Source organism: Pezoporus occidentalis, unplaced genomic scaffold (genome assembly GCF_034315485.1).
Source record: "Pezoporus occidentalis ecotype Australia unplaced genomic scaffold, CSIRO_AGI_Poc_V1 ctg227, whole genome shotgun sequence".
Taxonomy (NCBI): Eukaryota; Metazoa; Chordata; class Aves; order Psittaciformes; family Psittacidae; genus Pezoporus; species Pezoporus occidentalis.
In genome coordinates, this window is record NW_026914148.1 from 1 (window position 1) to 144,179 (window position 144,179).

General features: G+C 38.7%; 3 protein-coding genes across 7 annotated transcripts; 2 read left to right on the plus strand and 1 right to left on the minus strand.

The window, feature by feature from the left end:
* Window positions 1-6,554: 6,554 nt before the first annotated feature.
* On the plus strand, window positions 6,555-27,567 carry TENT4B (terminal nucleotidyltransferase 4B). The gene is made up of 11 exons (XM_062621069.1): window positions 6,555-6,745; window positions 11,876-11,922; window positions 13,643-13,763; window positions 14,775-14,882; window positions 18,063-18,191; window positions 19,434-19,647; window positions 20,292-20,418; window positions 20,524-20,627; window positions 22,351-22,538; window positions 23,125-23,289; window positions 24,610-27,567. The coding sequence occupies exons 1-11, from the start codon at window positions 6,590-6,592 to the stop codon at window positions 24,787-24,789; spliced, it is 1,539 nt and encodes a 512-aa protein (XP_062477053.1). The 5' UTR covers window positions 6,555-6,589; the 3' UTR covers window positions 24,790-27,567.
* A 10,932-nt stretch (window positions 27,568-38,499) lies between these two features.
* On the plus strand, window positions 38,500-107,388 carry ADCY7 (adenylate cyclase 7). Of its 4 annotated transcripts, XM_062621071.1 has the most exons (28): window positions 38,500-38,629; window positions 70,794-71,201; window positions 72,476-72,676; window positions 76,790-76,954; window positions 77,729-77,878; window positions 80,120-80,268; window positions 80,578-80,689; window positions 83,152-83,279; window positions 83,510-83,668; window positions 89,267-89,399; window positions 90,679-90,864; window positions 91,757-91,800; window positions 92,631-92,711; window positions 93,755-93,827; window positions 94,655-94,752; window positions 95,481-95,565; window positions 97,239-97,376; window positions 99,497-99,559; window positions 100,145-100,183; window positions 101,466-101,629; window positions 102,821-102,902; window positions 103,460-103,615; window positions 104,312-104,458; window positions 104,896-105,003; window positions 105,805-105,919; window positions 106,537-106,661; window positions 106,762-106,891; window positions 107,081-107,388. In XM_062621071.1, exons 2-28 carry the CDS (start codon window positions 71,031-71,033, stop codon window positions 107,092-107,094), a joined length of 3,216 nt encoding a protein of 1,071 aa, XP_062477055.1. In that variant the 5' UTR covers window positions 38,500-38,629; window positions 70,794-71,030; the 3' UTR covers window positions 107,095-107,388. The 4 variants fall into 4 exon arrangements, with proteins under 4 accessions (XP_062477055.1, XP_062477054.1, XP_062477056.1 ...); XM_062621070.1 differs by having other exon boundaries at window positions 106,762-107,388; XM_062621074.1 differs by lacking the exon at window positions 38,500-38,629 and having other exon boundaries at window positions 71,150-71,201; window positions 72,476-72,508; window positions 72,627-72,676; window positions 106,762-107,388.
* A 3,371-nt stretch (window positions 107,389-110,759) lies between these two features.
* Window positions 110,760-127,171, minus strand: BRD7 (bromodomain containing 7). Of its 2 annotated transcripts, XM_062621075.1 has the most exons (17): window positions 127,020-127,171; window positions 126,458-126,666; window positions 125,607-125,736; window positions 125,151-125,208; window positions 123,297-123,441; window positions 121,851-121,961; window positions 121,301-121,485; window positions 120,385-120,508; window positions 119,125-119,200; window positions 118,122-118,229; window positions 117,423-117,555; window positions 116,401-116,512; window positions 114,623-114,679; window positions 113,622-113,733; window positions 113,332-113,475; window positions 112,077-112,220; window positions 110,760-111,274 (listed from the first exon to the last, which is right to left on the minus strand). In XM_062621075.1, exons 1-17 carry the CDS (start codon window positions 127,066-127,068, stop codon window positions 111,210-111,212), a joined length of 1,962 nt encoding a protein of 653 aa, XP_062477059.1. In that variant the 5' UTR covers window positions 127,069-127,171; the 3' UTR covers window positions 110,760-111,209. The 2 variants fall into 2 exon arrangements, with proteins under 2 accessions (XP_062477059.1, XP_062477060.1); XM_062621076.1 differs by lacking the exon at window positions 114,623-114,679.
* Window positions 127,172-144,179: the final 17,008 nt, after the last annotated feature.

Consider the following 144,179-nt stretch of genomic DNA (forward strand, 5'->3'; position numbering starts at 1 on the left):
ACTTTGAATCACTGGGATGCACACTTACCAAGGCCACCTGGTTGGTCAACACCAGAGGATCTGCCAACAGGGCTGGCCAGCCCAGTCAGAACTTTTACATACTGTAGAAGGGGATAAAGTTCCTGTGGTGCACATGAAGAATTTCCTGGGGAAGACAGTCTGGGTTGTACCTGCTTCAGGTAAAGACAAACCCACTCATGGGATTGCTTTTGCTCAGGGACCTTCATATACTTGGTGGGTAATGCGGGAAGATGGGGGAGTCCGATGTGTACTTCGATTTGATTTTAGGGGAAAACAGCCAATGAACTCAATTATATGCTGTTGCCTGCTATGTAGCACTTTTATAGCCCACCAACTAGATGTCTTCAGGTTACCAGTGACTGCCCCTGACTTCCCTCCGACCATCATCCCAACACAGAATGAACTTTGATGAAACCAGATGAGCTCAGCGGTGACCAGACAAGTTCCATGGTGTCATCAGCAGGCAACAATCCAACACTGCACACTGTCTCTCCTGCTCTGAAAGGCTGTTACAGGAGATGGAGCCTGACATCATGGACCGGATGAACTCAGCACCTTTATAGGGATTGGTCCATCCACTAAGGAATGATATCTCTCTCTTTGTGTATGTGTGTGTGTATATATATATATATATATATATTTGTGTGTGTATATATATATATGTATGTGTATATATATGTGACAAGACTGATGGTATGTTGAGAAATGTGGGATCTAAGCATGACGTGAATGGTATAGAATAAGGGGTGGATACTGTCCTAGGGTCAGCGGTAGCAGTCATTTTTGTCCTTCTTAGTAGTTGGTGTAGTGCTGTGTTTTTGACTTTCAGCCTGGGAACAATGCTGATAACACCAGTGCTTTTTAGTTGTTGCTCAGTAATGTTTAGTCTGACCAAGGACTTTCTGAGTCTCATGCTCTGCCAGAGAGGAGGGGAAGCCGGGAGGAAGCAAAGACAGGACACCTGAAACAAACTAACCAAAGGGGTATTCCGTACCGCAGCATGTCATGCCCAGTATATAAACTGGGGGCAGTTACCGTGAAGGGCTAGATCACTGCTTGGTCAGTCTGGGTATCGGTGGGTGGGTGGTGAGTGGTTGTATTTTCTTCCCTTGTTATTTCCCTTATAATTTCTATTATTGGTGGTAGCAGTAGTGGTTTTTGTTATACCTGAGTTACTGGACTCAGCCTGTGTTTCTTTCGATTTTCCTCCCCATCCTTCTGGGAGCTGGGGGAAGAAGAAGGTGGGGAGTGAGCGAGCAGCTGTGTGGTTCTGAGTTACCAGCTGGGTTTCAACCATGACATTATGCTCGTGCGAGACTAATGTTAAAATGTAAAGTTCATTTGGGAAGCTGTTGGATTCCCCATCTTGTAGAGTGTCCATTTTGCTTTTCAAATAAATATATATATATAAAAAAAGCAGTTGCGAGGGGAGAGAGAAAGAGTTGGGCTCCCTGTGTCTGTCCCTGTTTCAGCCACTTCAGCACCAGCTAGGTTGCAGATGGGAGAGGGAGGAGCTTTGTTTAGTTCATTAAACTTCTGAAGAATCGGAATTTCCTGCCATGATTTTTTTTTTTTGTTGTTACTGTGACAAAACCAATACCATCTTTTTTTCTTAGCAGAACACACTGGGAAGCTTCAAACTAGAGGTATTTGCTCTTTTGTGCAGGAATACTTTTTCTGTCAGGGGTGGAGGGATGGATGAAGTTAGGACTCTATTGATGCTTTGAAGAAGCTAAAATACCTCAGGTTCCTTCTTCACATTCTTCCCCAAAGACAGTTACAAACCTGGAATTCTACAATATTTCTCCTTGTTTGAATTTTAGTTATTTATTTATGTATTCCTTCAGGAGATTTAAAATAGTAGGGGCAATGGAACATTGTCCTACAGGAATTATTCATCCAAAGAAAAGTCAGATGGAAAAGGCTAATTTAATGCTAAAAGGGTGTGTTGCAAGTATTCCATCCAAGTGTGGATGTAAAATCAATAAACTCTTACATCAGAAGTGGTTCATCTTAAAACATAGAGTTTGGATGGCAAAAGTCATCACTGAGTCATTTTTAACCACTGGAGCAGAAGCTATGGGTAACACCCTGAGAAAATTAGAACATGCGTGCCTGCATAATTTCTCCTGTGAAATGAAGAGTGAAGAAGAGCCAGACGAAAGTGGAAGCATAGCACAGTTTCAGAATTACAAAAGCAGGAAGTTTTTCAATTAAAACTGAGTGTTCTGGTTAGTATAATACTGCATGGTGGCATGCAAAGGCAACACGTCACTGCTAGCCTGTGAGTAAGCAAAAGCAGTCAGAATTATCTTTCACTGGCTAGCTGTTGTGTGTAGCAGGACTGCACTCTGCTGCTCAGCTGCTTGGGGCAGGCAGGGGAGGTCTGTGGCATGGATCCTAGGACAGAGGAGTGAAACTTGCAGCATCTCCAGGTACGTTTCATAAAGCAGTGTGCCTTCCAGTTTCACTGTTGGTTCTAGTTCCGGGTTTGCAGCAGTAGCGAGTTGTGCTGCTTTATGTGTCAGGTAAATTAAGTGTATGATCAAATGTATGTGCTGTCCACATATCTGTATGCTGTTCATATAAAACAGAGATAACATTTCGTTCATACCTGATTATTTTTTAATTGATTGCCAGAGGTGCAATAAGATACATACTCCAGAATAAAAACGTCTTGGGTATATGTAAACTTATTTGAGAAGACTGAGTTGCACATCTAGGGCCCACAAGTTGTGCTACAAAATAAAGTAAGGTATGATACAATTAAGAAAGAAATGTAAAGTGCTGTGTTCTGTAGTGCTTATATCTGCACAAAGGCTGAGGCTTTTCACCTGAGTGGCTCAAGCCTAGCAGACTTGCCTTCCTTGTGCTATTCAGTGATGTTATGGTGGGAAGTTCTTCTCATGGTTACAGCTTTTGCAGCCATAATTTATTTTGTAATGAGGCATCACTATCTCTGTCAGGTAAACATAACACACTATAATCCACTCATTAGTGGCCTCTGTATAATTCCATTCTGTCTGTGAAATTCTCATGGAATCATCCAGGCTTGAAAACAGGGTGTAGTGCAGGTAGTACTTTGTTTTAAAACATACTCAGATAAAGTGAGACTGTTTTATTTTTCTTTTCCTCACATGTCAAGATATCCTGAAGTGCAGAAGAAAGACCTACTTGTACAGCTATTTACTATAATAAAACCAGTAAGCTAATGGTCTCACGTATTGCAGAGAAATATCTCCATGCATCCTAAGTAGGTCTTGGGTGTTGGGTATGCTTCAGTGTGACTGTAAAGCCAAACTAAGTATTTCTTCATAGTGAAATCAGGTTTATTACAGTGTAATTCTCTTCTAAAATCAAGTCTCCTTCTAAGGATTTTTATCTAAAATAAATAATGAGTGTAATGGCAATAAATAATAAAATACTGTTCAGATGCCAAAAATAGCTCCTCAGTCTCTTTGATCTGCATTTCAGCTAAAGATATAAAATTCCACTAGAGACTCTTATAAACAGACCATTAATCCAAATAAATTGTTTTGGAAAACAGCTACTGTAATAGATGTTGATTAAGACAGTGAATAACACTGAGTTTTAATTTTCAGTACAGCTTGAATTAACTCTATATTAATTAGAGTTAAACCTCCAAGTCTTATTGTGCTGCTCTGGAATCTGTGTATGGCTACTTCTATTTGTCTTGGCTTTAATTAATCATTCTCTTATTTCTTGGCAGCAGCCATTATCAGGCAGGGAGGTATGGTTCCAGGTGTAGTCTTGAACCTTCATGGCTTCTGCCTGCCATCTGCATGCTGTGGTCTGTGCAGCACAGGCAGTCCTAGCAGCGAATGAAATACAGATACGTCTCCAGTATTTCCAGCTGGTGCACTGATGGGAACTTTCTCTAGTAGTCTTTAAACCTTTTTTCTATCACTGAAAAAGTGCAAAGTTCATTTTTTTCTATATCTGCATTGTTTAGTAACACTCAGTGCATGTGTAATGTAAGTTTCTGTGGTTTTCCATGCTGCTTAATTTTTTGTACACTTTCGGGACCTCGTTTCTGATTGTCTTGTTCTCCCAAAGTTCCCTTATGGGGCAGGGGAGCAATTAGCTCCAGTGAAACAGAAGCCCAGCAAGCAGCTGGGCCTGCTAATGATGGGCAGTATGGGTTTGTGCTGTGCCATACATGAATTTCTCACCAGGGCCAGTCCCGCAATATTAGCGCAGCATGTGCTGTTAAGTACCCTCAGACAAGGTGGTGCCTCTCTACATGGCATGCAGTGCATGCATGCGCTCAATCTTATGTTACTAAAAACATTGCTCTGGGGTAAACCTTGTGCCTTGTGGATGTAACCAGTCTGTTCCAGCCAGGCCAGAGGAGCGCATACAGAAACAGGGCTTGACCAAATCCCCACAATGTAGCCCATAAGTAAAGAGTTTGCTGTGTATGATAGGAAGCCAAGGTCTTCCTGTAAGCCAGTTCACCAGATTGCAGTTGAAAAATAATTTGAGTTTTCTTGAGTCTGATTATGAGGTTTTTGCCTGTTTTCCCTATTGCTCCTGGTCTTCAATGCTACATTAATGTTCAAGCTCGTGGTGACCGTATTAGAAATTCAGTGTGTGTGATTTGCAGTGGGGATGGAGAGCAAACCTGGTTGTTGGAGTACTCAGCTTGTGCTTTGTCACATACTTCTGCATTCAGTTCTTGCAAGGGGAGGATAGCTGTAAGAAGTTTTAAGTGCCAACATAAAGTGCTATTCATGTTGCTATTCAACATGTGAATAGCAGTGAAGAATAGAGGAACAGGAGATGGCTGAGAAACCAAAGGCAGAGGAGACAGTGTCCCTCTAAGGGGTGGCAGTGGTGGTGTGGAATGTGCACATTAGCCCCAGGTTGTAAGCTTCCAAGGTAAAACAAGAAAGCAGCCCTAGGAGGAAGTGAGAAATTTCCTAGCAATGTGAAAGTAAATGCTGAAAACAGCATGTACTGGTGTGAATATTGCAGCTGTGTTGTTCAGAACATCCTTGTGGTACCTGAGGTGATGTGTGTGAACAGGGCATGGTGCCTGTGTGGCAGTAAGAGTGGAGGAGGAAGATGGCACCTTGCATTTTTGCAGATTGTCTGGGGGGTGGTTTTATGTTAGTTTTTAGTTTAAGTGTTTGTAAGGCTCCTTCTGTAAGTGTCAGAGGAGGAGAATCTTCTTCAAAGGTTGATTTAGCTGTCTAAATTGAGTATCTGTCTGGATTTCACTTTGAAGGAACTTTCTCAGAGTTCTTTGTGTTAGCTATAGAGAGCTGTGGTGCTGGCCACAATGCTAAGCTTTTATGACTGTTCCTCTAACTGTGTGTGGGGAAGATTCCAATAAATGCTCAGCACAAAGTAATGTAAATATTTTATTCCTCTGTCTCTGAAAGAAGCTTGTGTTGTTCGTAACGCTGCAGTATTGAAGAACATAATGCAGATGGGTTGAGTTCTGTCTCTACCCTGACACTGTTAAATACAACTTTCAGGTATTTTAATGTTTCGTTGACACCTATATTCAGTTTCCAGTTACTAACATCTGATTTATTTGTGCATGCAGTGGGGAAGTATTAGATTCCACATATCATCTAAGGGCTTGTTTTTAATAAATTGCTCTCTTCTGATGGTCCCTCAGAGCTTTAAGAGGAGATGCAGTTGTACTTGGTAACTAGAAACAATATATTTCTAAAAAACAACCGGCCATTACTGTAATGGTCGTTGCAGGAAACAGATGAAATTAATTTAGCTACTCTCTGGCTGAAATTAAAGGGTTTGTCTGTTTTTCTAAATACACTGTTGGTCAAGATGATGTGTTTATGATATTATGGAAGCATAGAAATTTGTGGCAGTGTATGAAGACATTTTTATTTCAGCTCTAATCGTAGGTAATCTAAACACAACTTAATGACTGACATCTAATATGGTGAATTGTAAAATATGTGGGTTAACTGTCTGTCAGTCATGCTTCTGAGCCACCACTGCTGTGTATGTAGTACTTATTTTCTTGTTGTGGGGGGAGAGTGGCTTTCTAGTTTATGTGTTTTTAAGGAGTAAAAGAAGCAGTTTTCCAGCTCTAGTACTGGCACAATTACTATCAACTTCTTAAATGCTTGGGACTGAACACAGACTGATGCCTGAAACTCTAGCTGGTGCCGAGGGCTGACTAGGAAGCGTTGGCTGAAAACCTCCTGTTTCAATAAAGCGTGTACTCGGTGCTTGCAGCTGCGTTCAGATTTGAAGACTGGACCATTCTTTGTATTATGCTGGCAGTAAAATCAGAGTGTGACTTTCAAGGTGAATTGAAGGCGCTTGGAATTAGATTTGCTTCCACACTTTTAGCAAGTACAGTGCAATATTGACCTGTGGCACAAGAAACTAACAGGAAATTAAACATAAGGAAGTGTTGTGAACCTGTTGTTGGTTCTTTTTTCGTTTGTTTTTTTTTTCAGTTGCATGCTACTCTTAAACTGCCCCTTAGCTAGATAGGTAACTAGGAGTTTAAAGAGTGTTTGAGTGGAGTAGTTGCTGTTTCAGTCTCCTGTGAGTTTTTTTCATGACTTTCTGTTCTTCTTTTTCCTTTCTTAGTCTTCATGAAGAAATCATTGACTTCTATAAGTACATGTCTCCCAGACCTGAAGAAGAGAGAATGCGGATGGAAGTGGTGAACAGGATAGAAAACGTTATAAAAGAGCTCTGGCCTAATGCGGATGTGAGTGGGACACTGTTCTGTTTTTTAATAAGTTTTTTATGCCTGTTTACTTCATGAAGTATTGAATAGTGAAAATATTGTTTATTTTTCCATATTTAAAACAAAACAAAAGCAAACCCAACAACAACCTAACAGCAAAAGGATGTCTAGTCAAATGAGAGAGATGATCTTTCTTCCTATAATAATACAGGTCAACATTTTCTGTCACACATAGGAGCAAAGACAATCTAGATCTGCTGTAGCCAAAGAAAGTTTGTAAGGTATGGCCACAGTCTCATGAATATTTATTTACTAAAATTAATGGGAACATACAAGGCATGCATGCTTGTAAAGTATTGTGTTAAAAACATACATATCTTATGAAAGTCATTGTTCTGCTAGTAGCAGGGCTTCTAGTCCAAAGACCTGTGGTCTTGAATAGTCTGTTAAGCTGGAATGCCCACAATGCCATGTTACGTAGACCATGCTATTTTTAATAGGCAGTTAAACTAAATTGGTATCTTACAAATTTAAAGGAACCAGGTTTTTTGTACAGGAAAAACAGGTTTGTGGATCTCTAGATCTGTTGTATTGAGCTTAAAATCTGGAGTGCCTCTTTCCACTGAAGATGGGGTTTTGTTAGTACTTGATTCAGCTGAAACAAGTTTCTCCTGGGCAGAGCTATGAAAAGGTTGGATTAAAGAGAAGCTGGAGAAGCTCCTTTTACAGCTTGGCATGATTTTATGGGCGCACAGTTGGATTTTTGGCATAATTGCATCTAGTTTAATTGTATCCCTCCACTAACATGATACTTATTTTCAGAATGAAGATGTATAGCTGTTGTCATCTATCTGTAGATAACAATAATGGAAAATAAGGATTTGTTAGCTGGAATAGCAACACAAATTCAGACAGCAGAATCTTAGTGTAAGAAATGCTCTTTGATCCTGCCCATGTTAAAGACAGTGGTTTGACATGAGAATCTTAAACCCACTGTTCATTTCAGATCTTCTTAGCCTGTTGTTTGGAATGTGTTTTTTAGAAATTGGCGGAATATGACAGAATAGGAATTCTTTCTGAACTGTATGTACGTGGTGGGTAGTTTTGTGTGTAAAATACACTCACATTTTCAAGGTGATTCATGTTATGGTCTAAGTATTAGTGATGTATCATATGGATGTATATATTTTCAGTACAACACATATCTGGTAATTTTTTCATTGAGTAAAACAGTAACTTTTCCACGGAAACTGTGTAAGAGACTTCAGCGTATCTCACAGCTTTTGTATAGCTCTCCTCTAACCCAGTGAAACAGTGTTTAGACCCTAATCAAGAACAGGAATAATGGGCTGCCTGTTTGACAAGCAATAGTATAGGAAACAGCCTGGGTAGAAAACAGTGCTTGCTCTGGTACACCCTGCCAAACTAATTTCACCACGATAGCTAGATAGCTAATTGCTTCAGCCAGGAGAAGACTTTTTCCTAGACGTGTTTGTGTGCTGCAGACTTAACTAGTGTAATGGGGTGAATGAGTTTGCTACCAGGGGATCTTTCTTTGTTACCAGCAACACATTGAATAGGGCACAAGAACTTAATGCTTCCAGAGATACTGTTTGTAAGACACGCTTGATCTGTAAAAGCTAGGTCTTCTGTATTAAAATAATGGGGTTTTATATATATATGACTTTGGGGCTTGAGAAAATAGTCTTTCCTAAAGCTAATGAAACTGGGTTTTGTTGCTATAGTCCCTTGAAGAGGAGGAAGCAAATTACAAGCCCTGCCATGAGTGACAGCTGACCACTGGGGCTTAGCTGTAACGTAACTGAGAGGAAGCATAACCCATGTAGCTGAAAACTGAGGTTCACTTTTCAATTACTGTGAATTAAAACTGCCATGACCCTCTTTTTCTTCTATTCTTGAAAATGATCGAGAGCAAGAACGTGCCAGTTTTTCTCAAGTCAGTACCTGTTCTTCAGAGCCTAAATTCATTTTGTGTGCTACTGTTGAGGGAGAATTCTCCTCTTGTATGCCCTTCCATTTTCTGGAGGGTAGAAAGGAACTGAACAGTGACACAGCACACCAGGTGACAATCTGGAAATTACTGTAATGTTATTTTTCTAATACTTACTTTATAGATCTGGTTGGAAACTGAACTGCTGAACTCAACTGTGTTCAACTTTGACAATGTTTTATTGTAATTTTTCGGTTGCTTGAGTTAATCACTAACCTTTTGGAAATTGTGTTGGTTTAGCTACTTGTAAGATTTAAGTTTTGAGTGCACTTTCTGAGAAGGTAAAATGTTGTCTGGTCCAATGTCCTCACCTTTAGCTGTAAAGTGGTAAGTTAATGTTTAAGCTGTTCATTTTGAGTCATAGATGCAATTAATCCAGCTAAAATAAACTCGTAAGTTAAACATACACATTCAGTTTGTAATTTCTAACTAAACACAAAGGTAAGACAGACTTCATAAAAATCAGATACCAAGGAAAATAAAAATCAGGCTTCATGGATTGAAACATACAGATTATAGTGAGTGTGTGGTATGTGTCTGTGCACTTACTTCTTTTTCCTTTTCCACTTAGGAAAAGGCTGGAAAAGCACAGGGAGCGAGGGTAAAACTAGGTACCCTAAACTGCTACTTTATTTATAGAAGTTAGCAATTGTGTCATTTGCTCTCTTACTCAGGGGAATGTGCTTAGAAGGAAACATTCCTATTAACTGAGAACTGTTCTTGGCATCAGCAAGGCTCTGACCATAAGAAAAGCTTTAATTACACTGAAACTGAATGGTCCAAAACATTAAATGAAAGCATTTTAAGACAAAGTTTTTTGACCAGTTGAATATGAAAGTTTGACTATTGAACAAATAAGTAGCTATAGATTGGAATTTAGGATATGTTTGTCATAATGTCCTCAGCTTCGTGTCTGAATATTATATAGCGTCATAGATCTGAAATGAAGTAATGTGACATACTTCACACTCCTCAGTTGTGAAAATACTGTCATTGGAAATGGAAGTAGAAAGATTAACTCTATTTAGTGTGACAAAGTTTGGAAAATTCTACCTAATGATGTAGAAGAAAGGGAAATCTAAATCGGATATGGATAAGATTTTGTTTTGTTTTGATGGAGAGACTTTGGTAGCAAGGACTTTCCAAGCTTTTGTGGGTTTCCAAGCTCTGTTCTTTATAGCGAGGACATATTTGGACACATGCTTGTAATTAAAGCTCCTTCAGGTTCTTTGGAATTTAATATGAGTAAGTTTGAAGAAATGTAGGATAAATAGTAACAATAACATACAGGAGCGGGAGGAGTCCATTATAGTACTGTGAAGTCTTAAGTAATCTTATGACTGCACATACATATCTCTGTCCATGTGGAATAAAACCGTAATTGGCAGCGTTGGCACACTACAGAACTAATTCTCGGGTCTCTCAAATCATGACAGTGACCTGTATTTGGGATGCTTTAGATATGTATGTGGCTACAGAGTTTCAAGAGTTTAAATACCAATTCTGTAAGTCAAAATCCTTTAATGATTCTGTTCTGATTTCCTCACTCTTCCTCTCCCATCTTTCCAGATCTGATCAGAGGCATTGAAGTGTGGGTGTGAGTTTCTTTTATGATAATTCAGTGTTTCTCTCTAAATTATTGTACGACAGCAGATGTTGTCTCATTCCTTTTGGTAAAGGTCATATATGTTGAATCAGTAAGTTTACGAATACTTTTGGGGTTGTTTATTCAGTAAAGGCTCTCTCTGATGTTCAGCTGAGCACACTATTTTGTTTAAAAATGTGAAAAGACATTTATTTTTTTCCAAACCTGTCAGTGGTTGGTTGATTGTGGAAAAGCACTTTTCCACATATCCACAGATGGTTTTGGTGGCCAAATAAATCCTGGTTTGACTGAACCCAAACAGTTTTACAGGGGATGCTTTTACTATTATCCTGGATTTAAAATAGTAATAATAATTACTTTCTTAGTTCTGTGATGCCTTTATACTTTCATGAAGATCTAGTACAATATTGATGCTAGTTCTGTGGCATCTCTTGCAGTCTTTTCTAGTTTGAGAAGCTGAGAACTTTTAACATTCAAATTACTGCCAGCATGTGCTTTTTGTTGAGGATGACTTGAGGGATTGAGAAGAGTTAAGCAATGTAAAATAATCAAGAGGAAGCACTCAAACTGCTTCCTAGTCTACTGAAGTACCAAAACATTTACTTGCAAAACATTATCTTTTCCCATCTCTCCGTTTTTCATATCCTGAAGGGGAAAAACATAAGAAGTGGGTCACTTGACATACAAATAGGTGGCACTCAGAATAGTGCCTGAGACTCATTAAAGCAGAATCCACAGTTCAGTGGCTCCCGGAAACACATCAGAAGACTGTCTGATTGAAATTCAGTCCAAATGTGTAGATATTTGCACTTTGAAGTCTCACCAGTCGCCCTTTGAGACTTAGCACATGAGTCCAGCCTCCCTGTGAGGCTTGGCTAAGTTAATGAGAACGTGGTTTCGGATAGCTTACAATGGAAACTTCCTTATTTAAACCTCCAGTTCTAGTAAAAGTCCAGCATAATAAATGAAATCTGGGGGATGTGAAACTCTCTGGAACATTTTTCATTTGTTGTTTAAGCAGAAATAAAGAGAGTTGTGGTACTTGATCTGTGATTCAGAACAACATGGATTGTGATTAATTTTTTTTAGTATGCAAAGCAGTGAAAATATATTAAACTTAGAAAATGTGTTTAAAAACTGAAGGGTACACTTTGAGATATGAAAGCAAAAAATAAATTGAACTGTGGTTTTTTAGTGTTCTATCATTCTAAAGTGTTTTAAGTATTTTGGGTTATAGATTTTTGCTAAATTGGGTCATGGTGAAATTTTTATATTAAAAGAAGGTTTTGTAATAGAAAAATCAAAGTTATTAATGTTTCACGGGTAATAACAATGAAGATTAGTGACTTAAATACACTGAAGATGTGAACACTTTAGCAGAAAAGAGTAATTCTGTTCAGAATGTGCCTGTTAGCAATACCAAAATCTACCAATGGAGGGTAGCAATAACAGGCCTTTACAAGCAATTTAATAGAACTTTTTTGTCTTCTGAAGCCTGACAATTTGTTTTCATATATCCTATTCTGTGTTTCAGGTGCAGATATTTGGAAGTTTCAAAACCGGTTTATATTTACCTACAAGGTCAGTAATTTTTCAGTATAAATTCTGTACAAGAGAAAAGATAGCTGTCAAACCTTTATCTGTAGTGATTTATCTCTCAATATCCATGTTACTCGTGTGTATACCTGTTATATTAAGAAAGTGTTAAGCTATTAGTACTTTGCAAAGTGCATAGAAAAATTAAGACTGTTAACTGTAATAGCTGTGGCTGTATAGGTTTTTCATGTTTTGGTGAAAGACTTATAGTGTGGTTTTTATTCTGTTATTCCATGTTATATTTTGCCTAATATCCTTTTACTTAAGCTGATACTGAAGGTTTCGGCACAGGGTTTCTTTGCTGCTGGATCTCTGTGTTATTTTGCAGACATATTTATACTCAAGGTGACAGCAGAGCTGCTTTTTCTGTCTTGGTATGCATCAAAGAAATGTCTCTTGTTGTTACCTCTCAGCATCAATAGCGGGTTTAACACCGGTTTAGTTTAGATGAGAAGCATGCAGCAGCATTTCATGTTCTCCAGGCAGGTTTTGAACATAGTTTTCTGCAGCTGGCTAAGTGCTGCCTACCCTTGCAGCTAATTGGTATGCAGCTGAACTGCTGCTGACACTGCTTGTTGGCAAGAGGTATTTCATCTGCTGCAGATGTGGTTTCTTTGAGGTTATTAAAGCAGTGTTGTCTGTGAATCAGCAGACCTGTGGAATCTTTTGGGGGGGGAAAGTGTTATAATTTTTTTGGTGTTACCTGTTGCACAGTTTTCTGTGTCACTGAAGTAGCCTGCTTGTATAGCTGCAGGGTTATGTTCTCTCCTCCTTTGTGTTCCCAAACAAGTGGGGGAATCAAAGAAGTTGGGTAGCAAAATGAGAGAGCTCAAGATCTCACAGTGGCCCTCACAGTCACCTTTTGGATCTGAGTTTAGGCGTTGAATTAGGATGTCAGCTCCCTGTGTAGTCAGATGAGTGTGTGTGTGCACAGGGAGGAAGTGTAGTGGGATGAAGACACCTCTTCAAGGAGCTGAGTTAATGAATGAAGTTAATTAGATGGCTTGATCTTACTTAACAGCTTGTTGCTTTCTGAAGTCAAAGTTTCACATTGTCCTTTCTCCTTCACTGCTGCCTGTTCTTGGCACTACGGGCCAGCTGCTTGCCATGTGCTGGCTGGTGTTCTGATCACCCAGAAACCCAACTTTGAGATGCAAAGAGGCAGGAAATTACCCCAGAGTGTTTTGCAGATTTTTTAGGGGTGGGGAGTTGGTTTCTGGCCAGACCCATTAAGTTGATTTGCTGTGGACTAGACAAACACCAGACCTACAGCAAAGGAGGAGACTGGGCCATGCATCTGTGAGCAGAGGATGGGAACAGGACTTTCCCTTTCAGTTACACACTGTTAAATCAGCATTACTGATTGATACAGCCCAGAGGTGGTGTTCCACAAGTTAATGTCTTGCTGAGAATCACTCTGGAGAAGCCTATCCCTTTCTGCTGACAGTGTGGCCTGAAGAGACAAATCTTGGGCTTTGCAGCCCAGGTGGTTTATGTGTGTGTCTGTCCCCTCCCTTGGTAATCTGAAATGTTCTATAGTTCTCCAGGTGTAAGGGTTCATCCCCTCCTCTTTCTTCAGAAAATTAAGAATAAATTATTTGGCTAAGCTACATTTGGTCACTTTATTCTAGTTATGTGTGGATGTCAGCTGTTCACCTTTTAAGTGTATTGGTCTTTGAATAAATCTATTTTTTTTCTATTTCAGTGATATTGATTTAGTTGTGTTTGGAAAGTGGGAGACATTACCTCTTTGGACGTTGGAAGAAGCTCTTAGAAAGCACAATGTAGCAGATGAAAACTCAGTAAAGGTTTTAGATAAAGCAACTGTAAGTTTGGGGGAAGAGGGTATTTCCTTGTTCTAAGCTAAATGTCTAATAAAATATCTTGGTTAAAAGGATTATTTTTTCATAAGCAGAAACTATTTTATATATAAATACAAGATAGAACCAATAGAGTCTTTTTACTTTGTACAGTTTTTATTACTCAAATAGCCCAACTTGATAGTGCTCCAACAGAAGCATTTCTTCTGTTGGGGAAAATGTGATTTTTCGTGCTACGCAACATACACTTGCTTTTAAGTGAGACTCTGCTAGTCATTGTTGTGAATTAATGTGATTAAACTTGTGAATTTCTGGACTTAGTTTGTACATGAGTAAATTAATTTTTCTTATTATAAGGAAGCAGACATAATACATTTTACATAGACGTATAAGTACAGCCTTATGTTATAGTATGCCTTGCACAGGATAGGATTAATTCCATTATAACTTCCTACCTTCTGCTAGTTCTAAGATGACAAATGTGTTGTGGTTAAAAGAAGTGTCTGATTGATGGCTGTTATTAACAGAGAGGTAATTTGGAAACCACTCAAGTGGACATGTGTCAGAGTGCTCTCAGTATCTTGTGCTTCTTGTCTGAAGATAATTTTGATGAGGAATCAATAACCCACAATAACACGAGTGTGTGTTTTATTAAGAGTGTCTGTCTATTGCCGTTTATCTTCATTTCTTAAGTGTTTGTCTCCCTCTGGTGTTTGTTTTTCCCTCTAGAACTGTGCTGCTGCACCCGGAACTGACTAAAACCAATGTGAAATTAATCACTTTGAAGTGTTACATTCTGTTAAACAGGATAGTAAATTGAAAATGGCATTTATGAGTTAGAAAAGCAAAGTTGGTGTAAACAGATTGGCAAAGGGAGCGACTTCATAAATAGACAGGAGTCCTGATTTCTCTCCACAAAGTCATAAAATGTTTCAGTTTTACTGGTGCATATAAGTATGAATGAAACCAAATGTGGCTTGGAAATCTGTGTCGACTTAACCTGTTTTTCTTTTGCAGGTACCCATTATCAAACTGACAGATTCCTTCACTGAAGTAAAAGTTGATATAAGCTTTAATGTACAGAATGGGGTTAAAGCAGCCCAGCTCATCAAAGATTTTATCAAGGTTAGGCAAAACTGTAATAGAACTACAGAGCTGAATATTTGATGATTTGATTTTATGTTTTACTTTGACTGCATCCTGACTAGAGATACACTTTCACTCTGTTATTTTTGTGGTCTGCTACTACTCTGTGATGTTCTTAGGTTTTAGATATTTTGCCCTGATAGGCATGAAGATAGTAATGTATAAAATATTGAGAAGTTTTAATGGTACAGTGACTAAAGAAAATGCACCAATACCTGTCTTAAATGTTCTGCTCTAACTGTGGTTCATTGAACTTAAAATTAGTAATTGGCATGCATTGTTGAGAAAGGAGGAATAATCTTGTTCTGGAATTAATATTATTTCAGCATACGAATGCTGATAAAGTAGAATAAGTTAAATTTAGTAAGTTGTTGTTCAGGGAGTCACTAATACATGTATCGTAGATACAGTTATTTTTGTTTAGTATAGGGGGTCATTGTATTAGCATTAATATGCTTTTTTATTTAAAGTTTTGAAGGATCATTACACTATTTCCCTTCCCTTCTGCTATTTATTGTACAGGGACACTGTAGCAAATACAGAAGCAGTAGAAAGTTTCTCTTGGATTTTCACATTCTGTGTAGGGAGTTGAAGTGTATTTCAGTCTTCCTTCAGTGTGTAGATATTACTGTTCTACTACTAACTTTGTTTTTTTTTAACGAAACTAATGACAGCAGGAGAATCAGAAGTATTTCAGTAGTTGAACATGTAAAACTCCTTCATAAAACTCCATAAATCTGGACCAGAAGTAATAAAGCAATTACTTCTCTTTCAGTCTTAAGGGTTAGAAATTATGTACATCTGCTTTAATAATGTCATTGAGTAACAAGAAGTCTTCTAAATAGGGGGGGATTTTCAGTTGGTGGTGAGTTGAATGTACAGCCTTCAACTTGTTAGTCTTCAGTTCCTTTATGTATGATTAGAAGCAAGTATGAAAGTAGCTCAGTTTGCTTCTTACAGCATCTATTTCTTTAACCTGTAGAAGAACACAGGAGAAAAACCTCTGTCCTTAGTTTCAGTAGTCTGAGTTCTTGTCTGTGTAGTCTCACCTGTGTGCTCATACATAAACCTTGTGCTGATGAGGTCTCTTGCACCCATGTTCAGAGTAAGAGGGTGGGATGGGTCCAGAGACCTCTCTTCTCTCAGTGTCTCTGTGATGGACAGAAGTTGATGGTGTTGGCCAGCCTTTTGCTGCTAAGTCAAGACCGATAGTTTTGTGATATGTAGCTCCTTGTTAGGGAAAGATACCCAAATTTTCTGTCTTAGGATACATACCTGGAACTTGGCAGCTGACTTCAGTTTTAACGTTCTGTGAGCTGTCGCATTGCCTTCTGGTGGACAGGCAATCTATATTTGTTTTTCTGCCACAACACAGGGGATGTATTTCAGTTACATTCTGCACATACGTTTCTTCTTAGCTAAGTCCATAAGGCCCTATCTGCTTGCCCAAAATATCCTGCATGCCCCTTAATTTCAAGAGAGGAGGTAGTCTTCTCTTAAGAGTTTGAAAGCGTTTTTGTGTACTTGACAAGAGAAGTGTGTTAGTGTGTTCCTTTTGCCTGGGTTATTTGCAACTCATTAGAGACCCTTTGGCCTTGGGTCAGGGCATGATGAGAGCAGGCTGTGCCCCTGAGGAGGGAGTGGGAGCTGTGAGTGGCAGCTGGGCAGGCATGGGGCAGGGGTGCAGTCCCATGGTACCTGAGGAGCAGAGCAGGTTTGGTGACAGTAGTTGGGGTCAGCTCACAGGCTGGTAGACAGTTTTCCAGTGAGGAGGTTGAGGCTAAGGACACCAGGTCAGTCGTTAAGGTCAGGATCAGCATCAGTCCACAGCAGCATGGCTCACGCAGACAACAGGGGAAGAGCAGAGTTGAAAAGCAGCTGGTGGAGGGATGAGTGAGGTGGAGGGATTCCCAAAGAGGGTTTCCACATGACTGTTTTTCCAGCAGCCCAAGCCAAGGCCATGTCATTGCGCCACACCAGAACTGGCTTTGACCATGGGTGACGGGTGGCCCATGCATGGGCAGAGGTGGCACTCAGCTCTGGCACATACTGGTAGTGGTGTTCTTGAGGATCTCTCTATGAAACACTTGCAGGGCATTCTCTTGGGTCTTATTTTGTCCCACATTACTTTGAATTACCTAATGGAGGTGTCATGCTCAGCATTACCCTTGGAAATGCTTATTTCTGTTAATGCATTTTATTTGGGAAGTTTGAGATGGCTGAATCCTTAATTTAATTAAGGGTTTGCAGTTTCCTAAGAAAAATCCCATCTCTGAATATACAGGTATAGTCAACACCCCAGCTTGTGGCTCTAAGTTCTTAATGGTTCAAAAACTCATCTTGGGATCTTCAGTTAAATAAGGCTTCTGGTACTCTCCGTAAGACTTGTGCAGATTTGTTCTTGGAGAAATTCCCGATTTCCCTTTAATCTTTTGCAATCACAGATACCATGATCCACATCTCTTCCCTGAAAGTAAAGAATTTCTTAGCTCTGTGTTGCTAACACAGGTGATATTATTGAGCTTCTTTTTCCCCTACCTTGTGAGGGGGTGTTCAGAGTGCAGGCATAGTCCCAGCCTCCCCTGCTGCCCGAAAGGTCCATGTTCTCCACACGTGCAGCTTATGCACATCTCTAAGGAAATCCGTGCTGACAAACCTATTGAAGGACCAGTTACCCGAAGGTAAGTATTTGGCTCCTCCAAAAGTGTTATCTGGGTGTAGTAATTTTGAAGAACTGTTTTGAATTCTGGGCATCTGATGGATTTGCAAGACAGAAGTTCCAGCCCACTGTGGGATATCAGCTTGGTTGCATCAGGAAGGTTTTGCTACAGACATAGTTATCTCCACAGTTCTTCCTTTGCTTTCCTTTTCACTTTTATTTGAGAAAATCAAATGTATTCATATAATCTAACAAAATCATTCTGATTTTATTAATAGTCATAACTTTTTTCTGTTGCTAATGTCTGTTACTAGAGTTGAAGAGGTAAAATACTTGTAGTGACCACAGGCAGAGCACTTGCTTCTCCCCAGTACTAAAAATGATAAATCAAAATTATACTCAGCTTTGAGATGTAATGTAACAGATAGCTTCAGTATGCTTTCTTAGTAGCAGTTGTATATATACATCAGTATCCTAACACCTTTGCTTTTCTCTTTCAGAAATACCCTGTGTTACCGTATCTAGTTTTAGTATTGAAACAGTTCCTATTGCAGAGAGACCTTAATGAAGTATTTACAGGGGGAATCGGTTCTTATAGTCTTTTTTTAATGGCTGTCAGCTTCCTTCAGGTAAGCTTAATGAAATTTGTTGATGCCATTGGAGCAAAAGGATATAACGTTAAGAAAGAATTTGATCAACCCTTCAGTTTAATCATCTACGCTATCCTGGTTTTGCACCCTCTTTTTGTTTAACAATAGACACATTCCACCTGCCTTCTTTTTCCCATACTGGTACTTTTGGTATTAGAGGTGTTTGGAACAGCCATTGATGTATCAGTACCAGGCATGCATTCTTGGTAAAATAACTTGACCATTGTATGATTTATTTGGAGCAAGCTGGTTCAAGCAGGTTACTGTTAGATGCAGCTGTCCTTTATAACCCTTGTTTTCCAGGTCTAACATCCTGGGTGTGCTTTAACGAATTAGTAGCAGAATTTTGCTAGCTTGCCTAGGTTTTTAAGCCAATACCAAATAAACATGTTTTACAATTTTCTATTATGTCTAAGAGAACAAAATGCGTGAGCTAAATCTATATTGTTGTGCCTGCGGGAGAAAAATATTGTAGAAATACTAAGTAGCTGAGTTCTGGCTTTATCAGCCTTGTTCTTTTTCTTGTATTGAATGCTGTTGTGTAATTTCATGTGTACATGTGTATGTCTGTACTCTGAGCCTTCAGCTGGAGCTTGATGTTTGCTGAGTGCTAGTGCAGTTGCCCGCTGAGCACAAAACAAATGAAAAGCACAGGCTTATCTTTTTGACAGAAACCAAAATCTCTCCCATCCCCAATTTTTTCTTATACTGATTAATAGCGTCTCCATTTGCTCTGCAAAAAAAGCAGTCAGTTTTTTTATCAGTTAAAATTATGAACGGGTTTTGTTCATAATCCTTCAGGTTGCACACCTAACAGTAGAGGGGATAATTTCTATAGCTGTGAATGTTAATGCCTGTATTTGTATTGCAAATCCCAGTCTGTGAAGTGCAAATACATTTGTTTTTTACAAGAACCCTGCTGTTAGAGCTGGATGTTCACTTACTGAACTGAAAGTTCAAATACAAAAACACTAATACTTGACAGCCTTATTTTTAAGAGGTAATTAGTTTATGAAAGTTTATGTGGCATCTTGTTTTAAAGATTTAAAACTGCTTTATCAAGGAAAATAGTGTACTTAGACAAGTTTGTTTTATATATTCTGGTTTTATTATTTTTTTTACTGTATTTAGACATGCTTGTTGTGACAAAGCAAAGGCACTTAAAGACACTTGCAACTTCAAGTCTGAAGATAACGATTTTTTTTTCTCTCTTCTTAATAGCTGCATCCCAGGGAAGATGCCTGTATGCCGAATGCCAACTATGGTGTTCTTTTAATAGAGTTTTTTGAATTATATGGACGTCACTTCAATTATCTGAAGACTGGAATCCGAATAAAGGATGGTGGCTCCTACGTCGCCAAGGATGAAGTGCAAAAAAGCATGCTGGATGGCTACAGGCCATCGATGCTGTATATTGAAGATCCGTTACAGCCAGGTATCCTCATAAACCAACACTTAACATACTAAGAAAAAAAATCAGGGGAATGTTTAATCCAGAGGAGTTAAAGAATAGTAGACTGACCACCAAAAACCAAACAGAAACACCTCATTCATGTCTTTGAACACAGGATGGACGTGGAAAACAAGTGTTCTTTAAGACATATTCCTAGTAAAAGTTACAGAGCATGCCTGTGCTGCAGTCAGTGCTACATAAATGCATAGTGGCTTCATTCTGTAGTTACCTTTACGTTAAAGTTGATTGTTGGCTTCAGTGGGGTGGCTTCTGGAATGGTGAGTCAAGGCCTGTTCAGAGAAGAGAGTTAACATATTCCTGATCTACAAAAATGTCATCCCGGGCAGTCCTGTTACATGTGTAATATAAGCAGTGCAGGATTTTATGTTTGCTTATTTTTTTATTTATGTATTGCACTTTGACCCAGAGAACTGCCATTTTGAAGCTCTGTGCATGTAAATTTCTATAGGTCTTTAAGCTCTTTCAGATAGTTATGTTCCACTAATCCTATTCTACAAGAGGTAACTGCAGTGAGTTGGGACGTAAAGGCAATTTGTCTCCTGTCTGAAAGGAGATAACCGCAGTTTCAATCTTACTTTTTTATTTAATTCTATTCTTACTTTAAGGTAATGATGTTGGGAGGAGCTCCTATGGTGCCATGCAAGTGAAACAGGCTTTTGATTATGCCTATGTTGTTTTGAGCCATGCGGTTTCCCCAATAGCTAAATATTATCCTAACAACGAAACGGAAAGGTAAATTTTATGAGTCTGAATCTCGGTCGTTAATTGCTTATATTTCTGTGTGTCTAAAAATTGTGCTGATGGTTTTGTTTTGGTTTTTTTTCCCCTCATTTACAGTATTCTAGGTAGAATAATTAGAGTAACGCAAGAGGTGGCCACATACAGAGACTGGATATCAAAGCAGTGGGGAATGCAAAGCAGGACAGAGTCTTCATGTAACGGTGAGTTTTGACTAAGCATGGCTGATACTGGGAAGCATCCTGCATGCTTTGATCAGATTCTGTTGTTGCTTTTGCCTCATATAAGGCAGTGCATGTGTCTTAATATGAATACACTTTTTTGCTTTCGGTTTTGTTCTGATTCAGAAGATGTAGGTTTGTGCAAGAGTAAAAAGGCCATGCCGTGTCTATCTTTATTCTGCTTCAGTAGATGTGGCCAGCATAGAAGTCTGTAAAGATTGCTGGGGTTGCAATAGGAGACTTCTGAAAAACTTACAATTTAAATTACGCCTCATTACTGTCACAATTCCTTTGTCCTTTAAAGGTTGACAGGGTTTTTTAAAAGACTTACTGGGAACCCTGGCTTAAATCTAAATCTTTACCCTCTGTTACTCTTTCTCATTTTAAAGCTTAACATACTGTATGTGTATGGAAGCAATATTTAAACCAGGATTGGCCACATAAGTGGAATCAGTCTTTTAAACAGGAAAATCCTGAAATATCCATCATGATTCTTTTTACTAACAAATGGAAACACATAAGGTCTAGCTGAAGGACTTGCTGATAATGTCCTTTAAAATCGTCTTTATTTTCATTGCCCACCTTCTGATTTCACCAGCCAGTTGCCAGCCTCTTTCGGTGTAGGTGTATCTGCTGTCTGAAAGTTTTCAAATTAAAATTAATACTAATACTCTCCAGTTAATTTTAGAATGTTGCCTTCTAGAAGTATTCTCTTGTTAGGGGTTAAAGAGAGAAGATGATGCAACTACCAAGTCCTTAGGATGGGATTTTGTTTATTTTTAAAGCTTTTGTTCGTGATTTCCCTCACTGTCCTTGTAAAATTGAATGTGCTCCTGGAGCACTTGTGTTTTATCAGTTTGCAGACCCTTGTGGCACTGCCACACAACCTGGTCATAGCAGCCAACCCTTGTTCAGTTCCACAAGCTACAGAGTAATGCTTGTCTACCTGATACGATCTATGTGTTAACCTCTGCATGCAAACACGTCTTCACTAGCAAATGTATGCTATGTAAATCAGAGGTAACTCCTGGGAGTCTTATGTGAGATAAAACATTAATAAAATAACCCTGTATCAGGAAAATAATGGTGGCAGTTACAGTGATCATCTTGTAGATTTAGTTTAGGTTTAAGTTCTGATTCCTTTTTAAATTAAGATAGAAGTTAGTGAGATATGAGAGTTGTGTGTCTCGTATTTTCAGGGTAGGGTATCATGCAAAGCAACCACACTTCATTTGAAGTTCTTATGATCCTAGCAGCTCCAGCAGAAATCAAATGGGAGCTGCTGAGTGTTGGGGTCATAGGAATGGAATTTAAACCTACCTATTTGAGTGCTGTTGAAGTGTGTTGTGGATCAGTCTCATTAAGCAGCACATCTGAACTTTGTTACTACCTTCTTCCGTGTCTTGGCTCCCTTGATTTCCAGCTTCAACTGTAGGTAGTGCTTGCTGGTTTTCATAGCGTACATGAATGGATCTTGGGAAACCACCACACCTTCTGCGAGTTGTTGGCTTGCTGCATGCAGTACATACACACAAATACACATGCATCTGCATGTATTACAAGTATGCATGTGTGCAGATGTCTGTACATGTCCTGCTGGATATTATAGATATATAATACCTGAAGGGATTTTTTTTTTTTTTAAAGAAAAGCATCATATTTTAGCAGTTATTGTGTGGTGATGCTTCTGTTTTGTTTTTAATAGGTAATGGAGTAACCTTGATAGTAGATACTCAGCAGCTAGACAAGTGCAACAATAATCTTGCTGAAGAGAATGAAGCACTGTCAAAACCTAGAAATAAAACTTCAGAAACACTTAGTAAACATTCTTCAAATTCTTCATCAGGTCCTTTATCATCATCATCCTCTACATTGTCCAGCTCTAGTGATGTAGTAAGTACTGGTGGTTTTCTGATTTCAGGGGGTTTTTTTTCAGTTTCTGTAGGTTTGGTTTTTTTTTCCTGACCTGTACTTCCACAGAATACATTTGTAAGTTTAGAATCCCAGTTAGTTATGACATCCAGAATCCTAACTTGCATAAGGTGTTACCTCCTATGTAATTTCTACGCATGTTAAGTTGCATCGTGGTTTTGCCACAGCACATAGAAAGTGAATACAGTATATACAGAGTTACTATAGCCCTCTTTTCTCTGGAAAAACTGTGTTTAAGAAAACCAAGACTGGTAGTCCTAAACCATATGCTGAAAAAAAAAAAAACCCAAAACAAAACCTTTAAAGTGTTTGGGAATTCTGTTAAAAAAAAAAAAAAAAGCTAAATCCTAAAATCAGAATCATGCATCAGTACATTTTTAAATCTGTCCATTTTACTCTATAAGAATTCTGGATTGAAAGAATTTTAATTTATAATAAAATAAACACATGTGAAGTTTTGTTCACTGCTAGCTTTATTTTTATGGGAAAACTTACTAATAGAAAAACTCACTTAAAAACATCACTAATACTTTACATTTTCCTGAAGGATTCTGATGGAACACCTTGCAAAACCTCTAAACAGTTGAGTTGCCGCCAGTCTGCCACAAACAGAGTGGGGTCACAAGAAGTGTCACTGGAATCCTCCCAGTCAAGTGGGAAAACACAAAATAGCCAAACAGCCAATACTTCCAGCAACACGAACAAATCTCAGGTTTGTGAAACCTTTGGAAACAACTGTATAAATCATTGAACAGTACACGTCCTTCATGGAAGAGTAGCTTGTTCTTGAAAGGAAACACTGTGTTTTTCACCTCCCCATCACCCCATTAAAAAGCTTTGAGCACTGATTGTATCTAAAATCACCTGGTTCTCTGTTTAGCTTACACAGAGGAGTTTGCAACAGTGGCTTTCCCAGCCTTGAACCAGATGAAATCAGATTTGACTTTATTTTGGGAAACCTGTAGTTGCCAGCAGTATACAGCTGTGCTGTACCCATTTCCTTTTGTGCAGAAAGCACATCAGTCCAGTCTTGACTGCAGAATTTGAAAACTAAAGAGACTTGACTATACTTAGTGAAAAACAGTTAGTAAAATTATATGTTATGAACTATGACTGGCAGCTCTGTTAGCTGTTGGTACTTGCTGAACTGTTTTTCATTAAGGGAGATGAAGATTTCTTGCTGATACATGAAAATCCCTCTTGTTTGCCCCTAAAGACAAATATCTTTACAATGAGAACTACCAGAGTTTATGCATTTAAAGGATTTCTCATTTTGAGGAGTTACAAGTCAGCAATCTAGAAATATTATATGCCTCTATATAGAATATACTTGGGATATATGCAGTTTAAATTTTTATACTTTTTTCAATATTTAGGACTTCTTTAATACATGGAACATAGTCTGGAATCGTCTGGAATATTGCTCTTGAAAAGTAATGCTGGAAACTTTCCTCCTGCTTGCTGACAGTCTATCTCTAGCTAGTACTGAGTTTACAAACTGGCTTTGGATATACCATGAATGTGTGTGTGGCTACACAGAGCTAGTTCTGGTGCTGGAATGTGAAAATGCACTGTCAGAGATACTCTACATATGTAAAAAGATGTGATATAAAGTTAGTCCTGGCCCTAAAAGATTCTTGTCTTAATTTTGTACAGAAGATGAGATTTCAGCATTTTTCATCTGTCACCTTGGATTGTGGTTTTTTGCTTCTGTGAAACACTTTTTGATAGTTGCAAAATGGGAGCAATAAAACAATTCTGTCCTTTTCACAATTTGAATTGCTCTGCTCTCCTCTCTTGACCAGTGTGGTGGTGGGTCTAGGGATGAACATCTGTGTGCAGCCACTAAAGTGAAAGATTCATGACACTGTGCTGCTGTCTAAGCAATGGCCTGGCTTCTTTTGCTGTATGAGTTGTTTCAAGTGTAATGATTTCATGAGTTAAAGTCCTCATTATCCCGAAATAGGGTTGTGTAGTTGCCATGCTTTATTTCCTTTTAACACTGATTCACCATGTTATCTTTCTTTCACAGCATGGATCTGCACGGTTATTTCGCTCTTCTAACAAAGGCTTCCAAGGTCCAACAAACTCAAGCCACAGTACCTCAGTCACAAACAAGCAACATCAAGGCAGCAAATCACACCATCCATTCTTCCACGGCAAAAAGAGGAAACACAAGAGGGATGCGGCCCTTTCAGACCTTTGTAGATAGTTGCCTATTTTATGACTGTTCTTCTGTGTGCAATGATCTCATGCTACAGGATAGTTTGATAGTGACTCCTTGAATCTTTTCCGGAGCTTCAGACTGTTCAGACATTGATTAGCAACTGCATTTTTTTCCCAGCTCGCCACGGAACGGATCATGAAGACTGATCACTGCAAAAAATGTTAAAAAAACCAACAAACAAACAAACAACAAAAAAAAAAAAAACAAAAAAAAAAGAAAAAAATTAAAAAGAAAAACACAAAAAAAAGAGGAAAAGGCTGCTCATTTGATAAGTCATATGCTACAACAGGGTCATTTAGGATATAAAAGCTTGAATGTAAAATAAATGTATTTCCCATCAGCTCATGCTGACTTGTAGAGGTAGTACTCAGTGTGTCTAGGGGGTGGTAACAAACAAATAAAACACAAAAAATAGGAAAAAAAAAAGCAAAAAATTTTATTTTGAGGGAAACCCAGCCTTTAAAGGTGAAAGTAATTTGTGCATGATTTTTTAATTATTTTTGCATATACTTACCATTTTATTGTGTATATATAGATGACCATATAGGAAAACTGACATTTGTAATAGTGGATTTGTTAATACTTTTTACATAATATTATTGTTTAAATTGTAAACATGAATTTTTCTCAGGATTAGTTTGGAAAATAATCTGAAATGTCATTTTAACATCCATATAAAGAGACATTACTAGTTATTGCTCAGAATTTCTTTTCTTGCCATTTAAAAGATTTAATAGAACATTTGATCTGCAAAAGCTGTTTCTCTGCAAGAAAGGCTTATGGTGGCAAATGAAGTTTTGCATTTGCATAAAGTGTACATGTACTTTGTGTAGACACTGAGCTTGTCATCTTGGAGAAGTAACCTTCACCTTGTTTTCTAGAGTGCCATCATTTCAGGCAATGGGATTTTATAGTTGCATCCTTCTCTCCCTCCCTTTAGTGATGTCTCCCCAACCCTTTCATTTTTTTAAGAAATATAAAGCCCCTTGGGGGGAGGGGTTGTTTGGTTGTTGATTGTGATTTGTTTATTTAATTTTTGTTTGTTTGATTAAAAAAAACCCTACAAATGACAGAACTAGATTTGTTACAGACGTTTGCATTCCTGGGCTGCTTTAATCCCATGCCTCTTTATTTGTGCCTTCCCTCCCCCTTCCAGATCTGGGTTTTTTTTGTCTTTTATATTTTTGCTAATTCCTGTAGGAGATGATAACTGTTGAAGCTTTAAGTAAATTTCACAATTAAAGTATTTTTTTCTCACTCCCCTCTTAGGCATTTTTATATTTACACTTAATTATTTAAAAAGCCAAAATGACTTCAAATAATAAAATATATTTTGTACTGCCTTAAAGACCCAAACTTTTCATATCTCATAGTAGTTCTTGTTGGGCTAGCTATCATTTAATTTCAGTTCTGTGTTTGTCCGGTTCAGTTGCATTACACATAAAGGTTGCAATAACTCTGATGCCATGAATGCAAATGAAATGTGTAATTACCCTCACACACAGGCATAGCCTGGGACAGGAGCTGGGACACTTAAGTGCAGGGAAGTTAAGTGGCATTTACTTTTACATAATTCTTTAAAGAGGAAGGTCTGCAGTTGGCATACGTGGCTGTTATTTAATGCAGCTGTTCTGGAGATGATGCTTTCATAAAACGTACTCTTAGCTTTTAGAAACTTTTTTTAATACACATTTACAGAATACTACAGGCCAACCTGACCTTTAATGGGCACTAATGAGTGCAGTGATTTTAAAGTAAAGTAATGCTAAAATAAGACCAGAACCGATGTCATCACTTAAATTAATAAACATTTTCAATATGTTAAAGTGTCTTACTTAAAAAAGGAATTTTTTTTTACTTCAAAAAGGAAAATTCAAAAAAATAGGAAAGTCATAACATTTACTCAAACACTAAGCTTAAGTGATGTTAATTTGACAATGGTTGGTTTTTTTTTAATTTTTAGATTCATATTTTAATTTGATCAGATAATTTTATCCACCAGATGTTGACCTTTTGTTTTATAGGAACTAGTAGAAGTTGTACCACATTACACATAATCACAGTATTTATTTTGGTTTAGATTCTTGTGAATGTGTAGACCTATGTTCACCACTTAGGGAACAATTATTTATAAATTATATTAATCCAGTATTGTTAGCTGCTATTAGCAAAACTGTTCCGAAACTTAATACTTGCAAAGATCTGTATCGCATTTACCACACTGAAGTGTTTTTAAAAGAATCACCCTCATCGTTGAAAGCAAATGTACTCTTAGGGTGCAGATACTAGTTCCAATAAGCATGTGATAATTTTAAGGTGGTGGTAGCGGGAAGATAATCTTGATTCCATTGGGAATCTTAGGTTTGCCTCAATTTATGGTTTTCATAAATTTAATGGAAAATAGCTTTTCCTGGACTGCTCAAGTTTCTTTTTGGTAAACAGTATCTTTCTAAAAGAAAAAAAAAAAAGAAAAAAAAAGAAAAAAAAAAAGCATGAAGGAAAAATTGAGGTATTTTACACTGCCTCAAGTGACCAGCATTGTATTCATAAAATACTGTATATCTTGCAAATCTTTATTTAAACAGAACAGTTGAACTGTTCGTTTTTCAATCTGAAGTAAAATACTTTCAAGACCTTTTAGTTTGCCTGCTCATTTGTCTTGTACATTTCATCTCTGTATTTGACTCCAGTCTAATTCCTTTTTGAGTTTCAATACTTTTGTGAAGATTTTGTGAATATATGAAAAATAAATGTTTAATCTAATTACTGCAGTTTATCACCATTCTTGACACTTAACCTGTTTTTCCTTCACAGCACTGTGTGTGGAAAGAGCAGGCTACATGTGTAGTCTTGCCACTGCTACTCTACCAAAGACTGTCTGAAATAGATAAATAAGCTTAAATCTTTATATGTCTTGCTTTTTGACATTAGTTTGATTTGTTAAAGGTGTTTTTTCCTTAAATAATAGTTCAGATGGTGTTTATAAGTTAAAAGATATATGTATATTATTTTTTATCCATCTTCTACCTTGTAGCAGAAAAGAAGCTGCAATGAAAGGAAACCTTCCTGTTTGTGAGATGTGACATAATTCTGTTTACTAACCTCCATTTTCTGTGCAGCTTCCTCAGAACTTACAGCTCAGATTCTTAATGTTTATAATAAACTTGTTTTATTATAGAATAATAAGAGTATAGAAGAATAAGAAAAGAGTAGTCCAATGGCCGATGGTAACTCTTACATACTTTCAAAATGGACCTTTCCCATTTTACATCTGCAGTCATCATGAGTGCATCCTAAATATAATGTGAGCCACTGGCTGGAAAGTAGTGTCATCTTGAAAATGCATTGCAAATAAAAGCAAGCCAGCCATTTAACATCTTGATGGATGTTAAAATTCATGATAGATGTTAAAACTGAATGTGTGACTCCAACTTTATTTCCTGAAGAGTAAAAGCTATAGGAGATTACAAAGTATGTACTTATTCAGGAAGGGAATATATTTACCTATATAGGGCCTGTAACAAAAAAGAACATTTAATTAGTGTTGAAGTGAAAAACATAGTGATTATTTATTCTGCTGACTCCTAGAACTCAACTCTTTTGCTTAGTGGTGCAGAAGTTTTTTAAGAATCAAGTGTACCATGTCTTGAAACTGTTTGTCTTGAAAGTGCAGAATTTGAGAGCTTAGTTTTCTAGCTAATTTGTAGTGTTTCCACAAATTTTCCTCAAAAATGTTTTCCAGGTGCAGTGACTTAAATGTAAATGTGTCTTGCCTGTATTTCCATGAGTCATTTACCATCAGTTGACATATACATACTCATGGTTTCATGTATAAGTCGAAAACAGCTTTGCAGTTCTCATGGTGCTAAATTACCTCACAGTTGTAGGTTTTGCTGTGCCAAAGTTACTCAGCTGTTCCCCATAGTAATTTGCTCTGAGCCTAATTAATTTTCAAAGGTTGGTTATTAGGATGTTAGTGGTGATCACAGAGAACTTACCCAATACCAAGAATCCTTTGCAGGTTACTTAATGGACAATGCTCTAACACAAGAATTAAAATTCAGATGGCCTTAATTAGTCTTTACAAGCCCAAAGTTTGTGTCAGGTATCCACTTGAAAAGGAAATAAGAATACAAGAGCCAGAAGGTGGCTGTTACTTGTGCATTTGAGCATGGTAGTGCTAGACCAAATTAATCTTCATTTTGATTACTCAAGATTAGTCAGTTTTGAACAGCTTTGATTTTAATTCTTGGTCTGTTTACTGATTTCCTCGCCATGACCATTTTACCAATTTGTGGACTCCAAAAACATGTAACAGAAGTTCAGCTCCGTTGGCAGACACCTTGACTGTACAATTCAGTAGGCCTCTCTTGGCAGTCGCCAGCTTAAAAACTGCTTATTCTAATTTGCTCCTTCCTGTAGCAGTGCAACCAGTAGGGAACTTGGATATGTATGGGGGGGGGGGGGGGGGGGGCGGGAAGGAATGTGGATCTTTTTTTGTTGTTGTTTTTGTAAATTAATTGGTAAAAGCTGATGGAATCCTGAAAATCACTTACGTATACACATAAGTAAGGGAAGATGAAGAAATCTTAGAGAACTTCAGCATAAAATCCCTTTGGAGGAACACCGTCTTTCTGCCTTCCAGGGTGCACAAACAATGAGGTGCTGCAGGTCTTATGATGAGCCAACTTGCCAACTTGCTCTGACATTACTTCTTATGAGATACAGAATGACCAGAGCAGTGAGCCTGCTCACTATCTAAGTATGTGAAGGTTTCTACATTCTGCCCCAGGTTTAAAAAGCAGTTGTTTGTAGACAATTAGACTGATTCTGGTATGTCTGTTTTTTCTGCTCTCTCCTGCTAGGAGTCCTTCAAAAGATGTTCTTTTAACCCTTGATAGCTCTTGATATCTTAAGCTTGATGAATTGAGTCTTCTGATCCTTTTTTAACTCTGAGGCTACTCTTTATTTTCTGTGGCCCAGAGATTTGGTGGCAAGTATGTCATTTATCAAATCTAGGCCAAAGGGCTATAGTGAAGCACAAAAGAGATGGAGATTGATAACACTTAATATTTCATGCTGCTACAGCTGCTTTTTAAAGAAAAAACAAACCTCATGATCTGAGTTGGCTGAAGTAAAAATACGTCCCTGTAGCCCCATACAGCCATATTTGAAGCTAGTTTCTGTGCAAATCCATGTGATGTTTTGGATGCTGGGCTGATTTTTTCCTAATTTCCCCCTCTCGCCCAGCCCCCCCCCCGAAGTCCTTCTGTATAATGAAATGCTAATTTCCCGTAGTACAAAACACCTGAGGAAGAAACCACTTGGCTGAGTACGAGAGCTGGCTTGTAAGGAATGCTTTTTATGTGGTGATAGAGGAAGTCTGAGGAACTGTGTGTGCAGAGTGGTGAGTGTTTTGCTTGTTTAGAAAGAAAGAAATGCTCTCATACAGGTAAATAAAACTTTTTGCTTATGTATGAAGCAGTGTTTGACTCTTGAGCTGAAATATTAAGCAATCAAGTGTTTCTGAATAGCTACTAGAGAAAGTAATCTGTGCTCTCAGCTGCATTTTCCCAGGTCTAAAGTTCATTCACTGAACCAGATTTGGTGACGCTGAAATCTGAAAATAAACCTGGTTCAAATTGCTTTTTTATGCCACCTGGCATTGTAACACAACAATATCTATTCTCAACTTAAAGCTTCCATTTCTGAAAAAACCCAAAGTAAATCCACCTTACTGGTGCATGTACAACAGATTGTAGCACCAGGAGTATGATGATACATTTTTCTTACAAAAACAGTATAATGTGGTTTAAGTGCAATACGCCTTAATAGTTGCTGTTTGCATTTCCCTCCTCGTGTAGCCTATTTCCAAACAAAACTGATGTTCATTCTTAGACTTAGTAAGGGACTGACTAAAGCTGTGTTGTTGGGGTTTTTTTCTCCAGTTTCTGCTTCACTGTAGTGGGTCTTGACTCAAACTCCCTTGTGGTTGCCTGGTAATCAGTAACTGTGAAAAGACCGTTCAGTCAGAAAAATCAATGCCCCACCCAACAGCAGCTATAAATCTTTCATATTGTCTTCCTTCAGTGCTAGTGTGTTTGCTTTTCCTTCTCAAAGTTTTTGACAGTGCAAGGGAGGAATGACTTGTAAAATGTTACGTCTTCTGTAAGACCTTTATTCACCTCAAAGTGTGTCTTACTAAATCTGTGTTGTGATACCAACTTTTATCCATCAAAGTAACGTAATAAAGCTAATTGCTGAAAACTTCAAGTATCCCTGAGCTGGTATGGGTGCCATCTTCTGAATTGCTTTGTGCAGTGTCTAAGCCACATACTCCAACTATGGAAAGTAGTTTGAAGCTTCCTGTTTTATAATTTTGTTTGTATGCAGACAGGAGCACCTTCAAGTTGTAGTAGCTTAACTGATGCTGCTGAGCTACTGCCTGCAAGTGTGCATCCTACATCCCACAGTATCCCACTACTCTAAGGATATAGCTGAGAAAACTGGATTTTATTGCTTACAAAAAATATTTAAGCACTATTAATAGGGACAAAAGCCAAGGTGGTAAGAGTGGTATTAGCTACTAGATCAGGAACCAGTGCAGTGGGTTGTCCTGGCACCTCTGGCTGCTCAGGCAGGTGGCCTTCACCTCTTCCATCAAATGGGGCCAGAGACCAACATGGCCAGCTCTTGCTCCCTTGGGACTGCTTCCGTACACAGGGTGCTTTACAGAAATGCATTTATCAGCTAAGTACTTCTAAGTACTTCAGAGCAAAGTCACATGATGGCCTATCAAAACCAGAACAAACTTCTTGGAGAGTAGACAAACACAGAACTTGGGAATCTGGAAGCTGAAGCATTAACATAAATGGGAAGGAATCTAACTTTGGCAGTTACAAAGAGTGCTGGTTTGGGAACTTCACCATGCATGGGTAGTCTGATTGAAAAAAAACAACTAAATCAACCCCTAAATATTCAAATGACATTACTGCACTTCTACTGAATAAAGCAATATTTTAGATTACAGTGGTGGTTGTAGAGGAGTATTTTTGAAGTAAAAGCAATAGAGTACAGTAACAAGGCATAAAATAAAGGTAGTTCTATAGTTTCTGTATTAGGTACTTTTTTCTAGTTCTCAACACTTACACATAAAAATCTGTCCCCAAAAGCCAGTAGTTGTGAACTCTTAATTACTGTACTTGTGTTTTGGGACGGTCTGAATGTTCTGGTGATGCTTAGGACAGAAAACTACAATTAACAATTGATGTTTACTTTTCTGATGTCATTATTGGAAAGTTATTTATTTTCATTTCTTGTTTTGCATCCTCATCACTGGCTAAATTTTGATACATTTTCCTATCTTTGTGCCTCACCTGGCATGCACAGGCAGTCACACCTCTCCTGTAGCCTGAGCTGGAAGCTGTTATCGGTGAAGACTTAATTTTATGAGCTGGATGGATTACTGTTTAAGCACAGCAAGTATCTGGTTTTTTTTTTTAAAACAATCATGTTAGAAGGTAGCTAAGTTTGTCCCCTGTTCTGTAGTCTATCCACCTGGAAGTTTTATCAGAAAAATACCAGTACAGCCCACTGTCATGGGGACATGTTAAGGCCTTAGACAATGTTTGTCCTGTGATTAATCACTTCCCAGCTGATTTGAGTTAATAATGTGATGTATGAATAGTGAAGATGGAGTATGAACTCAATGTTACTATATCATTAAAAATTCTTAGATTTTATTGTGAAGGAGAGAAACCTTCGCTGTTACAATTTTGAGGTTACTTATTTGCCTTACTCTTAATATTTACCACCAAAATCCCGGTTCTCTTGAATTTACATGGAGTTTTCCCACTGATTTTAGTGAGATCAATTTACCATTTTTTCTTCTGTATTTTCTCAATCTCTTGATTTCAGAGCTTCAAAAACTTTTAGCTTTTTAAAGGCAAAAGCAAATGCTTATACTTATTATCAGCAGAACAACTAGAACTACGCAGACATCTTGCTGAGTTACAGGCCACCTCTTAACAGTGACTTGTGCTCACTCCAGGTTTGTTTAGGAGACAATTAACCACAGCTACAATGTTGGAAACTCTACTAACCCACAGAGTGACTGTGCGCAGGTGGTGGTTTCCTGGAGGAGGGTGCATGAAGGAGAAGGTAGTGCTCAAAGTCCTTCCTCCAGCTCCTGGTCAATGGGGAACGACTTCCAGTACCACAGACCCCACCAGGGACGGGTTGCAGTGACTCGAACATGTTTGCCTTCATGAGATAGATAACCAGTTGTCCACTGTTTGATCTGCTGGGGCAAGACAGACTCTTAAAATCTCCTTATCCTATATTTAGTAGCTTCATGATGTCCGGTGGTACCAGGGTAGCTTTTGATATTGGTCTTGTGAGCAGTTAAATGACACCATCCATCACTGCTGCAGCAGAGCATTGTGATACCAGAATAGTAAGAAATTAAAGGGTTTTTCATCTTGGTCCCACTCAGTTTTGGGGTTGTTGTTATAGTGGTTTATTTGAAAATCCCAGCTACTTGGAAGAAAACACATTCCATTTCTCAGCATAAGGGAAAATAAAGGGAAGACTATGTTCTTGCTCTGTATTGTTTCTTTTAAATCACCATTGCAATCTAAATAAATTAATCTTCAAGAATTCAGGTACTTCCTTGAGCTTCCTTAAGTTAATAGGAAAGGCTAGATCCTTAGGTAATGTAAGTAATTTTTACTCCATTGACTTCAATATAATAGGACTGCGTTGACTTGACCAAATAAAGTTTGTCTGTACACTTTGAAAATTGCTTTGTAACAGAATTATTTTTTCTTTTTTTTTTTTTTTTGTAAATCCATATTTTCTAGCAGAATCTGTAAGAACCTTCTGTTCTAAAATTTTATTCCAATTTATATAAGAGTGTCCTTCACTAATAATATACATAGTCCATTTTTTTCATACTGATTTTTCCAAAGTATTCTTCTTTTCTTTCCAATATGCCCTCCTGGCTACTAGCACAAAGATATTGGAAGTGCAAATTGAAAACAGTTAGTTAAATAGTTTCATCATTTACTGTGAAAATAACACAGTCTGTTCTTTTTCATGTTCTTTAAATCAATAAGGTCTCCCATTTTGTTACAAACTCCACCTGCAGTGTAATGGTACCTGACAGGGAAGTGGCCTTCGTTTCATTTATTTTCTTCCCTTGTGCAATTTGCCAATTAACGAAAAGAAACAGTGACCCCTTCAGAAGACCATCTAACAGCTTTCTAGGAAGTCACAGGTCTTCAGAAGACCATGTCTTCTGTCACTCAGCCTTGTGGAGAATAATTTCATTTATGGGAGAAAATGTTCTGCTTTAATACAGGTCAACTTGAGTATGCAGAATGACTTGGAAACAAATCCGATCTGTTTCTAACAGACTGCAGTAGCCCCTAGTGCAGTCCAAATTGCACCTCCAACTACAGGTGGAAGGCCTAAGTGATTAGCCAGGCACTGATTTTTCAAGGCATACTGCATGTTCTCACTCTGGAGAAAGAATTTTAAGCACGAGCAGGAGAGCAGCTAGAGATATATTTCCGATTCTTAATCCAAGAAGTCAAACACAGTCTCCTGGCCTTGGCTGCAGAGCTGCATGCAGTGGGATTAGAATTCCTAAATCCTTCATTTTCTCTAGAAAAAGGCCTGCTAGCTTCTCAGTCACATACTTTTTTTGGACTATTGGTACTTATCCTCATTTCTATACTTCAACAATGCTGTGAGTTTGCACTGGGCTTGAAATTTTCTTTGGATAAATTACTGTTGTGGAATTAAGTCCCACTGGCTTCCACAAGATCTGGAATGCTAGAAAATATGATCAGCATTCCAAGTCAGTTAGACTCTTGGACAACTTTTAAAGAAGTAACAATAAGACAAGAGACCTGAATGGCTTTTCATTTCCCTAAAGAAACATGTATAGGGTTTATTGCTTTACTTACAGAAAAGCAGCAAATGATACCCAAAACTTTGTTCAATTGATCTGAAGGCCTAGAAATGCAAACTGTAACAGCAGTGAAATTCTACCTTCTCTTTAATCTGGCTGCAGTATAAAACTCCTGCATTTAATAGCATAAACTTAATGGTGTTCAGCAATTGATTCTAATATTGTCCTGTAAATGAGGGTGGTAGCTCAAAATAATTTCATATTGCATCCTCCCTAAGCCTGTAGTTCCTAGCACTTTGGGATTGTTCTATTATTAGAGATCTTTGTTCTCATAAATTTACAGGAAATAGCAAATATTTTACTGAAGTTATTTATCTCATTCTCTAAATTGATCAGTGGCCAAAGAGAGTAATGTGAGTGCGCATGCACACTGGTAAATAGATGCTAAATCTCATCCAAAAAAAAAAAAAATGTTGTTGTAAATACTTTCTACTGTAGCATTCATCAAAGACAACATTTACTCCTGGCTCTCAATCAGAATCACAAAGCTAGTGAAGAAAAACGAAAGTTAAGATTGTCCTGGTCATTGTTTCTGGATATGAGCGACTGCAAAAAGGCAGCATGGTAAAACATGCTTTCCTAAATGCTAACTGCTGCAGTATTGCAGGATGTCAAAGGAATATTTGAAAGGAGTGAATATACTTTAAAGTGCACCAGCTAATTTTAAAAATACTATTTAACATTATTATGCCACTTAGAATTATATTATGTCTAACCCATAAAACAGTCTACTGTATATTATTTTTCAAATTATTCCCAATGATTTAAAAGAATATTTTCTGAGGTTATATTTCTGATTTGCTTTTGTCACATACTTATTTGTTCAGCAACCATCCTCTGGGTCCTAGCTGGCTCATTTATGGGAGCCACTGCAAAGCTGACTATTCAACCATTTTGCAAACAAAATGGTTTAGAAGGAACTGTTATCCCTGTAACTACTGTGAATAGTACAAGCATGCATATACTGAAGGCAGATTTGACCCACAATGACTTATTAAGAGGAAAATGTAACCCCCACATGAGAACTAATCTTGACAATTACTATGCTTTTCTATTTCTGCTTATTTTAAAATTAGTGGGTTTTCCCTGTTTCATAATGATTCATGGTAGCGGGTACTTGAAGCACACATCTGAAATGTACAAAACAGATTTCTGTAATGCTCTGTAACTCTGTTTGTAAATGACACTGCAAGTAAGTTTGGTATAAATACCATAGCTACAAATAATTTAAATGGAAAATTGGAAAATAGTACATATTTTATTTCATTAGATCTTTATCAGCTAATGTGTAGCGTTTTATTTTAAATAAAAATCTAGTATTATTTATGATATAGTTACCCAGTTCAATGTTTGGGAGGATTAGATTTGTGTGTTTAATACTCTGGTTTTACACATTTGATCTGTATGTATCATTGTATATATGTGTGTCATTGCTGGACTTTTTTCTAAGCAAGAGCTCAAAAATAATAATTCTTGCTTGTCTATGAAGAACACTCTCATAGAAGACAAAGGCAGATAAAACCCTAGGGATGCTGCATTCTAATTTGGACAACATAATTTCAGATGGACGTTTGATAAAGAGCTACATTTTCACAAAATCAGACATTTGCAGCTACCACATACACAAAGGAAACTGGTTTTAAATCAATCTGTAGGTTCAAAAAGATAAGCTATTAAAATGACAAATTGTCATCACATCTTCTCACCCAGAACAGAACCTTACACTTGGGCAGTTGCACTGAGCAGGGCTTCCAGCAATGTCAGAGCTCTCCAGCAAGGGGTAGTAGCATCTACGTTGTGAAAAACAGCCCTGACTCCAGCTGCATGGCAGTTGAGACAAAAATTAGCACCAGAAAAACAAAAGGGAAAGTCTATACGTAGCATGTGCCAATTAAATGGATATTAATCTCCATATTTTGCTTTTTTCCTTTTATATCCATTTTCCTAAAACTGTTACAATAATTACCAGTAGTTTAAGAGTAATCTGCACAACAGGGTACATAGAGCACTTGGAGTGTTCTGGAACTGCTGCCATTAAAAATCCCTACAATGTCAGTTGCATTGAATCATGCAGGAATTTTAGATCTTACTCTGGGATAGCAAATATCTGCGGGTATACAGAAATGATGTTAAGCAATCTGTGTACTCGGAAGGTCCACAAATCTTTGATGAAGTAGTAAATGGAGTCCATCTGTTCTGAAATGACTCCATTTATGATCTCAGTAGAACAGTGCATTTTCCATTTCCTGCAGTTATTAAATCTTGTTACCTAATCCAACTTTCAGTGAAGACAAGGAATTCTTGTAACAATCATTTTACTGAACAATCCTTTTTCTCTTCTTCTCTAAGAAATAGTCTGAATATCCTATGCACTGCTTCCATCTGAATGTTCCAATAATTTCCTAGTTCTTTTCAGATACACTGTGCAAAACAGGAATGGCAAGACCTAGGTAACATTAAGTAACATGCTCAGGACTGCGCATGAAAGTGTTGCAGGACAGGGAACAGAGGAGCAGAGTCCAGATCACTTGCTGCCCAGTCCTGTACCTCAGGTATGTAACTGCTTCTTCTCTGTTTTCCTTATGTATTTGTCCCAGAGTGCTGAGACTTGATTGAAATTCTTTTTTGAGATTCCTATTCCTAACAGCCCAAGAGCATTCTAGTGGCTGGGCAGTCTCAGTATGTTTCCTGTCTGCCCACTGTATTCAAACAGGAGCTTAGAGTCAAATGAAGCTGTCGTGCTTGTGGTGCATGCACCGAAGTGCAGCTCCCCCCAAGAAGATCAATTCAAGCACATAGCTCTGCCTTAGAGTGTGGAAAACACCAGCTGGCTAGCGGTGCACAAACAAAAACGGTTGTATTTAGTTACTAACCTATGATTGCAGCCATGGTAGGGCCGTGGATGACTAACACATGGTTGTAGCTGCTGGTAGCCAGCACACACCTGCCTGCCACGGGCTGTGTGTGGTCACTGGTGACTAACACCCCCCAGATAAACTTGATCCAAAACGCCACAGAAACCAGTGTTTCTACTGCCTACAGTGAGGTTTGTGTAGGACTTAAGCGTGGTGGAACTGGGCTTGGTCTGCATTAGTGGCCAGATGTTCAAGGCTCAATACACTGAGGAATCATTGCCACATCTTGGAGACTCACCTAAAACACACTGAGAGGGTGAAAAAGAACTAAGTAAACGGGGGGATGGGAAGCTGGTGCCATTAGCTGGCCTGTGAGGGTCAGGTCCCTCCTCAGCGGGTGTAGCTTGCCTGAGGTAAGCTCGGAGCCATGCCAAAAGCACCACAACAGTGGCCGGGTTTTTGACAGCTGGCTATAAACCTTTGTATCTCTTAATCAACCTTTTATTTCTTAAACTTATTCCTAAGTTTTCAGTAAGAAGATTGTTTCCTCAGCTTTACAGCTTGGATGCCGATTGTTAGTTACTCGTGTGAACTGCATGGGGGGACGCGGACACCCTTGCAACCTGTGAGGGACGGGGTGCTGTAGACCCTGCCTGGGGGCTCTCCAGGGGGAGCACAACAGAGGGGTTCCCCTTCATGTGTTGCTGCCAAAAATCCATCGTCAGAGGCGAGGCTGAGGCGATACCAGCCGCTTGTGTGCGCGTCGGAGACCCCCGTCCCTCATGGCCGCCCCTGAGGGGGGCCGGCGGCCGTCCCGCCACCCGCCAGGGGGCAGGAGGGGCGCTGCCGCAGCGCGCGCGTCCCGCCCTCACCGCGCTGGGGAGGCTCTGCGGGCCCCAGAGACACCTCAAGAGGAGGCGGGATTAGGCGGAGCGACTGGCCCCGGCCCTCAGCCGCTGCCCCGCCGGTGCCGCTGCTGTTCCGTGGGCTGCAGGTGAGAGGTGGCGGGGGAAGGGGTCCCGGGGAGGGTGAGGCTTGATATTCGGTGTTCGCTGTCCTGGAGTGGGCCGTCGGGGGGTCCGCGGGTATCTGAGCAGCCGAACGGGTCCCAACGGCCACCCGCAGACTCCCCTCCCAACGGGCCCACTCCGCGAAGCACTGAGTACTTCTTTTGTGATATAACGCTTAAAATTGTTCGACGAAGTGATTAACTATCAGGGGAAAACTTTAAATACCTGTAGTTTGTGTCTTTCTGAGTGCTGAATAGATAGGTCTCTCCTCGGCAGGACGTGTTACGGGATTTCTGTAACACGTGAGTGCGCTGTGTTAATGAAGGGATTAAAATGCTTTAATCCACAGAGTGCAGCGTTACTGCTTGGATCTTATGTTTGCCGGTGGTAGGTAAAGTGTATCATAGAGCAGGGGTATATCGTCACCAGCTGTCCAGGACCATGCTAAAGTCCATTGAACATGAGGTTTCTTTTATGGCCAGTAAGGAGGTGGTCAGCAGAAGTGCTGAAAGCCGGCAAAGACACATTCAAAAAGTTTTCTGGACATGGAAAGTAAATGTGTGGTGTAAACTTTGAAACTGGTCCAGCATAAAAGTCTGCTGTGCTCCTGTCATATATGTTATATATCTACTGTCGCTTGCCTTGGTTGTGGCCCAGGACCATGTTGTGCAAAGTGCTGGGCAAATACAAGGTGGGAGAAATCCACGCGAATGCATCTGAAAACTGTAGGTTTGATTTTGAGGTGGTTGAGATTTACTGTAGGAAATAAAATGTCCTGTGCTGCAAGATGCAAAGTTCTTCATCGTGTGTAATATGATTTAACAGTACTTGTGTTAATGACTGTACTGGTTTGTGCTAAGATTCATGATGTGGGGGTCTTTTTTTTATTGAAGGACATCCAGGTTGTGTTGTTTTGTTTTTTTTTTAATATTAAAAAAAAAAAGCGAGATAGGAATTTGTCTGTGTCTAAATAGGAAAAGTACCACAAAGAAGCTCCAGAGCTACTATATATTTCGAGGGTAAATAAGAATAATGTGGTGGTTTAATTTTTTTTTAATACAGTTGTTAAGGAAGCAGGATTCCAGGAGAGAAAGTGAACGTGTCTAGGAGGGTTTAATGATTGTGTCTAGGTCAGAAATAAACAGCGGGTGGTGTGGTTGTGTGCCTGTTGGGGGTTTTGTTTGTTTAGGTATCCTGACCTTGCCAATGTTGAAGTCCTGATCTGGAAGGTTTTATACGCTCCCCTCTAGGTGGAAGAGGAATGTGTTGCAGGTTTGTGTTAAGACCTGTGATAGAGTGCACTCATGGAATGTTTGTGTGTATAGTGAACTAAGTACTTTAAAAAAGAAAAATAATCTTCTTTGCAGCGATTGACACAAAAAACAGTATTTGCTAAAGTCACCAACACTTTGACAGTTTCCTCCTATCCAGAAGTGTAGAACAGAAAATGAGGAGTATGTGGAATAACACCCTGAGAACAATAAACCAATATTGATTTCTAATGGCCATTATAGCTTGTTATTTATGCTTCCAGGAGTCATTACTAACAGCAATTAGGGTCACTGGAAGCTCTTGCAAGGCAGCCATTAAACTCCTTATTTTTTTTCTTAATGAAGGCAATGTCAACAGCATTAAGAGTAAGCAAGGAAGATACTTCATTCCCCAGTGTATGTGGATATTTATGTTGTCATGGTTTGTGCTAAGTGATAGAGCAACTCCTGGGTGAGAGCTAATTAGTTTAGGTGTTAGCCTGGAGACAGATGACCATTGTCTTCTGTTAATGTGGGTGATTCTGTAATTGCCAGTTGCTCTTGGATTAAAAAAAAAGAAAAAGACAATATCTGCTGTGGAATTAAAAAAAAAACCACCAAAACCACAACAGCAGGCCCCCCCCCCAAAAAAAAAAAAAAAAAAAAAACCAAAACAAACCCAACCAACCAAAACAAAAAAAATCTCTAAATTGAGTTGTTAGTTATTCTTGGGTTACTTCTTTGACTTTGATATAACATTATAGGATTTATCAAAATGACTCAAAATGATTTCGATTCATTCTGAAGGCTGTAAAATGTAGGCTGAAGTACTTCACCCAGGGACAGCTGCCTCAATCTCCCTCAGTCCTGCGTCGAAGCTACATTTTATCTTTCTGCAACAGGACCCGGTCTACCTGGATTTGCTTGGAGTTTTAGGATAACAAAATGTGATGGTCAACTGCACGAAGCATCTGTAGACCTTTTTGCATTGCAAATGTCATTTAAGGCTTTGCATATGTAGAAATATTCTTTTGTGTAAAACAGAGGGGGGTTTTATCATCATCTGAAATCAGCCTGCGGTAATTACCTGTACGATAGCCAGTGGAATTAGTGTTGTCCTCTTACGTTACAAAGAGTTGTCTGGCTCAGCGCTGTTTTGCTTTACCAAGGCGTGAGGATCCGTATTCACTAGTAGTGAGCATGCGTTGGCCGCTGTCTGAGCTACTCACTTGTTGCTGCTGTTCTTTTGGGCTGGATTTGATGCTCTGTGTGAGAACCGTCTGTGTTCACGAGCAGTTCCAAAGATTATTAAAATGGAGTTACAGACCTTATTTAAGGTCTTTTTACTTAAACCGAAAACGTTATTCAGAGGAAAACTGGGACGCGTCTGAGCCGAAGATCGCTCTTTTCCTCTCTAATTAGAGCACAGACAGTATTCAAATTCTTAAATGCAGTCTGTTTAAAGCACCTTTTGAGGAGCTAACCTGTTCTTTCAAAGACTGAGTACTGCATAAATAGGGAGATAAGCTATTAAACTAGCATCTGCGAAGTTTCAAGATGATTATTTCCCAAGTTGACCGGATGTTACAGTGTGAAATAGCTTGTAACCACTGTGCAGTTAGATCATCTGCTATTAAAATAAGGAAGTGCAGCTTCTTCCTTTGATCATTATGGTGTACATAGCCAGTTTCTTGTGTTTGCTGAAAATGTATTTTATATTTTACATTTTGAAAACAGAGATGTTCATGTTTGATTTCTTCTTATTTAAAAAAACACCATAATTTTCACCTGTAAAAAAAAATGCTGTCTTCAAAAAATCGGGATTTTTATAACAATTTTATCTCATGATAAAAATCATTATCATAGTTATGTCCAGACATTTGCAAGTCACTTTAAATAACTATTGCTGTTTGCCTTTTGCTTCTTACACCATCCTATCTTCCTGATCCTCAAGTAGGATCCAGACTCTGTCTTGCAGTGCCAAGCAGCAAGGGTACTCCATGTATTCAGGCGGAAGAACAAGCAATATATTTGATCTTTCCTTTGGAAGTGTTTTTCTTTGCTTAATAAGCATAAAATAGTGTAAATATGCTGTAATAGTATTTCCTGTACATCAGGTATAGGTTGCTACTGCAGAGTGTTACCTCTTTAGAGTTAGTAAAATTAAGATGTAAAGGGTGAAATAATTTTGTCTATGTTAGAAAAATGACAAAGATAAATGGCAAAATCTAAGTAGAACGTGGGGGTGCTGTTCCTTTTTTTCAGGAATTGCTTTAACTCAGTAGCTTGAAGTTATGAGTTTGTGTCAAAATGTGTCCTTCAAACTTACTTGTTTGCAGTAGCATTTTTTTATAGCTATCAAATAAACCTTGTCTTCTGTGGCAGCCAGGCTGCTGTTTTGACTTTACAGAACCCGCAGTTCAGAGGCTTCAGTATTGTTGGTGCTTTAAAGACAAAACAAAGTAAGCTGGCTGTCATGTGACGTGGGGCCACACATACCACTTCTCCGAAGAGCTTCCTTCACAGCTAATGGCCAGAATGTTCTTCTCTCTAGCAGCTGTTCTGTAATCCTCATCTCAGCATTAAAAGTAGCTTCTGGTCTGTAATTACAGAGAAAGAACAAACGGGGTGTGTTTAACTTCTGTTTCTGGGCATAAAACTAGGAGAATAAGTAAACCAGAAATAACAAAGACTGCCAAGGCACAAGTCGGAGAAAGGTGACAAGTTTCTTTGAATAGGGCTGTCTCTTTCTGGCAACTTCTCCCTGAAGGGCCCCGGTGCTGTGCATATGTCTGCATTGGCCATAGTGCGTATCTGCTCGGCTCAGGGAGCTCTCAGGGACTTGCTGGTCAAGATAATTGAACAAGATAATTTTCAGACCCCTTTTCCTGTGTCCTGTATCACAGTTTGCTGAAGAATAGTGACTGGGCTTTGTACCATCTTCTGTTCTGTGTAATGCAGAAACAAATACTGTTTGACATGCGAGTGGTCACTCAGCCCATAACAAAAGGAATGTGTTTCTCTGAGGTGCTCAGCAAGTATAGCAATAAATTTTTTTTTCTTTTTTTTTTTTTTTTAATGCCTTGTAAATGGCTGGTTATAAAGCTGCAAGCAAACTCATGTAATACAATCAGTATGGAAATGTTTTAAAAGGACTTTGATTAAGTTGTGAGGTCTTAACAGTGCATGCTTTATTTCAACAGAGGAGACAATATAAGAAGTGTTTTATAGGTAGATAAATGTAGAAATAGTTTACATGTGACAGTATAACTTTGTTTTTTAATTTATTTTTACGCTGTGAAGTTTTGTTATAACTAATAATGATTAGTTAGCATTTCGATGAGTTGAATAAAATATTTCAGTAAGATGCTTTTCATTGCAATACAGCCTGTGCTTTAGTATTATTTGCTATTTACTTAATGTACAATTTGTGATGTTAAGTTTATTGATATACAAACATAATACATTCATACTAGGGGGTTATTTTAAAGAACTAGTTGATGATCAAACCAGCTAGCAGTGACTAATTCTTACTCAGATACTGGTTTCCATCCACATAACCAAAATGGTAAGGAAACAAGGGTGCTAATAAAATGACAAAGCACGTGGAAGGGCTGGGTAATGAACGCAGCTGGGAAGGAGCTGTCAAAGGTGGATTCAAGCAGACTGAGCTCACTGAAGTTTATTCAAAGTCAGCTGAAATTAATGGAAAAGGGCAATAAACCCCTGATCATTTAAATGTCAGATAATCTTAGCACTTGGCTCATGTCAACCCCAGTCCATCTGTTACTGTATTTAAGGCAGGAGTTGCTTGGTGAAACAAGCTCAGACTTAGGCTGTGGACGGGGAAAAAACAGATTAGGTCAAGTTGAGAGAGGATGAACTTTGTACTGGGGCTTTTCTTTTTCTTTGTTATTGCTACTGAGCTTATGTGGGACTAAATCAAAAAACAAACTGCAGTAGTAGAACAGAATGTCTGTTTCAATTTCCTCCTTTGGAAGGAAGCTGGGGTATGGCTATCAAAATTTCTCACTTCCTGATACTTTCTGCCTGATCTACTGCTGCTCTTTTGCTGGCAGTTTCAGCCTGCTGCCATGAAATGGCTGTCCTTTCAATGCCAAGGAAACAAGCCTGTATATGTTTGTGGCATACTCATTTATTGGGATAATGACAGAAGATGTGAGAAGTCATTACTAGTACATTTTAATCAGGAACTGGGTTTTGAGGTGAAAATGCTTTAAAAATTCTTACCACAGATAAGCCAATAAATAATTCTGATTTTTAATTAATTGTGCAAGTCCTTACTTCACAATGAGAAGAGCCCAGAAGGTCTCTCCTCTGGTATGAAGCCTCTGGCAGTGGACTTCTAACTCTGTCTTTTTTCGTCCTCTAGAATTGACATAGACTGCCAGGCACTTTGCAGTCTTGTGATCTGATTGAGGTTTGTTTTTTTGGGCCTGATTTTGCTCTGTTGTGAGGTGTCCATGTAGCTCATGAATTTCACTTTCCGTTTTTTTTTTTTGTTTTTTTTTTCCCCAGCGAGGACTTGTATACGTACAGGAGGGGAAAGCTTTTGGAAATGTCCTGAGAACTTAAACTTCCTTTCTGCTCACTAGTTATGTAAAAATGACTAGTGATGGTTGATATTATTTTTTTTTCCCTAGATATATTCTTATATGACTTAGACTAGAACTGTAGGCGTAAGAGCAGTGGAGGGTGTGATTTTTGTGGTGTAGCTGAGCTAGCTCAACCATCAGCTCTTACTAAAAGTAGGCAATGCCTGTGCTGCACCCCTCCCTGAAGTCAGCACTGGTGCTCATCTGACCTGCTGGTGAGCTGGTTCAAGGAACCAAATGCGCAAAAAGCTATTTTTTTTGATAGAATAAGCATTTTTTCAGTCTGATTTCTCTCCTCCACCCGGTCCCCCACCCTGCATCCTTCCCTCACTGTAGGAACCGAACAGCTAAGCTTGATGAAGTGACAAGAATGTGTTGAACTTCTGGACATGCAGGCAAGGACAGTTCCCTTGTTTTCTGCAGTGGCTGTGCTGTAAACAGTGCTCCAAGTTATCTAACTACTTGTTATCCAAGTAGTAAGTTATGCTTCTGCAGATACATTGGAAAAGTAATCTGGACCATGTTTTGGTTTGAAGTCCTGCCACTGGAATAGTTAATTCAGTATCAGTATTTCTTAAGAAGGAACTCTGCTCCTCTGCTTTCCTTGTACAGCAGGAAATGAGTGTGAAAATACTGTAGTACTTTTAAAAAATCACCTATAGTTTTTTGCAAGTTCCTGAGGAGTATGCTGTTTTGGATTTAGTAGTTTTTACTTATTTTCAGTTTGCTAATTGTAATACAGTAACAGTTACAAGTCCCCCACTCCCTTTATCCTCAGGATGCTGCACAAAATAAGGCAGAAAATGCATCTCAGTGCTATAGCAACAGTGCAGTGTTTTTGCACCTAACATAATAATACAAAAGTCACAGCTTCTGGAAGCTAGTCAAACCTAGGAGTTGGTCTGAGAAAGTGAGAATTTAATTTGATAAGACCATTAGCACCCTGTTTAGCTGTCAAAGAAACAGGGGAAAAAAAAAAACCTGCGTCTAATTACTTTCTAAAAAACGATTTGGTGCAGTTCTTAGTGCCAGGATAGGCAAAATTCCACACAGGTAGTAATTTTCCCTGGTGAGCTGACTTGTTGGTTACTTGCATGTTCAGAGCACACTTGTGGAGTTGTAGACCATGATTTACTGACACAGGTTGCCAGTGTGAGCAGAACTGCATGTGGGTGTTAATTGCTTCTGGTCAGGTGCAGACCAATAAATTACAATGATGCTAGATAAAGGAGATTAAATTGTAATTCATGAATAATACATTGGAAGAATAAAGGGGGTAAATCTGTGTTTCAAGATTCTGTTTCAAAATTTAGGCAAGAACTGAGAGTTATTCTTATATTGGCTGTGTTCCATAACTGTTTATCAAACATGTTCACACAGGGAATTTGAATCTAGTTGTAGCTGAACTGGTTTACCAAAGTAGCATTAAACACTTGTTTTACATGCTGAACTAATTTTTGTCCTCCAGTTATGCATGCTGTTGTATTTAGAAATGCATTCTGCTTTACCTGTTTTGAACTGTGTTGAAATATAAATCCTTAATCAATGATGGTTAGGCTTTTCTTGGAGTTGTCTCTGCTGTGAATAGAAATATGTGTATATGAGGTACATATAAATTATATGTATAAATAAAGAAAACTAAGGTGTCATTTCTGAATGCTACACAATCTGAAAGATACTGTGCTTGTTTCTTTTTATCTTTCTGGATGGCTTCTCATAATGTTCTGTATATTGGTATCCCAGGCATCCTTCTTTGCGTTTGTATATACACAAATGGATAACTAATGTTTTGAGAAGCGTTTGCTAAAAAAAAACCCTGAAACAACCAAATTTTTATTCGCTGCTAAGTCTGAGGAGTGTTGGCCATAGAAAGTATGGGAAATTTGGGAATCGGTTCTCCAATGCAGTGTATTCAGCATAACTTCTGGCACACTGAATAACACAGTGTTTAGCTGGAGGAGTTGGAAAGAGGGTGAGGTGTTGCAGTTCTTACATGCTATAAAAACATTTTCACTAGAAATAAAGGGGCTTTCGAGAGGGAGGGAGAGAAATGAGGTGGGGAGAAGAAGGATTTCCTTAGCTGTGACACTGCCCTCACAGAAATTGGGTAACTTTTAGGTTGCAGGCAGAGGAGACCTAATTATATTGTATAATAATACTGTAGTGGACATGGGAAAAACTTGTCCTGATCCAGAGTCAGGCTGGCTTAGTGATAATGTTAAAATGCCAACTCTGTAGATGCCAAAAGGGGAAACGCAGTTTATGTCTTCTGGAAACCTGGTGTATTTTAAAACCACTTGTGCATGCTGCTATGTAACACATTGGAGATCACATAGTCCAGAAGTATTTTTCAGTTGCTGTGACCTGAGCACTGGTCTCAGAGCAGTACCCTAGGAGTGGGTGGGGGAAGTGCCGACTCTGAATGGGGAACAACTCCATCCTTCTTTTCACTGTTGTGGTCGAATTTTAGTAAGGTCTCTTCTTGTATGCTAGTTAGTGGTGTTAGACTGATTCATGCCTTTTCTATGAGACACTGGCTAGCTCTATTTGTGTCTAACCCATACATGGGTGCTTTCAGCACCTTGGGATTCTGGGTGCTGCCTCTCTGGACTTGCTCATTGAGCCTGTACCTTGGAACCAGCTGCTCTGGACCTTAAAATCACTGCTTCTGCATCTGTTTTGAAGTCCCATCTGCTAGGAACACTTAACTTTTGGAGGCATGCGAGAGCTGACAGTCACAAAGACACATAGCTAGTTGTGGTGGGGAATTTTTAAAACAGTTTTCCAGGTGAGGCTGGAGATTGCTGGTCAATGCAAAACAAACTATACTGCATGCTGTTTGTTCCCTGAATCTCCCTTCTTTGGAGTATTCTTTGGGATTTGATCGATGCTCTCCAGAGTTCCCGTGTCCCCATTCCTGTACTTGACACTCCCAGCACAGGCTTTTCTTTGTTTTGTGAGAAGGATCTGAGCAGACTTTGATTCTTTTGTCATTCCCTCTGCTACTGTGTGACCCTCTGGTGAGTTGCAAACCCTTGGGTGGTCTGTTGCGTGGTTACCGCACAATTTGAGTTCAGACCTGAAAAACTGGTTTTTGTAGGCACTAACTACTTGTTCTTCTAGGGAATGGCCCAGGTAATTGTGGATGGTCTTTAATGATGTCTTGTTCAGCAGTGGAGGCTGAGTGCTGCTCCTTACTCTTGTGCAGTGCCATACAACCAGTCCTTCCTAACCGTGTTCCCCTTCTTGAACAAAAAACCGTTATGTTTAAAAGAGCATTAGTAATGTCCAGCTGAATTTCAGAATATGTATGTGGGTTCTGCTACAGTCATAGGAATTTGTGATTGCAGAGCAGCTTATGCTGGCATTGTTTCCTCAGTAATTCCAGAAATGCATGCAGCCAGGCTGCATGTATATCTTCTTAGCAGGAACGTGTATTCTTACAGCGGGGGAGCAGATTGGTCGTTACAGCCACACAAGTTTTTAGACAGTAATTGAGCAAGTAGCTGCATTCTGCTTTAAGAGGATGACTGTATAAAATGTTGCCAGGGAACAAGTTAAATGCTTTAGTTATTACCTGTGTATAATGTTAGCCTACCTGAGGTAAATGTGAGACAGGTTGTTCTACTTTCTTTTACAAGAGGTTATGAGTTTGTACATTGGGAGTTACTATGGGAGATTTTACATGCAATGAATCCTCATGTATTAATCATAGAATCACAGAATGTTTGGGTTAGAAGGGACCTTAAAGATCATGTAGTTCCATCCTCCCTGCCATGGGGATGATGATCTACTAATAATTTATTTGTGTAACTAGGTAGATAGTTTTCTTTACCATGGTAGCCTTAAAAAAAATCCCAGAAAATCTTTAAAATCTGGTCAATTCGATAACTTGGACAGACCCTTTGTAAAACACAAAACGTTTTATGCCTTTTGATTGGAAAGAACACCTGCGTCAGGATGATCCCAAGATGTAGTTTTATGTAGTTGTAAGCTGCTGGGGATGTTTGCCTGTATTCCCATAAACTATTTATTATTGCTAAGTCTTATCTATGTTGATACGTAGCTAACAAAAGGAGAAGTCAAGCGACAGTGATTTTTACCCACCTGTCCTTTCTTTGTTTAAAAAAGAAAAAACTCCCAACTCCAGTACTTTTCTTACACGATAGTAACTTAGGGGAGCCCCTTGCTTGCAATGTTTACAAACAGCTTTTGGTTATGAGTTATTAAAAAGAAGAAAGGCATTTCAAAGCTGCAAGGCTGTTCTTTCACTTGCCTTATGAATTTTAATCTATTTTTGGCCTAAGTTGAGGTTTTCTTTGCTGTCAAGTGCTAAAAGCTTTGTTTGAAACACAATTTTGTGATTTAGCCTCCAGTAAAAATGTCTGCTATCATTAATATTCTGATAAAGCACCAGCCTTGTGAGCCAGTGGGCTAAATCATTCTTATAACTTCCTTCCTGTCTTAATGAAGAAGTCAGCAAACTTTTAAGCACTTTCTTTGGGCCTATGACTTACATTTTTACATATATTTCTCTATAATGAAATACTAATTTTAGATTTCAGGCACACTAAATGAAGGAATATATGGCTAGGATTATATGCTATGCTTTTGGAATATGCCATAGGGTTTGGTATTGATGCAGTTACCTTGGCTTTGTACTTTTTTATAGCTTGTTTGGGCAAGAGACTAATTTCTGAACAAGAACTAGAGATACACCCTTCTCAAAGTAGGAGTGCTGACACAAACATCTAGTTCTATTGATGGGCGTCCTGGCTTTTCTTGTGTTTCACTTCTGCCAGAATGAGAATATACCTTATCTGGGATTTCTTGATAGATTTACCATGCAGTCCGAGTTCCTTGATGCATGTTTCACTGAATTGTCCCTATTCCTTAGGCTGACCTCCTCCTGTTCTGCCAGAAACCAATGGCAAAATGAGAAAGTTGCTCAGGTGCTTGGAGGAAGAGCAGTCGTAAGGCCAAGTCCAACTCCCTGTCAGTGGGGAGGATCAGACCTCTGCTCTGGTCTTTAACAGCTCTGTGGAGATCACATCACAGGGCTGTTATCAGAGTTACTGGGGAATGGGTGGTGCTCCACTCCAGTACTGCAACTGGCCTTCACACTATGAACTGCAGGAAGAAATATTAGAATTACACACATATGTAGCAGTACTTAATTCAGGATTTTTTTTCTCACGCTTACAATTTTTACGTATTGCTTTTTGTTTAAATGCTGGGTTTCTAAACATATTCTTGTGCTAGGTCCTAGGCTTCATCTCAGCCAAAGGAAGAAACTATAGGGGAAGTGTTGTTATGAATATAGTTTTCTGTAAATCTGACTTGAATCCTTCCTTTATGTTCACAGTATTATTTCCAGCCCTGATGCTGATAAAGCAGGGAACGAGTATTCATACCACATGTAAAATATCTCTTGTACTTGGGATGCTTGATTTGCAGCTTTGATTTTACTTTATTTAACTTCTTTTGTTGTGTCTTCCTTTGTAAGAATTCAGGATTTCATAAATCAGTGTTTTGGGTGAAGAGTTCAGTGAAAGTTAGTTTCTATTTTCATTGGCCCTAGCTATTGTCTAAATATAAAACCTTTTTCTGAACACTTTCTTAATTTGTGCTTCATATCTGCTACCAACGATGCACAATTTGTTTCCCAATGGGGTGCTTTTTTCTTTTACCTCACTGATTTGTTTGGAACATCATTTGAACTGTTGGCAGCTTTCTTGCAGATCTGCTGTGTTCCCTCTCCTCTACCCTTTTTTTCTTAAGAAAAAGTCCATCTAAAACGTAGTTTGTGTGAACAAGTCTTTTTCTACACTTGTCTCTGAGCATATTCAAGCATTTCTGCATTTTTGAAAAAACTGTGGAACAATTAAAATGTTTTGAAACTCAGGTTTTGACTGTTGCCTTGTATTTAATTTCAACTTATTTTCTCATCTGATTTTTGTGCTTGTATATGTTTATGTGTATACGTAACAAGGTGACGGTGATGGAATTGTTGCTGTAGTCCAAGTTATACGTGCCTGAATGCATACATGATAAAACAGTAACGGCTTACAGTCATTTTGAGGAGTTGATCAGAATTTTTTAACAGAAGTACATACCATTTAGATTTTGTACTTTCCCTTTCTCATTTCTGACTTCTTGTAGTGTCTGTATACCTAGGCTTAATATGGTGATAAAGTGCTAAGAGTCTGGATGTAAACCAGTGTTTCATGATTTAAATACGTGTTCCAGAATTTTTTTGTCTGTGTGTAATATGTAGAGTAGCTAAAAATGTAGATGTGTGTGTTCCATGCATGGTTCAGGTCACTGAAAGGTTGCATATGGTTTATGTTTTTCCTTACCCTGAAACATTTGGCTGTTAGCTTCTGGATGAACTGGGCTGACTCAGTGACAGATATGTCATGTTGTGCATTGTTGTATTTCAGTGGTTTCTGCCTCATTTGTTACATCTTTGCCTTTGAGACATTTTCAGGCCTCATGGTATTTCATAGTGAAAGTTTGTGAAAGTCAGTTCAATGACTTAATTTAAAACCAACAGAAAGGCGTAAGGGAAGTCTTAGTGTAAAAGTGGTTTTTGGATTTGTAAATGTATTGGGAGTGTGTCACTTCAGAAACACTTTACACACATATGAATGTTTGTGGCTTTTTGTTATGGGAACTTGTATGTCTTTCTAGACTGATAATCAAATGCAAAAATACTTGGTTGTGAGGTTTGCTTATGGGAGGTGTGTAAGATTAAAAAAAAAAAAAGTATTATGAACTGCAAAATGGTCCCAAAATGATTGGTATTTTTTTCAGTGTGTGTGCTTAACTCCCTTCTGACTAGAAGCTAAGGTTTTTAATTTAAGGTTTTTAGTTCTTTTTGTCGTGAAACTCCCTTGATTAATCCTCACCCATTTCCTGCACTTGAATGCAGATACATTTGGTGTACACCTTGCCAGGCAACAATTCCAAGTTGGGAGTAAAGAGTACTTCTGTTTTTCATTTCCCACATGAAATTACTGGGGTTTTAAAGGCAGCAGTCTTGAGTGTGATTTAGTGGTGGAGGCATAAACCTGCCAGTAAAATAGTGTTCACAGGGTGATTCTAGCAAGTCAGACTTTTTTCTGGCTTTTTCTGTCTGGAAAAAAAGAAAGTAAGAGTACATGAGGTTTTATTTACTCATCTTGGAGGCCCCCAGACAAAAGTGGAAGGATTCTGGACATTAACAGTAATTTGGCTGCTGGAAGTTGCCCAACGTACTGGCAGTATGTTCTTGCTCTTACTGAAAAATAAAGTAGCAGTTCTCTTTTTTTATCTTAATAAGCGTCAGCCGGCTTGGATCCTGCTCAGCAGCTGGTTGTGAAAGTCATCACTTCTAATAGCACAGTGCCCCAGGGACCATTGTAGGGCATTGGCTGCCTCAGTACTGACTCACAGCCTAAATTGTTGACACTGCTCCTCTAGAAAAATGATGCAATTATGACTCTCCTCCCTAGTCTGGGAAAGCATCTTGAATCTCCTCATTCACAGCTCCAGCTTCCAGAGCCAGTCTGACTGGGTGAGTCTTCCCTGCTTGTCTATATTGGTCCCTGTTCTTCAAATTCTTGAATGTTTCCTTGAGTTGTGGACTGGGTATAGCCAAACTGTTAATTGCTTTATCAGGTGTTAAAATAGAGAATTACAAACCACCCTAACCATTTGTTAGGGTTGTTAAAACCAAAGACTTTAAGAGATCTCTTTTCCCCCAGAGAAGTTGATCTTTTCTGTTGCTGGTGTGTGTCTAATATCTCTCCAGGCTGTCCCTTGCTTTGGGGCACGTGTGGGAGCACAGTTCCTTTGATGGCTGCAGCAGCCTTTTCAGGTTAAGGAGCACCCTCCTGCTGTCATCTTGTCCTGCCTCTGTTCTGCAGCCCACCGCCTGCAGCTGTGCTGGGCCGTGCTGCCCACAAAACTGCGCTGCAGTCACTGACCATTGTTTGACTTGTCAGCAAAAAGAAACAAAAAGTAGGAGACGCAAATGGTTATACTTGAGTTGACCTGACTGTGTTGGCCTAGGAAGAGTGACATCCACCTAACTAAAGAATGGTGTGGTGTCGTGATGAGATAGGAGCTAGTGGTTGGAGAAAGAGGAGGAGAAACTTGTTGAGCAAATATTACTTGGGATACCCCTGTTGCGGAGCCATAGGCAAGACCTATGGGTCTTTGGTTTAGTTGTTGAAAATGAGCAACAAAAGTTTCCTCTCTATATTTCTGTTCATTAAACTAATTTAAACTACATGTAGGGAGGGTGCTGATTTATGAATATTTGCTGCAGTAGATATTTGTACTTAAACACATCCCTGATAGTGATACCTCTCACTTCACATGTAGGTCCTTCTCCCATTACGTTTGGGTTTGTTTGCTTGAACAGTGAATTGTACTTTAGAAATAGGAAGCAATGGTAATAATGCATGTGCCAGCTTGCACTGTACGTAAAATAAAGTGTTTGTGTCACCATCGTGTGAAAGGAATGAAAGGAACTTCATGATTTCATCCATTGTTCTGCGTTACCATTGCTTAGAGATACTGATTTCATTTGCCAATAAAAAATATGGTGTTAAATGAAAGATTCCCCCTGCTTTTGTAACTGAATTTACAGCACTGATTCGCTGTGTTGGTTTTGTAACCGCTGTGTCTATCTGTGGGAGCAGCAGAATGTCAGTCCTTCAATCTTTAACATAATGCATTCTTATTTAATTATATACTTATTTTAAACATAATAATATTACACAATAACTTAATTATTATTTTGTGTGATATTTAAAGCCCAGCGTTATGCTTCCTGCCACAACTGAACAGACATTCTCCTTCAGGGTTTATATGCGTTTCTGGAAGTATGAGATTGAAGTCCAGCAAAAGATTTAAGTGCTAATGAAGGTGTTTACTATAATGCATTGTTATATTCCAAATTTATTTGTCTTACAAACTTTGGGACTACCGTTTTCCTAAAATGTCTTGTGAGTATTCACTTATTTTGCTGGCACCTTTTGTGGCTGGATGATTGTATTAGGTCAGTTCCTCTGGGAGAAAAGAGAGAGATACCGCACACTCAGACCAGGCCAGCCAGCAGGAAATCTGTGGGAGAGCCACAAGCTAGAAAATGGGGTTTGAGTTCTTTGCTTTAATCACAGTGGTCATCCTTCTCATACAGAGGCAAAGGGCTTCAGAAGGTTTTGAGAATTGTATGTCCACAGAAAAGAAGGCTAGGATTACAGGCGAGAAAAATACCTCTGGAATTTATTATGCTTTAACCACAGGATGTGGTTTATGAAATAACGTTCTTGGGTTTTTGGCAATGTTTGGATCTCAGGCCTGCTCTTAAACTGTGCTAAACAACTCAGTGAAAGTTAAAAGTAATCAGAATTTTGAAAAGCGGGGAAATGGCTGTGACGCTAATTAAATGGGTAATTTGTGCTTCTGCAGGAGCCCCCTGATATACTGGGTAGGATTTAGCCCGTATCTGGGTTCTCTTCCCAGATCTGAGGTGCTTCATAGCATGGGATTTGGTTAAGCACTTTCCCCTAAGTGTAACTGCTTGCTTTTCTCTGGTGTTTCGATGTAGAATGTAAAGTCTTTGAATCATGGGTCATCTTTTTGGAAGCCATCAGCAGGTCATATTTTAGGCATATGGTTTAAGTACATTATTAGTTTGTGTTTTGTTGGGGTGTAGTGTTCATGAAAACTTATTTCCTCCCTCAACGTCAAAAGATAAACTCAGGTACTTGTTGGATAGTTCAGTTACATTTTCATGAAAGGATACTGCTTATTCTCAGTTTTGAATGGTTACTTCTTAGATTGTAATTTCTGAATTTCCAGCACTTTTAATTTTGTATCTCATTGTGTCTTTTGACATGCTTGTAGGTGAATAGTTGAAGTCCACTGTTGTGTTGTTAGTTTGACACATTTTCTGTTTCCTTTCATCCATCCTGTAGGGTTTCAACTCTGTAGTGCTTTTCATTCAGGCTAGGTTTGGTGACAATCCCTGTCACTATCAACCCTGTCAAGGTGCACGTGTAAACCAGACAACAGTATGGATGTGCTGAAAGGGAATCCTTCAGACTGACCCATGCTGAGTTTTGCCAAATGGCTTCCACTGAAGCTGGAGAGCTGCAGCTGCAAGAACAACCATGTGTTCTTTGAAAATGCTTTGTAGTAATGACATTTCTGTTGTTGCATTTATTTTAAAAAGTTGCAGGTTTAGGTGTGAAATAGTTTAAATATGAACTACTGCTTCCAAAGTTCTTAATTAACTTCTTGTACCAGGTAGAAAAACCCTAATTACTGAAACCGAAACTGGCAGTGCTACATAACCTTTAGACCTGTCAGAGCAAGAAAGATTGTGCCAGAAACTCTTGAAAACCTCTTTAGCAGCACTTTCAGAATTGGCTCTGCCTGTGTGTGTTCTTACTTCAAACTTCCCACATTCAGGAAGTAGTTCCTGCATTAATGAAATATTATTCCCAAGAGGCCAGAAATCAGTCTACAAATGTAGTTTTCTAGATATATCCAGAGGAGGATCTTACTTCATGTAAGCTTATAACATAGTGGTAGCCACATTCAAATGCAACAAGTGGTAAAATGAAGGGAACTGAAAGCTCTTCAGTGAGTTGCAGCATGTACAGTCAGCATCCTCCTTCATGTTGTAGTTTAGGAATTTAAAAATTCCTTTTATGGGAGAAATCAGTGGACTGTCAACTCTTGGGGTTTTCAATGTAATTTAGAAGGTGTAGGTATAGGAGAGGAAGTAGTGCCAGTTTATCTAAGTAGTGTTTGCTTTGTTCTGACTTTCTTTTTCATTCTTGAGCATTTATAGTATTTCTACAATATATAGTCGTGGATGCCTCTGAATAAAGTAAACTTTAAGCATCAGTTCAATTTGTATTTCCTTACACTACCATTTAGGATAACATGGAAGTGATCTTTAAAAGGTCTGTGAGTATCAGCCACGCAGTAAAACAGGAAGAAGTATCTTGGTATTTGCAAGAGTATTTTTTTGATTCATAAATGATTGTTTATTTTTAAGAAGATAATTTGAAACATATTTTAAACACTTCTGAAAACTATTGAGAATATTCAAATAAGGACTATATGTAGCTGAGGGGGGAATAACTTCAGCAGCATTATAAAATGGTGTCTGAAGGATCTGCCTGTTAAGATATAGTTGAAGTAGAGCATGGTATTTTAATAATACAATCACAGTTTTGTTTTAAACTACTTTTGTTCAGTTAAAATTATTGTAATAAAGTGAGTTTTTTACAGATCTGAAAAATACTTCCAAACCTGTATTGGGTACGCATTATGCAACTGTATTTTGCCCTGAAAGTCATAAATGAAAGTCAGTACCTCAGAATATTTATTAGAGAAGCTCTTAAAAAAATTATACAAGAGGTTTTCTGTAGAACAGTTCACTTCTCAGTGTAAATGTGATTAATTTGAACTAAAATAAACTATTTTTGTGGCGATTCAGGATGAGCATACATATGAAGGTTTCTGCAGAGTTGGTGTTGCTGTTGTGCCTAGTAGAAGAGTAAACTCTTGAGACTCATGGCAACTTTGTACTTTTAAGTTAATAAATAAACTAGGTAGATAACCCAAACCTTGGTGGACTGCAGACTTTCTTGACAGAGGTTTGTGGATGTGTCGACTAAACCATTCAGAAACTCTTGAGTGAGGACAGTGGGAACACTTTTTGAAATTGGTAGTCAAAGGTGTTATCATTAGTAACTTATGCTTAAAAAATGAAGCTACTGGTCAGAATACAAAGTACATCCCATAACTGGATCAAAAGAAGAAAGAGAAGAGGGTTGCTGTTTCGAAAAAGGGAGTCAAACGAACCCAATGTTTTTTTAACTTCTGTGTAATTTCCAGAACCACAGTGAAATCTAGATTTCCACAGTTTATTAAATATTCTACTGAACGATCAGTGAACAGATGTCTTGAATAAAACTAGGAAGAATCAAACAGTTTTGCAAGTCTTTGCTCTAAACAAGTGTTAAATTTAGTAAAGTGTATAAATCTGGGATTTCATAATATAAAAGTAATCCATTCTTCCATTTTGGAGTTTGTTATGTGAAATTTATTGTTTCGTGTGTTGTCCTCTACTGTGTGTTCCAATACTCCAAACCTAACTCAAAAATAGTCATAGGCAGAGGTGTTCTATGGAGCAAAATGAAGCCTTTTTTTTTTTTTTTTTAATGCCGTAGGGTTTTTTTTTTTTTTTTGCCTTTGACCAGTTCTAACCTAATAAAGTTTAGATACTTCTAAAAAAAACATGATAAGCAGATCTGTGCTGCAGGTGCAGCATTGATCCACCAGCTCAATACTACACAAATAACAATTTGGTAGGTGTGAAAAGCAGCTGCTGTTAGAGCATCAAAGTGCAGTGCTTATAACGTAAGTGGTTAAATGTTCTTCAGTCAAAATGAAAATGACCTGCAAGCTGTTGCTAGGGAAATAGGTGCCTGTGGTTAGTGTTGAATGTGGAGGTGTTTGTCTGTATTGCAGATCAAAATACGTCTCCAAGTACTCAGTCTGTGTGTTGCTTCCGGAAGCTTTGCTGCTTATCAGTAGATGGTGCCCCTGAGGAGCTTCAGTTACAAATACACAGAGAGTCTTCTTTTTTTTTTTATCTTCCCTCCCCACTGTCCTTACATTTTGATGTTGTCTTTCTCTCACTGTCTTTGCTCACGTCTGTGTGTGAGCTCATGTCTGTGTGTGATAGGAAGTAGACTCTCCTCAGGACCTAAGTCTGACAGCACTGCTGGGGGAGCAGCAGCTTGATTCCTCTGCAACACTGATTCTTGCGTACAACTGCGTATCAGGGGCTCTGGTGAAAGTTCTGCTTTTAGACACATCTTTGAAATATTGGTGAAATGTTGTGAATTTGGCATAGTCCTAGTCGTTTAATTAGTTCTCTAAAAGCTAACTTTGTACACTGCAAGTTACGCTTTTAAGTACCTTCATAAACATTGACAACAACAATTCTAGGTCCTTTATCTCCTCTTCTAAAAAACTCTGAAGAGTGTTGTTTCAGGGATGACTTTTAAAATCTGTGGTAATATATTTTTTTAAAAGGCATTGTGAAATTCCTGGGACACCCTAACTACCCAACTGAATACCAACAAACTGCTGCCCTGTATTGCTCTACACACAGCCCTGGTCCATTTCAAAGGAAAATGATACCCCTCTCTGCTGATTACCAGGGATTCATCCTTAATACTGGATGCATAATAAGGTGAAAGTAAAGCAGCAGCTTATTTGGGCATTCCAGATTGAACATGTAACAGGATAAACAAAGTCTTCTTTTTGTCTGCTTTTATACACACACACACACACACACAGAGTAGATTTGTATCTGCCTTTTCAGATGAATTCTGCAAGATGTCTTCCCCCCCCACCCCCTCTTATCTATCTCCAAGGCTGCCAGAAGACTTTGTCAATTTCTTGATCATTTTCTTAAGAATCAGCTCCAGTTTCCGCCTGACTTTTATAAATACTAATGCCCATTTGGCTTGGCTAGGTGGAGCTAACTCCTGCCCAAAAGGTAGTGGGACTTGGTCATAACTGTCCCAGGGCTTACATATGAACTGGACATTTAACTCACTGCAATAGAATAGGGTACCCTATTTTGAGTGGTGATTAAAGTAATCCGTGTATCCTAGCAAAAATTTATCTGAAAATAAATATGGATTTACTTGAGTTCTTTTACAATAAAATACTTTGCATCCACTGTGATTTTATGCCTCATTATGGGGCAGTTTCACTTGCCTTTTGGTTTCCAAAGTAGATCTCTATTGACTGAGCTTTGGGGTGAACAACAAAGTAGATGTTGGTATGTTCCCTTTCCAGCACAGCTATTTAACTTGTATCAATTTCCCACTGACATTGTAATTCTGGTTTCCTGCTCCGGGCCTCTTCTCTTTTGGGTGATTGTTTCAACACTATTTATTCCCCTGCTGGGTTCCTGTCACTGGTGAGAGTACTGGACTCCAGCAATGAATAGTGAGCAACCATGCCTCCTGCTGGTGCCTGGTACTTCGAGGTATTGAACTTCTCTGGCATGTTGTCACATCTAAACAGTTGTTCCTGTACTGCATGTGAAGACAATAAAGAGAGGAAGGCAAAGCTGAGAGCTGCTACCTATGATACAGATTCCTCTACAGGAGAGTTGGTGTGCTAAGTTAAAGGATGATAACCCAACTATGGCTTCTGATCATTTGCATCGACATCCTAGGAGTGTGTCTTTCTGCCTTTCTCGTGCTCTAAGACAAGCAAACCTAGAGGGCAGAATCTTTTAATTTTCACAGTAGCAGTAGAAGAGTCTTTATCCAGAGCTGCAAGGTGCAGGGAGGGAATATTTTATTGTTTTCTTTTTTAGCTGCTTTTCCTGCCATACTGTCATACTTGCTATGATCCAGAACACCAAACAATATTTTATGCTGTTTTGAACTATATATACATTGTTTTATTAAAATTTTACTTCTTGGGGTATTTTTTTTATTTATTTTATAATTATTGTTGATTTATTGTTGATATTGTTGATGTGCAATAAAACTCATGGGAAAAATCTTAAGGCCTTCATTATCAAGAAGGCTGTTAAAGTTAGTAAAACATTCTTTTTAGCAGAGTATCCTTAGCTGTCACACTGCCTTGGTTGAAAAGCATTGGGATCAGTTAACATAAAGGTGATATCTTTCATCAGTGTTCAGCCCTCTGCTCAGACATTTCCATCTATCATTTAGTATTTCTGTCAAGTTACATTAATGTTGCAGCTTGCCACAGTATAGTTAAGTACTTTACTGATTGTCTGGTTAAAGGTTCATAATGTGTGGAGATGGAGATTGACTAGTTTCTAATTCCTAAGGGGGAAGATACAGAAGCATTGTTAATGTGGTCCTTGGAGTAAAGATTCCCAGTGTTGTTGGAGGTTGGTGTGTGTGATATGTCAAGATACTAGTGGCAAGTATCACACCTAAGTGGGCTTCACTTGTTCAACTGCAGGAACTTCAAAATGATGGAACAGACCACAGTGGAGTGGAGAAATATGACTTTTGCCAATGAACCCTGTGGTCTGTAATGGTAAAGAAACAACAAGCAAGTGGTCTCAGTGAGATTGCGGACCATAAACCCCTGGAGTAATCTACTGTGCACAGCTCAGCATTACATTACAGGGAAAACATGCTTTCTCAATGGCTTTGCACAGCCCTGGAGATTGGCTAGTACTGGTCAGTGATAACCTTCATTAGGATGGTGGCTGTGTACTTGCTATTTTGGAAAGCTCTTCTGTGGACTTCATGTTGCTCTGAGGCAGTAATTACATAGCTTTTTAGAAAAGTGGCTTTTGCCATATTCTGAAATTTTGCTATGACTATTTTATTATTTCAGGATTTTGGTGTTAACTAATTCTGTTTTAATACTAGTTAACTGGACTTAGTATCAGCAAATTGAAAGAATAAAGCTGTTTAAGGAGAATTAATTTAATTTCAAAGCATCTGTTTAATTTTGGCTGTTGTCAGGTGAGATACCCAGGTTTTCGTTGGCGACTCAGTGGTCACCAAGTGGTCTTTACATGTTACAGATTTCCAATATCCAGGTGGAGCTGGGAACAGTAGGGCTGGCTGGCAAACAAAGCTCTAAAGTGGTAAGATGAAAGAACAAAATAAGAATGAAAATGATTGGATATGGACATTCCATTATGTTAGTAGACCATCAAAACTTAGCATGGAAAAAAAAATATTCCATGAGGCATGTTGGTTGTCTGTGTAAAGCTGTCACTGCTTCTGCATGGCCTGGCTCTTTCTGTAATCAGAGAGCTTATCCAGGCACTCGTGAATGCTTGGATCTTGTAGCATGTTGCCTGTACCAGTGAAAAATATGTAGATGACTCCTCACAATTTTGAGGCATGTGCTACTGTCAAGTGGCACTGAAAATACAAGATTGTAGAGGTTTGCATCCCGTGACTGTTGCTTTTTTTTTCAGAATGAGTTTGCAAAAGACTTTTCCTAAGCCCTAAATGTTACTTTTTGGAAAACTTCTTAAAAAGAATTGCGGTTGGCTGCAGTTGCAGGGCATGACTGCAGAAACAACTCTTCTTTTAGAAGTGTAAGTATGTCTCCTTGGTGGTGTTTTGAATACTTAACCTCCAAGGGAGGGAACTTCCTCATTGCAAGTGTTAGTTTTCATTTTAGTTTTTTTGGCTGTGAAGTACGGATGTGGTGGTGTAACAAATGTTGCTAGGTTGACATGTGAAGAAGTTTGGGGAACATTAAAGTTCCCCTGTAATAAATAGGATCTAGAAAAGAGATTTTAAAAACTATCTACTTGATAGGACTTACTCTTGACGTACTAGCTGTTAAGTAAAGGGGGGTTTGGATTTAATCTGTCTCCTTCCCTTCCCCCTTGCCACATAAATAGTATGAAGGCTTTGCTTTCCTAAAGAGGATTTTATACCTTAACAAAAATATTTGTACTGTAATATCATCCTGCAGTTCATTGCTCCAAGAACTGATGGACAACTATGTTCTTTCCATTGTCCACCTCTTGGCCTTGGGCTGAAGTTTATTTCCAAAGCAAGGTTGCCAGTGTGGCTGCTTCAGGAGGAGTACTAATCTGAAGGATGAGACTGTTGAGTAAACAAATAAATATAGAAACAATCAGTTTGGCCTCTGGCAGCAGACGCAAGTGGTATTGTTCTTACAGTATGGTTTACTCTTGCTAATTGGTCATGATGTTTGGCAAAATCACTTGAAATACTTGGTTCTGTACTAGAACTCTGTACTGATAATGGAGTATAGCAGGAATACAGTGCTGATTTGTGCTTCAAGCAGCCTTAATGGTCTGTCACCTACTATTCAGTGACACATTTTCAGTGTACATGTCCCTGTTCATCCAAAACATTAGAGACTTGGGAGAAAAAAAAAATAGCCAAAGAAATGAAGCTGTTGTTGATGTCAGCACAGTAGTTGTATTTCAGCTGCCTTTATGTATTTCTACTCACTTCAGCAGTGTGGAAGTGCTGTAGATAGGAAAGAAGTTTTTATCTTTGAGCCTCTTTTTCTGTTTAATAGTTTTAGTTGGACTGAACCTAAATAGCAAGTGTTTTCTTACCTTGCTCAGGTCAGGTTTTATCTTCTTCCCATTCATAGCATGGCCCTTATCCCTTTCCTTGATTGCACCTGTTCTGTGCGAATACCCTGTTTACCCTAGAGGTGGGAAAGATGCATTTCTGTGTTGAGCTGTATCACTCCCCCTAAATAACTGAGACAGGGGAAAAAATAAGAGTAATGTGTGGTGCCCCTTACACTCATGTTCAGTGTGTGTGTGTTTGAATGTTTTTTTAACTTTTGAATATCTGTCAGCATGTCCAACCATAGTTAGAAAAGTAATGTTGCAGCCTCATGCAACATCATTAGCCTGTGTTTCTTGATTGCTTTACTGAGCAGAAAAGCTGAGGCATATTCAGAATATTGCTATACAAATGAGATTTTTTTTTCTAGATATAATTAACTAATTATATATTGAGTTTAGGAAGTCTGTCAGCTTGAGAACTTTTGTTTGCCTTATGCTTATAATTCTGTGTCTTAAATGATAATATCAGGAAAAATAACCTCTTGACAGTTTAAACATACCTTTCTTGAAGTGATTTTTTTTCTTATCACTAATTTCAATATAGTCTTAGTCTTATGTAGTGTAATACACTTTTTTCCTTAAAAAAAAACAAACCCAGAACAACAAAAAAATCCCAAACCCTGGAAGCGTCAAGGATTTTAGTTTTTGTAAAAATTGGGGTATTCTAGTAGAAATCGAGGCTTTTACATGCACACACACACCCTTCAACCATATTTCTGTATGAGCTGAAAACTCTTGTTTTTCCTCATAGTGTTCAAGTTAAATATTCTATGTTTCAGTGTCGCTTTGTTTTTATATTTTCCTGCATCTTATATAGCTTAACGTTGCAGGGTTTATTATTGCAAATAACTGCAAAAGCATTCTGCATGTGGTGAAATTGAAATTACACAATAAAAAGCTATCCTGACTTCTGAGGCCACGATGTTCAAACACACAAATTTTTAAATAGGTCACTGAAAGCTTAAAATGTAAGTGAATATTGACTTTTGTAGTAGTACAGTTTTAAACCTGCTAAAGTCAGAAAATCTATCTGTGAGATGTGGCAGGGAGTCTGGGAATCATGAAATAATCACACACCTTGGAGTCTGAAAGATGCAAAGCACAGCTCAGTTCCTTTCTGGTGTGATGTATCTTTTTACACCCTGCGGTTTGCTGCTTATGAAAACCAGTATTATAAAAAGACTACTTTACCTCCCCTCCCTCCCCTGCTGAGCCAGACCCAGCAGTTAATTATAAGGCCTAATAGATTTGTTGGTTGAACCATCACGTGTTTGCACAATAAACTACCTTAGAACAGTAGTAAAACCTTCCATATAATTGCGTTGCACCAATCTGGTTATATGGATTCTTTCCTTTTCACTATATTAGTTTGTGAGCTGGTCTTAAATTACAAACCTTCAGTGTCCTGAGCCATCTTCTGTCATCATTTCTCTGTCCTGCCTGGATCCATAGAGTTTTCTTTCTGTGACTAATCTCTCCTCAAAGCTCATCCTGTAATAATAGGGGTATTTAAAAATGAGCAGCAACCCCCACCAGTTCTAGAAGTTAAATTCTTGGTATTCTTAGGCTGTGGGTCTGTGAGACATGATGACTCAGTTTAACAGCTCTCTGCTACCCTTGCTTTCCTACTTGCGGTTTGCCTTTCCTTTCCACATGCTGGGCCAACTCCAGAGCTCATCAGTACCTCTGCTAGCTGTTGCACCTCACCACCCTGACAGAGAAGTGACTGCCAAAAAATAACTCTCTGTAGTTGTAGTTGGTGAACAAGCTCTGAAGAGAGCCCAGCGGTTGCAGGAGCTGGGTGCCTGGGCAGGCAGGTCCTGCAGCTGCGCAGGATAGGTGGTCCCAGTGGGTGAGACCTGCTTCTTTGAGTGCTCTGAGCCAGCTTTAGGCTCAGGTCTGTGTTTGTGAAACCACAGCCTCTGGTATTTTACATCTTCCATTTTTACTGGTGACCAAAAACCTGTTTTTGAATTACACAATTTGTGTAATCTGAGATAGGAATAACAGGTTATTCCTATTTTAAAGGCTATTCTAGAAGAAATGTCATGAGAAGAAGCAATCTACTGAAATACGATGGTGAATAAAGTTCCGTCTCAATGCTTGCCTTTCAGTGGGTTCAGCACTATCATTGTCATGGCTCTCAGTGTTCAAGGGCACAGCCTAAGTAACGTAATGTCATATTTTACTCCAGTCTTTCTGACTTGTGGTGGGATTTCTTATGCCTCATGATTTATTTATTTATTTATTTCCTCATGAAATGACAGGCTACTTTTCTGCATTGATTTGGCTTTTTTGTGTAAATACAGTTTTGAGTCATGATGTGCTGAAGTGGGTATGCTCACTTTTTGTAAGAAAATAGTTTGTAAATATAAGTATTGCAGAAGGAGCTCTTCAGAAATTAGATGTGATTAAGGTGAAATTTCACAGGAAAACCTTCTTTTTTTTATATATATGTATATACACACGCACATAAGGTTTACCTGCGCAAGTAATATTCACCACTGTTAGCAGATAGATAATTAAAACCCCATCTGTTCGCCATGTAATTCTTGTATGAGCAGAAAAAGAGGAGGTGACTGCAGGCTAGCATTTGAAAGCAAAGTCTAAAAGGAAGAAGTGTTGTCTTTAACATGAATGGTATTTCCTGTGGTGTATGTTTGGATTGCTAATGTTCATTTCCTAGACTGAATTAGTTGTGGAGTCCACTAGACTGGAGATTATTTTTGCCTGAGATTCATAATTCATCTACTGATCTGCTTCAATTATTCTACTGGATGTTTGTAGATCCTTGATTCTCTTTTAATATCTGCAAATGGGTAATTACGGTCAGCAGTCATTCCTATCATGGAAATTGCTAAAGTAATTTCAGAAACGATGTTGTCATTTGTGTGAAACAAAAGACGTAATGGAAATCAAAACTGCACCTTCTGTCTCTGGTGCTGTAATAGTTAAAGGTGGAAAAACTGGTTCAGCTTGCTTTTGTGCAGAAGTATAAGGCAATATATATCACTTGGGTTTTGCTTAGTAAGGTTTCCTTTAATATTTCATGGGTGAGACTGCTTTTTAGTAAACAAACATCTTTAGGTGAGCAAGACCTGAGTCCTTGGCAAACGAAGAGCTAAGTGAAAAAATACTTCAGGAATTGTGCAGGCAGATGTGGATGTGTTTGTGAACACATCAGTAATCTTGAAATGAAGAACTGACCTGCAACATACTCTGGTCCCATTTGGAAAAGCATTAACTTGATCAGTAGCTGCTGTGAATGACTATCCCAAGAGAAGGGGAGGAAGGACATGATCACTAGCCATTTGTGCATCCTGTTTGTGTGAGAAAGTGCAGGTTGCAGGTTTACCAGATCTGTTCCCCAGCCAGCAACAGAGCTAGCAGCTGAAAACTGTTCATGCTCTGCAAAAACAGAGACAAAGAGGGCCATCCCAAGAACTGTGGTGTCTGATTTTTGTATTCGGTCACACATGATTCTTCCTGTTGTTCCACCTTGCATTGCTGGAGGAAGCATGCTTTTTGTGCCACAGTTTAAGACAAGTCACTGCTCTCTTGATGCCTTCAGTGTTGTTCTGTTTTCTTCCTCCACTGTCTGCCCTTGCATTGCTCCTTGTGGACAGTTGCTGGGAAGAAAAGTGCTGCAGTTGCATCAACACCCTTGTGCTGATGTGTGACCTGCAGTGGTTTGAATACAGAAAAAGAAAGGAAAAAAAAGGGCCTAGTGCAGTGTGCCTGAAACAAATGCATCCACATGTTGTGGGGGCAAACTGATGGGCCTCTGCTCCTTACTTAGCTGTAGATGGGATGGATGTGTGCAGCAAAGTGGCGCCTACCTTTAGCTCCAAGCAGGCAGTGAGGATGGGGGGCTTTCTGGAGGTAAGGCAGCTGTCCAGACAGCAGAAAAGGTCACTGGAACTGAAAAAGAGCTGTTGCATACTGGTGACTAACTACTGCAGGTCAAAAGAGCTGGGGCCTAGGGGCAAGACCTTTTAGTTATTAGCAGGACAAAGACTCAAGCCGAACTTTTAATCCCAATATATTTTGAGAGGCATTTCAAGAAGCCTGGAGCTTTATGCCATTTGCCTGTTTACTGTTGTTTCAGAAAAATAAAACCTTAGCAGTCAAAACTTCAAGGGGCTTCTGAAATGCAAGAATTTGATGTGATTCTGTTTCAAGTTGATAGAAAAATCAACTTGGATTTTCCTGGCTATGTAGTGCTGCTGTGCAGGCAGGGCTGAACAAATCACTGAAAGGCAAAAGTCATCTCCATTTCACAAACTTTTGCATTATTTTACAGATGGTCACCTCGCCAGAGTATGAAATTTGAGGTGCTAACAAATTTGTTTGCATGACAATTTGCCATTAGAATGGAAAATACATTGTTGATGCACCTTAGAAAGTAGTAATAGTCTATTTAGAAAATAAGATGGGAAGAAGAATGATCTGTTTAGTAACTAGCCATATTATGAAAATGCGGTATGAAAATATATTAGAAAAAATATGCTTGTGGTGCAGATACGTTGGTGAAGGATTTTACCTAGAGGTACACTACATATTATTTATGACAAGACTAGAGACAGGAAATGAGGGAAGTCCTTGCTGCTTTGGAGGCACAAGGAATTGTGCTCTTACCCCATCAGTTGATTTGCCTCATCTGCCCTGAATTTTCTGCTTTGCGTTGTAAAATGTTGGTCTGTGTGATGCATGTTCCCAGATCAGTTTTCCCTGTGAAGAGACTTGGTTCTTTTCTAGCTACTTACCTTAAGCAAACTGCCAAAGAAAGAGGCTTCTCTGATTTTTGTAACATGACTGTTAGTGTAGCCTGTGATACCATGTTCCAGTTAGTTTTATGTAAAACAGTTGGTCTTTGTAGGCTTTGTAGCAGTCTCTGTAGGCTTTGTAGTGTGGTCATGTCTGTTCTGCAATGGTTTAGTCCAGGCCAGTTCCTAAGAAAGTCTTGTGTATTGACACAAAGCACTCTGGACAGTTTTAACTAGCCCAGGAGAACAAAAGAGATTCAGTCCAAGCCTAGTAGCCTAATGAAATATCGGCTTTCATATGTTTTGTGAAGTCTTACGGCTTTTCAGTAGGATATCAGAGAGCTTGAAAATTCCTATCTGTGGGGAGAGGAGCACAGAGCAGTCAGAAATACCCAGACTTATGGAAGACTGTTGTATTTTTTGCTTGCAGATGAAAAGTGGCTGTGCATGTGTGCTAGGTCTTGCCCAGTACATAACTAGTTAAGATTCTTTTGCGAATCTGAGCACAGCCTTATTCCCAGTGGCTTGAAATAGAGTAGTCTTGGAAGGCTGTAGCTGTCCTGACTGATGTTCTGGGAGGAATCCTATTGTACAGGGTTTTTTTTTTATGCCTATCATGTGTCCAAAGTTTGTTCTCACGTATTCATTAGGCAAATTTCTTTAGGTAGCCAAATGTTTTTCATGTTAATTGGCATGCAGATGGCTGTGGAACTTGCCCAGATCTGACTAAATGATATTTCTTTGTTTGATGGACATTCCTGTAGTTTCTTAGTGCAGTTTCCAACCCCTATTGTTGGGGTTGTTTCTTATAGATATCGATCTGGTTGACAAATTGTTCCTTCTCCTTTCTAATTTTTCAGAACACAGTGAAGGCTTCTAAAGAAATTAGGGTTTGGTTGTTTTTTTTTTTTTAATTTTTTTTTATTGAACAGATGATCAGAGCAGCTAGATCCAGTCTCCACTTGGCTTGGTGTGTTGCCACTGGTAATTCCTGGGAGTGCTTCTTGATTTCTGGGCTTATTGCTGTTCCAGGGTTACACCTCTCTAGTGGTGTGAGAATAGCCGGCCTCCAAGAAACAGTTATAAGAAAAAAAGCAAAAATGATGCTGTGGTGCACAGGGCTCATGTGAGCTTTAAATATATGAGCAGGAGTATATTACATTGATGATTTTAGTAGGGTGTAGTGCCGTCCCTGAGGTAGAAGCTTTTTTTCTCTCTCAAGGCTGTCTTCTACATTTTCAGAAGGTTGCTGGAAAAATTGTCAGAGAAGAAGGGGGAAGGGCACAAAGAGTGGTGACTTCCAGCCTAGTCTGTGGAAGTTTCTTAAACAAAAGGTTGTCTTGTACATTAATGGAAAGGGGTAATGCCGGTAGTGTTAAAAAAAAAAAAAAAATCAACATCAAGCTGCTAAGTGTTTGTAGTGGTTTTGGAGCCAAAATACAATTCCTATGCTAATATACATGTATGTGTATTTCTGGTTTTGATTGTAAGGTGATGATTGGGAGATCATTATATTTGTCACATGGAAAAATGTGTTTGTTTAACTAATGCATAATTGCATGATTCTCAACTAGCCAGTTTTGTGTGCTGCAAGTAATTTGCAATCTAAATAAATATTTAACTTGTGCTGAAGGAGCACAAGTTGCTCTTGTACTTCTTAAGGGGTGTGGTAGCAGCAGCGGGACATGGGATGCAAATCAAAACTAATTCAGAGTTGAATTATTCATTTCAAAGTAGCATTTATGCAGTGTATTATAGATTCTTGATAAACCAGTACGGTACTGTTTGGAGCATTATTTACCTAACAGAGTTTTGAGAAGCAGATCTATGACATTCATAATTACTTATATATCCACAAAGATCAGTGGACAAATGAACAAATTGATAAGGCAGCAATCTCTTTTTCATTAAAATGGAATAAATCATTGAAGAGACATGTCTCTTCAACTTGGTGTCCTGTAAAACTGTTAAATAATAATGGGAGATGGTTCCAAGCTAACATTTGACATCTTTTTCATCTTTTGAACATTAGATAGCTGAATCACAGCCACACAGTGTAGTTCTGTAGAATAGATTGTCCCTGTTTTTTTTTTTGTTTGTTTTTTTTTCATTGGCATAGAAGCATAAATTACAGAAAGCGGGCTGTGAAGTCATTTTTCTTGGATTTTAATATTAAGTAGTCCGAGACGGGATTGCTTGTCTCTCATAATTGTGAATGTATTACTGCTTAGCAATGAGCAGTTTTTTTTAGAAAATGGATTTGGTTCTGCTAACTAAAAAAAATAACCCTGCCTCTCACAATACCCATTATCATAAAAATTACCCTCAAAATCATATTTCTGCAAGTTCTAAGTATGTTAAAGAACCCTTTTCATTGTTTCTAGTCTGAAAATACACTTTTTAAAGGGAACTGGGACAGGAAACCTATAATCTCTTCTGTATATTGTAGATCACATCAGGCAGAGTGCATACCTGCACTTACGCCCCCATGGTAAAGGAATTCTTCAGGCTGTTCAGTGAGTTGTTGTCCTCTTCAGTGCGTCACAGTCATATCCTTCCCACTGTGTATAGTGTGTTGTCTTTGTTACTGAAGGATGAATTCTGAGTAAAATACTTGCCCCTGATAGTCTCATCTTCAGAAAAAACTGGCCTATACTCAAGGAATTTTGCAGACACCTGTATGACTTGGAAAACGCATTAGGGCGTGATCTGAATGTTTCAGTTTGTTCTGGGCATCTTCTTTACTTTACGTGTACGTCATTTCCATGTTGCATTTACCCATCTTTGCAAGAGCATTGCTACGCACAGCAGATGTATGATTACCAGAAGAATTTTATTTTTCAGGTGAGAAATGGGAGGCCTTTTATTATGAAGAAAAACTGAGTAATAACCAGTGTAGGTGGGATATTAGGTGTACCATTAACTATACACAGGAAAGAAGTATTGAAAGATGTCTTATTTCAGTTTTTAATACATATGTGAGCTTATTCTGAATAAAAGTAATAAAATAATCTTTTCTGGTTTTGTGATTAATCCAAGTTTGTGATAAACTCTGGGCATTGGGTTGTAGTTACTCATTTTGCTGCAAAATTAACATTTTTGTCCAGTCTCACCATTGGCATATCTGGTTTTGTCTGCTTGGCCATTAGTAATTAGGTAGTATGCTGGTGTTTGGCTCTATTTACATAGGCTAAATCACTCAGTATGTCTTCTGAAACTTTTTCCTTTACACCACTTCTGGTTGTAGTGTGAATGCAGTCTCAACACGTGTGTCTGGTTAAATGCTTTGCCTTTTGAGAGTAAGGATTTGCCTTTTCTGCAAGTCTTTTCGCGGGTTCTTTTTCCCCAGAGCAATAACCTTGGGCACCATGGTGATGGTAGTGAAGTGGCAAAAAAGCTGTTGTGCTGCTACCAAGTTTTATTAAAACTTCTTCTGAAATCCTGTTTTTCATGCTTCCCTCCATCCCATCCCCCTGCTTTCTTTTTGGTTTACATGTCTTGGCATTGAGTGAACTGTATTCGTGAATCTATTTGAAAGACAGTGGTCGTTAGTAATTAACAATACGGTTCATTCCTTAATGTTCGTTGTTAACAGAACACACTTATTGCCTTGGAAACACTATTAATTAGAGTTGAGTGAAGTATACAGAACTAGATGTTAACTATCTTTTTTCGTTTAAAAAAGAGTTTAGTGATTTTTGGTGTGGATGGCTGTATTCTTTTCTCTTTTTCTATGCCTTTTAATTAAAGTGTGAAAGGAATAAAAAAAGACTATTTCTTAATTTTTAAGCTGTATGTTCTGAAGAAGAATACAATGTATAATGTGATTAAACTTCCATATATACACACGCATGGAGGCATGCACAATCTCTTCAGAAGAGTTAGTTACACAACACGCTCATGGAAACTCAGTCATTTGCTCAAAAGGCAGCAGAACAGAGCTAGTACGGTTTTGATATGAAAATGTTTCAGCTGTTAGGGCAGGGCATAGTTGGTGTGTGCAGGGCAGGCACTGGTGAGCACTAGCTGAGCCCTGTCCCTCTGTCTGCCAGGCACTGTTGCCCACTGACAGGGCTGCTGGGCTTCCACCCTGTGAGCAAGAGACTGGTTGCTCACTGGTTAGAGCATTTGAATAGGAAGTTTAAGGAATGTGCTTTACCTTTTTTTTTTTTTTTTTTTTTTGCCTTGGGCAACACTCTATGCACGTGACTGAATACATTCAGTTGATGATACTGTGTCTCAGCAGAGTTCATCCTGGGAAGTGAGATTCAAGCTTATCGAAAGGAGTTATAGACTTGCAAAATAATAAAAAAATCACACACCAGAACCTCTTTTCTTCACAAATACAGGTTGGTGATAATTTGCCTGTGGTTGTGGGGAGGCTAACTCCACTGCTTCTTGTTGCTTTGGAAATCTGAAGTTAATGCTCATGAGAAGTAAAGCCAGAGAACGTGAGTTACTCAGTGTGCCTGAAATCTACAGAGCCAGCAGTGAAAAGGCAGACCTTCTCTTTGAAGCACTGGCTTTAGCTGTGACTTATTCTGTGCACTGGGAACTGAGAGCAATAGCGCTTAACCTAGGAAAAAATGCCAGCTAAAGGTAAATACTTCTTCAATGAAACTGATGACTGTAGGATGTCAGACCCACTCTGTGAGAAGTACCGCTATACGAGCCAGCAGCACCCACTCCTCCTACTGCTGCTCTTCATTGCAATCATCTTCTGGACTACTCTAATTATAGTCTTTTTTACCACTGAGGTGAGTATATCTTTTTCTTTGCGTTTGATATTTACAAAGATGATAAGTTGCTGTAACAGCACACGAAACACTTATCTAAATAATTTTTTGGGCTGCATGGTTATCAAAGTTGCAGTGTTGAAAGAAATCAAATAATTATGTATGTAATGTTGTGTATGTTTTGAAGGGACAGGGAAGAGAGGAGAGTGTTTACAGGCACATGCAGTTACTATAAGTATTGTTCTTGTCTTCCTGTATGTTATGAAAAAATCATAATTTATGCTAAATGGTAGCTATGATAGTAAATTAGTAATAAAGGGACCAAAGAAGGAACAAGAACGTAAGTTAAAATGTACTTAATTTCTCATATTTTGTTTTTTAGAGTCAGCTAAGAAATGTGAAATAATATAGTGATTCATTGGTTATGACTTCTTGAGGTGATTTTTTTTGTTTTGTTTTTATTTAAGCATTTGTAGATATTAATTCAAACACAACAGGAATCTCCCAATACAATGGGTGACCCATTGAATCAATAGTTAGTAAAGAATAGGGATCCTGTAGGCATAGGAAAGATGCAGCTTAAAGAATTTGTTGTTGCATAGTATAAACTTTCTGTAAAGAAATTTAGTGTCCAAGTCAGTCCAGTTGGCAGCTGTTGAAAAGGGGAGTTGATTTAAAGATAATGTAAAAGGTAATAAGGGAGCTGTTCTAATCCTTCACTGGCTTCTAAAACAGCTCTCCAAATACTGTGCTTCATGATAAAGTGCCTTTATGTCTCTCTAGCAATGAATCTAATCTTACCGATTGCATTTGTATCCCTTTTAGCTTTTATTATCTTAAAAAAAGAAAGAAGTAGCAATACTACTTATATGTAAGAAGTCATCTCCTGTAAAACTTCAGGAAAGAGCTGTTGAACAACTTTTTAGTAAAGCTTGAACTCTTCAAATGCTTTAATTTGGGTACACCTGCATTGTACAATATAGTGTAGTTAGACCTTAGCTTAAAAGACAAACCTGCTAATTTTGGAAATAATAATGGTGGAACTGGGGTAGACTGGGTATCTATAATAGTATTTATTATATTATCTCTGTGTGTGTGAATATGAGGAAGTGCTAATGCTGCCAAAGTTAGACTACTTAGGAACTCAGGTTAGCATATTTTAAAGCTATCTAAAGCTGTTTCCAGGACAGTATAGTATAGCATTTTATGGTTTGTGTGTTTTTTTTTTTTTTTTCTGTTTTTTTTTTTTAAGGGGACATTTAGACCAACTGTAACACTTTGTTTTCCTTTTGCAGGAAGCACATAATCATCTTGCCTTCATTATTGCAGTATGTGCTGCTCTTGTCATATTTGCAGTCATGTACTTACTTTTATGTATTGAATCCCTGTTTCGGAGGTGGCTGATGCTATTTGGAGTTATGATTTGGGTTTGCTTCTTAATCGTAGGATATGTATCACTTTTTGAAAGAGAAAATGATTACCAACTGTGGGAACAGGTGTGTATATCTTGTTTATTCAGGTACTTACCTGAAACTTCTAGCCAGTATATATGAATGTGTTTTGTGGGCTTTATTTTTGCTGAATATTATAATTGCATAGTAATTTTTTTGTGAGATTTAGATTCATGTTCCTAAATTGGTTTTATTAGTTTATTTTAGTAAATTTTAGCTTGTATTCTTTATTATAATGAAATACAGTTCAGCTGAGAAAATTGGATCACTGTATAAATTTGTGTAGGAATTGCATCATGAAGTTATAATTAAATTGTATTTTTATTTGTCTCTTGCTGAATCTTAATTACCCTGAATTCATCTTTGAGAGAATTTTTCATGAATAATACTTGCTTTGTTAATTTATAGGGTCGAAATGGTGTTCAAGAAATGTATAAAGGAGTCTAGAGCTGGGTGTGCCCTAGGGAGCCTGTTTTCAAGTGAACAATAAGAATTAGTGACACATCCTGGCATAGCTGGGTGTGGCTAAAGTCCATTGCTCAGTATCTCTGATCAGAAGACTGGCGATATCATGATGCCAAAAATACCATGATCTGTAGGAAACTCCTCCTAAGATCGCATAATGTAAACAGAAGAGGTTTTAATTGAAATAAAAATTACTTTTTATCTTGTTTTGCTGACTATTCCCCTCTTTATTTCAAATAACGAAAGATTTAGCTTATCAGTTAAACAGTCAAAATCTGATTTGTGTTATGGCCTAGAGCCAGCACTGTGTATTTACAGTTGCTGTTCAGTGTTTTTTAACTTAAGGAAGAACCTATTAGTTTAGGAAAAAAACAAAATTCAGTGTTCTTAACAAGCATGTAACGAAGCAAGATTTGGTTTTGCTGCTTTCAGTGCTGCAAGCCACTGTCTTGTGTTGTCATGTGATAATAATTCATTATTATTGATTTAAAGCCTAAAATATAAAGAGATGTTAGATTAGAAAGTAGAACTAAGCAGGTGCACTTAAGACTTTTAAGTTACGAATTTATCACTAATTAAAGCTATTACTTAAAAGCAGGTATGACCTTTACTTGTCCATGCTTATAAAACTGTTACACAGTGTTTAGAACATTGTGTAATAGGGCTTGTACATGTGGCAGAAAAGGTATTTTTCAGTCCACCTAAATTGGTAAACATCATAGAGTCATGGAATGATTTGGGTTGGAATGAAAATGAAAAGATAACTTTGGTTGAATGAAAACTTATATTCTTGTTTGTTTATTGTTGTCCCAGTAAAGCTATCAATTCTGGCAAATCTTTTAATGCAGACTGCGCCTTCACAGTATCACAGTATCACAGTATGCTGGAGATTGGAAGGGACCTCAAAAGATCATCTAGTCCAATCCCCCTGCCAGAGCAGGAACACCTAGATAACGTTACACAGGAATGTGTCCAGGCGGGCTTTGAATGTCTCCAGGGAAGGAGACTCCACAACCTCCCTGGGCAGCCTGTTCCAGTGTTCCGTCACCCTCACTGAGAAGAAGTTCCTTCTCAAGTTTAAGTGGAACCTCTTGTGTTCCAGTTTGCACCCATTACCCCTTGTCCTATCATTGTTTGCCACTGAGTAGAGCCTGGCTCCATCCTCGTGACACTCCCCCTTTATATATTTATAGGCACTTATAAGGTCACCCCTCAGTCTCCTCTTCTCTAAACTATAAAGACCCAGCTCCCTCAGTCTTTCCTCATAAGGGAGATGCTCCACTCCCTTAATCATCTTGGTTGCCCTGCGCTGGACTCTCTCCAGCAGCTCCCTGTCCTTCTTGAACTGAGGGGCCCAGAACTGGACACAATATTCCAGATGGGGTCTCACCAGGGCAGAGTAGAGGGGAAGGAGGACCTCTCTCGACCTACTAACCACCGCCCTTCTAATACATCCCAGGATGCCATTGGCCTTCTTAGCCACAAGGGCACAGTGTTGGCTCATGGTCATCCTGTCGTCCACTAGGACCCCCAGGTCCCTCTCTCCTACACTGCTCTCTAGCAGGTCGTTCCCCAACCTATACTGGAACCTGGGGTTGTTCCTGCCCAGATGCAGGACTCTACACTTTCCCTTGTTATATTTCATCCCGTTATTCCCTGCCCAACTCTCCAGCCTGTCCAGGTCTCGCTGGATGGCAGCACAGCCTTCTGGCGTGTCAGCCACTCCTCCCAGCTTAGTGTCATCAGCAAACTTGCTGATAGTACACTCAATTCCCTCATCTAAATCATTGATGAATATATTAAATAATACCGGTCCCAGTACTGACCCTTGAGGCACTCCACTAGTTACAGGCCTCCAACTAGACTCAGCCCCATAGACTACAACTCTCTGGCTTCTCTCCTTCAGCCAGTTCGCAGTCCACCTCACTACCTGGTCATCCAGTCCACACTTCCTCAATTTAGCCGTGAGGATGCTGTGGGAGACTGTGTCAAAGGCTTTGCTGAAGTCAAGGTAGACCACATCCACCGCTCTGCCATCATCCATCCACCGCGTTATTTCCTCATAAAAGGCTAAGAGATTGGTCAAACATGATTTCCCCCTGGTGAAGCCATGTTGACTGCCCCTCATAACCCTCTTATCCTTGATATGCTTTAAGATGGCACCAAGGACAAGGTGTTCCATCACTTCCTTTAAAGAAGCTCATGTCTGGAATGACACAAGTTGAGTTGCAGTGATGAGATGGAGCTGAACCAGGAACACAGCAATATTTTCTAATTACAGAATCACAGAATCCTAAGGGTTGGAAGGGACCTCCAAAGATCATCTAGTCCAACCCTCCTGCAAGAGCAGGGTAACCTAGAGTACATCACACAGGAGCTTGCCCAGGCGGGCCTTGAATATCTCCAACGTAGGAGACTCCACAACCCCCCTGGGCAACCTGTTCCAGTGATCTGTCACTCTCACAGTAAAGAAATTTTTCCTGATGTTCACATGGAACCTCCTATGCTCCAGTTTACACCCATTGCCCCTTGTCCTATCACTGGACATCACTGAAAAAAACCTAGCTCCATCATCCTGACACTCACCCTTTACATATTTGTAAACATTGATGAGGTCACCCCTCAGTCTCCTCTTCTCCAAGCTAAAGAGTCCCAGCTCCCTCAGCCTCTCCTCATAAGAGAGATGTTCCATTCCCTTAATCATCTTTGTAGCTCTGCGCTGGACTCTTTTCAAGCAATTCCCTGTCCTTCTTGAACTGAGGGGCCCAGAACTCGATACAATATTCCAGATGCGGCCTCACCAAGGCAGAGTAGAGGGGGAGGAGAACCTCTCTTGACCTGCTAACCACACCTTTTCTAATGCACCCCAGGATGCCATTGGCCTTCTTGGCCACAAGGGCACCTTGCTGGCTCATGGTCATCCTCCTATCCACCAGGACGCCCAGGTCCCTTTCCCCTTCACTACTGTCCAGCAGGTCAGCCCCCAACCTGTACTGGTACGTGGGGTTGTTCTTCCCCAGATGCAAGACTCTACACTTGCCCGTGTTGAATTCCATCAAGTTCCTCTCCATCCAACTCTCCAGCCTGTCCAGGCCTTGCTGAAGAAGGGTTGAAGGGTTGTTAATTTCCATATATATGAGCTAAACACTATAGCAAAGCTCTAAGTATGGATTTAATTTTTATAGACCTTCCATCTGTTCCCTAGCAGTTTAGTGGACCATTGTGCATTTTGTAAAATCTGTGCAGCCAAATATGTAGTTAGTGGCAATAATGATTATTGTGTCAGCAACAGTAAGTGTTGGTTGGATTTTTTTTTATTTTTATCAAATACAGAATAAATATATATGTGTGATTGGGTGGTATTAACATTAGAATAATAACTTGGAGAAGGTAAGAAATCTGATTCTATTCAGTATTGCTATCCTTGCAACACACTATTCCTGTTATGTCCCTCCAAGCAATTTTTCCTCTATAGCAGTTCCCTCCAGGCTTTTAGGACTACCACTGTCCTTATGGTTTTAATTGTGCTTTTGGAAATGTCAACATTTAATTGTTCATTAATTGTTTAATTTAATGAGCAAGAATCCTGCTACTTTTGTCCTTATTCTGTAGTGATTTTTTGACAGGCACCTCATATCATGTATGTGTGATTATTTTCCTTTTTTAAATTTCTTTCTATCTTTCTTTCCAAAGGTGCCATTCTTTCTATTCATAATCTTCACAGTTTATACCATGCTACCCTTTGGGATGCGAGGTGCTGTCATAATTAGCATTCTTTCTGCTCTCTCCCATATTATTGTTCTAAGCATTATGGTAAGCATGACTTCTCAAGAAAATAAGGAATCCATTCTATTTCAGGTAAGGAAATACTCCTTGTTAAGTAATTAAAAGCTGTGGTCTTATCACTATTTGATATTGGCATAACTATCCTGTTTAAATAAGTTCCAAGCTTCCACATGGATCTTTCACCTACATGCATTTGGAGGTTGGGCCCAGTGTGGTTTTCAGGCTTTTCAGAAAATTGCAGTTATTTTAATCTCAAATGAATTTTGGTTTTCTGACCTAAGTGGAAGAAGAATAATTATTATTTTAATTTCTTTATTAGGTAACTCAAAATATGTCAGACTTTGTCACAGTCTTCTTCCCAGTCTGTGCTGTTTCAGATGGGTTTGTCTAATTTCACCTGGCACTGCCTACTGGGTGGATCAAAAGGGCTTTTGCTGCCCTGGGGGGTTAGTAGGACCTGGAAGTGCCACTCTGTGTTTTTTTTCATAAGTTTCACCAACACTTATTAGTATAGTGTGTTGAAAGGAGCACCCCATCTCTTCTGATGCAAGTGTGTTTGCACGTTTCTGCCTGTATCAAACATTTGTGCCTGCAAATAAATGCTAACTGATATAGCAGAATTTTCTGTTTCATTATACTACTCTACGTTTGGACAGGAATGTCTGTGACTGTGCAAATTAGCTGATATCCCCTGGTGCATCTTGGCTAATTGCAACACTGAGATTTTGTGTGTGACGGGGTAAATTGCATGCGGCTTGGGGTAGATAGTTTTTCAGGGACTAGCATATATGTTAGTGAAGTATCAATGACTGCTCTGCAATAGATAAATATTTTTCTTCTGTGCAGCTGTTTGCCAATGCTATCATTTTCTTTTGTGGTAACTTGATGGGTGCATTTCACAAACGCCAAATGCAGGTTGCTTCGTGGGATTTGTATAGATACACCTTAAAGTGCATTCAGGTCCGAATGAAATTGAAGATTGAAAAGAGGCAACAAGTGAGTGAACTAATTCATATTATGAATTGTTTGTTTTAATTTCTGAAGTCTGTATAATTTTATAAAGTTGGTGACTAATGCATGTTGGAAGGGTTGGTCCAATCTTTGAGATACCCACCTAGTGTCAAAAACAAAAGTTGTGCCATTTGTAACAAAAGAAGGAAGTTAAAGGGAGGAAGCTGTTCTCTGTGGCTTGTCTATATGAAAATCACTGTATTTGTAACAGGAATGTAATTTCCAGTTATTTTAGGTACTTTTTTCCAAGTGTAAGATGTTACTAGAACTGGCCCAAGGTAACTTAAAAGAACATGCCCTTGCTGCCCTGAAAAATACTTGTAATTTCAACAGTTAGTTTCATGGTTCCCTTGGTCACATTTTTTTGTTTTATTTGTTCTTGTATTTTCTTGTCTCACAAACTATTTTTCTTTTACTAGAAGAAAATTGGAGCCTAAGGCAGAAAAAGAAACCGTGCAATACATTACCACATTTGAGTATGAAATTGTTTATTTCCGTAAACTCCAGTGGTATTTAAACAATAAGCAAGGAACATAAATTTCTTACCAAGGAAGGATTGTAAAGAAGAATCAGAGCTGAAACTAGGGTGCCTTTCCTCATTTATTCTGGTATAAACAGGGTTAAGAACAGCAGCCCTAGAAGGCTGGTGTGTACTGAGTTCTCTGCCCACAAGTTATTAGGTAAAAGGAAGGGGCTGAAAAGTGACTGACAGGATCAAATTGAAAAGAAGAAAATGCCACAGTGCTAATGCGATCTGTCCTCTGATGCTAATCTTGTGAGATGAGAGGACAAATCTGCATGAAAGTCCTGGCAGAATTTCCCCACACAGCAGCCAGGAAAGCATCTGATCAGCTTATACAGGCACTGTGCTCTCATTCTTTGAGTGATGTGGTAACTTGCATGGTTTTTATGGTTGCTTGTTTGAGGTGTAGATATGGTTGAAGTCCATAGATAGCTTGCTTTCATCTGTGTTGTGATTTGTCAGACAGGTCTGAGTCTCCTTATTGCCACCCAATTTTTCTCTGTGAAGATGATGTGAGAAATGCAGTTAAGTGTTCAACATCACTTCCTTGAAAACTGTGTGTCAGCCTCAAATGTCCCTGTTGCAGTCACTGGGCTGTGCTGTCAGTTTAAATTGCTCCCCAAGGTTGACTTTCCTAGTATTAAAATGCTAGAGGAAGAGAAGGAGGTGTTTCTATTTCTGGGGGCAGTATCAAACTAAATTGTTGTGTATATGTAGTCTAGGGCAGTAATTGATGCTCAAGAGCTCCCACTGCGATCCTAAGGCATTTCATTTTGGTGGCAGGCACTGGTTAAGTAACACTGGCAGCTTACTGCCCTCTGAATGCTGCTGCATTGGGTATTCAGGAAAAGGGGACAGAAAAAGGAAAAGATTTGGTCCAAGAGGACAGCATTTTACTCAGTTACACAATGTGTTGACCTTGCTGGCGATGTCCTCTGAAAAGGTTCCTGCTTGTAGCTGCTCCATGTGACACTTCCTTTTCTCTGGTGGCTGTCTCTGAGGTAGAGTCCTTCCTGGCTTAAAAGTACTCTCTTTTTGTCTTTCTCTTCTGCCCAGCAGCTTAGCAGGGTTGTCTTTTGAAGAAAATACTTTTAAGCCAAAGCCAGTGTAAAACAGTGCACTGGACAGTCAAACAATGTGAGTTTTGAAGACTTCGTATTGTCACTTAGTTCAAAAGACTTTCTTTCAGTGGCATCAGTTCCTTTAAGCTATAGCATGTTGTCGACACTTTGATATCTGTTGCTGCTTTTCCAGCATTTGAGAATTCACCAGGTTTTTAATACTGCATAGTTTTCATTACAAATTATAAGCTTTTATGAGAAGCTTTATCTGACAATGCTAACATAACATTGAGATTGGTGGGCAAAATAAGTGTTCGTTTATCCTGAAATTGTAGTACTGAGTACTGAATTTTTGTGTGTGTCATAGTTACAGAGATATGTCATAGCTAGGTTACAAGGAACAAAAGAAAAAAAAAAGGCAACAACCTTACTTAACTGTAAAATCTGTAATTTTTTGAGAATAGAAATGTGAAAGTCTTTTCTGGGAACCCTGACATACATTACTCAAAGGCTATTTGAATAAAGGCATCTCTCTTTTTCTATTCCTTCTTGCAGTCACTGAAATCCTGCAGTTTCAAATTTACTGTTTTGAGAATTTTGCATCATTGATTTTTTTTATTCTTTTTCCTCTTCTCATTTTAGGAAAACTTGCTTTTATCCATACTGCCGGCTCATATCTCTATGGAAATGAAGCTAGCAATCATAGAGCGGCTAAAGGAAACTAACGATAATAGGCAAATGCATGACAATAACTTCCATAGTCTATATGTGAAAAGGCACCAAAATGTTAGGTAAGTACAAAGTCTAGAAGTAATTGTATTAAGCTGCTGATTCTTAACAATGCATATGGTCCAGTCAAATTAAAATTTAGAAGTAGACTTTTGGGCTGAATATGCATTTTTTCTGTTGTGGGAAGGTAACATGTCATGAACTGATGTGCCATCTTCAAATCAGCTGAGATACTTGAAGCTTTTTTCTGGAGTTGTTTTCCAAGGAGAGAGACACTTTCTATTAAATGCGCTGTAATATTTAAGCTGACTGCGGAATAGACATATCTTCGTATTTCTATTATGTTGATTTTCTCTTTTGTTCCTGTATAGCATTCTTTATGCAGACATTGTAGGATTTACTCGCCTTGCCAGTGACTGCTCTCCTAAGGAACTAGTAGTGATGCTGAATGAACTTTTTGGAAAGTTTGATCAGATTGCAAAGGTAGGTGTTGCAGTTTGTTGTGCAGCAGGGATAAAGGCCACCACTGGAAAAAGAAATTGTCTTTTCCACAAGACAGAAGGCAATTGGTGTTGGTGCTTCTGTATAAATGAAGAACTCTCAGGCACACATTTACATTCATAAATTCAGTTATACTGCATCAGACCAAGATGTTCTTTACTCAGGAGTAATAATTAGTAATGGGTGCTTACAGGAAAATGTAAGAATGGGAAGTCGATTAAAATGGCCCCTATGAAGAGATACCCCTACTACTGACCCTTTAGAATGGCAGTAGTTCTTCCACTTCCAAGTGCTGTTTAACTTCTTTGCAGCGGTAATTGAAAACTTTGGTTTTGAGTTCTCACATTACAGGGACTGTATCATATACTTGTTTGCATGATTTGACTCTATGTGATGGTTTCTGTTACTCCCTAAATCTGATCCTAATCCTAGGCATATGTTCCATCGTAGCCATTGATTTGTTAGTATTATGAGGCAAATACTGCTTTCGGAAAATAAACACTGTGTTTTGTTGCATCTTGTGTGGCAAAAAAAAACCAAAGCCAAACCAACCCAATTTATGCTTCTGGAAATCTAACACTGGTAAAACATAAGTCAAGACTCATGAGTTACTAGCTATCAAAACTTCCCATGGTTTAAAGATGTTGCTTTGATTTCATAATTTACTGTATTTATATATACTCAGTGTAAATCAGAAAAGTAATGGACACGAAAAATCTTGGGGTTGTGAAATTCTAGAAATTCTTCAGAAAAAGTGGAAAAATTCCAAAACCATTAATGTAGCAGAGGAGTGAAATAGCTTTAATTAAACCTTTGTGGATGTCATTGAATAAATTCTTAAATAGATCACTGATTAAAACCTAGCTAAAAACCTAGTTAACAGTTTTGACTAAGTGACATTGCTAAACGTATGTATATGAATTTGGTTGTTGTTAAAACTACTGTAAACAGTTGCTGTAACAAAAGTACTGAGTAATTAGAGAGTCATACTAAATATTGTATAGTTGTGAAGCAGCTATGCAGAACACACAGAATAGGCCATGTCATCTTATTTGCCACGAGTTTTTTATGTCAGAGTAGAAGTAGAGGTTACACATATTTGGTAATTTTTTGCAACTGTTTTTCAGACATAAAAATGTAGAAGATCCTAGATTTTGAGTGATACGTTTCATTTTCTCCTGTCTGCAAGTTGCACAGTTTAAAAAATGTCTGGATTTAGTGAGTCAAGGTCTTTTGCAACCCTGTGGTTGAATGTAAGAAGAGATTCCTGCTTTTTGAGCTATTTTTGTTCTGCTGGGGAGTGTTCTCAGTCATCTTTTCCATACTGTAAAAATGCTGTGGGCTCTGGTTTACCTAGTAAAAGTTGATGGCTAACCTGGACACCGAGCTGGATGCTGAAGTCTAACAGTTCTAATCTATTGCTGGGTTCCCTTGCTGATCATGTAAGCTTGTTGCTTGCTGCAATGCTCAGAACCTCCTGGAGGGTGTAAGATGGTGCAGAATGACAGACATTCTCTTAAGGCTTTGACTGATGAGGGAGAATGGCTTAGTTTGGTGAATTGTCAGTGATTTGAGCTGATTTTTGACTTGATTGAAGAATTGTTGGGCTGGTTCCACAGCAGGGAGGGTTGGGCAACTGAAAGTGTGAGGTGGCTCAAATGAAATCATCTCATCAGTCAAACACTATATAACCTTGCAGAATTAGCCCTGGCTTGCTTGCAACCTTTGTAGTTAAAATTCTTCAAAAGTGCAAAGGACAGCATGAGAAACTCTTTGCTCTTCCCCTTTCCTCCCTCCAGCCAGTCATAGGCAGCAGTATCCTCTGTTGCACAGTTAGGAAAAAGTTTTCTGCTGCCAGATAGTCATGCATGTTTTTCATATTAGAGATAGCAAAGTGTAGTGTCTACAGCTTCCTCTTCAGTCATATTTGAAACAAAAAGTCCCATTTTGTTTCTGCAAAGCTACCAGGTTGGGCAGCTTAATCTGTCACTTCTCTCTAAATTCTGTATGGGTTTTATGATGATGCACAATGTTACATAGGAGGCTGCTGTGCCAAACTTGAGGGAAAGGTAAAGAAACTGCCTCTAGTTCAAGTGTTAATAAAGGCAGAGATTAAAAAATAGACAGGAAGATTTCACCCTTTGGATGCTAAATTCTGTGACAGTTTTATTTTTATTTATAGTTTCTCAGTTGCACACAGTTCCAAGGATAAAGTGAGAAACTAGTAAGATGATTGTATTTCAGAAGTGCTTGAAGTGGTCATTCCTCTTACTCTCCACTGAGCAATACCCAGGCATTTGGATGTGGGAAAAGAGAAATAAGCTTTGCTTTAACAGGGATTGAATGAAGCCTGACTTTCTCAAAATGATACAGACAAGTCCTAGTTTTGGTGTCATTAGCCTACTTGTTTTTTCCTGTTATATATGTTTACTATAATTTCACAGGAGAATGAATGCATGAGAATAAAAATCCTGGGAGACTGTTACTACTGTGTCTCAGGCCTACCTGTGTCCTTACCGGTTCATGCCAGGAACTGTGTTAAAATGGGACTTGACATGTGTGAAGCAATAAAGTAAGTATAGCACAGAAGACTTTTTAACATATTGAGGCTATGAAGATACTGAATAAAGTATTTTTTGTCAACATTCAAAGTAGCTGTAGTTGAATAGTTACACATTGTGTCATAAGTCTTTTGTCTTTTGCACTAAGTGTACAATGAGACTAAATCTTAATGTTATCTCCAGGAGGTGGGGAAAAAATCACAGGTGTAACTTATTCTCTAATACTCTCCTCCCTCCATAGGCAGGTGAGAGAAGCCACGGGAGTGGATATCAACATGAGGGTTGGCATCCATTCTGGGAATGTGCTGTGCGGCGTGATTGGCCTCCGGAAGTGGCAGTACGATGTCTGGTCACACGATGTGTCCTTAGCAAACCGGATGGAATCTGCTGGCGTACCTGGGTGAGGATCTTCCCTGTCAGTGCTAATGCACTCTGTCATTACGGTTTTTATGATCCTGGTTTATGAGTCTGGCATTGTAACTGTGCCATGACACAGACCTTCATAATGAGATGATGACAGTAGGACAAATGTGTACTCACCAGAGCTGTAAAATGCTAATATTTTCTGATTCTGTTTTCAGTGGGCTATAAAATTCTTTTCTTAGGCAAGTGACTGTTTCTTGACCTTCTCTTCATTGGAGAAACTTGTGTGTCCTCAGCAGTGCATTATGTTGATTTAGTTAACTCATGTGGACAGGTATAACATATATTTGTAAATTTACCTAAAGAATACATATACTGTTTAGGTTGACAAGGCAAAGCTGCATATTTAACTAGTGTTTCTGTTAACATTTTGAATATTAATATATTAAATTTATATGGAGAGTGCACCTATATGCACCACCACCAGTGGCCCCCCAAAATGTGAACAACTCAAAATGCAAACAACTCAAAATGCAGTCTGATGAGGAGCATCCAAGCCAGGAGAGTTTGGGGCTGCTGGTTGTTGTGTTTCTCTCTGTAGCATTTGTCATGGGCAGAACAGGAACTAAAGTGAGTGGTCCTGCGTGAAAAAGCTTGAGACAAAGCAGTAATGTAACTTGCCATGTGCTGCTCAGCAGTGCAGAGGATTGGGTTTGAAGCTACTATTCATGCTGCCGTTTTTAAGAAGCTCATTGAAAAGGACAAATACAAGTGCTTTTAAAAATCACCAGCATTTAGAAAAGTATGCTATTTCCCAAGCTGAACTAGGGGATTACAACTAAGCTAAGAAACTTCATCTTCTTTCCTCCCCCATATTGTTTCCCATTTTTCATTACCAAATAAGCCTGTGATTTTGTAGGGTTTTGGTAGTGTGTGCAAATTAGTACTTATTAATTGAATGACATTCATCTGCGTGTATGTTTAAGCATTAAAGTATTGGCTTCTTTTAGAAAGTGATTCTAACCAGGCACATAAAAGGGTTTCTTATTGTTTCTATGCTTCAGTCAGCTTTTAGGTATATGCTTGTAACTTAAAAGTTAATTTCTGCAAAGCAATAAGGGGATATGAATACAAAATTACTTTCTCGCATTAGTGCTCAAAACAGAAAATGAATTCTTGCTTGGTTAAGAGTTGCAATACCATCCACGCCGAATGTTTTAGTGTGTTGACTCAGCACGATTAAACACAAATGCAGAGTTGTAAAGTTTCTTTTGTTGGTAAAGCAAACAACATGACTGAATATGGCATGCAAATATTATTTTCTTAGTCATGTTTAGGACCATTACCTAATCTTGGAAACTTTGTTTATTCCATTACATTCTGCATGCTTATGTTTGATGATCTGTTAAAGATTAAAGCTGGTTGGCATGCTGATTCAGAAATATTACACTTAATGCTTCCTATACCTATATATGTCTAGAGCCCACTTATCATGTGATTCAAAATTAGCCAAAGGAAACCATCAACTGGATGGCATGCTAAGGCACATGAAGATCAACAAGGTGCTTGGTGACAGCCAGCATGGCTTCACTAACGGGAAATCCTGCCTGACCAATTTGGTGGCCTTCTATGATGGGGCTACAGAACTGATGGACAGGGGTAGAGCAGTTCATGTCATCTACCTGGACTTGTGTAAAGCGTTTGACACTGTCCTACATGACATCCTTGTCTTTAAATTGGAGAGACATCAATCTGATGGATGGACCACTTGGTGGATAGAGAACTGGCTGGATGGCCGCACACAAAGAGTTGTCATCAATGGCTCAATGTCCATCTGGAGACCAGTAATGAGTGGTGTCCCTCAGGGATTGGTGTTGGGACTGGTCTTGTTCAACATCTCTGTCGCTGACATGAACAGTGGGATTGAGTGCGCCCTCAGCAAGTTTGCCGATGGCACCAAGCTGTGTGGTTCGGTTGATACACTGGAGGGAAGGAATGCCATCCAGAGGGACCTTGACATGCTTGTGAGGTGGGCTGATGCCAACCTCATGAAGTTTAAGCATGCCAAGTGCAAGGTCCTACACCTGGGTGGGAGCAATCCCAGGCACAGCTCCAGGTTGGGCAGAGAAGAGATTCAGAGCAGCCTTGCGGAGAAGGACTTGGGGGTGTTGGTTGATGAGAAAATGAACATGAGCCGGCTTCAGTGTGCGCTTGCAGCCCAGAAAGCCAACCGTATCCTGGGCTTCATCAAAAGGAGCGTGACCAGCAGGTTGAAGGAGGTGATCCTGCCCCTCTAATCTGCTCTTGTGAGACCTCACTTGGAGTATTGTGTGCAGTTCTGGTGTCCTCAACATACAAAGGACATGAAACTGTTGGAACAAGTCCAGAGAAGGGCCACGAGGATGATCAGGGGACTGGAGCACCTCCTGTATGAAGACAGGCTGAGAAAGTTGGGGCTGTTCAGCCTGGAGAAGAGAAGGCTGTGTGGAGACCTCATAGCAGCCTTCCAGTATCTGAAGGGGGCCTATAGGGATGCTGGGGAGGGACTCTTCATTAGGGACTGTAGTATCAGGGCAAGGGGTAACGTGTTAAACAGGGGAAGTTTAGATTGGATATAAGGAGGAAATTCTTTCCTGTTAGGGTGGTGAGGCACTGGAATGGGTTGCCCAGGGAGGTTGTGAATGCTCCATCCCTGGCAGTGTTCAAGACCAGGTTGGATGAGGCCTTGGGTGATACGATTTAGCGTGAGGTGTCCCTGCCCATGGCAGGGGGGTTGGAATTAGATGATCTTAAGGTCCTTTCTAACCCTAACTATTCTATGATTCTATGACTTGTGGAAGGCTGAGCCTCACAGGGAGGAAGGGTTTCTGTTCATTATGCAAATGTTACATTTGTTTCCTGCTCTGTGGAAAAAAGATGTGTCTGGGGTTCCCCATTCTAATGTTAGCTAGTCCTGCTCGTTTGGAAGCAGAAGTTTTGTCATTAGGAGCAGTTGCAGGTTTTTATTTAAAATAGGAAGTATGTATATTTTGGGTTTCTATAAATGAAGGCGTTTAAAGACTTTTGAAAGGATGCAGAAAAACTCATAACTTTATAAATATTTTCTTTCCATTTCTTGTTCATCTTCCCAATTTTATTATTTGAATTCCTAAAAATGTAATACTCTAGCAAAACAGAAAGGACTAGCATAAAACCAAACTTAAAAATGCGTTTGACCCATTCTAATATCTATATGCGTGAAAGATCAGAACATGGTATTCTCAGGCCTGTAAGCGTAGGAAATTGCATGCAGTAGGGTAGGTATTCTGCAGTAGCATGGGAAGTGCAATGGTGCATGTTACAGCTTGCCTTTAAGAGGCAGCTTTAGCAATTTTGGTTATGTACTGATCCCAGAATCCAGTAAGTGTCAGTAACTGCTGAGAAATCATTGGCATGGTAATTTAAATGGGAAGAAGTTTGCAGTGAGATCTCAAATATCCCACAGTGGTGTGTGATTTGGGGAAAAAGGGAGAGAAAGCTTATTAAAATGGAACATGAGGATAGTGAACAAATTTATTTCCTTTTGAGGTAGGTGGAAAAGTACAGAAAATGTGCTGCAGTACATGAGGATTACAAGGCATCACCCAGGCTCTGTGGGAGAAAATGATGCTTTAGAGCAAGCTTTAAAATTTCAGGTGTGAAGATTCACCTTGATTGCAAAACTACATAATCAGGGTAACAAAGACGACTTTTTTTTTTTTTTTTTTTTTAGGCAATTAGGAGTAAACAAATAAAAACATGCATCCTGTATGTTCCAGAACTCGTATCTTTTGGCTTTAAAAGTATTGAGGAATTTTTCTTCTTCCTTGTGAGAAGCCACAGCCAGTGGTCTCCAGGTCTTGGCTGAACTATCTCCAGGCAAACTTTCATGCAGCATAAGGGAGCAGAGGCAGATGGAATAGTGATCCCCTTGCTTTCTGTAGTTAGGTGGGAGTGCTGCACACTGTCAGCTTCCATTCTGGGAATGTTCCTCCCCAGCTCTGTGCTGATGGATGTAGGACTGGTAGCAGTGTTTAACCCCTCCGTGCCAAAGAATAGTGAGAAAAGCTGTGGGAAGATAACAAACTAGAATATAAGAAAAGAAATACTGTTTAATGAACACACTCAGGTCTCTTGTTGAGAAATTCTGTGGAAAGATTTTACTTACAATTTATTATGGAACTATGTGATTCAGGGTACTGAACTAAGTAATGTTAGAGGGAAAGCGTGACCTGGACAGGCTGGAGAGTTGGGCAGGGAATAACTGGATGAAATATAACAAGGGAAAGTGTAGAGTCCTGCATCTGGGCAGGAACAACCCCAGGTTCCAGTATAGGTTGGGAAACGACCTGTTAGAGAGCAGTGTAGGGGAGAGGGACCTGGGGGTCCTAGTGGACGACAGGATGACCATGAGCCAACACTGTGCCCTTGTGGCCAAGAAGGCCAGTGGCATCCTGGGGTGTATTAGAAGGGCGGTGGTTAGTAGGTCGAGAGAGGTCCTGCTTCCCCTCTACTCTGCCCTGGTGAAACCGCATCTGGAATATTGTGTCCAGTTCTGGGCCCCTCAGTTCAAGAAGGACAGGGAGCTGCTGGAGAGAGTCCAGCGCAGGGCAACTAAGATGATTAAGGGAGTGGAGCATCTCCCTTATGAGGAAAGACTGAGGGAGCTGGGTCTCTAGAGTTTAGAGGAGACTGAGGGGTGACCTTATTAGTGTCTATAAATATATAAAGGGGGAGTGTCACGAGGATGGAGCCAGGCTCTACTCAGTGGCAAACAATGATAGGACAAGGGGTAATGGGTGCAAACTGGAACACAAGAGGTTCCACTTAAACTTGAGAAGGAACTTCTTCTCAGTGAGGGTGACGGAACACTGGAACAGGCTGCCCAGGGAGGTTGTGGAGTCTCCTTCCCTGGAGACATTCAAAACCTGCCTGGACACATTCCTGTGTAACATTATCTAGGTGTTCCTGCTCGGGCAGGGGGATTGGACTAGATGATCTTTTGAGGTCCCTTCCAATCTCTAGCATACTGTGATACTGTAACAGGTACCGAAAAATACTAGCTGCTCCCCTTAGAAGCAAGCTGCTGTTCTTGCTGTGCTATGCTCTCCTCTGATTGTTTCAGAAAAGACAGGCTTTCAGAATTATGCTCCTAGCTGACAAAAAACCTCTTCCATTTTTTCCCTCCAGATGTCTCCTCCCTTCCTCATGCATTTCTAGCATGAGACAGTCCTCTCTTGTGCTTTGTGAGCTTTCCCTGCAGCTCTTCCCATCTGAAACTACCTGCCTGCAAGTTTGTCTTGTCAGTCATCAGATCTCCTTTGATCACATTTATTCTTGTTTCTTATATATCTCTGCTTATTTCAATTTAATTTTATACTGATGCTATCTCATTCTGGAAGTGTTTCTCAGCATTCTATGAAAGATGCCCTGTGAAGAACTGCAGTAAAGGATTGCAAATATGGTTTCAAGCACTGGCAGGATTTTGCAGTTGGCTGCCAAAGCACAAGATGGCTGAAAAGGAGAAATGTAGTAGTGGCCATTGAAATGTAAATGAAATGCTTAATGTGACCTTTCTGTAAGTGTTTTGGTCTCTTGTTCTTTCTCCCCTTCTCAGCCGTGTACACATCACTGAAGCAACATTGAATCACCTAGGCAAAGCATATGAAGTAGAAGAAGGGAATGGACACCTGAGGGATCCTTATCTTGAATCTATGAATATCAAAACCTACTTAGTGGTTGATCCAAGGGTATGTGGTTGTTTTTAAATGTGTATTTATTCAAATATATACATACATTTTAAGGACATAGGTGACTGTGGTACATATACCTTTTAAATTCAGCAGCAGAATTGAAGCATGGTATGGGCCATCTGAGTAGCTTGGATTTGGGACTTCAGATCTGAAAGTACATGCTACTGTTTTATAAGATGTCTTTAGCTTGAAGGTAGTAAGTGTTATGATGAAACCTCTTATGTGGTCAACTCAGAGTAAAAATGCGTATTTGACTGTATTTACGTGAAGTGTGTCTCTCACAAATACAGGTCAAAGGGTGGAATGAAGTCACGAAAGAATACCTGTACTGTGTGACCACCTTCAGAAAGATATTCCCTGTAAAATAGCTTCTGACATCATCTTCCTATCTTGGATGTGAGAGTCACCTTCTTTTCAGAGTATAAAGTTAGCAACTATTGGTTGTCCCTTTAGAGCCTGGTAACCACAGACACCTGGAGTACTGCAGGTTTGAATCCGGTTGTGGTTGATGAGTAAAATATTTCAAAAGGAAAAAGAATGAAAATGACAAAGTTATTTCTTTCAGGATCTTTACAGGAAGGAACAGCATAGAGCCGCTTTTAATTAGCAAGAACACAATCTTTGTTGCATGTTTTATGTACTCAACACTGCAACCCTCCCTACATGTACCCAGCACATATTCTCAGAATAAGGATCTAAGTCTATTAAAATGGTCCCTGCTTACCTGAAGATACCTGTGAAATGTTAGATAACCAGTGGTTGACATAATGGCTTATTCTGCAGTTTTAGCTTCCTTGTAGACCCACAAAGGTATTGCTGTATGCACTGTATATATTGTCTAACTCATTACCTGTGATGCAGGGATATAATCTAATGCTGAGTCTGTAATTTGTGGGATCTTCTCCTAACCACTGTTTTGATACACCCCAGCTCAGGAACTGGGAATCTTTTCCCCTGATGAGGTGCTGACTGCAAGGAATTTTTATCTATTCATAAGATCCTGCAGTCTGTCACACTGTAAATAAAAAAGGAAGTTTGAATGTTGCAATGTTACAAGTGAAGGCTTGTAAAGGCAGATGGAGCAAATTAATTACGTCACAATCTGGTTTAGCTCACATTAATTAAACGAGGTAAAGGAGTTGAGGCTGGCTGACACGTTGCTGGTATGTGTTTAGAGTCCTACTAAATAGTTAGATTAAGCTACTAAAGTATATGTACCTTCATTTGTTTGTAATTTGTGTAATTTTCTTGTTTTTAAATGTGTGTTTTCTGTTAGTCTAAACAATGCATAGCAAATAATCATCTCCCTAAAACAAGAGTTAATGATGGGCTGAAGATGCGAGCATCTGTTCGGATGACACGTTATTTAGAGTCCTGGGGAGCAGCCAGGCCCTTTGCCCACTTGAACCACAGAGAAAGCGTGAGCAGTGACTCTTCAAGTTCACAAGGAAAGCAAAGAAAGGTGAGGTTTGGAGTAGTAACTGTCATCTTACAATTGCAAAATGCTCCTTGTGTCTATGGTGTGAAACTCAAAATCTGAAATGAATTTTGTGGCTGAAATTCTGCTCATGTGTACACAAGAACTAAGTATCTCTGAAACAACTGCTTCTGTCAGAACTTAACAGTATTCAAACTTATCCAATCTATACTCATAGTAAACCTTCAAAGTAAAACTTTGAAATTATCTTCCTTCCTCCACCTCCCACTCCCCAATTTTTCCATCTACGGGTCCTGCTTACATGTGGTTTTGGAAAAAAGATAATTTATCCCAGCCTACAGATGCACACAACATTTACTTAAAATGTACAGAAAATTAACAGTGCACCCACGGGTTCTGCCTGCAACAGGATGGTGTCAGTAAAGGATTTCTAAGGTAATGAATTCTTAAGATTTTTAAGATTTTGGATTTTAAGAAAACTAATTTTTCTTCCTGAAAGCAGAAATGAGATGTGCATGCTTTCTGGTGTGCTCCTGGAGGTGCAGCAAGGCTGTACTACTCTCTGTGGACAGATAGCTGTAGTAAATGTTAAATTAAGTATGGGTCCATTCAGGTTTGTGGAAGCGGTTTTCGATCTACTTGTTTCTGCTGATGTTAATTACTTCTGTCTGTGGAGAAAAATAAGAGGGAATATCTGTTCAATTATTTTTGAGTGATTTCTTTGTCAGAAAACAGTTGTTAAAGCAGAAAACATTGCTGGAAGGATTGATTTTTGGTAAGCTTTTCTACTTGAGAAGGGCTCCTGATTTTTATTTTTGGATAAAAATGGTTTTGACAGTTTCCTGAAGTTTATTTTCAATACTTGTTTGCTATTTACTGAGTGTGTAACTTATTCTTAATTCCTCGTTTGATTTAGGAAATACCTTTGAGTTCCACTGGGCGCCAGAGAAACTCTGATAGGTTTGTCAAGTACTTTCTTCTTTTAAAATATGTGATCCGGTGCTCCTCTTGAAGTTAAGGGTACTGAGGGCATGCGATCTTTTGGCTGATTAATCACTGTTCATACAGTATCCCTGCATTAGAAGGGTTAAGCTAAATCTTTGGCCGTCAAAAGACCTCTCAGTTGACACTTGTTACTGTTAGACTCTAACAGGCTGTAGTCCCCCCACCTTTTTTATCTCGCTGGCCCCTCAGTCATTCATCTTGCATTTTACTTTATGGCCTGTAGCAGGATGGAAGGGAAGTAGGGAAGTAAGAGACCTATAGAGCACTGGAAAACAAATCAAGACACCTCATACATGGTATACCCGTGTGCTACCTCAGCTTTTAGTTTTCTTACTCTTAGATGCTAGTTTTGTTCATGAGCAATATAGTACCAAATAAATAAATTTTATCATTGTATTATAATTAAATACATCTTATGTTTTACAAAATAATGCCTTTGGTTAGTAGTGTTAATGTATGCCATCATACTGTAATAAAAAATTGGCCACTATATGTAGAAAAGCTTACAATGGTACGTGTACCACTGAGTTAACCAAGTAAGTGATTTTTCACTTTTCAGACATTCTTGTAGTTTATAAAAATATTGTCTCCAAAAATGCATGGTTTGAATAACTAGATAAATGCTCAGTAAAGTGCTTATGGATGCATGTTTATCAGTTTGGAGCATTCTTGTTTACTGTCTCTGTGGTAGTTTCCCCCACTTGTGTCATTTGGAATTGTGGCCCCCTGTAGCCATTCCGTGTTTCTGAATAGCATTTGTGACATGGACTTAATTTCTTTCCCAGAAATTCATCTCAGAAGGGGAGGATAGAGGAAGACATTTATGATGAAATGATGTCAACCATTGAGGGCCTCAGTTCAACAAAGTATGCAGTATCTTATTGTTTGAGAATATCTCTTTTCTTTGAGAATAATCTTCACTCTCAATTTTAAACTCATATAAAAAATTTACTTCTCAAAAATGAATAGTTACCAGGATTCTTGTCTTGCCTCTCTTTTGGTTTTTGTTTGTTTTTCAGTTATTTTAGATCCTTTTTGGTTTTAATTTGAATATCAGAGGGTATTACTGCATTATTATGGCAAAAAGCCAATGGTTACTATAGCTGTTTGATGTGGGGTGACATGAAATAGCAAAATGTTTGTTTCTTAGGACTGTCCAAAGTTATGGGCTGAACTGCAGTGTGGATGGTATAGGAAGTTAATACTTGTGTTCTGCTGATTAAAATAAGAAATATCAGGAAATTGGGTGTAGTAATGAACAAAACCTGTGTATAAAGTCAAACCACACGTTTGGGGGTAGTAACATAATTGCCTTAGTGTCTAGTTGATGGAAGGTAAATGGTGTATGAGTAGCAGGTGGTGCATTTGGCACTATATTTGCATTTAAAAGCAGACAAACACAGGCAGTGCTGTTTGTGGTTGGTGTTTGTTTTGTTTTTAATTTAAAATAGTATTTAAATTGCTATCAAATGTAAACCACTGGATTCAAGAAGAAAAAAAAAATTCTTTCATCTGAATCATAGCATGGCTGTTAACACTGAACCTCAGCTATTCCTAATGTAGGCTTGATATTATTTAGGGGAAGTTTTTGGAAGCTGTGAACCATCTCTAACATCTGCTGTTATACTTTAGTGTTTGTAAACCTCTAGGCAAGACCTGGGGTTACATTTTGCATGTAACTGGTAGGTGCTGGAGCCTGTGTGAGTGTTCTGGATCTGCCTGTCAGCTACATAACAGCGTAACTGCTCTTGTGCTATGAAACATTAACAGCTTGCAGAACTGTCAAATGTGTGTAAAACAGTGGCACTCTCAACCTGTATACTGTGGTGTCTCAAGTACAATGATGATTTTGCATAATCTCCTTGGCCTGTTGGTGTATGTTTTGTAATGTGTGTCTCTCTAAATGCAGCCCATGGTGTGGCAGATCGGATGACTTCTGTGGGTTTTCACTGATTTTTGCAGAACCCAGTCTTGAAAAAGAGGTTGGTAAAATCAAAATAATCCTTTTCGGTCTTTGATTTACACTTCAGAGCAGCATAAGAATATATTTTAAACTGTTTTTTTTTTTTTCTGAAACTGGATTCTGGAGGTGACTGCACACCCAAAGAGATTTTTGGTAACTAAAGGAAAGCACATCTTACGATTCGTTAGAGTTGGTCATTCTTTCATGAGAATGCTAATTCTGTAGATTAAAGGAGATTGTCTGTAATCTGTGGTTAAATTCTTGCCATAAAGGAGTAAGTAGGAGTTTGGCAACTTTACAATATGAAGAACTTCTCTCGGAAGCAATAAGCTTTAAAAAAAATTAAAAATAAAAAAACATAAATATTTCTACATCCATAATGAAAGTACTTTGAAAATACTTTGCTTTCTGTGGTTGTTTCTTTCCAAGTATAATGCTATTTGTTAGGTACAGTGTACATTTCCTGTTTGATTACCTGTTCTTTAGTTTAATGTGCTGGGGTGCACTGCATGTAGTTATTGCAGGGGTGGTAGGATGCATACACACTTTAGGTTTATTTCTGTGTATATCCTTTTCTTATAATGATTTTTGCTCTGCTCTGTGAAGCACTGATTTGTGTACTTGCTGGATTTCCCTCTTTGTCTGAAATGGTCTTTTGGACTAGGTGTTTTTTCTTGACAGATGTTTGAGTGAATTTTATTTGGTTTTCTTTCATTCCCTTTTAGTTGTATGTACATTTTTAATGATACAGTGTAAATCTGCATATGTGTATCATCACAAAAATTTAACAGAATTTTAAAACAGCCTGGAATTAATCTTTAAGATTTATTATGATTTGTGTTTCAGTATCGCACCATTCCAATCTTAAAACTGAAGAGTTACTTTGCATGTGCCAGTTTCGTGTTCTTCTGTATATTTCTGATACAGATGTTCATAATGCCAAAGTAAGTGTCAATATTTTAATAATTTATAATTCAAGTTAACCAATAGCTAAAGTGAATCTCATGTGCATGAAACTTTTTACAGTCTTTTGGAGTTCCTGACGGTTTACATTTAAGGAATAGATACCTCTTAGGACTAATTTACACCTTAATAAAGGAGTGCAGTCATGATGTTGGCATAACTGCCTAGATAGCAGGATGAAAATAAAATAAAAATGTTTCTTTAATAATATTTTTGCTTACTGCACACATGGAGGTGTTCAGTTAAATAAGAAATCCTATTTTACAAGAATAGTTGGCTGTGAGCATATTAAAATACGAGTGAGCAATGAAAATTGGATTACCTGGTTAAATATGTTAAGTGACCCTTTTGTCTGTAGAAATACAAGGAGGGAATTTTGAGCTGCTTCTCATACTCTAAGAAAGCAGATATTTGATAATTCTGAAGTTTATGGTGTATTTGGTTTTCATGGCTGTTGCAGTGCAATTTCCATGTGGTTTATGCAAGGGGTGGCAATTCAGGCTGTCAGTGAGCAATGGAATATCTTAAAGTAGTATTTGTGCAACAGAGCAACAATAACCTGTGCAATGGTATGGTCATCCAGTGCTCTTAAAGAAAAATTCTATTTCAATGTAGAGAAACAGTGTTAGCAAACGTTAGTTTAAGTTGTGGTTTGATTCTCCCCTTCTTTCCCTATTTAACACTGGTTTGTTTTATGTTTTCTGTTTAGAACTGCAAAACTGGGAATTTCCTTTGGCATTGTCACAGTCATCATTGTACTCATTTTGTTTGTATGCTTTGCTGAGAAATGTGTGGTAAGTTAATTTAAAACCAAGAAAAAAAATCCTGTCTTCAGAAGCAGATGTAGGTAATTCAACATCTTGGTCTATCTTTTAGGATGATGAATTAAGCTGTTAATTCCAGTAGGAATTACAAGAGCCTTGAGTCTTGGCTTATCAGAAGATTTTATTGCCTGAAACAGATTTTCATGTCTGAAAATTCTCACTGTAATTCAGAATTATTTGGATGGCAGAATAGATGGGTGCGAGGAAGATAATGCCTGCTGAGTGGGGCTGGGGGTTTTAAATTTATTTTTATTTGTATGTTTGTCCTTAACAGTAGTTTTGCTTTTAAACTTGATATTTTCTATACTGAAAAAAATACTAAAATAAAAATAAGTTTGAATGAAGGCTTTGATAATAATTCATAAGGTCCCATGAAAATTACAAACCTGAATAATTTATTGGCAAAAATTTCACAGCTGTTAGAATTCCAAATTCACCATTACATCCATTAGGCCACTTTGCATTTGTAGTTCCTTTTTCTTTGCATTATTAAATATGTATGCAATTACTGTATAAAAAAGTGCATAGTGATGTAGAGACAGCCCATAGTGGCATGGGCCCATAGTGACACAGGACACGTTCAATGATACAAAATAAAGAAAATCCTTCTCCAGTCCAAGAACTACCTGGAGGCAGGGGTGAGAAAGGGAAGGGATTTTTAGGGAGTTCTTCCACTTGTCAAATCTATGTTGCGCTAAGCCAAGGGTGTGAGGGAATTCTGAAATTCTGTTGAGAGCATGGCACCATCACCCTGCAGCCCAGTGGTGGTGGTGCTCTTGCAGGGAAACTGGCACAGAAATACACTGTCCCTTACAGAGCCACGACTGAGTTGTGTAAAAAGGAAAGAAAACACCAATATGATTACACTCTGTACACAGGGTAAAATTTTATGATTAATTTAAAAGTAACAGATAGTATGTATAGATTTTATGTATGTATAGTGTTCATATATATATATATGTACGTATGGCTGGGGTTTTATGTATGTTTGTCTATGGAGAGAAAGAGGGAAAAGTGTGTGTATATGTGTGCATGGGTGTTTTCTACATATGAAAAAACACATGGAGAAAAGAAAAAGAGAATTCCAAGACTGTAATTGCATCAGGCTGGAGTTTTACACTGGGGAGTGTTTTGGTATAGCACCTTGAATAATCCTTGCAATTATGAAAAGCATGTGCTTTACTAGATGCTTTTCTATATAGCAGCAAGTGGAGTATATAAGGATGGCAAGAAAGGGGACCATCTACGATGGGTTTTGATTCAGTCGTCTGGCAAGGTAGTTCCAGATACAACATTACAGCTCAATAACACCCCCCCCCCCCCCAAACAACATAGGTTATAACTGTATTTTTAGTAACATTTCTCTAGAGCTTTCAATCAGATTATAATTTTGCATTTTTAAAGCAGAAATTAAGAAAAGTTTGGGACCCAGTTTGAAGTAAGGAAGCATTATCTCTATTTTCAGATGTGAAAAAGTGTTAGGTATTTGATCAGAATTACTAGCTTCAGAGTTTTAAATTAGAATTCCAGTGAAGACTCTTGACACTCTCCTGCAAGAAAAAAGCATTTTATATTTAAAACTCTTTTTGCCCTTGTATCAAAGTGTAACCCATGCTACTAAAACAACCTAATTCTGTTTACAGAAGCGCTGCTCAGAACGTTGGTCTTTCCTGCGCCACCTTTGTGCTATCTCGGAAAAGGTGGAAACAATGCCTTTACTCAGGCTTCCCTTAGCAGTCATTACTATTGGTGCCTTGCTGATTATAGCCATTTTTAATTTTGTAAGTAATCACTTTATTCTGTGAATTTATTGTAAGATACACAGTTTAAGTAACTTTGTGTATTCTTTTCATCAAGTACTGTGCTTTTTGCTGCTTTTTCTAATGTCTGATTTGCAACGTGAGTTGATGTACACAAGGGTAATGCATGATGACATGTAAAAGCATTAGAAGTAAAAACTCCCAGTTTGTAGAACTGAAAGTGCATGTGATAGACTTGAATTCTAGTTTACACCACCTTTTCTTGCTTTCGAGATGGAATTTATAATTACTACTGGTTGTAATCATCATCACTAAGATGGTCTTCCATTTTTCTTAATGTGGGTTTAAATGTTTGGCTGAAGCTGGAAGAAGTGTTAAGCAGTTTACTGTGCTACTTGCTAACATAATATTAATGCAGATGAGGAAGGAAGAATATAGCTTGGCTCTCTTAAGACGCAAGATATTGTGGGTAGTTACTGCTAGACTATGATGCAAATGGCATTGGTCTTTTACCTGTAGTTTGAATATTGTATTGAACCTGGGATATATGCATTTGAAAAACAACACTTTGGAGTTACCTCATGATCAAGGCCACTCTGCTGTGTTAATTTTTCAAACAAGTCGTATGTAACACATTATGTTAAGAGTTAAACCTACTATTTGACCAATTTGGTGGCTTTCTATGATGGGGCTATGGAACTGATGGACAGGGGTAGAGCAGTTGACGTCATCTGTCTGGATTTGTGCAAAGCGTTTGACACTGTCCTGCATGACAGGAGGAAGTTCTTTACTGTGAGGGTGATGAGGCACTGGAATGGGTTGCCCAAGGAAGCTGTGAATGCTCCATCCCAGGCGGTGTTCAAGGCCAGGTTGGACAGAGCTTTGGGTGACATGGTTTAGTGTGAGGTGTCCCTGCCCATGGCAGGGGGGTTGGAACTTAAAGTTCTTTCCAACCTTAACTATTCTATGATTCTACCTGATAGCCACCTACTAAAAGTGATGTCCTTCTGATCCCTCGTGCTTCATCTGCCGTTCTTCTGATTCCATGGGGAGTTTCTTCTGAAACTCTGCAAGAAATGCTTAATTTTTGTTTCTGTAGGGTTATTTTTCTGGTGGCTTTGGTCCTTGAATTGTCTCAGTGATGTCCTGTGAACACCACCTGTTCTGGGTTCGCAGTAGCAGTCATTTTTCTCCTTCTTAGCAGTTGGTGCAGTGCTGTGTTTTTGACTTCACTTTGAGAACAATACTGATAACAAACCAATGTTTTTAGTTGTTGCTCAGTAGTGCTTACCCTAACCAAGGACTTTTCAGTCTCATGCTTTGCCAGTGAGGAGGGTCACAAGAATCAGGGAGGGAGCAGAGACACAACACCTGTCCCCAACCAGCCAAAGAGGCATTCTATACCACAGCACGTTATGCCCAGTATATAAACTGGGGGAGTCACCCAGAAGGCCCAGATTGCTGCTCAGGTCGGGCTGGGTGTTGGTCAGCAGGTGGTGAGCAATTGTATTGTGTATCACCTGTGTTTATTGTTTTATTTTCCCCTTTTAGTTTCCTATTCTCTCCCTTTTTATTTCTCTTATTATTATTGGTGGCAGCAGCAGTAGTAGTTTTGTATTGTAGCTTAGTTACTGGACTGTTCTTATCTCAACCAATGGGATTTGCATTCTTTTGATTCTTCTCCTCATCCCTCTGTGAGCGGGGGAGAAGAAGGGAAAGGGAGTGAGCGAGTGGCTGCGTGGTTCTGAGTTACCAGCTGGGCTTAAACCATAACGGCACCAGAGACAGACTAGAAGAAAACAGGAGCAACAGCTGTGAACGGAGGCGTGAGACAGAACCACACGCTTGTGCTAGTTAGCTCCTAGCTGAGTGTGGTCATAATATGAAACTTCACCCTAAATGAAAAAATAAGTAACTACTCAGCAATTTTAACCTTCTTGCACCTTGTGTGTTCATGTATGTTTACTACAGCTATATGGGATATCACTGTATTTCAACACTTACATCGCAGCAGCACTGAGAGGGCAACCAGATCAGGACTCATTGTATAACATATGGAGAAAAACTTAACATTAGTGACTACCTGCTAACAAGTTTCTAAGGTGGTTTTGTTATTGTTCTTTTTTCCCCAATAAATCAAGACCACTGAAGGGTACAAACCTGCAAACTTTACTGGATCAGATGACCTGGGTGCTGCCACCTATGTGAGTATTGTCTTAATTTCTAAGATTAAAATAAAATCAGTTTTGAATGGTGTGTATAATATAGATGGACGGCAGCATTTTGATATCCTTAATCTTTTTATAAAGGTAGAATTTTTAAATCATTAAACACAAAGACTTATTCATGCCACAAGGTAGTCCAAGGGATATTTTCTATTTTTAGCTATGGCTTTACTATGCATCTCTTTTTTGAATTTTTCAGAAGTCTGGCGTACTCATGGGTAAAGCTGGAATAGTGGCTTATTTTGGTTACTCAGCACCTTTGAAAGGTGTTCTTGAGCATTTCAATAAGGATAGATTCATCATTTGCTAGTGACACAAAAGGATTATTTCTGGGGGTTTCATTTTTTTTACCTCTTTAATTCCAAAGTAGCAATCTATTTTCAGATTGTCCAAATGTTGGGGATGCTCTTAGATACCTTTTAGATGCTGGCATGTTTGTGACCACAGTGCAGCAGGCTGTGTGAGGGCCCTTTCATTCAAGTCCTTATAATAAAAGATGTTACGCGTACATAATGCACATTGTGCTCATCTGGTAATTTCTGTTCTTGCATGTCTGTAAATCAGCCTTTTGGAAACACAACTCAATCCTGCATTGAGGAAACTGTAAGTAGTGAATACATGTTACTTTGAAACCCAGATCTTTGAATATTGTATGTATTACTGACAGCTGGCAGCTTCTGTTCCTGTATAAACCAGCTTTTTTAGGTATGTGACAACAGAAAAGTTCTTCATGAAATCAAGATGTTTCAGCTGCTGTTGCTTTGCTGAATAAAGTATGGGTTTGCAATTTTTGATATTTCAGACTTAAAAGTAGATCTAAAACTTTGAGGAAAAAGTGTTCTCTAGGTAGTGGCTTCTTTTTCAGAGGTTTTTCAGTGGTTTCTTTTTCAGGGTTAAAAGTTTTGAGTGTTCATTATCTTTTGGAAGTTAGACTCAATGCCTTTAGGGTGACAGAGTTGGTATAATACAATACTATATGGGCTCTGATCCTGAACTGCTGTATACATTGTTCTAGTTTCATTCACTTCAGCAGAAGTGAGAACTGCTTAGCCAAGAACCTCCCAGATCTGAGGTAGTTCTGTGCTGTTGTGGGTGAAAATCTGTGCTTTGTACATAACGAGAAATAAACTCTTAAGGAGCAGAAGCTGAGGTAATTTTGGAGTTGTTTGTAGACTAAAGAGTGCTAGCTCAGTGTCCTCTACCTGTGCCTGTGGCTGCACGGAGTAATCCTGTCTGCCCAGCGCACTTTGTAGCACCTTACAGTTTCAGTGCTTCTGGCTGCATGGTGACCTCAGACACCACACTTGAACTGCGATTCTCTAGGAGATTTTGCAGTAATTCCCTTGGATAATGGTGGCAGCTTGATGATGCCTATGAGCATCGAAGTTCTTACGAAGAACCTGTGTCTAAGGCTGGTAACAGGTCAAGGTCTTCCCATGGTATAGGTGTGAGAGATGGGAATGTGGTATCTGCTTAAGGTTATAAAGGGGGAGCACTGTCAAGAATAGAGCCAGAATGCCACGGTCTGTTCACTAGACCATGAGCCTGCTTTAGCTTGAACTTTAAAGAAACAATTGCTTAAATTAATAGCCTTCAGAAGATAAATTCTCAATGCTCTTCAATTTTTATCTGATGCTGCTTATGTTGGTGTGATCCTTTTTCTTTGCCTTAATTAAAAAAAAAAAAAGAAACACTTAAAGAAGAAAGTATTAAGTTCAGCCTTTAGTGTAATTAAAAAAAAAAAAAAGCTATAAGTGTATTTAGCAAGTGATTGTAATTTCTTCTACCTAAATTATAATGATTGTGAATTTAGAACATTTGTTTGAAGGCCTCTTAGGCATAAAGCCTGAATAATTCAACTGCTCTTTCAATTCTTCTTTTACAGTATTATGCTTACTGCTGCATATTGGCGTTCATCGCTTGCTCTGTATTTCTCCAAATAAGTTTCGAACTCAAAGTTCTCCTCCTGTCCATTGCTGTGACCGTGTACCTCATCATTTTCAATACCCTTCAGCACAGAAACTTGAGCTTTTATGGCAACAGTACCAGGTGCAGTGTGAGGTTTTTTATAATTGACAGTAATGTTTCATTAAAGGTGTTAGATTTTTCTACACTTAGAGGAATATTGAAATATCAAAAACATGTAAGCTGGACATTAAAAACTTTTCTGTAAAGTTAATGACATGGATTTATTTATTTATTTATTTAAGGAAGTGTGTTTTCTGAAAAATTCGATAATATGGCTTCTGAGAGCTCTGTAAGCTCACCTTAAGTTAAAGGCTAGGGGGTAGAATATTAATCTCATAATAAGGTTGATTTTCTGTTAAACTATGAAGAAAAGCCTTGCTAAGGTCTGATGTTCCAGCTGTACTTATGAGACCTTGCTAGTCAGTAGGAAAGTGAACTCTTTGTTTACTTTACTAATGCACGTATTTTGAAAAGTAACAGCAATTTACCAAACTGTAAAAACACTTAAGATAAATCTTATTAAAGGGTTTTATTGTTCATTTGTAAGTCTGTCTCAGATTCTCAGCATAGTCTCATAGCTGAAGATTAGGAAGAATTTATTTTGCAGAGGCTATGAGCTGTCAGCACAGCTTAAAAAGCCTAAGTGAGCTCATAATTTAGCCTAGGCTATTCATATAATGAGAATTTTGTTTCCATTTGTGAAAATTAGTAGATGTGATAAGGCAGACTAATCTTACTATGAACTATGAGTGGCCTCTCAGATTTGTATGGAACTATATACAGGTGTGATTTCTAATGGCTGTCTTTATTTTAGCAATTCAGGTTTTTTTTTGTTATCGTCTTTCCTTCCATATATATGAAATTTCTCTTCCTACTTCCAGGTTGTGTTGGCTGTGTTTCTGTGGGGCAGTGTGGGGTGGAAAGCTGCAACTTGGTGCAGTGGAAATGAAGATGGCTCCATTATGATAAAGCCATGTTTACTTGAGCACATCACTATACTAGCTACTAAACAAGGTTTCAGCACCCATTTTGTTGTTGGGAAACGCAGTTCACGTGCTTAATTGAGTGATAATCCTTTCGCATTGTTAGAATAGGGCCTACAACCAGATAGCCACTGGCACAAATGAGCAATGGCATTAGTGGTGGATGTCTGAACAAGGACACCCTTGTCTGCTGTGCTCTTCTTCTTCTCCTCTTCCCCACCCCCAACCCTTAATCATGTGGATTTTCTTAAAGGATACAGATGAGTTTGTATTGCTTTCTTATTTTCAGGCTTTTCATCAAAGAGCCAAGGATAACGACTAATTTATATCTGGTTCTGTTTTACATAACCCTGATTTTACTTGCAAAACAGGTATGTATTTAAAAAGCAATAGGTTAGTTCTACTTGCAGCAAGTTGATTTAAATAAAATGCAAAAGTGTTGTTCATTGAAATTGTGCTCTAAATGACTACATATTTGGATCATTTTAATATATTGTACTTGGTTATAGATAATGAGCTCACTTGTACTTACAGATAATATAAAACTTTTTACTGTGTAGGGGTGGGATCATCCTTATATTTTGCAACAGTGTTTGCATTACAGAAGTCACAACTTTAAAATTCTTTCACTTTGAAACTATCTTTATTTTTATGTCAATATTAGTTATAAATATAGGCAGCAATTCAGGATAAAAATGATTACCATATTATTAAAATGTCATTTTGGTAAATATACCTGGTATACTTATACTGACTGCTTCATATTTTTCTGACCTTCATTCTCAAAGCATGTTTTTTGTAACTACATGGGCTCAAAAGGAAGGCCTGGAAGAAACTTTATTGTTACTGCACTTTTGAACTAAATTGATTAATATTTATCAGCAAGATATTATATGGCTTTAATTTATCATACTTTGTCCCTTTGCAGATTGACTATTACTGTCGACTGGATTGTCTGTGGAAAAGTAAGTTTAAAAAAGAACATGAACAGTTTGAAACAATGGAGAATGTTAACAGGCTTTTGCTGGAAAATGTGCTTCCAGCACATGTTGCTGCATATTTCATCGGTGAAAAACGAAATGAGGTATGTTTATTCTCTGCTATGTGAAGGATGGTAAATTGGACTTATGTGACATAGAATGCCATGTTAACAAGCACACAGAAGTCTGTAAGGGTATGCAATGTTTGTCTCTTCTTTATATCCCAAGACCTTTGTCAACACAAGAATCTGCTGTCCAGGTGGCTTTAAAAAAAATGCCAACATTTAGTGTTGGCCTCTGAAATCTGTTTTGAGAATTGATAGTCCAGCTTCAGGATACAGTTTGAATTTGGCAAATATTTGAACAGGGTTTACTGCCTTCCAAAGACCGTATTTTACCACAGAAGATAGCCTTCCTTCTAAAAAGAGATAGTATCACCTTGATAACAACCTAGTGAGAAGTTGATTGATGTTTTTCTATTCAAAGACATCTGTCTTATTCTGCCAGCATGCCATTAGAATAAATATTGCTGATATCACAGCCATGGTGAGTGTCAAAAGACTGGTACTGTCGAAAGTAGATGAGAATCTTTAAGATACACAGATATCTCAGATTTTCTTTAGGCAAGTCATTTTTGTTGATGTTTCTGATAAAATGTAGTATGTCCACTGTAAAGTACTGGGGATGACTTCATGGAATATTGTAATTTAGATAAGTGGTTACAAACAATAATCATAGTTTTGAATACCTGTGGTGGAAAGTGGCTGCTGACAACATGTGAATATATTGTTTTCCTGTAGGACTGGTACCATCAATCTTACGACTGTGTGTGTGTCATGTTTGCATCAGTACCAGATTTTAAGGTGTTTTATACCGAATGTGATGTCAATAAAGAAGGCCTGGAATGCTTGCGGCTGTTAAATGAAATCATTGCTGATTTTGATGAGGTAATTAAGTTTCTGGCAAAAATGGCCTGGACTACATATTTACTACAAAATACGGTGTTTCACTACATCTGTGAGCACTGGGGTGGAGGGAAGGCTGTTACGCTGAACTAAATTCTGTCTTCAGCCTTGCTATCTTGAAAGATATATTCCCACCTGATGGGTGTTTTTCAGTTACATCACCTAATGCGTCTGCAGTATGGTTTGAAAGTCCTGAATTCCAGGACTTTCAGTACTTCAGTGCTTTTATTTCTCCTGTAAGCAGGTAGAGCAAAACTGTGAAACTAATGCTCAGTACTTTATCTGACCTTCATGTGATTGATAGTATTCCTAGACATCTTTAATGCTTATTGTAGACAGTAAAAGATTTCTGGCTAAATCCCACACTGAAATATGGTATTAAAGTCTCAAGTTTCTGTTTTCCTTCCCTTCAAAACCAGCTCCTGTTAAAACCTAAGTTCAGTGGCGTTGAAAAAATAAAGACCATTGGAAGTACTTACATGGCAGCAGCGGGCCTCAGTGTTACACCTGGCCAAGAGAACAGCCAGGTGCGTTGTTGCTGAAATCTGCCCTGGGCATTCTCTGTGTACCGGGGTGCATTTCAAGGTAACAAAATGTAATGTGATATCAAAAAGAAAATAAATCTCCAAGAGTGACTTTCTGAAATATGGAAAAATAGTATAAAAGTGCACTGTCTGCTGTTGAACTCGCTATTTGTCTCCTAGTTCCGTATTTTTTTTTTTCCTAAGTTCATATTAAACCTATAACCCCAGCATACTTTTTACATCTTTAATCTTTGATTCCAGTAGCTTAACATTTCTGGATGCATAATAGGATAGCTGTCATAATAGAGAGGCCAAAGACAAGGCCATCTCAGAGCTGGACAGTAAGCTTTTTGTCATACCTCTTAACTGGCACATAAAGGGAATCCTCAAGTGCCATGTTAGATCTGAATCAGAAACTGTCTCCTAGAAGAATACAAAGCCGATTTCTGTACTCAGGCTCACTTTCACAATCACAGGTTTGCGTGTGACGTTAGGATGCACATACTTAGTATCTACAAAACGTGTAAAATGAAACCTGGAATCCCAAAGGCCAGTCAGAAATTCATTATAAAATTAAATCATGCCATGCTTATTGCCTCACAGCCATTCTGGTTCAATTTATGTAGTTTTAAAAATCCATTCTGAATGTTTGTTGAATGTGCAATTCTACACAGTGACAAGGGTGAGTGCACTCATCCTTGTAAGTACATACTTTATGTGCTGATAGTACTATTTTGGAATAGTGGCCTGACATAACCTTCTGTGTCACGATTTGATCATTAATATGCATTATGAACTACACAGGATAAGGAGAGACAGCATGCTCACATTGGGATTATGGTGGAATATGGGATTGCCTTGATGAATAAACTGGACGGCATCAACCGACATTCCTTTAACAATTTCCGCCTTCGTATTGGTAAGTTCAGTTTGTGAAGAACATGAACTCTGCAGTAAAAGTTAAAAATGAGGTAGGATAACACAGGTAAATTGCTGAGTGCTGGGGAGCTCTTCTTACCACTGAACACTGTCTTTGTATTGTTATAAAATGATGAATAGCTGAAGGCAGTGCTGTCTAGTCTAGCTTTTTATACGTGCCAAGTTCCTTCATGGATGGGCTGTTCTAATCACTGGAGGGAGTATTATGAACGCTGCAGCTGGATGAGTTTGGAGAACATTAAAGGTACAGATGGAGGGTGAAATACCCTCTTATTAACTGTTAACTAAAGACGGAATTGTCATTACACAAATGTTTATTTTTGTGTGTTACAAGGAAGAATTTTGCTTTGGCATGAACTGTGCCCTAGTTCTTTCTCAGACTTCCCATTTTACACCGAATGAGTCATTTCACATCTCCTGAGCGACAGTGCTAATATTTATAGACCAGTGGCAACACCACATGCCAGAAATGTGTGCAGGGTAAAGGGGTTGTTTTGGCTTTCTTTTCCCCTGAAGCTCATGACTTGCAGCTAATACTGAAGGTAGAGATCACATCACTTTCTGCTTAAGTAATGACACCTGCTCTTGTTTATGCAGGGATAAATCACGGCCCTGTGATTGCTGGTGTGATTGGTGCTCGGAAACCTCAGTATGACATCTGGGGGAACACTGTCAATGTTGCCAGCCGCATGGAGAGTACGGGGGAGCTTGGGAAAATCCAGGTAAACATATGAGTCTGGAATGTCTAAGACATTATTTCTGATTGTTTATTGTGAATAATCAGAAGACTTTCACAAGTTTCTCATTCTTTTCCACACAAAGGTCACAGAAGAAACAAGTAAAATACTACAGGAGTTGGGATATTCATGTGAATGTAGGGGACTCATTAACGTCAAAGGCAAGGGAGAACTGAGGACTTACTTTGTTTGCACGGAGATGGCCAAATTCCAAGGTATGGGACTGAACTGAGGCTATGATGAACTTGATCAAAATAGACTTAGAACTCCCTCCCTTCTGTGAAGACTTAGAATTTCTCTCCTTATGTGAAGGACTTACTCTAAAACCATACATATACTATTCCTGTTTCCTCTACGTCTCAAGATAAGAGAATGATTTATTATTATTTTTTTTTTTTTTCAAGAGGAGAAGTTCTGAATAGTTCCTGGAAGGCTCACAGCCACCAGCCTGAAACAGGCTACCTTTTCCTGTATCGATTTGGGGATTTACCTGGAATTATCATGAAGCGTTTTCAGTTAGATCCTTTCCTTACCTGCACTGTGGGAGTTTAACAGCTCCAGTACCAAGAGCTGTGGATGTATAGCAGAACTCGTTACTAGGTTGGAATATTCCACCGCTTGGTTCTGCCCCACACCTGCTTATTACAGTATTGCATTTGTCATGGACAGCGACGTGACGCTGTGGGTGCTGCAGATCCTGCTTTCAGTGCAGACCAGAAGATGATGAATAACGGGACAAGGATTGCAAGTAAATACATCCTGTGACAACTGTGCTGAGCTCCTTCAGGAAAAAAGAATTGCACATCATGGAATCCCTGTTTCCTTGTCTTTGTCTCCTCCACAGTAGTACCTTGTACTAAACAAATGTTTTCGTGACCAACATCTCTTCAGAGCTAAATTTCACCCAGCTTGGCATGTTTACATTACATGTCCTCTGTTGTGTTTCCATGCGTCTGTACTGGTTATCTACATGCACATTCTGTATGGTCACGTAAGTGAGTGTTAAGGCTTTAGATGTAGAAACATAGACTTGACCTCAAGGAGCACTGGTCTCCTGCGGTTTGTCCTGGTGCTTTATTAGACAGGATCCGAGGGCAACTTGTGTTGCTGGCACCAGCGGTAGCTCTGTATGCTTGCTGCATTGAGGGCACTTATGGGATCAAAAATAACCCGGTTTGAATTGTTTGGACTGAAGAACAGATTTATAAGGTCAGATTAGCAGCAGTAGCAGATACTATAGAAACAGAAGTGTGTTAGAGGTGGCTTTGGGTTGTTTTTTTTTTTTAAATGTTCTTATTTCCTCCATTTGACTAGCCTCTGCCTGGCTTATGTACCTTTTAAAGGCAATGCAGTTTATGAAGCAGATTGGGTCTGAAGGCTTCGAAAGAATGTGGGGAAAAAATGTATTCATAATAGAAACATTTCAGCAGAGCCTCAATACTGGAAGTACATGCAGAGTGTTAGATCATTGCGGAAATGGACTTGTTGACATTGGTTTTGTTTGTTAACTCTTACACTGTTAATGGCTTTTGCTGTTTTTTAAATTGCATTATTCTACTTACTGCAGTCACTTAGTCTGTTTTCTGTTGGTGGAGATGGTAGTATTTTGTAAGGCTAACAGCTTGTACCCAATTATAGGTATTAACTAAAGATGGATCCCCACTCCCCGATACACCACATATGGTATGACTATGCAGCATGGTGGTTAAGTTCAACATCCATTTTGTTAAGCCTTACTCTTCTACAAAGCAGTGTTTACTAATCTTTCTGGGTTTAGTACTAACTGGTACCAAAAAAGTGTTTAACAAGCGGTTCTACGCATCACTGCCACTTTCCAATTACTGTGTGATTTCTTTAGATGAAGTGACTATTTCAAGACAGGCAGAAATCTAAGTACTGCCCAGCTATGGATTAAACATTGCGCTTCTAGCCTTTGTCAATTTGGTAGGTCAAACCTGTGCCTGTAGCAAGTCTCCAACAAGAAATGGCAGGTTAGAAACTTTGAGGTTGACTGGGTCACACATGGACTCACTGAAGGACATTTTGTACTTTTCGTGTTAGTGTAAAGTCAGTGTTGTAGTTGAATAAACTTTAAAGTGGCTTTTGCTACTCCTGTATGTTGTAGTTACAGATGCTCAGCGAGCGCTTGTTTTGAGATACTGTTTTCTAAGGACCATGCGTGCCTCAAAGGCTCCTTTTGGTCACTGATACTGTATGCTAGGTGAAGTGACTGTTTGCCTCATGAATGTTTTGCCAAGTGCATTGTGCCTGAGGCTGGAGCTGGCTTTTAAGTGTCCCTGGTCACAGACCTTGTAGGATGTAGATGTGTTATATCTGTGAAAGAAAATTCCCTGTAACAGCATTTTAAAATGCTTTTATTTACACTGTACTGCCAACCTGCTTGGGCATAACTTCAACTGAAGCTCACTTCCAGAAGGGATGTAGAGAGCTGCAGCTTCCAAATGGGACAAACTTGGAGTGTTACATGTTTAAGAGGACACAATGCCACTTGCACTGCTCACCCAGTGTCTGTGTGCTATACAAGGCATACCTGGGACGTGAGATGGCCTGTCACAAAGGAGTTGGATCTGGGGATGACAGAGGACTGATTTCTCATCAGAACTGGAACTGTGTAACATGAGAGCTACATTCAATCACCGAAAAAGTTCAATTTAAGCAGCAGCTTATAATTGTTTTCAACAGTCCTTGTGAGAGCAAACTGTGAAATTTAAGATCAAGGAATAACCTTGTTAGCAAAATCTCTCTTTACAGCATTATTGTTTCCTTAAACTAAAAAACTGGCACTGTGTCTCACTTGAAAAGCTAGTAACATCTTGAACTAGCAGTCTATTTTAAAGAACAAACTTTTGATTTTACTATTAAATAAAAAAATTCCTAAAACTTCTTTGGGTCTGCAGTGATTTTAAGATTCCCATGAAAAGGAAGAGATTGCTTTTACTTGTAAAGTCAACATCTTTACTTCTTGTTTTTTAAAGTGTGCAAGTGGAAAATATCCTGTAAAATCTCTTGTCAACAGCTACAGAATAGTTTCAATACTTGGTTTTCTGTCCTGTGTGCACCTGCTGCACTATCTGCAATGTGAAAGATGGGAAGGGAGAGGCATTGTGCTTGTGCCTTTGGTCTTCTCTTATAGCATGGAAATGACCTAAAATACCCACGGAAAAAATCATGCACTGGAACAGTATCTCAGCTGCAATTACCAAGACTGACTTGTGAAAAAATTCCAGTGGTTTTGAAGTTTTATTAAGAAATTATCTGGGACAACTGGAACTACGGGAGCAAAACCCAGGGTGAGAGTTCTGTCCTCCTGGGATGAATTTTAATTGCAGAACTTTCAAAACAATTGAACATTCCTGTGGCTGTTTTTAGAGAGGTGGAGGGAGGGAGTGTAGGGATGATGCTGAACTGGGAGTAGGGGTGGAGCTCACCATGATACTTGGCCTCTGTGTTACATAGTAGTCCAGTTCCATGCCTCTGCGTGTTCTGTGGTTGCTCAGCAGAGGAACTAGCACGCTGCACGTCATTCCTGGCCACATCCAGGGTTATACTGGGAACACAGTGCAAAAGCAGCAGTATCTACAACTGCTTCAGGATGCCTATGGTGAGCCTACTGCCCGCCTATGGGAGACTGATGAGCACAGGGCACACCCTGCTTGTGCAGTGACATGGAGGTGCCTGACTTCTCCTCAGTGCCCAAAAGCTGTATGGTCAGTCTGCTTTGGCAGTGGTTTGGTGACGAGGAACTCGACTTTTAATGCTAGGTGTTTTTCAACTAGATGCTCCTTTCTGACAAGCCAGCCTAAAATTATCACGCAGGTAATGTTCAGCAGTACCTCCCAGTAATATCGCCTGTGTGAGATTCTCAGAGCTGACTACCCTGTAGCAGTGCGATACTTCACTTGCTGGCAGCAAGCGGGTGGGTCTGTCTCCCCTCACCAGCATGGTACGTGCCTCGGCTTGCCCTCAAGCTTTAAGAACCCTGGGAGCAGATGGTGGTGCCTCGCTGAGATGGCTCCACATTCAGAGTCTCCCACAGCTGATCTTCTGTTAAGACAGGGTCTGTTGTTTGTATTTAAAAAGTTTATTTCTTAAAAAGTTTATTTCTCTTCCTTGTGATCATTGGAGTTGCACAGTCATTTTAAAAAGGGACACTTGCCTGTTCAGGTACTACTGATTTCTGCCCCAACCACACTGAGACATAGAGACTATAGAATGCTTTTAGGAACTGCTGGTTGAGTCCCTGACCCATATACAGGTACATTTTCACTTATGCTTTGACTTTTCCAGACATTTAACAATCCAGGAAAACTTAAAACACATCAGAGGCACCGAGGAATGCCAAAAGAATAATTTAGTGCATTTATGTAGTAGACTTAACTCTAGTACAAACCATTCAAGTGTCACCAGTCCCCAGAATTCATGAACAAAAGTAATTTAACACACAAAGTACACGTGCCAGGTGAACGCACCTGAAGGAGGTTCATTTAGACGGCTGTAAACTGGACCAGAGCCTCAGACTGTGACTGGGCCACACTCTCTTTCCAGGATGGTGACAGTCTTCTTAGGTTCTTGAAAGTCTGAAAGGTTACAGTAGGTACCAGGTCAGTTAGCACAGGAAATGCCTAAATGCAACACATACTCCCTAGAGTTCTCCTGGCATCTGCTACTGGTGCAGTCTCAAGTCAGCTACACACTCTGCACAAGCCAGAGTATCTGCACTGGTCTGTACTGAAAATGCCATGTGTCCTCACTTGTAGAGTGCTATGGAAAATACTCAACACTTCTACAGCTGAAATTTCTTAAGCAGTTTTCTTGCAGAGGTAAGTTCCTGAAGTAATCCTGTGCTTCTTAGTAAGAAATATCTTAACTGCAACCACAGATTGAATAAATTTGTTGTGTTTGTTAGTTTCTGAAAAGGAACCACTCGCCTGTTGTGTAGAGTGGGGAGGAACACAACTTTTACCCATCATGTGCCACATGGGGGGAGCTACTCTGGCACTTGGTTTTCCACTGACCTGAATCCTTAAACTCCCCCCAAACCAGCAGTTACTTTTGGCTGGAGAAGCTGAGTTGGCCTGATGCTGTCAACCTACAAAGCAGTGCAGCTGGCCAAACTAAGCAAAGGGCAGGCACAGCCACAAGCCTGGAAAAAGAGAAAGGGTGATATCTGCGCTTAGCAAATTCCATACAACCAGAAGATTAATTCTGGACTGAGACCAAGCACAGCACTTCCCATTTGAAAGAGAATTTAAAAAAGGGGAGAAGAATTGAAAGTTGGAACCAGGTTACTGCAAGTTTTACTGCAAGCCAGGCTAATGATCTGCAGATGTGGTTTTGTTTTAGTTGAACGGATGCTACAATACATCTCTGTACACTCACCCTCTGTCAAATCTACCCAGCTGTCTTCCGTGTCAGGTAAGGGAACTGAAATTCCCATTGCTTTCCGGATTCCGTATGTACTAACAATGTCACCCGGAGTCACTTGTTGTGCAAGTTCTTTCAGGTTATTGGTTACTCTCTCCGCTGGAAAAGATAAGTGGATGCGTTTATATGCTGCATACCAGCACAAAATCCCCAAAATGAGCACTTCACACTGTAAAACCAGCTTAATTGTTTAAATACAGATGCAACTACATTAAGTATTGTATCTGCAGCAGAAGCGGTTTGTTGTACTGCATGCAGTTACTGCAACGCACAACACACTGGGAACTATGAGAGATAGTTATGAAGAGGAGGAGGAAGGGAAGAGCTGCTGGGTGAGGCTTGAAGTGGTCAAGGAACACCAGAAGCTAAGATGTGAGCTAAAAATGTTTGGCTCACACCAACACAGGACCCGGAAGAGGAACCTGGTGGCACCCACAGCCACTTTGTCAGCACTAGAGGGCCTTTGGGAGCCAGCATTCAGTTTTGTATGTACACCAGAGACACTGATCTTATTGCTATAAATGTAGTTTTCAGCCCAGAAGGAAGCTGTAAGTACTTAAAACATGTTAAGAAACTTAATATTTGATCTGTGTTAGACTTGGTGTAATACCAATTTGATAATATTTCCCAAATAATGGGGGATTTATCTTACCACCTCAAGGGGGTGATTTTAGACCACATATGCTGTAGCTGGTACTGCACAAGTTGGTTTTACTTGCGTAATGGCTACCCCTGTACACAGTCCTGTCTTACAAGGCTGCCATTAACCCAGGCTGTGTTAACTGACCTAAGAGATGGGCAGCTTTGCTCAAACGATGAAAGAACGTATGACTGGTATGGTAAAATAAACTGATGATAACCAGATCAAACCTAAAGTAAAGCCAGCCTTATGCTAAGAACTTAGTAATACTTAAGCAGGCCCCTTTCAAAGACCATGTAAAAATCAATAAGCTAGCCAAACACTTCTATCGTCTGCTGCGGCATACAGAAAGCTCTCAATCAGTTTAAGGGTAATCTCTTCATAAAGAGGAAATACTTGTAATTACTGTTCAAAACTTTCATCTGGCTTTACATTGAAAACCCCTGAATTTTCTAGGCCTAACAAGGCGTAAAGTCTGCACTGTAACTGTAAAACTTTTATCTTTCTTGAAGTTAACACAAGTTGAGGCTTGATCAGTTCCGCAAGAATTATGAGAAAAAGTGCATTTACCCAAGTGCATCTCTCTGTAAGATGGACCCAGAAGACAAATCATATTAGGGGGTGGTTTTGTACTTAGTCGTTCATTTTGAGCATCCTGGAGTTCTCTCAACAGCTTTGTTGTTTCATCAAGCTTCCTCTGGAAGATTTCAGCCTCTGTGTAATGAAGAAACTCCTAACTAGTAACAGAGTGTATTTATTCACATTATGACATAAAATATAGTAAGGGTGACTATGCAAAGGGATTGAGAAACTGAAACAGTTACAGACAGACCACACGTGCAAGTACCAAGAAAACTCACCCTCAGAATCAAACTCTTCTATAGGCATGCCAAAGTTTGTAACTGCTTTTAGTGCAGTAAGCCTGTCATTATTAGCAGAGTCCAATCTGGCAGCAATATCAATTTCCATAATCTAAAACAACAACAAAAAAGCAGCAAGTAGTAATTTAGACAATATTTAGATCAGCCTTGAAACAACAACATTGTTTGGGGAAAATCCAACTGCAAAGTTAGTTAAAATTAATCTGCTCTACAAATGTGAACATATGGAGGGAAAGCTGAAAAGACACCCTGTGAAACTTCCACTGCTCTACGGTTACTCAGTTTATGATTCTGTTTCATACTTGCACAGAAAATGGCATCTGCTAAAACTGCTGGGGGCATGCACAAATGACAGAGAAACTTAAGACCAGCATCCCTATTTTGAAAAAGCAAGAATAAAACTCCCTTGAGCTCACCTAAACAAATTCTCTGCTTTAAGATCTGAGGCCAAAACTGAAAACCATTCTAGGCATGGGCTGCAGGTGAACGCTCCAGGAGAGCAGCCCCTTCCCCTAGAAACGCTGCTACTACTAAGTGAACATGTTTGGGTGGAATGATTTTAGAGGTGTATTGTACATCTACAGGGCTGCAAGTTATTTGAGAAAACTTCTCAAAGACCGCTGTTTATCATGTGATATTCCCCACTTATGTTACAAGTTCAAATTAAACCAAATCACATTAAGGTAACAATAAAATGACTGTACCTGCCAACCAGATCTAACGCATGGTTAAATAATCAGAAACAAAATATATAAACATTTTCTTCCAGTTCTCTTGATGTAAACTCTCATTTAAGACTTAACTTTTTTGAGATTCTTACTCTCCAAATGCCTACACAATGGCACACCCTTGTCATGAGCTGCAGAGTGTACTTTTACAGGTTGTCACTCTGTGTAGCTGAACAGGCCCTGCAGCTGTAGGCAGTTTTGTAACTGTGGGGCTAGACAGGTTAGAGTAGATAACTGATTCAGAAGTTTTACCTTTACATCTTTCATTGCATTGCTTCTTTCATGTGGGACTTCAGCCTCCTCTGATGGCTGAATTGAGAAATGATTTTTAAAAAAGGCATTAGAATTAATTGTCAAAGCAAAACCTTGCAAAATGCAGTATTTTTAAAGTGAGGTAAACATACTGTAACCTTAAATTTTAAACTAACCATAGTGTGTGTGCTTTTAACATAGCAGAATAGACCAAACTTTTCTGACTTGCTAACAGAGAGAAAGGAATGTTTGGCTGATGGGGAAGGGACATCACTGGGCTGATAACAACTAAGTAGACAGTCAATAAAGACCAAAGATGCTGGCCTTCAAGATAGCAAGTGGCACCCAATGTGGAGCAAGACTGGAACAGAACAGAAGCAAGGGCATACCAGCTGCCAACTCAGCCCTAGAACCTTGCAAGTATGCAAAAGCACTGAGGTCATTCAGTAAACGCAGTGAGGAAGACTACTGGCAACCACCAGAGACCCCCACTAAGTAAGAAAGCACATGCGTAATTAGGGTGCAAGTATCATAATTAGTTCCTGGAAAAGCTATGAATATGCACGAGTATGCTAAATATATACCCGCTGTCAGCAAGTACTGGGTGCTCACCTTTGTGAAATGATTTGCATGTGCACCCTAGCACTGCAATAAAGAACGCTGCTTTCTAAAACTCCAAATTGAGTCTCAGAGAGCTTCTCCGACCGACTTCTGTGGTTAACAATATAATAATAAGCTTCCTCTGTAAATCAAGTCACAAAGCAGCTGGTTTTTAGAGGACTTTCTTCACGTAGTAATAGTTACTAAAATTCATGTTTACAGCACATACTGTATCGCTTTTTGCAAAGTCCACATGTTCTTCCCCAGTGATGTCACATCAGAGATTATTTACTGGGGGGCAAGAAGAAATAGAAGGGTGACCTTCAGAGGCTGAAATGTATTGTTTCTAGGCAACTGTATTTCTCTTAATACTTGCAACACAAACCCTGTAAGTCAGTGTCACTGCTGGATACCAAAAAAGAGCTGAACTAGTAACACTAAGCAAAGATCTGAACTGGGGCTGACGGTTGATCCATGAACTATGGCTAGTATTAACTTAGCTAATGTATGACCCATTAATAAAAGGCTATGATCTGTTTATTTTATAGTTTACACTGATGTGAAACTCAAAGCAAAACTTCTAGTTAACAGGAACTGTCCTGTGGAGATTCTCAACTCATTCTTACATTGCCAATTAAGTTAACATTGTCAAACCAGCCCTTTTGATTCCCTTCATGTTTGGAATATACTGATATCTCCTAAGAGGTGAAGAGTAGCTGTTAGTATTTTTACATAGCACATACCTGAGCTTAAAAGCACTGTACCAAGCAAAGGGAAAAACTAGTTACTAGTTCTTCTGAACTAAAGAGTGGCTGCTAGTAACATGAGAAATTTCTCATGGAAATAGGAAAGCCTGTCCATGATCACCTCCTTTCTAAACTACTGCGTACTGGTGTTGTCTTACTCAATGGAATAGAAGCTAGTGCTGATGAGAGTGGGAGAGAAGACATGGAAAGAATGTGTGACTGTCTCTCAATATTTTCATGTTTCACTAATTAAGAAGTCAGAATAATCCCTTTCCAGAAAATCCATCCACAGGAGACAAAGATCAGTGTTCACTTTCAAATTGTATCAATTACAAGGGAGCCCACCAAGAGGATCAGCATCGCCTTTCCCTTTACACAGCTTTAGCTTGTGTGCTAAAACCAAAGACTGACAGTACCCAAATCCACTCTTACCACTTCCAGTTCTCTGAGAGCTCTAGAGTGTCCTCCTTTAGTTAGAACATCAAGCAAACTATCAGCCATTAAGAAAGGATAATCTTGTGATTTCATCAAAAAATCATGGATACTGAAAGATCAAAAGAGTTAAAGATCAAAAGAGTTAAAGATCAAAGGAGTTAATGTAACTACTTTAATACCAAACGTTCAATGGAAAAATGTTATGTAAACTCAAACCAGTATGTACAGCATAGAAATACAAGAAGTAGCACTGGACAGCTTGCTTTGGTTATCCATGCCTTTTGTAGCTGAGGAACCCATTCAGATTCCTAACAACACCTGAAAAACTCGGAAACTATAGTGCTTCAGGCAGCTACATTGGACTGAGAGCAAAACTTGCACTGTACTTCCCTTTGGTATTCCCACATTTCATTCAAATTTATACCGCTGTGTAACCATTTTTGAAATTCTCATAAATCAACAGGACTTTAATGCGGAAATTTTTATAATCAAGAATAACAGAAACAATGAGAATTAATTATTTGCACTGTAGTAAATAATACAAAAAAAAAAATCAAACAGTATACACAGTATTAAAGAATGCAACTGGGAATTGGTATCTCTGGACTCAGCTCTCCCACTATGACCATAGTAGTTTGGTCAGTATTTGACCAAATACATGTCTCACTCAAGGCAGTAATGTAGTTCATTAAATTTAAAATATCCAGTTTGTATAAACGCTTGTACCACTCAACATTTTCCTGGCTTCGAACACAAGTCCTTCAGAGTTAGTCATAAGTATACCTAAATTTTAGTCTGTGTATAGTATGCATCGGTATTATCAAAATCCTTCAATTTTGGTTAATTTCACTTCACAGACAAATTCTCTTATCTGTTCCTTAAATTGAACAAACAAAACCCAGCAGACTATAAAGGCAGTAGTGACATCACTCAACAGCAAAGACACAGCCCATCCTGCAGTGACACATAGCTGCTTCTGATTGTGAAAGCTGTAATACACGTACTAGTTGGTTGATTACCTGAAAGATCCTTGATTAGGCTCTTCCCCATATGTTGAATAGATTAAGTCAGAATCTTCTTTGCTTATGTTGGCAAATGTGGAATCATATGTCGGAGCATAAGAACTATAGGGTCCGTAATTCAAGTATGTCACTAATGAATAACAACGGTATTAATTATTACATCTGATATGTGTGCATCAGATAAAAGTGAGAAGGGGTTGTAAAACAATCCCCAAAAAGAAATTTTAGGAACACATTTCTTACAGTGAAAACAAACTTCCACAGAATATCGTCTGCTCACACTGTAACATGTTCCAGTAACATCCACCTCAAATGCATTTTTGTTTAAGTATGTTTTATTAACAATATTATGCACCTTAACACAATATGAAAATTCAGTCTGGTGCTGGTAACAACTTTTCAGGCTATCCACTACACTCCCTCAAAGCTTGTGAAAACCTTTTCTCAATATAGATGAAGATTAAGCATGCCTCCCCTTTTGTATGTGTAAATTAGGCTAGACTTTGTGCTATGCTGCTGTTTGACAGACATGCAATAATGCACTTTATCATGAAAAAAACCTTAGTTCCAAACCATCTGTGTGTTAATGAGATCAACATGTTTTCATTATAGAAGAATGATCTATGTTTAAAAAAAAAAAAAAAAGAAAAAAAAAGCCAACAAACCAAACTAACCACAAAACAAATGAGTACTTACCTGGAGTAACCTTGTTTCTTTTATCTTCTTTGAACCCTTGTAATGTATTAACTCCTGACTGAAGCCTTCCAGCGGTCATACCCAGTTTTACAGGGCAGTAACCTGGCTCTGGAATAGGATGTATATTACACAGCAATAGTATGTTAGGCACAGTTAGGTTACATAGGAAGACGTGGAAATTATTTAATACTCAGCCCAAAATGTCAGAATAAACAGGATACAACTCTCAAAGCTTTCCTCCCCAAATGCTTTGTAGTAAAGACTATGTGTAGTCTTAAACATGAAATCCGGACCAAGTGGTAATACTACTTAAGTATAGAAAACTTAAAATTTACACCAAGTTTTCATTATCAGTCTTCTTCCTTCCTGCCCTCCACTAACAGAAGCTATGTAACTAAAGAGGATCTGATTCTTCACAAGAAAGACCACACTTTATTTATTCTTGCTGATGTTCTCTACTGCACAAATAGGTGAAATGGAAAAGTCAAGTCTTCAGCTTGACTTCTGCCTGTTCTTGACCTACTCAGTTCAGCTGTGTAATGAGCTGGCAGTTAAAATGTCAACCACCTGCACTCTTTTAGCTAGTGGCATTACACAGATGGCACCAACATGTTCCCAGTGGCTAATTCTGGAACATCTGTGACCTTTCGGGTCAGGAGGCACTGCATTCTGTACACAGACCAGAGTTAAGGAGAGTCCAAGAATGAGATGTGCCGAAGCATACGGCAGGTACTCCCTTCTCCAATGGCAAAAGCTTTCTAGTGCGGCTCCCACACCCAGGAGATGCAGCAGCCACTAAAGGCTCCCTCCAGCTGCTCCTAGTAAGAGGCACAACTGGTCCCTATCTATGTGGTCCCTGAGCTGCAGCTTTTTAAATCCGGATCTTTATCAGACTGAAAAGAAACATTCAGTTCTTGGCCAGCATTTGCTGATCTCCTCAAGCAAAACAGCAGCAGGCCTTGGTAGGTGAAAGCGGCTTGTTACCTGAATCATACCAACTTACCTCCTGCAGTAAGGTCAACTGGATTAAGAAGGCCCAGAGTTGTTGTACCATCTGGTTTTCTTCTTTCAAATTCACACTGAAATAACAGCAGAGTACTTCAATTTCTTAAACTAATAAAAACATTGAATGAAACGGTTCTATCAGCAGGAATCAGAAAGGGATTTCGAAAGGTCAGACTCAGAAGTGAGTGCTGCTTTAGCTTTTTATTTTCACTAGATAATTTTATTATTGGTTGTCCTGGGTTCAGCAGTAGCAGTCATTTTTCCCCTTCTTGGTAGCTGGTGCAGTGCTGTGTTTTGACTTTCAGCTTGGGAACAGAGCTGATAGTGATGTTTAGGTTTGGCCAAGGACTTTGTGAGCCTCATGCTCTGCCGGGGAGGAGGGGAAGCCAGGAGGAAGTAGAGACAGGACACCTGACCCAAACTGACCAAAGAGGTATTCCATACCACAGCACGTCATGCCCAGGATGTAACTGGGAGTTAGCCGGAAGGGCTGGGAGTCTGCAGGGTTGGAGGAGGTATCGGTCAGAGCTTGGTCGGGCTGGGGGGGCGAGTTATCGGTCGGCTGGTGGTGAGATGATGTATTCTCTTCCCTTGTTATTTCCTTTATCATTATTATTATTGGTGGTAGCAGTAGTGATTTGTGTTATACCTTAGTTACTAAACTGTTCTTATCTCAACCTGTGGGAGTTGCATTCTTTTCGATTTTCCTCTCCGTCCCTCCGAGAGCAGGGGGAGGGCAAGAAAAGGGGGGGAAGTGAGCGAACGAATTACCTGACTGGGTTTAAACCACGACATTGGTACAGGCACAAGGAATTAAGAAATGATGATAACTATTGCTGTTTCTGTAGAGTCTAAGAGATAATATATGTAATTCATGTTAAAAATTAAGTGGACCCATTATTACCAAACTGGGTTCCTTCTTCTGGAGCATTAATAACCTTTGGTCAGATATGTGGCTTCTTCAGATATGTGGCTTCTTCAGAACTACAGGTTTTTGCAGGTTCTTACTTTACTACTACTTTATGTAAAATTTCTGGAAATCTAAGCTGAACTTGCTCTGCTGCTGAAATTCAGCATGTGTTCAACTGATACGCTTTTTTTTTTGACCTTAAGATGTTACACAGAAGATCAGTCACATGCAGAATGGTGTAAACTGTAACTGTAGTAAAATCATACCTTAAGTTTCAGCTGACACCAGATGCTAAGTCACCCTATTTATGAAAAAGTGAAAGGCATTACTAAATACACAAAGACCTACCTGGCTGTTTGCAAGCCTTCTTGTTAACTTCCCTCCAGATTCTCTAACAATACGATCAATCTGCTCTTGTTCCCTTTCCAAGTTACTGCTCCGCAATTTGTCTTCAAGCAGATCTTTGTCCTTCCTGTGAATAAAATGCATGTAACTTAGTCACTAGCTTTAACGGACAGATTTAACAGACACCAACTGGTTAAATACCATGAACGGATATAGTGAAGAAATTGGTTTTGTGTCCTATGCAAACTGTTTTTGTAGACAGAACAACTAACAGAAGTGCCACTAAATACAGCTGGCAAGAGCAGGTGACAGATTTGTATCAGTAAATGCTTTATTTTAATAAACTCTGTGTTTAGCTTACTTGAGCCATACTAATGTCTGAGTTTAGGATATTGCTAGATTTTATGTCATCACTCCCACATTACTAACAAGGATAGTTTTGGTAAAATATTAGATACTCTGAATTTTAGTGTCTGTATTTTCAAATCTGTGAAAATAAAGTCTCCAGTATTTCAGAACACTGAAAGGGGCATTTCTAAATATCAAAAGATATTTCAGGAAGTATACATTCAGTAGCTATGCATTTACACGTTTCAAATACAAAACCCCCCTACAGTACTTGAAATTGGGTACATAGTTATTTGTACCAAAATGTTTAAAAGGTCATTTATATAGATTAAAAAAAAAAAAAAGATTTATCTATACATATAAAAAAAAAGGGTATTGTAAAAGAGTCTAAACTTATTTCTTTTTGGTGTATGAGGACGCTTTATATAAATGTTGCTCTGTTGAGATAAGGAAGTCTCAACACCTATGCAGTACCAGGAAAAGAGAAACCCCCACTGGTCCCTAAAAGTCACCCTGTTTCCGCAGCATGTAAAGAGTGTATGCTGTAACTATTACTGAGATAATACTTCACTTTTTGTGTTCTTTGCCAGGTGTTTTGAACGCTTTAGCATCACCATCCACAGGTTCTCCCTTGTCTTTTCCATGACCATTTTCATCTTCCCCAGTTTGCTGCAGTTCCGGCTTGTCCTTTTGCTTCCTTGTCTTCTGCAGGTCAGCCATGAATTCTATACTTTGTTTCAGGCTCTGAATTCTCTCCTAAAAATCACAGAAATCCTTTTACCTGCTGCTTTAATGAATCTTTTCATAACCTACACGGAGAGGATTTTATTTCAATTCATTCTTTCTTATATTAGCAAATATAAAGCCAGTTCAAAAAATGAAACATTAAATGCAAACTACTTCTTCAATAACTGATCTAGTAGCAGTACCGAAGCCTGAGCCTTGAAACAATGTATTTAAATTCTTATATGCAAGCATTTGACAAATATGAAGTTTTTATTAGTTTTCATGAGATCCCTGCGAGGAAAGTGGAATGAAATAAGCATCAGATCTTTTCTGATATATTTTTTAGTATTATTTTCTGTATATTTTTTAGTATTTTGTTTTGTATTTTCTATTACCTGGCTCAGTATCTTCATCCCTGAGTGCAGTAACTTTTTTGCAGCTTTGTAGTAAATGGTGTCTGGTTTGTTGTAAATCATTGCATTAGTACACATCAGTTTGAAGTTGTCCTGGAAAGACATTAATTTTAGAATGAAAATTAAGATTTTGTATTATACCGTGTTAAAATCCTTGTTGCAAATGCAGTGTCTTAAGCTTGAGGGAAAAAATAAACTTCAAATAACACTTCTAATTCATGAATCTACGAAATCTATTTAATTAAAAATTTAAACAAAGATAAGTTACAAGTCTCAAAACTAGCAATAAGCATCCTGAAAGTATTTTTAGGTATTCAGTATTGTCTGGTTTTAAAAGTATTAATGGAAGTCCTCTCAGCTAAAATTACCCACTTCCCTGAACAATCAGCAGTCATTATAAGAAAAACAAGGTGAAGTAACATACACCAGACAACAGACCTAAGTTTTACAACAGAAAAGCTGCAATTCAAAGTTAAATCATTATAAGGAATATGCCAAAGTTGCAGTTACAATTTGGAAAGGAAACGTATGCTTGTTTGAAGTTCCTTTCTTGAATGACTGAGCTAGGAACTTCACTTTTATACTCACTGCAGAGCCTCTACAGGCAGGTATGTTTTATCACATTCTCAGCTATTTACAAAGACAAAATGATAACATGAAAAACTAACCAGAAACAGCTGAAACAACAGGAAATGTTCTTCTGAAATTTTTGAGTTCTAAAGAGGAACGTGCTAGAAAATACAACCAATACTATTAACCAACATCTGCCTAAGTTCAACTGTTACACACAAATTACACTTCTTGAGTGCTTATCTAACCCTGTAAAGAACTAGAGAATATTTCTGCTAAAGAGAACAACAAAACAGGCTCCCACACCTTCTACAAATTTAGGGGCCTTCAAGACAGGACCTTGAATGGACAAACTACAGCACAGGGTTAAGCAGTTGTTGCCAACAGACTGAGCTCATCTTGCCTTGGCTAGCTGTGGATCTACTAGATAAGCCTGGCTAGCAGAGAGGTGACTGGAAACAAATAAGGAAGTAGCAACAGACAGGAAAAGCCAAGAAATTCACCAGACTCCTTGCTTTTTGAAAGGCAATACGTTCAAAAAAAGAAAGCACTCTGACAGAAATGGTAACGTATTCATTCTTAAGTAAACATCTGACACATTGGAAGAACAAACTGACAGGTTCTATTTAATCCTGCATAAAACCTGAAACTGTCCACATCTTTGAGATATGCATGTACAAAGCAGAAGTGTTTTCTTTCACTTCCAGAATTAATTTGCTCACTAAAATTCAACAAGAAACATTTCTTCAGGCAGAAGTTTTGGTTCTTTTGGCACCTTCATATTCTCATAAAATACTAGAGTTCAAGGCAACTGAGCAAAATACATCTCTGTAGTCAAAATAAAATCTACAGAATTACCTTTAATTCTTCTATGGACTGGTAGCCATTATTTTTGATCTTCTCTTTCATGGTACTAAAATCCATTGGGTTTTTAATGATCATGGAATAGCCAGGGGCAATAAAGTCAGTCACAGGAAATGAAAAGAAAGAACTTGGATCCTTTCTGTTGAGAAATGAAAAGACAGCTTTTTATGTTTCAATTTATAACAAAGAACATATTGAGCTTGGAAATTAAACAGAAAAGAAAGGATTAAATTGAAAAGGAATCAAAACCATAAAGCTAGAAAAGGTTTGCGTCAGCATAATCTTTCACTTTTGAAGGTTGAACAGATCCCATAGGCAAACCTATATAGCAAAAAAAGTGCTACAAACATTATAGAAGTTATTTTTGCATTTTGATAACTACCTGTACTCCTGAGAAGAATAAGAAACCCCCTCAAACCAACAAAACAAAACCACCCCCTTTTTAGGTTCTGGGTTTTCAGAAAGTGGTTTTGTACTATAATTAACTCATCAAAAAACAAAGGGAACACAGGTCATGCCTTGTGTCATATATACTTGTCCTTCATTGTTTATTTAACAATAAAATTAACAGAAGGGAAAGCTTGGTGATAAAAGTTATGATAGAACTACTAATTAATGTTAACAGTTTTTTACATTTAAATTCCCTAAGACTTTTGGTGATCTCTGACAGACAATGATGCACCTGGGTGCTTGTAATAGCATTCAAATCAAAGTATAGTTGGTTGGTATCTTCTCCTTAGGATCAGGCTTAGCTTTAAGCTGGCAAGAAACTCTCCTCCCAAACCATTGTTTTTTTGCTTTTCACTGAACCCAGTGAGAAAGTAAACAGTGTTTTGAAAAAACAAAGCAAGCAAAAAGAAAAAAACCCAAGCAAAAACTGTTTTGCCTTTCACTGAAATCAGTGAAAAGCAAACCAGTGTCAGACTGGCCTCCTATACCAGTGCTGATACTACACTCACTGGTGGAATCCTTGGCATTTCAGGCCTTCTTCCTGAGGCTTACTTATGACTTAGGAATTTCTGCTCCAAGTTGCTACAGAACAGTGAAAAGCCTTTTGCTATACATCTGCAGAAGCACATGGCACAGATATTCTGTGACACCTGTGGAACACTTGCACAATAGCTTCCAACTGAGAGAAAGGACTCAAAAGCAAAAATGACTGCTTGGGTGGAAAGGTAGCCAAAAAAACCCACCCACATTTTTATGGTTGTTAAGTTTCTTGAAACTGACACCAAAGTCTTGAAAATTTAAAGTGAAGAGAAAAGTTGTGAATCAAGTTTCAAGCTTAACCTGATGATACAGGTAAAGGGAGAGATCTTTCAACCACTCTTGTGCAAGACACAGAGATATTCTTAAAGTCAACAATGAATATGTTAAACCACAGATTACCTGAAAGAACTCTGCAAATCTGAGTGTTTTGATCAAGACATTTTGGTTAATAAAACAGTAAGAGAATGTGGTTCAAGTTTTCAATGTGTACTTCCTTTCTATAGTAAATAATGCTAAAAATAGGAGAACTCCAGGTAAAAAAAGATTTGGTTTGGCAAATTCATTCCAAAGTCTTGGGCCTCTCTGAAAAAAGAGTTCTTATAAAGAAAGCATCACATATCAGAAAACTGTCCCATTTTAGAAGTTTTTTACAAGTACCTTAAACTTGAAACTGGAAGCGTTTACCAGAAGCTTAAACTGAGAAGTTAGATGCATGCATTCTTAAACTAGTAAATTCCTAAGCCAGTCCTATTAGCAATATATTTAGCAGTATTTTCACTCAGCTTTTCATATGCCTCTTTTCTTAATGTATATTATTTTCATTTTATAGCCCTGAAAGCATGTAGCACAGACATTTACCTCTGCAGCTGTCTCATGAGTTGATTCAGAGCTTCCTGCAGTGGCGTCTGCTCCACCTCTAGATCAAAAAGAAGTGGAGGGAGAATGTGTGTGAGACAGAACTGACTGCAAGAGGTACTAAATGTCCAAGATACTAGAAATCAACTGAACAAAACTGATGCAAGTTGAGAGTTTATCATAAGTGAAAAAAATACAGTGACAATTCCTGTAACATATATAGAGGATCTACTTTTCTCACTGGCCTTGACATTCTGCCCACTCTGACACAGGTACCAGGTACCATTCTGCAAAAGTGGTATAGAGAAACGTAGTTTCAGATTTTTGTATGAGATGGGGAAAACACCAATATGGCAAAAAATGTCAAGTTACTTGCTACAGAAACAAAAACCAATAAAATTTGAGTCAATTAAAGAAAACTGCAATTAACAAAAGAAATTTCTTTCTTTCCCCCCTTACCTTCCTGTTTTGACAAAGCACTTGTCAGTGTTTTTTCTGGTGGCAATTCCAATCTGATGGGTGTTTGACATTTCATTTCCTGCTCTCCCTCACTGTCTGCAGGGTCTCGGTCTCGTTTCCTTTTATCTTCCTAGAAAGAGAAATAGTGTTATAGAAACTTACAGAAGCTGCAAAATCAGCATTACGACTGTACATAATGCTCTCTGGATTGTTCAAAACAACTTCACATGGTTAGTTGTAATCCTTAAACTTTATGTACTGTCTCCATCTGCTGGACAATAAAGTAATTCAGATACAGAATGCAACGTACCACTGGATTATTTTTTAAAATGTGACAGACAGCCACTTACAGCATGACAGGAACAATTCTGCTCAGAGTTGTTTCCAGGGAAGCTCCTAATAAGATTTTTTATTTAAGTTTTAGAAAAAAGCTGTTACTAAATAGCCAGTAAATTTAAATTACAGGTACCAATAATTCTTCAAATAAATGTATTTTAATTACTTACCATGTTAAGAATTTGACAAGAGAAATATTTTTTTCAGTTTTAATTAAGAACTTAATTTGAAAAGCCTTCTTCCTATTTTATATAAATGAATTTAGAAGCAAAATCTCCCCCCTGCCTTTTAAATTTTCTGTATTTGTTGAAAGATGAGATACTCCAGATGACTTATCTTTTTCTAATGAAACTACCCGGAGAAAAGGAATCTGCAAAACTAACATAGTAAGTTTGAATGTGTTTCAACTTAAGGATACAAGTTACAGTTCTATCTGCTCACCTCTTCATGTGAAGACTAGAGGAAGTTGAAGTATGTCTACATGCTTCATGAATACATGCTTCATGAATACGTACCTTAACTTTTCTCTTTCTTTTCTCCTTTTCTTCTCCAGGAACTTGTTTTTCTCCTTTCTTTCTCTTTTTCCTTTTCCTGTCCTTGTGTTTCTCATGTTCGGATTTGTCTTCATACAGGCTGGAATCGAGTCCTGCATTTCCTGTAGAGAGCTCAGCGACCTCACTTCCTCCAACTTTCAGCACCAGCTTCAGTGGCTTTTCTACGTATTCTTAAAACAGCGGAGAAACAATCGATGTGAGCACCGTGCTCCTGCCCTCAGCCTGAACCCGCCACCACAAGCTCTCCCGCCCCACCTCCCCTCCCCAGCCTGTCACTAGCCCACATAGCATTTGCGTTCCAGACTCGCAGCCTCTTCTACCTCTCCCTCAAAACGAATTAGCGCCGCCAGGCCGAGTCCCGACCCAAGCCAGCAAACCCCGCTCGGGCTCAGCAGCTGCACTAGGCCGCTACGCCCGGGAAGTGGGCCCAGGTAGGCCGCGCGGCCCCCTCGGACCGGCGGCAGGAAGGACCGAGGCCCCGCGTCCGCTGTGGCACGTCGCTGCCCGCCGGCGCCGCACCCACCTTCGTAAGGGTGCTTGTCCGACTTGTGCTTCTTGTGTTTCTTGCCCATGGCGCCGGCCGGGCCTGCGCAGGCCGCGCTGTTGTGCCGAAGAGCGGCCCCCCGACAAGCGGCGCCGCGCACGACCGGCGGGAAGGGCTCTCGGAGAGGAGGCAGCGCCCCCTGGCGCGCAGGAGGTACGGCGAGCAGCGCGGAAGCTAGCGCGGGCGCAGTGGCGGGAGGGCGGTGACTGGCTTGGGTTGGGCCGAGGGCGTCGCGGAGCGGTGGTGGGAGTTTTTCTCCTGCACTTTCTTTGGGGCCCACCGCTCCTCCCGGAACAGTTGTGTTTCCCCGCGTTCGGGTCTACGGGTAGCGCTGCGCTCCAGTGGCTTTTGTAGGATTCACCCCCAGTACCCCTGTGTTTGCCCTAGCCTGCACTGCGGCATCGCTCTTGGTGTGGGTATAAGTGCTAGGGGGCGAGTGTGGTACGAGTGAAAGGGGTGCTGGGTAAGCCTGCTTTCCTGAAGCAGTTTTAAGTTGCACCTGAGTAGGCATGAAGGGGTCTGCTTGACCTGGTGCTGCTGCAAAGCTCCAGCTTGCAGCAGACCCACAGGCCAAGGTAGAGGCCCAGAGGTTGAGAGCTAGGCTCAAAAGCTGAGAACCTGCTGGCAGACTTGTACTGGCGAGAGCAGCAGAAGCTGTATGTGCCTGAAGAAGAGTAGAGTTTGCAGAGGTGCGCTGAGGTCTGCAGTATTGGAAGGGGCAGGTCTGTCTTGTGCTCTGACGCAAAGCAGTGATGGTTCCAGCCCTGGCTGGGACAGGCTCTGCCTTTCAGAATGAGTGATTAGACTGAATGTTCACCAGTTTCGAAAACAAGCCTTTATAATCAGGTTATTAATTTAAGGCAAATATATGTGTATTACCCGTTACAGGTTAAAAATAACTTAGAAATTGAGGCTTCTTAGAAACCGTGGAAGTTAACCCATTTGCCTTTACTGGCAGTACTTCTCGAATCAAGCAAATGGTTTTCAAAATTAAATAACACTATAGTCCTTCAAAGCTAACAGTGTATTTGCTGATACTGCTTAAACTGGAGTTGTGGCTGTTTCAACAACGCTGTGTACATAATGTTTCCTGCTATCACCTATTCTGTAATACCTCTTGAAATTTTACTTCTCTGAAGTTTAGAGTGCCCAGAATAAACTGTGTCTATTTAAAAAGAGAAGCTTCAATTTTATTCCAACAGAATAGTCCTGTAAGTACTTCTCAAGTTTGTTGACTCACATGTGATATTTCATAGCCAAAGAAAAAAAGTTGTTAATTAGAGATGTATGATATGGGTGGTTGTACATCTACACAAGGATTATTTTGAAAGCTTGGGAAGTTAGAGAAAAATCTCTTGTTCATTGTCCATTCAGTCACTGGGAGTGCAATCAGATGTGACAGCTTTGTTTTGCATTTTACTGGTTAGATTTAGTGTCATTTGGTAACCTACTGAGAGAGTTGTGTGGGTGGTGCTCTGGAACAAGCCACAGCTTTCCTGCTTGATCTTACTCCAGTAGTTTGAAATTCAGCTATAATAGACCCAGTTGTTTTTCTAATTCACATCTGGATCCTTTAATACTCTTATTACATATGCAGTGAATGTTCTTAAGCATACTTCAGCGAGAGATAGAGGGCTTTTGCTTGGAATATGGCCACATGTAAAAAAATACAAGACTAGTAAATATTTAAAGGATGTGCTTTGTAGAATGAAAAAAAGTTTGCTATATCTTCTATTCTTACAAGAGGACTGGCAGACGTTCCAAGTTGTTGTTATTTTTTTTTTCTTTTAAGTGTTATGACATGACCATTTGTTCAATTGTTATCCTGAAATTTCTTGTCCTGAATTTAATGAAATTTGAGAGAATGATACACAAAAAAGTAATGTGAGATATTGCAACATTGAGAGCTGCTCTTTCTAGTTGTCTCCTTCAATAACATTCCATGGGTGAGAGAAAGATACTTGTTCTTAACTGTTAGCACACACACACACACCTGGCATACACTGGGTTTGCCATCTTTGTCTCTAGCTCTCCTTTCCCATTAAGAAAGCGGTATTTCTTTCCCCTCAAAACTACTCATGCAGCCTTTCAAATCACTGTTCAGCTTGGGCAAGCTTGGAAAGAGAAGATGCTTCATTCCTCAGTAGTATTCAAAAGCACTGTTGTTGGGTCTTGCTTGTCACTTCCCTGAGAACCAGCTTTGCGGTTACCTGTAGCATCAGAGGAAATTAAAGGAATCTTATCCCTGCCTCCTCTTCGAATACATAATGTCTTCTCAGCCCCAGGCAGGGACAGCCTTTCCAATTTCAGGGGAATTCAATTGTGCAAGGAGGAGAATCCTGAATGTTCCACAGCTCAATACAGATGCTGGATGTGACTTGGAAGAGCTGTCATTTACATGTTTAAAAAGTAGTTTGTTCTATAACCTTTAAATAAAGGCCTTACTGTGATGTGCCATTTCCTATCGATGGTGTTTTGTATTTTCAGATAAAACAATATTTTTCAACAACCAGTCACATTGTTCACACGTTATAATTTTGCCCCATGGAAGTGAAGGCTGTTAGTGTTCAGAGCTGACTCAAGGTTGCCAGAGCTTTGCTGAGATGTATGCTTGGTGCCATGGCAGAAGAGCTCCCAGGGTGGCCAGAGCTACAGACTGCAGAAGGCTGATTTTTTGATTTACTGCAAGTCTCACACTGTTTAATGTTTTGCTGAATTCCTGTCTACGGGAATGATTTACTTACCTGTAATTAAAATTTTCATTAAAATAAAATCTCTTACATGCTCTTATTATAGAAAAAGACTTAGAAATATGGCGTAGGTGAACCCTAGGGACTGGGCAGTCAAACAAAAACCCCACATTCAAATAACCTACATTTTTTCACTGTTTAAATTAATCTGGTGAATTCCTTGGAAATCTGACTCTCAGACTTTTGGATCCTTCTCTTGACTTCCGTGTGATACTTCTGTGATGTCTGTTAGTCATATTCTAGACTCCAGGATTTAGACCCAAGTTGGCATGAAATACAGATTCAAAAATTCAGGTTTGTAATGCTTCCTGAATGGGCTGTTCTGCTGATTTGAGTTGCTATGGCTAGGAAAATAATTTCAAAGCATTTACAAGTTCAAGAAATGGATCTCTTTGTGTTGTGTTTTTGTTTTTCTTTTTTTTTCTTTTTTTTTCCCCAGTATATGACAATCCAAAGATTTAATCCCCACACAGCAAGAATACATCATATATATATTGTATACATATGCACTGTATATTCTATAGCCTCCTCTTGTCGCTTGGATTTGAAGTAACTGTAGCACCCTACTTCGAGGTGTAAAATTTGGCATCATTACTTGAGGGGTGGAGCATTTTATTTCACCATGCTGTATTTTCCTCCTTTTCTCTCCTTTCCCCTCATTTCCTTTTCTTTTTCTCCATTTTTTTTTCCTTTCTTCTCTTCCTTTAACTTAGGATAGGAAAACTTGTAACTGTCTCCAGTGTACAGTCTGCAGATGGCTGTGAAAGAAACTTTTGTTCTCCTAGTCTTTAATTAAAATCACACATTGGCATTTGATTTCCATTGGACTTTTGCTGAAGGGCTTTAACTTCATTCCTAACAAAATGTCTTCAACAGACAAAGTATTTGATGTCAAACATTTTCTTTCTTTTCCCTGTCTTCAAAAAAGTTGTCATGGTGTATATTTGCATTGAAATAGACAAATTCGAACAAGGCTGAGAGCAGCTATTGGTAGTTTTATTGTACAGGGTTTTAAAAATCTGTTTCATGAAGCATGTGTTTTGATTACAAGCACAGCAAGACCCTCTACAATATGTCAGATCACTGGAGTGTTCAAATTTCTTTCGACAGTCTTTAACTCCAGCTGGAAAATAAGAACGTATCATATGTTTCTCTGTTGCTACTAAAAATTATACAATGTCATTATTTTCTGTTTAAGTAGAAATTGGGGGGCCTCCCATAAATAGGCTTTAAAGCAGAATAAATTAGCTGCTAGTTATTTTAAGATTTTTTGCATGATGTGTGCTGTATGCTAATACTGAGCCTACTGAATAATTCTTTAATTGTAACATTCTTCACTTGTATGCAGAATCATCTGGAAACTATGTAAGAAGTATAATATAGAAACTTCTATATAAAAAGTATCATACAGTAAGTTTCTAATGAGGAACTATATAAGAAGTATCATGGAAACAATGTAACACAGTTTCTAATGCACAGCTTTCCAGAAGGCAAATCAGATTTCTAAAACAGAAGCTATTAGATGTTAATGCTCAATACAAATGGGTATTTCTTTTATGTTCTCAAGTTAATGTGCAATATGGCTTATAGAATGACTAAATAGATGAGAGGTCTTCTAGTTCTTCTAAAGGTTGCAGAAACATTTGTCCCATTTGATGAACTTGGTTTTTGGAGTTGATGATAAAGATTTTTAATTCTTACGTGCAACTTTTGGAAGTAAATTTATCCTTCCTGCATGATTTGTTTTTTTTTTGAACAAAATACATTTTCTGGTTGAGGGAATGCAAATAGAGAAGCTTCCATTACTTGCAAAGTAAAAGACAGTATTGCTTTGGCCCTCAAAATATTGTTTTGTCACCTAGGAAAGTTAACAGTTTTTATTGTTACTTGGTCTGCATGTAGCTTTGTAACAAGATCTGCGTGTCAGCTGAAGCTGCATGACTTTTGCTAATACAATAACGTGGTCGAATTCTTACTGTGACTGCAAGTTGAAGTGCGTGAAGTGTGCATGTGTTTTGCTAATGTGAACAGAGATATTTCAGATGTCAGCTGAATGGATTCCTGAATTACATCACAAAGTAAGAAGGAAATTTGTTGCAGCTTATGCACACAAAACGTAGAGCTGGGCCAGGGCAAGAACCTCCATGTCAACAGTTGCTTCTGAATAGTCACTTTTAAAGCTCTTACCTATGCTCTTTGAAATACTTTTTGTTAGGAATCAAATAGCTGGCAGTAACCACCGTCTGCATGTAAAGCCCTGCTTCAGGGCACATTGTTTCCATGTATGATATTATTCACAAAACATCTGTGTGGGCATAATTTTTAAAAAGCCATCTGTAAGTTTTATCACTGTGTAGTATTAGAATTGCAAGGTCTCATTCTTGCTGGTTGAATGTACAGGATTAATAATTACTGTTCACTGCATATTTTCTGATGATCATTTTCCTCATCTTAATCAGTGTCAAGTTTCTATAGCAACTAGCATTTAAGAGTGAGAGAAAATAATGCATGTTGCTATCACTGTTAGCCTCTAAGAGTAACAGAGGAAATGTTTGAAAATAGAAGTCCAAGTGTTTTCTCACGGACCTTCATCTGTCTTTTAAAGAACTTGGATGGAGATCTGTGGATAGCATAAGATCATATTGATCTACATTAATTTAACTGGACATAATTATTTAAATTGGTTGTAGGTGCTTTTTTTTGTTTGTTTTTGTTTGGTTTGGTTTTGTTTTTTTTTTTCACCCGAAACACTGAACAAAGAAGGATGCAATGCGCACAGTCATTTCTGGGTATGTATTTGATCAGTGTGTAAATAGTATAACCAATATAATATGTTAACAGAGAGAAAAAACTTGGTGAAACCCTCTTGGTAATGACTAGTGTAGTCCAGACGGAAGAGATAGATTCTGATAAAAGCGGAAGGATGCAGAGACCACTGCAAAGCACAGGAGCCAAGTCTGCTAAAAGCTCTGGAAGAGCATTTCCATGTGTGTACAAGTACGTAAAAGCTTGGGAGTTTTTCATAAGCAGGTTTGGCTTGTAGTCTGTGACACACAGAAACATTGGGCTAAACATTTTTCGTGACAAACTTTTATTTAAGCCCAGTATTTTACACTAGCACACCTTTCTAAAAATATCTAAACACATATGGCTGAAGAATGTAGACAGTGTTTCACTGATTCATGTATTACTATCAATATGACTTTCACTTATTAGCTAAAAGATTTGTTATGACTATTTTCTTGATTCTGTGACTCTTAAAGGGACAATGTCATTTGCCGCATGCATATGCCCTGACAAAATCTATTGTGGAAGATGGAACTGTTTCCCTTAGCCTTAATAGACTGTCTCATTATTATGATGTGTTTTCTCTTTTTTACTTTAGCACTGAAGTGCTGCATATTCTGGGAGTGGTAAGTCCCTTCTGGAAGCACATCATAAAGTATTAGTGGTGAAGAAATGGCACTTTGTCTAAGAAAAGTAGTCCTAATTAATTTACTTGTGATAATAGGCATAATAATCTGTTTCTATCCCAAGATCTGTTAAGACTGTAATAAACTTTATAATAACATTGTAATTCAGTCGTAATTATGGATGATTACCTTGATGTCCATAGAGCAGTCATACTGATCACTCTGTTAGATAGGTGTGTATATTTATGTAAGTCTGTGTTTTCTAAATACTTTTCCTGCAACCTTGTCCAAATTCTGTGGGTGCTGCTTTTAATAAATCTCCGTTGAAGTTATTTTATGCACCTGAAGAAATACCTTGTTGCACTGAAGTAGCACAATTTTTGCTAGACATGCATGAAATTGCGTGAAATTTGAATATTTATGACATTGGTTCTTAGCTGCTATTGCTGCACAGGTTGGGAAAATTAAACAGGATTCAGCTGGGTCCACATAGCTTCTCTCCTGAGTGGAGATGGATGGACAAATGGGATTTATTCATCATCCCTATTTCTCCCTAGTCAAATGGAGGATTTGGAGCTAAAGAAAGGAGAAACCTGAATAGCAAACAAGTTGGGACTGAAGCCTTTCTTAGCAGTTGTAGCGGGTAAGTTCTTTAGACTGTTACTGGTAGAGGCCATTTTTCAATGCAGGGTATTGTCTTCTGTGGTGACTTGTTCCAGCTCAGCGTTTCACCTTCATGCCCTCTTTCTGTTTAGCTAGTCCTTTCTGAATGCAAATCACACTTGTATTCCTGGGTGGGTTTAGTTGAAATCTGCATGCCATTGTGTTGTTTATTTTGCTTACTAGTTATATTCTTCTACTTCAAGCTTACTCTAAGGTGTTTAAGGCAGTGGCTATCATGGAGTGGACTTCCTGGAACACATACCTGGACAAAGGAACAGAAGCTTCACTCTGTGATTGCCTTATGCTCATAAACATGTAGCATGGAAGTAGCTCTGCTTTTGTAGATGTCTAGCTAAAATCTGTGAGTGCTGCATGCAGCCTGGCTGCTGTCTTTCTACAGTGCTTGAAACAACATGGTCTAAAGTTTTGCTTGGCATTTGCTGTAATCATACTGAAAGAAGCGTGTCTCTCAGGCTTGGATGAGTGTTTAACTCTTAATAAAATCCTCTCCGTAAGATAGCTTAAGGAATAAATAATTTTAACATAAAAACTATAGCTCAGTGGTGTCTAAATGATGAGCTAATTGTTTAAATATGGAGCAGATTTCCAGAAAAGCCATGCCATCTTGTAGCAGGGTAAGATCGGGTGCTAAAAATGAGGATGGAAAGTTTCAGTACTGGTTTTAACTGGAGACTGCAATCTGATATTTTTTGGAGATGTAACCAAATTATATTTAGTATTGATTCTTAGTCTGATTGTGTTGGTCTCACTCGTGTAGCCCTGCTCATTTCAAATACCTGCAAGCTTTGCTAGTTCAATTAAAATATTACATGCTTGTTCTGAATTTCTTTTATTCACTTGCTTGGCCAGATTTTATTTGAAGTCCTAAACCATTCTTTTCTCCTTTTTTTTTTTATTCCCTTCTATAGCAGTATGTATTTTAATTGCTTATGTCATATTTTAAATTTAATGAAGCATCTGAAAATGCCTGTGTTCATAGCAGATCCATCAGACTACACCATTAGACACATGTATCACCCAAACAAAGGTGGAGATGAACCTTTTCCTAAGTTGCTATAAGAGGAGAAACAGATAATAAAATTTATGCTTGTATTAAATATGCACTTGTGAGATAGAATAGGAAAAAGTTTAATACAAATGTGCAGCTGAATCTCCCAGATTATGCTCCAGTTAATTTTTTAATTTTAGGTAGCAATTCAGCTTTTTAGTTTTATTTTGTTTTGTGTAGTTTTGTCTCTAGGGAAACAGTGAACAGAAAAAAATAAGAGCGTTAGGCCACTTGGTGGTGTAATACGCAAAGGAAAGTGAATCCGTTATGTTCAAGTGTACATAATAGACCATTTTTACTTGCTTTTTATCTGATTAAACACAGTACAAGACATTACCATGAACAGTTACTTTTAGAAGACCATTAATTTCAAGTAGTTAGTCAAGTATGTTTTTGTAGGATAAATTCTGGTTTTAGCTCAGCTCTTACTGAGGGTGTTTGTCTTCAAGCTATTAATGAACTGTTAGTTGGTTAGAAAGCCTGAACCACATTGCAGTGGAAAATACATACTTTAAAAATGCAAAGGGCCATGGGGTATCTGCAGCCCATCCTGTGCGTGACTTCAGTAACAGCTTTGGTTTTCATATGCTAGGGTCTGGAGTCCCGGATATTCATGACAGGTGCAGCAGCTTCTCCTCAGCTCTTCGTATTTTTTACATGACTGAGATGCTCCAGCAAGGCTGTGACACTGCAACACTGTGTGAAATACCATGAGCTGCATGAGCTGGGGCAAGAAAGCAGGGGTAATGGGCACCAACAGTATGTTATGCTCTCCTGCACATGCATACACCTGCCAAAGTTGTACACGAGTTTGCATGGTGATGCTGAAACACATGTACACACGTGCAGTGAATGCCAACAGGGAGGGTAATGTGTTGTTTTTGCTTCTTGATCATGTTGGTGGAACCCTTTTATTTTTCTCCATGCAATAAAAAGAATGAAAGGTCCAGCCTTTCTTTGCCTTTTAGTTCAAGCTTCTTTTAGGCAGGTGCAAAATGTTTTAAGCTCAGCAGGATGCCACAGGGTCTGTAGAACACTGTGTGCAGAGATGAAAATTTATATTGTATGCACTGGTGTACATGTCAAGGGAGAAAAGCGAGGAAAAAAGAATCAGTGTAATGCTGCTCTGCAAATTCTAGCAGAAGTAAACATTTTCCATGCTAAGTGGGGCCTGCTAAGGAATGTCAGTTTTAGTCAAAACTACTGTTCTGAAATGGCAAGTGGAATTTTCTTTCTGGGGAAAAGAAACAACAAAGGAAAAAAGAGGAAGGTTCCATTCCTGTTTGACAAAAACATCAATATAACAGTGAGGTTTCATTTTGAGACTGAGGAAGTTAAAAATAAAGATGTTTTGACTCCTACTTGGCTTGAGTTTGGCTTGGCTTTTTAGCCTATAGCCTCAGAATGAAATAAAATTTAAGAACAACTTCAGCCTGGGCTGTTCAGATTAAGCTGAAGATATGATTTAGCCTTGTCCTTGATAATTGTACCAAATATAGATACTGAAAGAAGTAGCAGTTACTTGCTAATTTTAAGAACAAGTGACCAGGGTTGTGACCCAGAGGGTCCTAATGTACTGGGGCCTTAGCTTAGGTAAATTTATCTGTGTCATATTATTATGTTTCTTGGCCAATCCAGAAGTGAGGACTTCACATGTTGCCTGTAAGAGCTGGAGAAAGTGGCTTACTTTTTAAAGTAGTGTGGAGTGTACTCCTGTGCCTGAGAAGATAGACAACATCAGTGATGGTTGATCAGCTGCTTATCTTGCTTGTTGGTATGGTGATGACATCCTGGATCATATTCTTCCAGAATACCTTCAGCACTCCACAGATTTTTATATAAATTAGACCTGAAATATTTTTAACTTCCCCATAACAAGCAAGGTAGCAGATAGTTGATCTTCTTATGTTGTGCATCCTATCTCCTGAACCTTCCAAGAGGTATTGCTGACCAAAGATGTAGTGTGGATGGGGAACACACAATTTGTAGCGTATTTCTAGCCTCTGATATCCTCCTTATGTTTTTTGAGAGAAAGCTTGGAGGACAGCAGCATGAATAGGATGTATTATAGGTCACTTGACCCTTTGGATTGCTGGTTATATGTAACTGAAATAATACTATTTCAATTTCCAAATATTAAGGACCCATTGCAGGCTATGGATCTGTTAGAAATTACTACTTAGAAATTACTATCACATAAAAATTGATATGAACTTTTGGTTTAAGATTCTGCTTTTTATTTTATTCTGAAAACCGTAGAACACAAGAGTCTTTAGAAGAGACTGGCTGTGATTAGAAAGTTGACAGTTGCAGAAAGGAGATGAAATTAAATGAAAATTGTGAGATATTTGGCTGGCTAGGCTGATTTACTAAAACTCTGCGTCAATTTTAGTTCTTCCAAAGTCTTTGTGAATAATTAGCCTGAGGTAAAATGAGAGAGGAGATGGGTGCAATCTGTGGGGAAGAACATGGCTCCACTGTACTCTCATTATGCTTCTCTTTATTGTGCTGCTCTTCTGTTGGGGGATTTGCTGAAAAAAATATACTAAATGACAACTATATGATCAATTTTTTTATCATATTTTGAAGAAAATTGCATTTTTAAAGCAAAAAAACCCACCTCATTTGCTTAAAGGAGTGAGGGAAGGGGTTTGAGGATTTAAGCATGTAACTGTTCAGACAACTGTTCTGGTTGGTTAGACCTAAATTCCTTATGTCATTGATCATCAATGTTGTTGTAACAAAGTGTTTATGCATGAGTGTCTGAGAAGAACTGGATGTCAAAACGAGCGTGCATGAAGAATTCACTCTGAGGTACACATGGAAATGCATGCTTTATCATTTATTCTCACAGAATATTCATAATGGTGCTTTAAGTATTTCTCCAAACCTTTGCACAGTAGATAATCACTTAGTGCTTTACTTATTCTTTCAATTTATTTAAAACATGAAAACAACAATGTGGCTGGTTCTCACAGGATTTTTGTGTATCGTATGAAATGGAATCGATCAGATCAGTGATCTGTCTGGTTCTTTTGCTAATAAATTCTTAGGAGATCTGCCTCTTGTTGCTGTAATTTCCCTGTTTTCCCCCTTTAGCAGAAGGTTAACTGAATTACAGCACTCTGTAGGCCCTGGGGCAAGAATCAGATTTTGATCTTGGAATTGGAATGGACTTTTTGTGTAGGTTTCTGTAAACCTTTCTTTACCTTCTGCAGTCTTGTCTCCAAAGGAGACTGCTAATTCTAAAAATTGCTTATCTTAGCAGGTCATGAAAGTTTACATAGAGTTGCATTAGGCAACTTAAATGTGTGGTGGCATGTTGAACATTTATTTCTCTGAAGGGCTTTGTGTGCAAGCTGAGGATGGGATGATCCAGTATTATCTGAAGTTTTAAACTCAAATTTTGCCTTTCACCCTGTTTTATGGCAGGTGGTCCCATAGCCATAGCCATAGGTATTTTCTTAATTATCAGTGTTTTAAATTTTCTGTTCTCATTTAATTCCCATGCCCTTGTTTTTCTACATAGTAAAGCACGAATTTCAGTTATAGTTAATTACCCTCATGCCAAATTTCTTTGAAAAACAAAACTGCTTGTGTTTAGCTTTATAGTAATCTAGTGAGTATTTTTTTTCCCTAAATCCACAGTACATTAAGTTATATAACTTCTTGCCTTAAGTGGTTTTTGGTTTTTAGTTTCTCTTTGGGTTTTTGTTTGTTTTTTTGTTTACTTTAAGAAGTAATTTTTCATCTTTGTTGCTACAGGGTGTAAGTTGAAAATATGTATTTCAGAGAGTAAATTAACAGAAAATGGAAGTGTACAATTTGTATTTGTTTTAGCGTAATATGGTTATTCTAGTGGCAAGGGCCTAACTTCTGACATTTTGAATGCTTGACGTAACTATTTTTTTTTCCTCTCTTAAACCTTATCTTCATTGAACTATCTGAACATTAGAGGTATTTCTAAATGTAGCTCCTGATCACAAGCTACTCCTGAGTATTATTGCCAAAGTTATACATAGGAAGCAGTTCAGGAAGAAGTTTTAACTATGTATTAGATAACACTTTCAGGGTCCTTGTTGGATCAGTAATGTTGCTGAAAATGTTTGTTTCAGATAATCTATAAGGGGATGTTGCAAATGTTTTTCCGCTTTTTATAGAACCTGTTTCTCATTTGGCAAGTGCATGCTAGATGAAAAGGGCAATGAAACTTCAAAAACATAATTTAATATTTTTGCTGTATTTAATTGGAGGCATAAATACAAGACTCATACTTATTCAACTGAAACCTTATATTTATTGTTACCTACCAGAATTCTTACTTTATAGTACAGAGCAACACTTCACAGTTGCCAAGTTTTGCTGGAGATGAAGTGATAATCTCTGGCCGTAAGTTGTAAATTGCTTTGGGATAAAAGGTACTGCATAAATATAAGTTGTTACCTTATTAAATGCAAGTGTAGCATAACATGATTTTCAAATTACTAATGAGTAGTTTCTTTGCAAGTCTGATGGCTTTTTAAAGATAAAATAGCACTGGATTTATTTAATCAGCCTGAAAGATTGTTATCTAGCACATTGCAATGCTTACTTTTATTGCTATAAACAAACACTATTTGAAAGAATTGCAGGATAAAATAAGATAAAGTTTACAGTGCTTTTATTAGTCTTAATGTTTTGATTGCCAATCAGCTTGCTTATTTTTTCTGTTAAAATTAAAATCAGTATTTTATGATAATACTGAAATACATTTTTTTCTCTTGTTGCTGTTTTTAACAACAGACAAGTCAAAATGTCATAGAATCTATTCTGGGTGTGCAAAATCATCAAAGATGTTAACATCAATAAGGAGATCATTTGGGGGATATTTGACTGAAGTACTGAATAATACCATTTTAAAATGTTTCTATATGATTGGTTCCTTTCCCCCATTTATGTGCTTGTCTTGTAATAGGGTGGAGGAACAAAAATCAATGAGACTATAATTTAAAGTAGTATTTTCATCAGTAGGTTGCAAGATCATCATCAGTGTAATTGTGGTTGTTAGAAAGTTCTAGGATCTCAGTTCTACCTGACTAAATCTGCCTCTTATTTGAGCAACCATAAGAGTACAGATACATACTGATGACTGAAACTTGACAAGCAATATGCTTAAAATTACTTTGTTTCACAGACTTACTTTATCCAAGGAAGAAATGGAGGAAAATAACAAGGTTTTAAGTAGAAATTGCTAGGAAAGAAGGACCATAGCTTGTATGTGGAGTGAACAGCGGAAAAAAACTCCCAGATAACTGGAAGTTGCGAAGTTTTGTTACAGTTGTGAGAAAACCAGCAAGCAAAGGAATCCATTAAGGCTTAAATAATGATGTAAAAGGTATTCCCACAGCATGTAAAAGCCAATTTTTATTGGGCACTGAACAATCAGGAGGTCCCACATTTTTTCATTTTGTGCTGAACTGCATTCCATTCATAATATGGGTGTATTCTTACATATTTGTAAGAATACTAAATGATGTATGTACATGATGAGGTTTTATGCCTGTGCAGTTTAGCAAGTCTGATTTCACTCTCAGAGTATGTTCACATCAGGTACTGTGTTGCAGTCACATCTTTTTTTGCTGTTCCACCATAGTAACAGTAGGAGCCACTTTACCTCAGATTTACAACAGCTGCTATTTTAACAGGATCCTACCTTGTCCCCTGATGGTCAACTACAAATTGGCATGCTGGTTTGGAAATAAAGAATGAAGGAGTGCAGAGAAAAATAATAATGTTTAGGTCCTCCACTCCCAGCTGAAGATAACAGTTAAGCATGACATTAAGAGTCAGGGTTCAGAATTCAAAAGTAGAATTGTTTGTGAGCATTGGCTGTGGTATTTGCTGTCATTTTCTTGGGGCAGGAGGAGAAAGGAGAGTGTGCAATTTTGTTGCAAAATTCTGGAGATTTCTTGCTGGCATTCTTAATCATTTCCATGTGCTAGAATATTTAATGTTGTTCCCACAGAAGTAATATTTATTTAGAATAGTTATTTATCTTAGGCTCTTGTCCTGTCAATAGGACAGAGAGTCTCCTCAGGGTATTGCATACTATCATTAAAACTATATAATTCTATCAACGGTGCTTAGTTATACACCTTCACAAACTGATTTAATAGAAAAACAGAGCAGTTGTTTTTCCAGGGTAAATTTAGAATTGAAGTTGAGATGACAGTGTCAGTATTTTCACCTGGTTTACGCAGGTGAATAGTTGACTTAGGTGTTCTTCAAGGACATTTGTAGTGAAGTAGTTGCATGGGTTATTCTTGGTGACAGACATTTTTTGCTTTAATTCTTTGGCAGCTATTCACTGACAAAGTTTTGCATGTTTTGCTGTATAAGCCAGCTAGATATGTGGAGCCTTTATAACCAAATTTAAACCAGCATGTGGCTTAATTGGGCTAGAGTGTGCTACTGTCCAGTTCAGCTAAACTGGGGAGTAAGGGTGTAAATGTGATGACTTCTCATAGCCAACAGGCAGCTCATTAAATAATAATATTTCAGTTAAATGCATAAGTTTTCATACCTTGAGATAAGGTCTGATTTCTGATAGGCTCTGTTAATTGATTTCAGGCCTCTTTGTATTAGAAACTGAATATAACATGCATCGACCATAGGCTTTATGTTATTTTCCTTATACCAAGAAAGATTTTTCTGTGAATGTGAGATCCGAGGCCCTTTGCAGCCAGGATGATCTTCTGTTTTTGTAATACCACTATCTTGTCTATCATGTAAGACAACTGAGATCAGGTTTTACCAAAGGTTAAAAATACTTGAATTCTCATGTCAGGCTTGGCAGTTGGGGATTTCACAGCCCACACTGCCATGTTCTAGAGATCAGAGGTTGATAGAAATTCATGCTGATCAGGAAGAAAGAAGAGCAAAATAGACAGGACCACTGTCTCTACTCAGGAATGCTGTAGTTCACAAACAGTTAAATTCTGCCTATTTGGAAGAGTTTAGCTTAGCCCACAAGGGGAAAAAGACTATTTTACAGTTATTTGTTAGCACAGCACCTGGAGTATTTTAGCCAAAATTCATTCAAAACTCAGTTTGGTTCTACAAATCAAGTTGTTTCAGGATTACTTCAGCATATACAGCAGAAGAACTTAAGCTCTCTGTTGGCTTTCATTATAAATAATTCTGAGTTCTATTCCATAGAACTATTCCATAGCTGTCACTGACTGATGCACAGCTGCAGCCACTGAAAGTTCACAAGAAATAAGATGAACATATATTTCGTATCAGCTGTAAAATATGCCATTGAGTAGAACCTATGTAATAAGTCACAGAGCAGAATCAAGCTTATTGTTTACTTCACTAGGAAGGCCAAAACTGAAGCACTGCCGCCTCATTTCTGAATGATTTTTACTGTTCACTACCACATCCATCTGCATAAATGCGCTCCCTTGCAGAATTTAGATGAATAGAAATGCCTCCTCTTTGGCTTTATTAATGTCATTTATTTTTAATAGAGGTGAAAATTGAAATAAGTTCTTTATGTGAAGTCTATCGAGGAAAGGAATCTGGGGAAAAAACTTAAAAGTTTTTTTTTTTTTTTTTTTAATCCTGAAATCTTGTGCTTAGTAAGTGTTTAAAAATTTCTGGCAGTCCTGTTAGTAAAAATAATTATTCACAGCCTTCTGGGTATTGTGGATCTTTTCATTTTATATGTTCAAAAGAAAGGGAGATTCTTCCAAATCCTCAAATGTACAAAAGTACATTAATTTCATTTTCATCACATTTCTTCACTGCATTAGATTTGCATGGATTTTTAACCCAGAGATTTAGCAGTAGTGTGGGAAGGCAAGCTTTTCTTTTTTTTCCCCCTTTTTTTTTTTTTTTTTTTTTTCAAGAGGGCATTTTGGGTCATTTTAGATGAAAGAAACTTCAGTTCATGCTATTATGTTGGTTTCCTGGTTACAGTTTTAATTCCTTCTCTAGAGGACACACGAAAGGGAAAAATGTTGGCAACTATATTGGACCTCTGGGTGATCGTGTTCCTATTTAATTTTAGCACAGATTCTAGTTAATACTTTGAATAACAACAGCCTTGCTTCTCAGGTTAGTCCCACTGATTATCTTTTGGGTGGAAGGATATTTATTAACAGGGACTGTTTATGTAGCACTCTGCTGGTCAGTTTAACTGGAATGCTTGGCTGACCAGGAAAATACAGTTCTTTAAGGATAGACAGGGCTTGCACAGTTTAACTAAATGTAAAATAACACTGCAGTTTACAGGAACAGTTGCAGGCACTCCAAGCACTGCGTGATGCAGACACTATACAAAGATTTTTCTGATAAGGCCATTGTTTAGGGCTCAGTGTAATGTAAGGCACAGGAGGAAAGTTTGGTCAGTGTTCATATGGAAAGGACAGGTCTGGGTGTTTCCACTGCTAGTGAGTAGTCCCCGAAATACACGAATTATTAAAGTGAGCATATTGTATCTTTTGGATAAAAGAAATTTCCTGAAGGAAAATACTAAAGTGACCTCTTGGTGTGAATTCTATGTTACATCTACTGCAAGTGCAATGACAAATCACAGTGCTCTTTTTAAATAAATTATTTAAACATATTAGAGCACATGGATTGTTGGCTGCTTACATGGGTGCTTAGGAAGAACACCTTCCAAAACAGGGATGTAGGAGTTTCTGGTGTCCATAGCAAATGTGGTTGTATTCTTTCTTTAATATTTATTTTTAGCCAAATGCATATTTATTTTTCACTGTCCTTTACTAATCATGCAAACGCTTGCTTGAATGTTTTACAATTGGTCTGTTTCTCTGGAAGTGACTGGTACACTGAGTATTCTTGATGACAACTGGTACTTCATAAATGCAGGATATTAATAGCATGAGAGCTTTATTGTTGTTCAGCATTTTACAGGTTCCTATTCAGAGAAGAGTTTTTTATGTGGAAAGACACATAAAAGCGGTTCCTTGTTGTACGTTCTGCTTATCTAAACATGGTTGGGATCAAATCACAGCAAATAATTTCTTGGTTTATAGTTCCTAGTCCTTTGTTTTAGAAGGTGCACTTGCTCTCTTGCTTTCTCTCAGCTTTCTCTCAGGGATGTATTACCATGCCTTTCTTTCTGTGTCCTTGACTTTCCTGCTGCCTACTTTTTTTTCTTTGCCTCTGGCTGCTTCAAGTTACCTTTATATAGTTGCATGTGACTCTGGCAAAAATCTTCAGGCTGATTTTAGCA

Bases quoted from the DNA above. Each gene is read 5' to 3' on its own strand.
- TENT4B (XM_062621069.1), top strand. From the start codon at position 6,590: ATGACTTTCTGTTCTTCTTTTTCCTTTCTTAGTCTTCATGAAGAAATC. The intron at 6,746-11,875 runs GTGAGTGGGACA...TCTGTGTTTCAG, and splicing joins AGCTCTGGCCTAATGCGGAT to GTGCAGATATTTGGAAGTTT. The intron at 14,883-18,062 runs GTTAGGCAAAAC...TTTCTCTTTCAG, and splicing joins TCATCAAAGATTTTATCAAG to AAATACCCTGTGTTACCGTA.
- ADCY7 (XM_062621070.1), top strand. From the start codon at position 71,031: ATGCCAGCTAAAGGTAAATACTTCTTCAATGAAACTGATGACTGTAGG. The intron at 97,377-99,496 runs GTAAGTAATCAC...CAATAAATCAAG, and splicing joins TTATAGCCATTTTTAATTTT to ACCACTGAAGGGTACAAACC. The intron at 104,459-104,895 runs GTAATTAAGTTT...CTTCAAAACCAG, and splicing joins TCATTGCTGATTTTGATGAG to CTCCTGTTAAAACCTAAGTT.
- BRD7 (XM_062621075.1), bottom strand. From the start codon at position 127,068: ATGGGCAAGAAACACAAGAAGCACAAGTCGGACAAGCACCCTTACGAA. The intron at 116,513-117,422 runs GTAATCAACCAA...TTGATCTTTCAG, and splicing joins CCTAATCAAGGATCTTTCAG to TATCCATGATTTTTTGATGA. The intron at 113,476-113,621 runs GTGAGTTTTCTT...TTCATTACACAG, and splicing joins AGAAGAGTTTGATTCTGAGG to AGGCTGAAATCTTCCAGAGG.